We start from the raw sequence: 134,457 nt of genomic DNA, 5'->3' as shown, positions 1-134,457 counted from the left end.
GCTAATATTTATGAAGCACTGGCTAGGGAACAACAGCCTTCCAGCTTCCATCCTCTTTGTTAGGGTTGACATTCCTAATGAAATCCTTGTCTCAGGCTGGGCACAGTAGTTCATGCCTGTAATCCTAGCACTTTGGGAAGCTGAGGCAGGTAGAACACAAGGTCAGGAGTTCGAGACCAGCCTGGCCAGCAATGGTGAAATCCCATCTCTTCTAAAAATTGAAAAAATTAGCCAGGCATGGTGGTGCATGCTATAGTCCCAGCTACTCAGGAGGCTGAGGCAGGAGAATTGCTTGAATCGGGGAGGCAGAAGTTGCAGTGAGCCAAGATTGTGCCATTGCATTCCAGCCTGAGTGACAGAGTGAGACTCTGTCAAAAGAAAGACAAGAAGAAAGAAAGAGAGAGAGAGAGAGAGAGAGAGAGAGAGAGAGAGAGAGAGAGACGGAGGGAAGGAAGGAGGGAGGGAAGGAAGGAAGGAAGGAAGGAAGGAAGGAAGGAAGGAAGGAAGGAAGGAAAATAAATACAAGAGTTATGTTATTTTAGTGTTCTTGTGAAAGGCAACAGCAATCATTTTTCAGCCAGACATTTGGTAGAATTTAGCAGCAAGAAATAGCAACAAGACTTTCCCAACCAATCTCTCGTTTCCAAAAGTGGAATAGTGGGGTTGTTCAATGAGGCATTTTTAGAAGCTAAGAAGCAATAGGAAAAATGCCAGAATGTTCATATTCACTGAAGATACTTAGACAATGTAGGAAAGACTCCGTTCCATGCAATGACTATTTCCATGGTCTCTTTTCATTCAGTTAATATTTATGAAGCACTTACTATGGAACAAACATGGTGTTAGGACCTGGGACTAGAATGGGGAACAAAAACTCACCTGGTCCTTACTCCAGTGTGTGTGTTGGGATGGTGAGTGAGGACAGGAATTAATCAAATACCTGCACTATCTTTATAAACTGAAATAAACATTGTGAAGAGAAACATGGAGAAGATAAAGGGCAGAACTGATGCATGGTTAGAGATGTGACTTTTTAAAAAAACAAAATTGCTAATTATAGAAAATTGATAGGAGGAAAGTCAAATAATTACAGTCCTCAGGAAGTAGTAAAATGTTCTGATGTCATTTTGCAAAAGGATTGACTTTTATATTGTTAATAAAAATATATATAGAAGAAAACATGCACTTGTCTGAAACTTTGTAAGACAAACTTTATATTTTATATGGGAAAACAGTAAACTGGACAATGTTCATGCAGAGTTTCTCTGTGCTTTTAGTTCTTTTAATGTGTTATTATATATTCTTTTCATGCGTGTCTTAACTGGAGTAGGGTCTGAGTGGGTGGTAGGCAAATATCCTTTGTTAAAACTTGTTCTAATTATTTGCTTAAAATACAGTTCCCAGTGAGACAGACCAGATTCAACAAGTTGTTTGTTATTTCTGAATCAAAGAATTAGGTCAACAACATGGACACTTAAAAGAAATCATAATATAATATATATCTCTATAAAATTGATTCCTCTAGTTATTTCCTTAAAATAACATTGGCTTACAAAATGCGACTGATAGACATGATGTAGAAATGTTAAAATTAAAATAGTATAGGAAAATGTTATGCTTTTATTGAAAGTTACTAAAATAAAACATGTTTCAAAATGTGTAAGAAGACAACTATCACATTTTTGTCTTTCCATCTATAGTATTCTTTCAATTTATCTTTTTGTGTATAACCTGGAATTATTTAAAACACCACTATTTGCTTACCACTCCCTATCCAGTCTTGAACTAAGAAGGCTTTGAGTATCATGAATAATTTATTTGTTTCTTAGCACTTTGACCTTTTACTGTTTCACAAGCTATGAGCAAGAAAGTCTTTAATTTCAAACATCATCAAAGTTGATAGCAGTGCATAAAAAAGAATAATTAACCAAAATCAAAATTTTCCACTTAATAGTTTATGAATTTGAAAAACTCCCATCCCACTAGCTATACACATATAAGTATTGATTATATTATTTTGAATTCAAATACCTGTAAGTTAATTGGAATTGGATGTTTCCCCAAGGAGATACTATATATTTAAATGTATATTTACATGTAATTTTGTTTTGTTAAAACTGCTAACATACCCTTGTAAAGGAAGTACAGGTTTCTTAAATTATTTTACACAAAGATAAATTCATGAAAATTGCAAAACTAGTTTCTGTGTGGCATTAAATTGAAAGAAACAGAAGAAATACATTCAACTTATTTCCCAGGGTTTTTAGGGTGGATATTTTTAATTAAACTTAAGTCAGACTTTCTGGCTCAGAATACTCAATGTCTAATGGAACATCTGCAGAAAATCTGTTTTTTATTTGTTGTGGCAAGAAAACACAAGATAATCACAAGGGGAAATATTTCCCATAAATTTATTTTAATGAGTCAGATCTTTGACATTAAAAGGAAACTATATCAATTGCAGTAATGTTTAAATCAATGAAGTAACCAACATATTTCTCATGGGATTATTTTAATATAAAAATCTGACAAGCAACATTTTAAAATATGAAATGCTGTTTTAAAAAGTATTTCTGAAACCTTATCAGCAAAATAAGCATTCCCTATTTGGACAAGAAATATTCTAAAACATCTGCATTTGTTTTAGTATTGCCAAACCACGGTCTTACTGCTTCAGTTGATCCAGTGATTTAAGATTAAATGCTTCCTAAGAGGCTAGGGTTAGGGGCTGAACAGGGGAGGGAAGGAGGGGTACAGTCCAAGACTTTCATCATCATAGAAGGCATATTCCTTGACAATTCAACTTGGTGTTTGAAAATTAAATTCTTTCTGAACTAAGTGTAAGAACTTAACTAACAATTTACTTATAAAATGCTTTGTTTTAAATTTTTTTCTAAATTAAACTCTTCTAGTCAACTTATAAAACAAGGAGAAAGACACATACTTTAAAATAATAGTAATAAAGAGCACGACTTAATGAAAAAGCAAACATGGAAACCAAGTCAAGAGGCCCATACTTTTATTACCACTTAGGCAATGATTTGCTATGTACCTCAAGAAAGTCACATAACAATTCCTAGCCTGTCTTTGCTTATCCTGAAACAGATACATGGAAATAGTTACCAGCTGTTTCCAGGTTTAATGAGTCTGGGTGGGGTCTTCCTATGTTACATAAATACACTCCTGCCACTAGGCCTGGGTGGGCCTGCACGTAGCAAAAAGGGATAGGCTTGATCACCACAGAGCATCGGGCCCAAGTCAGAAACCACACAGGATGGTGCCAGGCAGCTCAGGTAAGTGTGCAAAGATCGAGAGGCTGGGCAGCCTGGGAGACAGACTCTCTTTCAGTCACTGCAGAATTATGAAAAAAGAGGGCAGATACGGGCAAGGACCAAAAAGAAAAAGGCAGCACATACAACCAGCACATCCTGAGTACCTGCTGTAAAGTGCAAACAGCAATAGTACCTTCGAAAGAAATTATGAGAATTGAATGACTTGACTTTTACTCATTAAAACTTTAGCAAATTCCTGCAATAAAAAGTACTAAAAAATTGTTGCTTTTCGAGGAGTGACTTGGAAGCCACACTGACTGGGTTCAAATCCCTATTCTAATACATCAGCTGTGTAACTAGCTTCTCTCTGGCTGAGATCCCTTAATTATAAAAGGGCGGTAAGGATATTACCTACTGATAGGACTGATGGAAGGTTTAAAGGTATTAATGCATACATAACACAAAGAAAACTGTCGCTGGCACCAATAAGCCATTCAATACTTGTGAGAGGTACAATGAGCACATCACATCCTGCCAGGTACTGTGAATGACACTTTGACAACTGCATCTCATTCCCTATGCCCAGTTAGTGTTCTCTGCGGGGAGGGGGAAAGGCTATATGGTAATTTGAACCCTCTTAAAGCAAGATATCACAAAGACCGCATAATGTTTCCAACCCAAATAAATAGGATATAGAATATTTTTAAATGGAGACTATTGCACACTATGCTATTACTAATCTTGGAGTGTCCTAGTTAAAAAAAAAAAAATGTCCATTGAATTCACTTCTTTTCCACAAATACTTACTAAATAACCACCATGTGGTTGATGTGGGTTGAAACTCTGTATATATCATATTAAAGAAACCTCTTTCAAAAAGGACCATTTTATTATTTTACAAAGATAAAGATCAGAACAAACTTTCTTCCCAGTTCATAATGTTATTACGTCCATTCCCAGAAGGTTTTTCTCTGGATGTGATTTTTCATTTGTCTTACAAGTTCTTCTTTCGGATCTTCTTTCAAAGGAGTTTTGCGTCTACTTTCAAGGAAACCGTTCCACTCTATTTTCTCCTCACTTTGTTCCCTGGAATCAGTTCTTACTGGACTTCCCATTGTCAGGAGTTTCCTCCTTCAGGACGAGCCTCCACCAATGCTGACCGTTTGCTATCAGGCCCTGTGACATGACCTGAACACAGCCAGAGCCAAACTTCTTACTCAGAGGAGGACGGGTACTGTGTAACAACCCCACCCAACCTGGGCAGCATGTAACAGTAACCACTTTATATAGTGATTCTGTGAGTAAATGGGGCAATTCTACCCTGGGCCAATTTGCTGAATCTCTTTGGTCACCTAGTGATTCAGCTCGGTTGGTGGTCTGGGGTCATTCATAGCCATTAATTAGCAGGCCGGCTAGGCCTAATGGGCCTCATCTCTGTGACAATGGACAACTCATCCGTACCTCATGTGGTCTCTCATCCTCCCACAGGCTAGCCCTGGTTTCTACCCACAGTTGTCTCCAGATTCTGATAAACAAAAACAGAAAAGCCAAATCTCAAAGTACAAACACTTTTTAAGCCTCTATTTGCAAGTTTACTCATGTCTCATCAACCAAAGTGAGTCAACTGTTCAAACCCAGATTCAAGAATGGGAAAAATAAATGACATCTCCTGACAGGAAGAGTTTTGCAAAGGGGCTGCACACAGAGATGGGAAGAATTTATAACCAGTTTGCACAGGAGACAAAGCCAAAAAAAAAAAAAAAAGATAAGATGTTACAAATCTTGAAGGGAAAGTTATATTTTTAATATTTCAAAAAAACATTAAAATGGTTATAATGGAAAAGTCAGTACTTAGTTGAATTTCCTTATACTTACGATGGCATAGTATCTGGATGTTTTAAGTTACACATGAAGCAAAGTTAGTCATCAACTTCTTTTCATTACTTATGAACTCTCTTTTAGTTATTCTCCTTCTCTTCTCCCTCCTCCTCTTCTCCCTTCTGGTCTTTTCCCTCCTCTTCCCCACTCCTCATCATCTTCTTTCATAGTATCCTTAATTCATACGGTTTTAGAAGAAGCAGTTTCAGAGCAACCTAAAACTTAATAGTTCACACTAATTTTATAGGTCAGTAATATTAACAGGAATCCATGATACATTCTTAGCATTTTAAGGTCAGAAGCTCTAGCCCTATTGAATTATTTCATATAAGCATGAACAGGTAAAAAAAAAAATTATGTGTAAGCAATTTACACTAACTAAAACTATAGGAAAGTGATTTTTAAAATTACAGTGGGGCCGGGTGTGGTGGCTTGTGCCTGTAATCCCAATGCTTCTGGAGGCCAAGGTGGGAGGATCATCTGGGCCCTGGATTTCCAGGTTTCGGCGAGCTATGATTGTGCCATTGCTTTCCAGCCTGAGTAACAGAGTGAGACGCTGTCTCTAAAAAACAAAAACGAATCAGAAGGCCAATTTATTATTTGGTAATGAATATATGTTTTCAGTCTCCAGGCAGAGTGTGCTTGCTATTTGATATGGTTTGGCTGTGTCCCCACACAAATCCCATCTTGAATTGTAATACCCAAAATCCCCATGAATCTTGGAAGAGACCTGGTGGGAGGTGACTGGGTCATGGGAGTGGTTTCCCCGTGCTGTTCTCGTGATAGTGAGTGAGTTCTCAGAAGATCTGATGGTTTTATCAGGGGCTCTTTCTCCTTTACTCTTTACTCTTCACTCTCCTGCCACCATGTGAAGAAGGGCCTTGCTTCTCCTTTGCCTTCCACCGTGATTGTAAGTTTCCTGAGGCCTCTCTAGCCATGTAGAACTGTGAGTCAGTTAAACCTCTTTCCTTTATGACTGGGTATTTCTTTATAGAAGTGTAAGAACAGACTAATATACTTTTTGTTTTCCTTGTACTATGAATGCTAACAAAAGGTCAATTTATATGAAAGAAATCAAGACAAATAGGTGTGACGAATCTTAGGAGATATTTCATCAGGCATTGATAAAAGCTGAGAGTAGCAAGGCTCCAAAATGAAGAGAAAAACAAGTCTACATGTTCTCTGTATTAAATTTAGCTAATCCTTTTGGTATGAGATTACCACATGCATGTAAGCATGAATTACATCACAGCCTATTTTACATTGATTACGTTTTAGTCTTTCTTTAGTTCTTTCAAAAGCTGTGAGAGCAAAACTTCAAAATCATTAAGTAGCAAGGAAGACCCAGCTGTGACTGAGTAGCATCAAATCAAGGAACACTCAGCAGCATGGAAGCGAAAGTAAAGAAAATAGAGTTGTTTAGCTGAAGTTGGGGTGCAATTGCTCCCACACTCTGTTAGGACCCTGCTTTAGACTCTCATAGTACTATATACATCAACTTCACAGCACTCATCACAATTGTGACTAATCACCCAATATCCATTCCCCTAGTAAACTGTAATCTCCATGAAGTCATGGGCCATGTCTGTCTTACGTCCTGCCGTATTTATCTCTAATGACTGACTCATGGTGGACCTTAAATAGGAAATAGTGGAGTTAAGGGCAAGGGTAAGGCAGGAGGAGGAAAAAGAACAAAGAGAAGACAGGAGCATATTTCAGAAATTGATTGAGAAAGTTTGGGGAGGTTGTGGCTGAGTTGGGTGAGTGAGTAGCAGAAAGGCCTGCCTGAATAAGTTAATAAAGGAAATGATCATCCTCTGGTTTCATAGGAATGAAAGTAGAGGAAAGGCATAAGCAAATATTTTCCATTTTGAGGAATTCGGGGGCCCAAAGAGACACTGAGCCTAAGGGTGGTTAAACTGGAGCTAAGTAGGAGGTTAAGCAATTGAAGAGGTTAATCAATTAAGGATCCAGGAACAGTACTTTAGACTTGGGCAAGAGGAACACTCGCCCCCTGTCCCATCCTATAGAGGGACTACTTTCTGTCCCTCCTCCAGTCCTGTTTTCTCCCCAGAGGGCAAAGAGCACAGAGTAAACATGCTCCCTTCTAGATCACATTTTTAATATCTGAGACTCCAGTATTTTATACACAGTTCTCTTTTTCAGGTCTGTCCTTCTGGGAGGGACCACGCAGCTAGTGTCTGCTCCCTGGATCAAGAAGAGAACCAGAGGGAACTGTCTTGGGTTAGGGATTGTGGGGGTGGCAGAAAAGTTTGGATATGGTCTAGGTTATGCATGCCCTTGGATCCAAATGCCTCGGGAGATGGAAAGCAGGGACAGAAAGCAAAAGAAGCGAGCATGGGCTGTTGACCAGCCACCTGAACTACCACTCATGATGTGGAACTCCAGCAAGTCCAGGATTCGAATCTTGAACCAAGCCTCCAGATCATTCTGAAGGGAAATATACCTTCCTTTTCTTCTAAATATACCATCTAATTCAAACTAGAATTTGAACTTGGTCTTCAACAACCCTTTCATTTTTCAGTTAAGGAAATAAGTGATAGCTTTACAAAGTGTGAAGGTTTTTGTTAACAAACAAGGTATATAAATGTAAGTGAATACATATATATACATAGTTTTACCATGAGACTATGGCGTGTTAGGCTTTGAAAAGATCAATTTCTCAGTTGGCCTCTGTTTGAAATATCTCTGACTTCATCAATGTAACTGGAGTCCAACTGGCTTCTGCCCTAGAAATCCTGCACTTTGTTTAATTAAGGAGAGAGAAAAGGAATATAAAAAGAAATCAAAGACTATAACTTTAGGGCTGGAATTTAGTAACTTTTTGTATTTACTTGAGGCCTCTGAAGCTCAGAAAAGTTAAATGAATTGCTCTATATCTCAAAGACATTAAACAAAGAGCTGGGCGATGAAACCATATCAGATTAGAATTCTCAGGTTTCCCTTTTCTCTGTCCTGTGAAACAGACTTCACCCATCTAGTAAATTTTATTGTTTTTTTCCTTACTTTCATATCATCCCCTATTCTGTTCAACACTGTCTCTGCCAATTATTCAAAATTACCAGTTTGAAACTGTGTATTATCTTATGGAGCAATAAATACATATGTCTTATATAGTCAGCATATCTTTTTCAGTTTCTATATATGTTACATTATAAGCATATTTTAGGTTTAGTATATTCAAAACGACCACTTCTAATGGTCATAGCATCACATCAAATTAATTCATTTTCTATTACTTAAAATCAAGGTTACTTCTTTTTATTTCATCTTAATCTTTACCAAATATTAAGGTTATTTCTATATTTTTCTATTATAGAAGGTACAATCGTGACCACAGTCATGAATATACATTTTAATTCTGCTGAATCATTTTCTTCAGGTAAATGTCAAAGAATGTTATTACTGAGCTAATGTGTAGAGATGTTTGTATTATTTGTGATTATTGCTACATTATTTCTAAAAAGACTGTATCAAACCAATGCTCTCAGTGAATTATTAGTTTCACTGCAATATTGACAGTATTACATATCATATACCATTATTTCTCCTAACTTACTCAATATAAGTATATGCCATAAATTTGCTTATAATTGTTTAATTATAATAAGATAAATAGTTTTACTTTTTTATCCATTTCTATTTGCATTAATTGTTTGCTCAAACTATTTACTTACTTATTATTGGTGGTCAAGATCTTTTTAATAAATTTGAATGAACTCTTTTTACGAAATACATATAACACTTTTTGTTAATTTCCTGGATATGATTTTCCAGTTTTTTTTTCCTTTCTAGGTTTGGTTTTTTAAATTAATTTTCATACAAGTAAAAATTGTATATCTAATGTTACACTGAACAAGTACAACCAGTTATTCAAGCAATTTCATTTTTATTTCTCACTGTCACACTAAGTTCTGTGGCCTTGACTTCTCTGACCTCTGAGACTTCTGGAGTCACTCTTAACTAACAAATGATCTCATGGGCGTTGAACATCACAAAACCTTTCCCCAGGTCAGTACTACTTCAGTATGGAAAACTAGAATATGTCTCCATTTCTCTATCTGCTATTTCTACTCCTCCTTCTTTAACTTGACAATCTCATGGAGAGCCAGTCAGCTTCTATAACTGCCTCTCTCTTCCCCTGGTTCATCAGCAGCCAATCCTAAGGCTTTCCTAGTATTTCCTAACTTGTGAACCTCAACTTCTTCTCCTCCAGGATCAATGGGCAGAGAGACAAAAGATCAGGGCATCAAATAAGTTCTTAAATGACCAATACAGTGCACTCTGGGGATGGTGGGTGTACAAAGGCAGCCTTTTAAATACAGGCTCCCCACCAACCTCTGAGCATCTCCAGTCTACAGTTGCCTTGAAATGAGACAAGGCATCTCCAAGCATATTCTATGGAGTCAACCCCTTAGAGTAGAGAAATACTCTGATTCTCTTTATAGAGGTCTGTTCAAGCCTACAAGAAGCCATCCTGGACTGAAGGCAACCCAGGCCAGTTTGTTTCACATGTGCCTCATACCTGGTTTTCAGGAAACATTCAAGCATCCTTTGCCCTGACAAATTCGTGGAAAGCTAGCCAGCTTCTATAACCTCCTCTCTTCCTGTGCTTCAGCAGGAGACAGTCCTGAGGCTTTCCTAGGCAGAAGCCAGATGCCACTTGAATTTCATGGGTCAGATCAGCACCTCCCATCTTGGATTATATGGGCAGGTATAGGTGTACTCAGGGCACATCAACTTTCAAAAAACGTCTCTTCACAAATTCTCTGTGATATTACCCTTTTATTACCTTGATATGGGTAGGAATTTTAAGAGTTGTCCAACTGGTTTTTAATAATGTTTGAAAATTGGCATCTTGTTCTGGCACACTTTGGAAAATCACAGCGTTGAATCTTGGCACGTTAGTTAAAACTTCTGATTTAATAGTCTGTTAAATATATTTTATAATCAATCATGTGCTTTTGAAATTTCTGTATCATTTAAAAACTGAACATAGAATAGTTTACCCACATATCTTTCAATGAAATTTTCTGTTGGGTTTCTATAATTTAATATTTTTTCATTTAGCTTTCCAATTTCATCTACATCTGTTTTTTTCTTTTGGCATGTGCTATAAGACATGGATCAATTTTTTTTAGGATAAGGCCTCTGGGAATAGCTAACACTTTTTTCTTATCTTTGAATTCACTGGTATTAACAAAGATACAGTTCTAAAGTGTCAAAATATTGATAAATACAAATGAGCTTGAAAAGAAAACAGGATTTTACCCTGAAATCTACACAATTATGCAACATATATCAACACATTTATTCGAATGTTGTGTTTATTATTCATAATGGTTACACTTTATTTCATTTTGAAAAGTTTATTTTCACATAATGTTTTCTTATAGCATGAGATTTATTTTTTGTCTCTCCTCCCTTTCATTAACCAATATTTATTATTTTTGTGTAATGTTGTGTTCTACCATATAATAAGGTTGGGGCCTTTTTGTTACTGCTTTGAGATTATCATATGTTAGGTTCCAAATTATTGTTATCAGATTGAGGTTTTGATGTAAATGACATTAAGCTATAAATTAATTTATGAAGAATTATAATAGAAAAAGCAAATTAAAACAAACATTAATAGTGCTTACAATGGACCTAGCACTGTTCTATGTGCTTTTCACATATTAACTCATATAATTCTCAAAACAACCATGGTAGATTTAATAATGAGTCCAAATTCTTCACTGTTTTCTATATCCACAGCTTTGTTATAGCCTCTTCCTGGAAGGTATGTATTTCCCATCTCTTGATTCTGGGCTTAGTCATGCGATTTGCATTGGCCAATGGAATGTAAGAAGATACTCTGAGTCTGATATGTGCTTCCTTGATGGGGCATGTTCTCTTGTACTTCAGCTATTTCCGTGAAAGGACAAGTGTCTACCTCACTGATCCCAGGAGGACATCGGAAACACTTCGGTTAGAGCTGGCCCAATACTTAGATTTGTAAGAATAAATTATTGTTGCTTTGAGTTTGCTAAGCATCATTGTTTGACAATAGCTAACAAGTGTGTCACACTATAAAGCAGATACTATTATCCCTATTTTACAGATGAGACAAACGAAGCAAAGAGAGGCTAAGCCATTTAACTAGCAAGTGCACAGAATGGCTCCAGAGTCTATGCTCTTGCTCATCTTTATAATATAATATTTAGTCCTTGGTTTTGAAAAAAAAATGTTTATTCAAACATTTATTCAAATTATTTCATCTCCCGATATAAATATATACTTTTATGAAATACATATTAAATTTGAGGTCACTGAAGCTCAGAAAAGTTCATATTAAATTTGAGGTCACTGAAGCTCAGAAAAGTTAAGTGGATTGCCCCATATCTCAAAGACATAAAAGGAAGAGCTATGCTATGAAACCATATGCCTCACCTAGTTTATTTTAATTAGTTTATTTGTATTACTTTTTTATAGATTTCAGAGTAAAATCCTGTTTTCTTTTCAAGATTATTTCATTTATTAATACTTTAACACTTTAGAACTCTATTTGTGTCAATGCCAGTGAACTCACAAATTTTAAAAAAAGCATTTGTTAGCTGTTTACAGAGACTTTATCTTCGAATAAACTAAAACCTGCTAGAATATTGTCTTATGGCACTGGCCTTCTTAATTACTCTTGACTCCATCGACCTCTCCCACTCCCTGGTGTGCTAGTTTACTGGCCTTTGGCTGTATGATATCCTGCTCTCTTATGATGCTCTTTTTCTGCCTCCTACTCTTTGTGTAGCCACCTGGTGTAACTCAACCTTGGTTTCCTCACATGTGCCTACCTGCATAGGGTGGTTACAGAGAGCATGGAAATAGTTCACGTAAAACCACTTAGCACAGTTTGAAACCATACCATTACTAAGTCATGCTTAATAAATGCTGCTATCTTTACAGTTGTGTTTCTCTCATGACTTCTTATCTCCTTATGACCCCATGTCATCTTCCCTATCCTTAAAGAGTTCTCTCCAAGACCCCATTATCTCTACTCATTCTCCACCTTTCCCTGGAAATTTTATCCCCCTAGCTAGAGGCCAGTGGAATTTCTCATCCTGCCCTCTTCCCCTGGGGTGAAGGCCCAAATATACACCTCTCTACTGCACTCCTCTATTGGGATGCTTCCTAGATCTCAAAATCAAAGAAATTTTTTTCCATCTATTCATCAAACCTGCTAAATTTCTTCAGTATTTCTACCATGATAGATGGCACCACTATTCAGTCAGTTACCCTAAAACAGAAACTAAATATAATCATCTATTCCTCCCTCATTTTTATTCTCTAATCACCAACTTCTGTTGATTTTACCACTGGATGTCTTATTAATTCACATTATTTTTTACTGATTCCTGGATGCCACATCAGACACTTACTCTTATTGATCAACCTGACCTTGGATTCCACATCTGCCTAGACCCATTGAAACTAGACAGCAGCCACTTCAGTCCCAGAGGTCAGCGCTTCTCATCTCTGGCCCATGCCACAAGGAGAATGCCAGGAATCTTGTGTAAAGACTTAACTTGGAAGGAGCTGGATTTAGAATTTAGCTTGTTCCCTGGTCTTTTCTTTGAATGTATCTGAATCCAGCAATGCCTTCACAAACTGTTACCTCTGGCATCCACCCACTTAGGTTTTCATGTCTCTCTTTTCTTTTCTTGATTCAGTGACTTAGCCATATCTCAACCTTGCTTCTTCCTGTCATCTGATAGAAATTAGGTGCTCAACTCTCATATGTTCTGACTCTAGACTTGTCCATTTGTTTTTCATCTGTGTTTCCCATCTTGCATTTGGTAAATGACTCCAACTTTACGAAGTAGGTGATTCCGTTAAAAGTTTTTCATAATTTGGATTGTAAATCAGTGGTTTTCAAAACTCAACACACACAGGATCATCTGCAGAACTTTATGTAACATAGTCACAGACTACGGATATTTTGATTTAGGTCTTGGGTCTGAGAATTTTCTTCTCTTAAAAAAAAAAAAAGATCCTTAAGCTGGGCATGGGGGCTCTCTCCTGTAATTCCAACACTTTGGGAAACCAATGTGGGCAGTTCACCTGAGGGCAGGAGTTTGAGACCAGCCTGGCTAGCATGGTGAAACCCCGTTTCTACTAAAAATACAAAAAATTAGCTGAGTGCTATAATGGGCACCTATAAGACAGCTACTTGAGAGACTGAGCCAGGAGAATCACTTGAACCTGAGAGGTGGAGGTTGCAGTGAGCTGAGATCACACCATTGCACTTCAGCCTGGGCAACAAGACTAAAACTCCATCACAAAAATAAAAAGTTCCTTAATGGATTATAATGGGCAGGTAGGTTCGGTAATTGATAGTCTAAACAGAAAATTGCTATGTAAATGATATAGAATTCTATTTACAATTTAAACAATAGGAGTGGATTTTTAAAAGGTAGAAATTTTCAGATTTCCCGTCATAAAAATTTTCTTTAAAAGTCTGCTTTTTGGAAAAGATGTTTGTTGAATGAACGAAAGGTCTTTTTGACAGTGTAGATTTTCTGAGTTTCTGATGTCAAAAACCTTGCTACTTTTGGGTAGCTACATTTATACATGGTTGGAACTTTAGTGTTTCCCACATCATTCATCTTTTCTAGACAAATTATTACTGTTACTATTCAACACAGACTTTTCGAGAAAATAAAGCTGTATTAATCTGTTCTTATGCTGCTAATAAAGACATACCTAAGACTGGGTAATTCATAAAGGAAAGAGGCTTAATGGACTCAGTTCCACATAGCTGGGTAGGCCACAATCATGGCAGAAGGCAAATGAGGATCCAAGTTATGTCTTATATGATGACAGGCAAGCTAGTGTGCTCATAGGAACTTCCCTTTATAAAACTATCATGAGATAACAGCACAGGAAAGACTCAACCCCATGATTCAATTACCTCCCACCAGGTCCCTCTCATGAAATGTGGGAATTATGGGAGCTACAATTCAACATAAGATTTGGGTGCAGACACAGTCAAACCATATCATTCCAATGCTGGCCCCTCCCAAATCTCAAGTCTTCACATTTTAAAACCGATCATGCCTTCCCAACAGTCCCCAAAAGTCTTAACTCATTTCAGCATTAACTCAAAAGTTTACAGTCCAAAGTCTCATCTGAGACAAGGCAAGTCTCTCCTGCCTATGAGTCTGTAAAATCAAAAGCAAATTAGTAATTTCCAGCATTCAAGGGAGGCACAGGCATTGGGTAAATGCAAGTCCAAAATCCAACAGGGCAGTCATTCAGTCTTAAAGTTCCAAAATTATCTCATTTGACTCCATGTCTCATACCCAGAGCATGTTGATGCAAGAGCTGGGCTCTCATGACCTTGGGTAACTCCACTCTGTGGCTTTGCAGGGTACAGACCCCTCCTGGCTACTTTTAAAGGCTGTCACTGAGTGTCTACAGTTTTTTCAGGCACATGGAGCAAGCTCTTGGTAGATCTACTATTCTGAGGTCTGGAGGATGGTGGTCCTCTTCTTACAGCTCCACTAGGCAATTGGGACTCAGTGTGGGGACTCCAACTCCACATTTCCCTTCCATACTGCCTAGTAAGAAAAAGGTTTTCCATGAGGGCTTGAACCTAGAAGAGATTATCCTTGAGGGCTCTATGCCTGTATCAAACTTCTGCCTGGACATCAAGGCATTTTCATACATCCACTGAAATATAGATAGAGGTTCCCAAGACTCAATTATTGACCTCTATGCACCCAAAGGCCCAACACCACATGAAGACCACCAAGGCTTGAGGCTTGCACTGTCTGTAGCAACAGCCTGAAGTATACATTGGCCCCTTTTAGCCACAGCTGGAGCTGATGCAGCTGGGACACAGGGCACCATGTACTGAAGCTGCAAACAACAAAGAGGGTACTGAGCCTAGCCCAGGAAACCATTTTTTCCTTCTAGGCCTCTAGGCCTGTTAAGGGAGGGGCTGTCACAAAGTTCTCTGACATGTCCTGGAGACATTTTCCCCATTGTCTTGTTGATTAACATTAAGCTTCTTGTTACTTACGCTAATTTCTGCAGCAGCCTTGAATTTCTCCTCAGAAAATGGGTTTTACTTTTCTATTACACAGACTTCAGATTTTCCAAACTTTAGTGCTCTGCTTCCTCTTGAATGCTTCATGACTCAGAAATTTCTTCCCCTGGATAGCCTAAATCATCTCTCTAAAGTTCAAAGTTTCACAGATCTCTAGGGTAGGGGAAAAATGCTGCCAGGATCTTTGCATAGCAAAAGTGACATTTACTCCATTCCCAACAAGTTCCTCATGTTCATTTGAGACAACTCAACCTGGACTTCATTGTCCATATCACCATCAGCATTTTGGTCAAAACCATTCAACAAGTCTCTAGGAAGTTCCAAACTTCTCTGCATTTTCTTGTCTTCTAAGCCCTCCCAACTGTTTCAACCTCTGCGTGTTACCCAGTTCCAAAGCGGTTTCCATGTTTTCAGGTATCTTTATAGCAGTGCCCAACTCTTCTGGTGCCAAGTTACTATATTGGTCTGTTCTCATGCTGCTAATAAAGATATACCTGAGAGGAGTAGGTAATTTATAAATGAAAGAGGTTTAATTGACTAACAGTTCCACATGGCTGGAAAGGCCTCACAGTAATGGAAGGCAAAGGGGAGCAAAGTTATGTCTTACATGACAGCAGGAAAGAGACTGTGTGCAGAGGAACTCCCCTTTATAAAACCATCAGATCTTGTGAGACTTACTCACTGCCTTGAGAACAGTATGGGAGAAACTGCCCCCATGATCCAATTATCTCCCAGGAGTTCCCTCCCATGACACATGGGAATTATGGAAGCTACAATTCAAGATGAAATTTGGGTGGGGACATAGCCAAACCATATCAGAAGCAAACTCAACTTACCATGTACTAAACCAGCAACTTACTCATCCTACTTGGTCTTATTCAAAAAGTGAGTGTTGTTTCTGATAACTTAATGGCTCAAAGCAGCCTAAGTTCCATAACCTAATAAAGAGTTAATAATACTTAAGAAGGAGTTTATTATATGTCATCCATGTCAAAATGATCATATTAGGGCAAACATTTTTAGGCTATCTGTATATTAATTTAAACATGGTGACATTCCTTCTTTTTTTTTTTTTTTTTTTTTTGAGATGGAGTTTCCCTCTGGTTACCCAGGCTGGAGTGCAATGGTGCGATCTCGGCTCACTGCAACCTCCGCCTCCTGGGTTCAGGCAATTCTCCTGCCTCAGCCTCCTGAGTAGCTGGGATTACAAGCACGCGCCACTATGCCCAGCTAATTTTTTGTATTTTTAGTAGAGATGGGGTTTCACCATGTTGACCAGGATGGTCTCGATCTCTTGACCTCGTGATCCACCCGCCTAAGCCTCCCAAAGTGCTGGGATTACAGGCTTGAGCCACCACGCCCGGCAACATTCCTTCATTTTTAAGTATTTAATGTACTTATAAATGGAACCAAGCAGCAATTGGGTTTTAAATCTTTGTAATAGTCTGTACATCTCTGGATTGGCTGTTTTCACAATTTTTTAATCCTACACTTCATGCTGTCCTACTAAGCATCCCTTCCAGTACTTTTTTTACATATAAGAAATTTGTAAGCTATTTAGTCTATGTATAGTGGGAGGCTATGGGAAATATAATTTTAATGGTGAAAGTTAACATGGATGTTTCAGAAATACTGTTTAACTACCTGCTTTACTGCTTGCTTGTGATTTTATTAGCTTCTGTGTTCACTGGTAGGTTACCCATACCCACTCCTTCACTCTGCCCTCACCCTCTGGGCATCTAGTTCCCTTGGTCTTTCCCTTTAGGAACCCCAGGCACCCTGTGGTGCTTTATTCATACCAACCTGTTTTGGTAGTGGCCATTCCCCCAATTTAACCTACTCATTCTTTTCCATTATCCAGTCAAACAAGGTCCTATCTTGGGTTCCTTACTCTTTTGTCCCGTTTGCCCTGCTCTTAGTTGATTAAATCTTTCTAAGTTTTTAATAAATGCCCTTCTCCCATCAGGTAACAAAACCAAAGCACAGTTTTTTAACCTGAGGAATATTAACCTAAGGAATATTTTTAACCTAAGAAATATTTACAAATTTTACACAACATGGTAGTTCTGTGATTCTAGTCTTTACTCCTTGAAATCTCTCCCTGAAAATGCCCTGGGAATTCTTTTCCTATATTTTTCATCATGTCTTACTCTAATTTTAAAAAAGTCAATAGGTTCAGTACTCTCAGAGTAAAGTTACAACTCTTCAAATGTTGATGGACTGAAGCAGTTCATTTGTAACTTCTATCTCTATAAATCCATCCCAGAAATGACCTCACTAAAATGTTTTATCATGTTATGTTCTATCCAAATTATTTTATTCCTCCTAATGTCCTCAGAATCAGTTTCCAGCCCTTGGTACTTTTTAAAAGCCTCTCAAATCTGTTGTCATCTGAACTTCCTAACATTGTTTTCCATAATCTTCCAATCCAAACATGTGTTTAGTGAACTGGTTTTCTCTTTTCTTAAACCTGAAATGTCCTTCCTTCAACTTTCTCTCCTCCTTCCTACATTTTTATAATACTTAAAGTAGACATAGCTTTGTCTCACCTTCTGATTAACTCTCACTTGAAGCCTCAGTCCATACAGATTTCATTTCTAAAAAAAAATTCTATTGTTCTTTCCTTTTTTTTAACTGAATCAAGTAGCAGCTTAATTTTTTATACAAACATTCCACAAGTAGAGTTTGTGTGTAATATGAGCATATTCAAGCTGAAACAAATCTAAGATGGAATTCAGTAAGGGCAACTGATGCCTGAATACCAAAATGCTAATTCTAAATTACAGAGGGTCTTTAACTGAAGACTTTATGAGAATGCTAAAACTGTTTCTTAGAGTGCATGAAACCCAATCCTATAACGAGAAATGTGAAATGTATGTACTTATAATACCAGTCCATGTACTACAAAGCTAAGGAAATTCAATAGCCTCTGATGTCATTCTCCGTGACTTCCTTAGGGATGTGAAATAAGTCTTACCTACTGTGGGTAGGGCACTCAGCTGGCTTTGATTTTCCTCTTTGAGTCAGATCTCATTTGATCTACCGTGGCATGGCCATTCTCATTTCTTGGCTCTTATTACTAATTGTAAATAGTTCTTAGTCTTCCTTAGTGTTGGTGCTGTTTAATCCAGAAATGGCCTTTTAGGGCCTGAAATCTGTCCTTCTATCCTGAGTGTACAGTGTCTGCATGCTTCATGTGATGATTAAAATTCTAACTCTGGCAGCCGTGTTATCTCTGTGCTATGTGTCTGGCAAAGACTTTAAAGCCCATTTGTAGGAAGGATATCTTTTATTAAGCATTGGCTTTGAAGCCAGATAGATTTCTAAGTCCAAGTTTTCTATAGAAAGGCAATGACAAACAAAATAACATGCCCTCAGTTTAAAGGTCAGTTCCCTGAACCGCCTCACCTAGTAATCGTGCCCAATCTAAGGCAAGTTTTTTTGTGTGTTTTAACACTTCTTTGAAAATGTTCCTTTTTTTCAGAACATTTATATAATAAGTAACTATTGGAGTTGAGCGATTCATTGATCAATGTATTTCTTCTCCACCCTGGTGTATATTCCAACAGAACAGAGACTGATTTATTTCACCATTACCTTCCAATCCTCTAGCATTGGCCTAGCTCCCCAAATATTTGTTGAATGGAAGAATACCTCATGAGATTATTTTCCTTCTGTGAAAGGAAAATAAGTACACTGTATACAGCACTATATAAACAAACATACCCAGTCAGCCTCTGTATTCACAGGTTTTGCATTATGGGATTCAACCAACTATAGATTGGAAACGAGAAAAGAAGAAAACTAGAAAATAACAATACAACAATAAAAATAATACAGTCTAACAACTATTTACACAACATTTACATTGTATTAGGTATTATAAGCAATCTAGAGATCTTTTAAAGCTTAGAATATATATTAATATATGGGTTATATACACGTACTGCACCATTTACATGAGAACTTGAACATTCATGAATTTTGGTATTCCTGAGGGTTCTGAAACTAATCCCTGATAGATATGACTGTATATGTTGTATGTATCAGTAGAGTACTACAGTTAGCACATTGTAAATGTGCCATACATTTTGATTGTTTTATTATTATTGCCTGGAATCTGAACTGAAAATGTGCCTCCTTCTCACAGAACATGGACACTTTTTGTGCTATGTCACAAGAAGTCACTGACTATGCCCCCAAATAAAAGGCTAGATAGATCAGAATGTTTGTGTCCTTCCTATTCAAGTACTTCTCTAGGCTCATTAAGCCTAGAGCCCTACCCCTCAGTGCTTTTCAATCCCCTCATACTCAGTATTCCCATTACATATTGGTGACTTAATTTGCAGAATTGCTAAACTCACGTTTTTGATAATGTCTTCTAAAACGGACCATCTCTGCCCAGATTAGCCAGAAGGGCTGCTCGCCTAGAAGGCCTAGGGCAGCTAGCAAGGTTAACTTTATGGAGCCCTGTCACGTCTTTCAAAGTTCCCATTTCACAAAGTTTTGCCTGGGAACTCAGGAGGAACTTTAGCCACAGGAGAGAATTAAAAATAAATGAGTAAATGAAATCTAGATTTATGTTTCAGTCAATTGAAAGAATCTGACATGGTATATGCCAGCCCACAGTAGGTATTCAGTAAGTAATTGTTTAATAAATTTGGTAGTAGAAAAAAATATCTCAGTGGCTCTTGGCATTCATTGCTTCTTCTATGAAGAGAGACTGCTATACATCCCTCTCCTGCCTTTGAGAAGGGCTTTAAAACTCTACGATTCTAGTAAAATCAAGAGTATATTCACAACCAAGACGAGTTTTTACAAGGCTTTCACTCCACACAGTAAAAAAAAAAAAAATTAAAATGATGAAGCTCCCCGAATTACTGGATGGGAAACATTGGCTTCTTTAATGCAGGAATGCAGACTGGCTTCGCGGTTCTAGAAGAAATGCATAACTCTTCCTCTCCAGGCTCTTGGCTGGAGACACCCTCTGGGTAAGTTAGGGGATAAGTAAGAGAGAGCGGGTAATTCCAGTTTGTTCACATAAGGAAAAGGTAAAGAAGAATCAGGCTGTAAAAGCCAGCTATTAGGAGAGGAAATAAAACTTAAAAATTTGTCATCGTTAACTGTAAAAAAAAAAAAAAAAAAAGGAGGTGGGGACAAAAGAAATAGGAAAATGACGGAGGTGGGGGGACGAGTAAAGGGAAACCTGAAACGGAAACTGGACAGACTGTCCTGAGAAATTTGCTTTTACTTTTGCTCCTTTCTCACTCCCTCCAGAATCTTAAAAAGTTTGCAAGCGCTGCTTTCGCGATGGGAGACTGGGCCCTTCACCTACAGACCCACGAAGAGAAGCGCCCGCTTCACCCTTTCGCGTTCGCGCCGCCGCCCTCTCCCCCTCGCAGGGTGGTGGGCAGGAGGCGACACTCTTGGGACGCGGTAGCGCAGGCGGATCCCCCGGAATCCCATCTGGCTGGAGCGGCGCGCAGCTCGCCCCCCTCTGCCCTGGCCATCCACCTCCCGGAAAAAGGAAAGATCGAGCCTCTAAGCCGGCCTTTCCCCTCCCCCTCTTCCCGGGAAGCGAAGGCAGAAAGTACCGTTGTGTGATTCACTGGAGAGAAAAGAGGGAGGAGGCAATAGAACTCGGAGTGCCAAAGCGAAATAAGTTAGCTGAGAAAACGCACGCAGCGCGCAGCGCCTCGGCCGGGTGCGCCCGCTCCGCGAAGACCAGGCGGGTTCCGCGCGGACCGGCCGCGGCTTTAGGGACCGGCTTTGGCCTCCACGCTCCCCAGCAGCCCGGAGAAGGGATCGCAGCCCGGAGTTTCTGCAGAGAAGCGGGTGGTTAGCGGTGGAGGGAGATCAAGAAACGGCTTTTTCCTCACTTCGCCTCCTGGTGAGTGTCGTGAAGACTGGCAGACGCCTAGGGAAGTACTGGGAAAAAATGGAGAGCCTTGGGAAAGTGGAAAAGGTGATCAGGAGGTCGGTCCACCACGGCAGTGGATCTGCCCTATGACAGCCAGACGCGAAGGGTCCGCTTCGCAGTTTTTCCCAGGTGTGGGGACGGCGGGACAGACGGCCGATCCCACCGCCCTCCGTGCCAGCACTCCAGGGACAGTCAGCCTCGCTCCCCAACGTCGAGGGCACTCTGGCCAAGAAAAGTTCCTGTCCAGTGTGATTCTCAATTCCTTGCGTGATTTTTTTCTCCAGACAACTTTTTGGTGAAGACATTAACTTTTTTTTTTTTTTTTCTTGGTGGAAGCTGCTCTAGGGAGTGGGAGGAGAGAGTGAACTATGCTGGGGAAGAGCGAACTGTCCTTGTTTTTCCGAAGTCCTACCCATTAAGCCATCACTTTTGGAAGATTAAAGCTGTCGGACATGGTGACAGCCGAGAGGAGAGGAGAATTTCTTGCCAGGTGGAGAGTCTCCACCGTCTGTCGGGTGTATCCCTCCTGGATGCATGTGTGCGCCCGAAGCGACGTGGGATGCGTGGTTCTCGTGGAATCTCACCTGGGACCCCAGTGAATGGCTCCTAGGGGCTGCGCGGGGCATCCGCCTCCGCCTCCGCCGTCTCCACAGGCCTGGGTCTGTCCTGGAAAGATGCTAGCTATGGGGGCGCTGGCAGGATTCTGGGTCCTCTGCCTCCTCACTTACGGTTACCTGTCCTGGGGCCAGGGCTTAGAAGAGGAGGAGGAAGGGGCCTTACTAGCTCAAGCTGGAGAGAGAGTAGAGCCCGGCACAACTTCCGCCTCCCAACCCCATCTCATTTTCATCCTAGCGGATGATCAGGGATTTAGAGATGTGGGTTACCATGGATCTGAGATTAAAACACCCACTCTTGACAAGCTCGCTGCTGAAGGAGTTAAACTGGAGAACTACTATGTCCAGCCTATTTGCACACCATCAAGGAGTCAGTTTATTACTGGAAAGTAAGTGTTACTACTTCTTGTATTTATTCCTTGGAGAAATCTTAAGCATTTAATTCAGATCCAGCTTCTAATTTAAGGGAGTAACAGAAAGTATGTGGAACAACTGAATGAATGAATGATATATGGTATTGGGTTATCCTGTTAAAATAGATACAATGTTAATGATCTTAATTTTCTAGTCACTAGTGTAGTCTAGTTTTCCTTTTACACAGAGCCAATTGTAGGTTTTTAAATGAGATGAGAACATATAAACACCCACCAATTAGAGATTTCCAGAAATGATTTCTTATTCCAAATCTATTCTACTTCTGAGCATGCTCAGATTTTGTTTCAGATGTCATACTAGAATTCACACTCACCATCACTAATCAGAAAGACAAAAAAAGTTTTGACACTTGATACATTCTTAAATCTAGAAGTAAATGATCAGAGGCACAGATCTATAACAGAGAGAAAAAGAGCCAATGAAACAGATATAGAGTGATGGGTCTTTGATGAGTCATTTTCTCTTACGAGATCACTAGTGAAAGCCACATTTAATTACCAAAGCAGTTCTCAAAATGCAAGAAAATTCGATAGTAAGTGCTCAACAGGAGTCAAACTTCCCAAACTTCATCTGCAGTTTTTTGCTGCTCTTCACAGGTCTGGGATTTTCTGATTAACCAACAGAAATCAGACTATTTAGATGCTTAAGTAAAGTGTTTTTCATATTGCTGCTTTGCTAAATAACTAAATCTTCTACTTAAAGTGTTCACATATTTTCATATTTTCACTCTGTCTTGTCAGAATATAGGCCAGTGCAATTAACATCGATGTACACATTCAGCCTGTGGAATGAAGATAAACTAGGAGGGGCAGGGATAAGCTGGACAGAGGTGGAAGAAAAGCCTTAGCTGTTTGAATCTATGTCTTGTGATTTCAGTTGCAGGGCAGGGAACCCTTCCTTCATGAAGTTGTTTTTGGAATTGAATCCTATAAAAGTAGCCAGTATCCACTGGAAAATTAAGACTATTTTGTAAGAATCTCTGTCTTGCAGAGACTTTTGCTTACAGCATGATTTCCACTGCTTAGCAAACTGTCAGAACTTAGCATCATTGCCAGAAAATGAAAAAAATTATTATCTTTCCCTCTCCTGAGAATGAGAAAAGTCTCACTGTACATCAGAGTCATTTTAAAGGTTAATTGTGGCATCAGAGAATCAGGGGTAGTTCATATTTATAAAAGAGCAGATTTTGGCTGGAAAATCGTAAGTCCATCTGGTGGCCTGGAGGTCAAGTTCTTCATGTCTAATCTCAAACACCCTTATATTTGGCTCATGAAATAAATGTCTCACAAAGCCTCACTGGACATCCTCAACTAACTTATAGAATTTAGATTTACACAGATAGCCAACAGTGGTTGAAAATATGTAACTGAAGTATATGCATTTATTTTTTACAATAAAGCGCATGTTCAAGGCTTTTCACCAAACAAGAAAATTTGTTCTTAAACATTATCTTGCACTGAAACAATATGTAGGTTTTATCTTTTAGCCATTATGTTTCCTTAATAAAATGAAACAGAAACTAAGCTGGAAATACTTCCTAATTTTTCTCTTTGATCAAAGATTGACTCCTCTGTACTTTCAATGCAATCATACATCTGATGAATTATTTTCTCATTAAAATTTTTTATTCAGTGCAACAGGTTGTATAACAGTTTTATAGACAAAAAGTACAAATAGCTACTGTGGTTTGATTTAAATTTCTATTGAATTAAAAGTTTGAAGACCTTTTCACTTGCGATTCTCTTTTTAGACAAATTGCTGGAAAATTCCTTTAAATGAACACAGATGTAAGAAAGAAAGTGGTTATGGAAGCCCAGTTCTGGACTTAATATTAACCCATTTTTGCTTGAGGTTGCATTTTAAAAAAAATTTTTTTACAATCAGACCCTGGCAATGACCTTGAGCAATAGGATATAAATAATTCCCACATGCTGAGGGTTCCAATAATGGAACACTAGGCATAAATGAGTTATTCATGCAGGTTTCAGAGAATATGCCATTTATCCTCTCCATGAATACATGTCTATGCCTTCTGGATCTTCTAAATTAAAAAAGGAAGCAATAAAAAAACTGAAATGAACTAAACTATTTTAAGGGAAAATGGGTTATGTGAAATGTGATATGATTCAAATATCTTCCCATGACAATTTACATTGTCATGGGAAGAGTTTACATAATTGAAGCTGAAGCTACTTTTCCTACTGTTAACAAAACAACACTTCCTTCATATTTTTCTGGAGTAAAAAATGTAAAAATCTATTTCTGTTTACTGTACAAATCTGCAGCAAATTGCAAATTTCTTTAATAATTTACATTATACTAGTCTGGCAATATTGAATATCAGTCAGCCTGTCAATAAACATTCATTTGTATAGACCCCTGCACTGGAGCTATGAAGAAGAAACAAGTAATTCCTAATCTCTGGATAGTAGTTTTCAAATTGTTGAGTGCAAAAAAAGTCAGCCCAAATGCTAGTTAAAATGCAGATTTCTGGGTCCTTCAGCTATGGTAGGTCCGGGGTTGACTTTAGAAATCAATAGTGGGCCGGGCGCGGTGGCTCAAGCCTGTAATCCCAGCACTTTGGGAGGCCGAGGCGGGTGGATCACGAGGTCAAGAGATCGAGACCATCCTGGTCAACATGGTGAAACCCCGCCTCTACTAAAAATACTAAAAATTAGCTGGGCATGGTGGCGTGTGCCTGTAATCCCAGCTACTCAGGAGGCTGAGGTAGGAGAATTGCCTGAACCCAGGAGGCGGAGGTTGCAGTGAGCCGAGATCGCGCCATTGCACTCCAGCCTGGGTAACAAGAGCGAAACTCCGTCTCAAAAAAAAAAAAAAAAAAAAAAAAAAAAAAAAAAAAAAAGAAATCAATAGTGATTTAATGAGCTTGTCAGATTATTATGATGACATTATCAAAAATAAATTAGGACTGTTAGTATTAAATGTTTGCTACTGCTAAGCAGTCACTGTGTTCCAGGGTAATGCGCATTGTCTCATTTAATCCTTGCAACAACTTCATGTAGTTGCTATTGTTATACCCATTTTATATTGATGTGGCAGCAGATTCCAAGAGGGGTAGTGATGCAGGGATTCTATGCATTGGCCTTTGAGAAAAGGCATTCTAGGTGTTGACAGTTGTCCTGATAAGATAAAAGGTTGATTGGGAAAGTAGCTGCTGTGTTTGATTTATTTCAAAGTAATTTACACACATTTTTAAAAAAGTTTTGCAAATAAATATATGGATTAAAAAACATCAATTTTTCTTAACAGAAAATATTGTGAAGGCCTCAAAAAGCATTATAAGTTTTGCAAAATTTAGACATGTTTATACAGACTTTAGAGGAGGAAAGATTGACAATCTGAATTGAATTTATATCTTTGATAATAATTTTGTGTTTTACTATTTTGTTACTCATTTATCCCACTTGAAATACCATGAAGATCACTGTTAACAAATGCAAAAGTAACTCAAATAATGTTTATATCTAATAGGATACTTGATAAATCCACTGTGCTGAAAACAACCCACTACACAACTGGTATCCTCACCAAGGATAATCACTCTCCCAATTTCCTATGCCTTAAATTAATTTTGCTTGGTTCTGAACTTTATACAAATGGAGTTACAGAGAGGGTACTCTTCTATGTCCAGCTTCTTTTAACATAATGTTTGTAAGATTTTTCCATGTTGTTGCCTGTAGATATAATTTATTCTCTATCATTGAATAGTGTTCCTTTGCATAAGCATATTATAATTTTTTTACCCATTCTACTGTTTATAGACATTTGGGTTGTTTTCAACCTTGGGTTATTATGAACAGTGCTGCCATAAAAATACTTGTATATGTTTTTGGGTGAACATAGGTATGCATTTCTCTTGGATATCTGTCCAGAAGTGGAAATCCTGGGTTAATGGGATGTGTATGTTTAGTTTTGGTAAAGTTTCCCAAAGTGATTCTACCAGTTTATACTATCACCAGTAATGGGAGGTTCTACTTGTTTCACATCATTGCCAACATTTAGTATTATCTTTTTTCATTTAAGTCAGTCTAGTCATTATGCACTGCTACATCATTATGGTTTAAATTTACATTTTCTGGACAACTAATAAAGTTGAGCATCTTTTCACATTTGTATGGACCAATTTTATATCCTCTTTAAAGAGATATTTATTCAAGTATTTTGCCAATTTTTTAATTTAGAGGACTGTTTTCCCTTATTAATTCGTGGTATTTATATATTCCATTCGTTTGTTAGTTATTAGTATTGCAAATCTCTTTTCCCATGCTGTGGCTTGCTTTTTCACTCTCCTCAACAGTGTTTTGGTTTTTTAGTGTTTCTGTTTGTTTAGTTTGTTTGTTGTTTTACTGGTTTTGGCATGTTTGGGTTCTTTGGTGGTTTCCTGTTTTTGTTTTTGATTTTTTAATTAACAGGAGGTTTTAATTTTCTTGTAATTCACATTATAATCTTTTTCTTTTTATGTCCTGTTTAAGATATTCTCCCTACCCCAAGATCATGACCATGGTCTTTTTCCCCTAGGAGTTTTATTGTTTTATTTTTATATTTAGATTACAATTTATCTGAAATTTATTTTAGTATGGTGTAAATGAGGGTTCAAGATTATTTTTTCCATGTGTATATCCATTTGACCCACACTGTGTATTAAAAATACCATACCATCTCCATTACACTGCAACATCACCTTTTCATAAATCAGATGAATGCTCATGTTTGGTCTGTTTCTGCAGTATTCCATTCCGGTTCTCATTGTTCTTGTTGTCTATTCTTGTGTCAATGCTATGTTCTCTTAACTACTACAGCTTTATAATAAATACTAATATCTTGAATGTAAATCCTCCTACTTGTTCTTCAAAATTGCCTCAGCTATTTTTTTTTACCAGTTCATTAATCTTCATAGGAAAGAAGAAAGAGTATAGATGTACAACGCAAATTTCTTGGAAGATTTGGTTTTTGGACTCTGAAGTAGTTCTTTTTTGAATTATCCCACTTTCTAAGTAAAATAGTAAATGAGGAAATTAGTTGAAAATGAAGATCTGAAGGTTTAATGAGAGAGAGAGAGAGATACAAACTATCTGCTAGGAGAATGAAAAGTGAATTGGGTAAAGAAATGAAGTAAAAATACTGGGCAGTAATGAGAGCCCACTTGAGATTTGTGATCATAAATTTTAACAGACACCAGACATTTTTGTTTGTTTTTCTCCCACCCTGTTCTGTTTCTTGTGTGCAGAAGTACAGTTGAAGAGATGGCATTAACTAGGTTTTGGGATTTGCCAAATGAATAGCACAGTAGATAGTGGATTCTGAGCTTTGCAAAGAAAGGGGGAATAATATAGGGTTGTATTTTCTCTTAAAAAGTGCTGGAGTTAATAAATTAACTATCTGAATGCAGTCGAAGTGATAACACTAGAGTAAACTTGGAAAGCCCAAAAACCAGATAATAGTGATTGGGAAGGTGTATTCATGGGATCAAAATTTAGTTATATAGTACAGGTTTCAAAAATTATAGGGTAATGAGTGCTACGGTCAGATGGAAGAAAACATCTTTGGAAGTAAGGAAGGCAAAGTATTTGGAGGACAGAGTGATGAATAATCACCCCCATGGTTATCCATTGAGAAATCATTGAGAACAAAAAGAAATAGTAGCAAAGAGGACAGTGAGCCAGTGCTGGGATTATCTATGAATGAGGAGTCAGGTTCCAGAAAGGCCTGAAATTGGACGAAGTACTCTAACAGGAAAGATAATGAGTCTATTGTCTGTTGCCTTAATTTTCAAAGGAGTTGAGCTTTTAAAGGGAGACAAGAGCCAAAATTGTCTAGAAGTGCCAGTGAGAAACTGAGAGGGCACTCATACCTGCTCCAGGCTTTATGAATATTGGGATGTAAGTAAAAGCCCAGCCCAACTTCAAAGTATGGCAGGGACAGCCAAGAGTCAATTACAGCAAAAAGGTATAGGGACTGTCCAAGGAAGAGATGAGGTTAAAGAGGATTTTCCTTTGAGTCCAGACTGGACAACATAGTGAGACTCTGTCTCTAAAAAGTAAAAATAATTAGCTGTGTATGGTGGCATGCACCGGTAGTCCCAGCTGCTAGGGAGGCTGAGGTGAGAGGATTCCTTGAGCACAGGGATTTGAGGCTGCAAAGAGCTATGATTGAGCCACTGCACTCCAGCCTGGGTAACAGAGCAAGACCCCATCTCGTAGAAAACAAAAGTTTTAAGGAGGATTTTGCTAAAGAGCAGAGGGCATATTGGAAAGTATTAGAGAATTAGGATGGGGGAAAGACTGAGTGAGAGCAGAGAAGGGACATACATATAGATATTAGAATCTGAATTAAAGCAGATAATTGGCAAATTTGGAGATTCGGTAAAGAATTAAATAAATAGGGATGAAAAATATGGCAGAATTTTTTTTCCCAAATAATCTCTTAGAAAGTGGTACGTGTTGGATATTAATTAGAGCCTCTTTCTGGAGACTGACTCAGCTGGGCCTTGGCAGCTACAGCTGCACTGTATAAAGTCAGACACTCAGTCGGGAGCTCTGCAGGCCTAGTTGGGCTAGAAAGACAGGATCCAAATAGGCTTCCTCTGTGGATGGCAGCAGGCTGTCACGGCAAGGGAACGTGTCTTCCAGTTTATAAAATATTTCTTTTAGATATTAAGTTTTCAAGTTAGAATTGTCCTAGTGGGACTTCAAAAGGAAGATGGCCGCCTAAGAACAGCTCAGGACTTCAGCTCCCAGTGAAAGTGCAGAGGGTGAGTGGATGCTGCATTTCCAGATGAATTTTTATTGCCCACAGATCAGGAGATACCCAGGCAGAGGGGTCACCAGCGCCGCTGTTCCGGCCGGTGCAGCTGTTTTGGCCCCCGTGGGGCTGATTTGGCCCGCGTGGCTGCCGTGACCACGCCCTGTGTGGCGGTTCCCGTACAAAAGCCACTGGTCTGGGAGCCCTCTTAGCTGGCGATTGGAGCCCTGAGACGGCAGAGTTGCCCATTCATCTGAAATAGCGAGCCAGGCCAGGAGATTCTTAGGCAAAAAATCTGCCAAGAGCCGGCGCCGCTGTTTGAGCTGACTCAGTGAGTCGCAGCATGGGAGATTCCGGCGCCTTTTCAACAAGCGACTGGAACGCTGGGCCGTTCAACTTAAAAAATAAAAAAAATGACTCTGAGTCAGGGAGCCAGGTGATCAGGCTCGGTTGGTCCCACCCCGCAACCCCAACAAGGAAAACAAAAACAGTAATTGGAAACCAGCTGGGTTGAGCCCTTCACACCAAGCACAGCTGAACGCTGGACGGTCCGGCTCAGTGGGGGAGGGGTGTCAGCCATTACTGAGACTCTCCACCACTACTGAGGCAGGCCACCATTGCTGAGGCAACCTGCCACAACAGAGAGAGTCCGCCATAACAGAGGTGGGGCCACCATTGCCAAGACAGTTCTAACTATGCCCATATAAACAGGACTGCAGGGAAGAGCACAGGGCAGCTGGGCGGAGCCCACAGCAGCTCAGCAAAGCCTCTGCAGGCAGACAGTGCCCAGCTGCTAGCTGCACGGGGCAGATCTGAAAGAAAAAAACAAGGGCAGCAGCACAACAGAAACTCATAAAGCCCTAACTCCCCGGGACAGAGCACCTGGGAACAAAAAGTGGTTTATGAGTTCAGCTGCAGCAGACCTAAATGTACCTGCCCAGCAGCTCTGAACGAACAACGGAGCTCACAGCTCAGGACTTAAGCCCCAATAAAAGATAGACTGTCTCTTCAAGTAGCTCCCTGACCCCCATAGATCCAGAGACTCACCTCATAAAGGAGAGAACGGACTGGCAGTTGGCAAGCATCCTTCTGGGACAAAGATAGTGGAAGAGGAAACTGGTAGCAACCCTTACTGTTCTGCAGCTGCTGCAGGTGATCCCCAGGCAAGCAGGGCTTGGAGAGGACCTCAGCAGTCCTACAGCAGAGGGGTCAGACTGTTAGAAGGAAAGCTTAAAAAAAAAAAGAAGTAACTTCAGCATCCATGAACTAGAAGCTCACTCAGAGACCCAATCTGAAAGACAGTAACTACAAAGACAACAGGTGGATAAACCTACAAAAATGGGAAGAAACCAGAGCAAAAAGGATGAAAACTCCTGAAACCAGAACACCTCTCCTCCTAAGAGTGATCACAACTCCTCACCAGCAAGGGAACCAGATCGGATGGAGAAGGAGTGTGATGAAATGACAGAATCAGACTTCAGAAGGTGGGTAGTAAGAAACTACAGTGAGCTAAAAGAATATGTTCTAACCCAATGCAAAGAAACTAGGAACCTTGAAAAAAGATTGGACGAAATGCTAACGAGAATGGACAACATAGAGAGGAATATAAGTGAATTGATGGAGCTGAAAACAACACGAGAACTTCGTGAAGCATGAACAAGATTCAACAGCTGAATTGACCAAGCAGAAGAAAGGATATCAGAGGTCGAAGATCAACTCAATGAAATAAAAAGAGAAGGCAAGAACAGAGAAAAAAGCACAAAAAGGAATGAACAAAAAATCTTCAAGAAATGTGGGACTATGTGAAAAGACCTAATCTACATTTGATAGGTGTACCTGAATGTGATGAAGAGAATGAATCCAAGCTGGAAAATACCTTTCAGGATATTATCCAGGAAAACTTCCCCAACCTAGCAAGCAGGCCAATATTCAAATCCAGGAAATACAGAGAACACCACAAAGATATTCCTCAAGAAGAGCAACCCCAAGGCACATAATCATCAGATTCACCAGGGTTGAAATGAAAGAGAAAATGCTAAGGGCAGCCAGACAAAAAGGTCGGGTTACCCACAAAGGGAAGCCCATTAGACTCACAGCAGATCTCTCAGCAGAAACCCTACAAGCCAGAAGAGATTGGGGGCCAATATTCAACATCCTTAAAGAAAAGAACTTTCAACCCAGAATCTCCTATCCAGCCAAACTAAGCTTCATAAGTGAAGGAAAAATAAAATCCTTTGTGAACAAGCAAGTACTCAGAGATTTCATCACCACCAAATCTGCTCTACAAGAACTCCTGAAAGAGGCTCTACACATATAAAGGAACAACCAGTACCAGCCACTCCAAAAACATACCAAATGGTAAAAGAGCATCAATACAATCAAGAATCTGCATCAACTAACCAACAAAACAGCCAGGTAGCATCAAAATGACAGCATCAAATTCACACATAACAATACTATCCCTAAATGTCAATGGACTAAATGCCCCAATCAAAAGACACAGACTGGCAAATTGGATAAAAAGCCAAAACCCATCAGTGTGCTGTATCCAGGAAACCCATCTTACATGCAAGGATACACAAAGGCTCAAAATAAAGGGATGGAGGAAGATCTACCAAGCAAATGGAGAGCAAAAAAACACCAGGAGTTGCAATTTTCATCTCTGATAAAATAGACTTTAAAGCAACAAAGATCAAAAGAGACAAAGAAGGACATTACATAATGGTAAAAGGATCACTGCAACAAGAAGAGCTAACGATCCTAAATATATACACACCCTATACAGGAGCACCCAGATACATAAGGCAAGTTCTTAATGACTTACAAAGAGACTTAGACTCCCACACAATAATAGTGGGAGTAACACCCCATTGTCAATATTAGACAGATCAATCAGACAGAAAATCAACAAGGACATCCAGTACCTGAACTCAGACCTGGAACAAGCAAACCTAATAGACATTTACAGAACTCTCCACCCCAAATCCACAGAATATACATTCTTCTCAGCACCACATCACACCTACTCTAAAATTGACCACATAATTGGCAATAAATCACTACTCAGCAAATGCAAAAGAACGGAAATCATAACAAACAGTCTCTCAGACCACAGTGCAATCGAGTTAGAACTCAGAATTCAGAAACTAACTCAGAACTGCACAGCTTCATGGAAACTGAACAACTTGCTCTTGAATGTTGACTGGATAAACAATGAAATGAAGGCAAAAATAAAGATGTTCTTCAAAACCAACCAGAATGAAGACACAACATACCAGAATCTCTGGGACACATTTAAAGCAGTCTCTAGAGGAAAATATATAGCAATGAGTGCCCACATGAGAAGAAAGGAGAGATCTGAAATTGACACCCTATCATCAAAATTGAAAGAGCTAGAGGAGCAAGATAAAAAAAAAAAAAAAAAAAAAAAAAAAAAAACTCAAAACCTAGCAGAAGACAGGAAATAACTAAGATCAGAGAAGAACTAAAGGAAATAGAGACACAAAAAAACTCTTCAAAAATCAGTAAATCCAGGAGGTGGTTTTTCGAAAAGATCAACAAAATAGAGAGACCACTAGCCAGATTAATAAAAAAGAAAAGAGAGAATAACCAAATTGATGCAATAAAAAACGATAAAGGGGATATCACCAAAGATTCCACAGAAATCCAAACCATCATCAGAGATTATTACAAACAACTCTATGCACATAAACTAGTAAACCTGGAATAAATGGATAAATTCCTGGACACCTGCATCCTCCCAAGCCTAAACCCAGAAGAAGCCGAAACCCTGAATAGACGAATAACAAGGTCTGAAGTCGAGGCAGCAATAAAAAGCCTATCACCCAAAAAAAGCCCAGGTCCAAATGGGTACACAGCTGAACTCTACCAGACATACAAAGAGGAGCTGCTACCATTCCTTCTGAAACTATTCCAGACAATCCAAAAAGAGGGAATCCTTCCCAAATCATTGTATGAGAACAAAATCATCCTGATACCAAAACCCTGCAGAGACAACAAAAAAAAGAAAATTTCAGGCCAATATCCATGATGAACATAGATGGAAAAATCTTCAATAAAATACTGGCAAGCCGATTGCAACAGCATATCAAAAAGCTCATCCACCATGATCAAGTAGGATTCTTCCCAGGGATGCAAGGCTGGTTCAACATACGCAAGTCCATAAACGTAATTCACCACATAAACAGAACCAAAGACAAAAACCACATGATTATCTCAATTGATGCAGAGGCCTTTGACAAAATCCAACAGCGCTTTATGTTAAAAACCCCCAATAAACTAGGTATTGATGGAACATATCTCAAAATAATAAAAGCTATTTATGACAAACCATCAGCCAATATCATACGAAATGGGCAAAAACTGGAAGCATTCCCTTTGAAATCTGGCACTAGACAAGGATACCCTCTCTCACCACTCCTATTCAATATAGTACTGGAAGTTCTAGCCAGAACAATCAGGCAAGAAAAAGAAATAAAGGGTATTCAAATAGGAAAGGAGGAAATCAAATTGTCTCTATTTGCAGATGACATGATTGTATATCTAGAAGACCCCATCATCTTAGCCCAAAATCTCCTGAAACTGATAAACAACTTCAGCAAAGTTTCAGGATACAAAATCAATGTGCAAAAATCACAAGCATTCCTATACACCAGCAACAGACTTAAAGAGAGCCAAATCAAGAATGAACTGCCATTCACAATTGCTACAAAGAGAATAAAATACCTAGGAATACAACTAACAAGGAACGTAAAGGACCTCTTCAAGGAGAACTACAAGGCACTGCTCGAAGAAATAAGAGAGGACACAAACAGATGGAGAAACATTCCATGTTCATGGTTAGGAAGAATCAACATCGTGAAAATGGCCATACTACCCAAAGTAATTTACAAATTCAATGCTATTCCCATCAAGCTACCAATGACCTTCTTCACAGAACTGGAAAAAGCCGCCTTAAACTTCATATGGAACCAAAAGAGAGCCCGCATAGCCAAGTCAATTCTAAGCAAAAAGAACAAAGCAGCAGGCATCACTCTACCAGACTTCAAACTATACTACAAGTCTACAGTAGTCAAAACAGCATGGTACTGGTACCAAAACAGAGATATAGACCAATGGAACAGAACAGAGGCCTCAGAGGAAATACAACATATCTACAACCAACCAATTTTCGACAAACCTGACAGAAACAAGCAATGGGGAAAAGACTCCCTGTTTTATAAATGGTGTTGGGAAAACTGGCTAGCCATGTGCGGAAAACAGAAACAGGACCCCTTCCTGACACTTTACACCAAAATTAACTCCAGATGGATTAAAGACTTAAACATCAGACCTAACACCATAAAAACCCTAGAAGAAAATCTAGGCAAAACCATTCAGGACATAGGCGTAGGCAAGGACTTCATGACCAAAACGCCAAAAACAATGGCAACAAAAGCCAAAATAGACTAATGGGACCTGATCAAACTCCACAGCTTCTGCACAGCAAAAGAAACAGTCAGTAGAGTGAATCGGCAACCAACAGAATGGGAAAAAATTTTTGCAGTCTACCCATCTGACAAGGGGCTGATATCCAGAATTTACAAAGAACTAAAACAGATCTACAAGAAAAAAACAAACAAGCCCATTCAAAAATGGGCGAAGGATATGAACAGACACTTTACAAAAGAAGACATACAAGAGGCCAACAAACATATGAAAAAATGCTTATCATCTCTGGTCATTAGAGAAATGCAAATCAAAACTACATTGAGATACCATCTCACACCAGTTAGAATGGTGATCATTAAAAAATCTAGAGACAACAGATGCTGGAGAGGATGTGGAGAAATAGGAACACTTTTACACTGTTGGTGGGAATGTAAATTAATTCAACCATTGTGGAAGCCAGTGTGGCGATTCCTCAATGACCTAAAAATAGAAATCCCATTTGACCCAGCAATCCCATTACTGGGTATGTATCCAAAGGATTATAAATCATTCTACTATAAGGACACATGCACACGAATGTTCATTGCAGCACTGTTTACAATAGCAAAGACCTGGAACCAACCCAAATGCCCATTGATGATAGACTGGATAGGGAAAATGTGGTACATATACACCATGGAATATTATGCAGCCATCAAAAACGATGAGTTGGTGTCCTTTACAGGGACATGGATGAACCTGGAAACCATCATTCTCAGCAAACTGACACAAGAGCAGAAAATCAAACACCGCATGTTCTCACTCATAGGTGGGTGTTGAACAATGAGAACACATGGACACAGGAAGGGGAGAACTACACACTGGGGTCCGTTGGGGGGAAATTGGGGAGGGGCGGAGGGGCGGAGAGGTGGGAAGAGATAGATAGCATGGGGAGAAATGACAGATACAGGTGAGGGGAAGGAAGGCAGCAAACCACACTGTCATGTGTGTACCTATGCAACAAACTTGCATGTTCTTCACATGTACCCCAAAACCTAAAATGCAATTAAAAATAAATAAATAAATAAATGAAAGAATTGTCCTAGTGTTGGAAACCCTGAAAGGTAACTGAATTCTTTCAGCCACTCTGATAGGAGAGAGTCAAGTATGCTTAGGGGAATAGAGTTTGATTATTTCATTTCATGGGCATGAGTGTACACATACAGTTATTTCCCATTAGCTTATTGTAAAAGACCCAGTCATGTGTGCTTCATCTTCCATCCATTTCTTTTATTCAAGGCCTAGTTTTATGCAGCATGTTACACCCAGACAATACTCAATAAATATCAGTTGCATCAGTTATATGAATTCAGTCATTACTTTCTCATATGTTAGTTGATACTTAAACACTTAGAAAATATTTTTTTACAGTAGGGAATGAAAAAATACCTCAGTGAGGTAACACTACTGGGAATATATCTAGAATTATAAAAGAACACTGTCACAAACTCTAATTACTTGGTTATTTTTAGTTGATACTTAAATATTAGTATACTGCATTATTTATTTGATATTTAATTGATACTTAAACATTTAGAACATTTTACATTTTTACTGTTAGAAGTTCGGAAGAAATGAGAGTTTCCTTCAAGCCTTACTTTGACTCTGGAAAATGAATATAACAAGTGGAGAGGGTGACTTTGACGCCTCACACAGCCATTTCAAAAAGAATGGCTCAATAGTCAAACCATTTGACAAATAGCTGCATATTCCTCTTTGACCATATGGGTTTTCTGATAGTAGAATTATGGTCAACTATTGGCACACTCTTAAGATCAAAGTCTATAATTTTAAAGAGTCTTAAAAATAGCCATTGCTGGGTCAAATGGAATTTCTATTTCTAGGTCCTTGAGGAAGTACACGCTGTCTTCCACAATGGTTGAACTAATTTACACTCCCAATAACAATGTAAAAACGTTCCTATTTATCTAAATCCTCTCCAGCATCTGTTGTCTCCAGATTTTTTAATAATTGGTGTTCTAACTAGCATGAGGTGTATACCTAAACGATTATAAATTGTTCTATTATAAAGACACATGCACACATATGTTATGTTCATTGCAGCACTGTTTACAATAGCAAAGACCTGGAACCAACCCAAATGCCCTTCAATGATAGACTGGACAAGGAAAATGTGGCACATACACACCATGGAATAAATATGTAGCCATAAAAAATGATGAGTTCATGTCCTTTGTAGGGACATGGATGAAACTGGGAACCATCATTCTCAGCAAACTGACACAAGAACAGAAAATCAAACACCACATGTTCTCACTCATAGGTGGGCGTTGAACAATGAGAACATATGGTCACAGAGAGGGCAGCACCACACACTGGGGTCTGTTGTAGGTTGGCCAGGGGAGGGACAGTGTGGGGTAGGGAAGGTGGGGAGAGATAACATAGGAAGAAATGCCAGCTGTAGGTGATGTGGGGATGGAGGCAGCAAACCACATTGCCATGTATGTACCTATGCAACAGTCCTGCATGATCTGCACATGTACCCCAGAACCTAAAGTATAATTTAAAAAAAAGAAGAAGTACTCATATTGAAATCAAGGGGGGAAAAAGCCATTGAAGTGAATCCCTGTTCAGGTAATTCTGCTGAGTTTCCTAAAGAGATGTTCTTCAAGGTGCAAATTTATCCAGGTGCTGGAGGCTGACAATATCTTGTGTCATCCAAATGACCTCTCTTAGAAATTAAAGACAGGAGGACCCAAAGACCTAGAGCCCTTGCTTTTAATATGAGCTCAGTTTAAAAGCTGTTTTATTTCAAAGTTTGGTTTCATTCAGTTTTTTTCTATAGAAACATTCTAAAATCAGTTTTGATTTCATCTTTTTTGTAAGTACTCTATCTTGATATAATTAGAGTTTGTTTCAGTGTTCTTTTATAATTCTAGATATATTCCCGGTAGTGTTACCTTATTGAGGTGTTTTTTCATCCCTACTGTAAAAAAACAAATAAGTAAAAGACTTTCTGCTTGTAATCTTTTAATCTCTCTCTCTTCTTATTTATTTTTTATTTTTTATTTTTTAATGTTTTTTTGAGATACAGTTCAGTTGTGTCACCCAGGTTGGAGTGCAGTGGCAAAATCATGGTTCACTACAGCCTCAATCTCCCAGTTCAAGTCGTCCTCCGGCTTCAGCCTCCCAAATACCTGGGACTACACATGTGCACTACCATGCCTGGCTAAGTCTTGCATTTTTTGTAGAGACAGTGTTTCACCCTGTTGTCCAAGCTGATGTCTTAACTCCTGGGCTTAAGCGATCCACCCACCTTGCCCTCCGAAAGTGCTAGAACTACAGGAATGAGCCACCTTGCCCAGCCCCTCTATCTTTTAATTTACCCAATACATTTGCTTTATAAAATAGACTCTTATGACATCACCATCCTCAGCAAACACCCTCCCTAATTCCACACTGACTACCAAAGCATAGAAATAATTCTGTTCTTTTATTTATTGTAAAGAAAAGAATTAATTTTATACTGAAGGCCTTCTTGTGCCAATTGTTTTTCGGACATCCTGTTGTTTGATCTTCACATTCACACTGAAGGTATAATATTTTTTATTTGAAAAATATCTCCAAAATACTTCACAAATGTCCACATTTTATGGATGGCATATGAAAGTTTTGGAGAAATTATATAAATTGGTCATGGTCACACAGCTTCTTAAGCAGCACAGCTACATGAACCTGAACTTGTATGACTTTAGCTAAACCCTTATTATTTTTCATCACCCCATTCTGCCTCCTATGATAATTATAAGCACCTCAATCCAGTCTTTAAACGATATTTTTAACCTCGTATTTCTCTTTCTACCTTCAAACTCTACTCCAAAGAAATGCACGATTCACAGTTTCTCAAGAACATCTCGACTTCCTCTCTTCTTTGGCCCATTCTGTTTTCACTACTTGTAATTTACACCCTATCTCTCTTTGCCCAAATGCCAACCACTCATTAAGACTCACCTAAAATACCACTTCACTTACACAGCTTTCCATGATTCCTTAGCCAGAAATAATTTATCTCAATGATGACCTTTCATATTTCTTTCTGTGACTGTCTCATTAGTCATGATTTTCCACTCCTTCACAGCTATTACTGAACCTCTTACTTCCCTTGCTGGTCCCCTGAGTAGCAAAGCTGATTTATAATCTCCATAAATTCTCACAACACCCAATCCAGTGCTTTTTACTAATACGCACTAAGCAAATGTGCAAAGAATGAATGAATGAATGAATAAATAAATGATTATTTATTTCCCCCTGGCAGGCAATGTGATGGAGAAGAAATAACATAGAATTTTTCATAAGGAAATCTGAGTTACAGTGCTGATTCAGCAAATTACTGACTGAATAACTTTTTTAATATTTCTAAGATGTATTGTTTTCATATATAGAATTGTAGCAATGATATTATTTACTTACCAATCTTTAAAGTTATTCTGCTCTTCAATTGACATAACATATGTGAAAGTACTTTGAGAATTTTACATATCATGTAATTTTAAAATAAATATTATTTTAAATTTAGAGTTATGTCTCCATAATTTTAAGTACATACAAACCTTACTGGGATTAGCTTTATTCTTTCTTTCAATTTCAATTTGTTGATTAAAGAAAAGGGTCGAAATTAAACCCTATATATTTTAATTTTAATATATTTTATCTGGTAAGGTACTCTACATGATATTGTTAGTTCTGAGATGTCCACCGAGGTGACTGGGGTGTAATTTTTAAAGTCTCCGCACTGGCAAACTCTTTTAGTTGTTGTTGGTTGTCATGCTTGGCATAATCTATTGGAATCCTGCTCAGTCTGTGACAAGCAAGAGCAAATGTGTATTTAAACAGTGGTGTTAAAACTATAACACTAAATAAGAAATTGAAAATAGGGTAATGGAAAGGCAAATGATTAGTTACTTCACATTCTTTCAATCAACCAGAACGTTAAGACATTTTATTGAATATTATTAATATGTCTTATCCAGCTTTGAATTCCAGCTTATCCCTGGGACTACCACTCAGAAGGTACACAACAGATTTGAATTAATATATTCTTTTAGGTTTCATAGCGATTGGAACATCTGTGCTCTCTGATCACTATTTCAATAACCTCCTAAATGATTATATTGTTTACAGCATCTGAATCCACCTCTACAATAAGACCTGAGTAAAATTCCTACAATAGTCCAAATCATGACGCTTTCCTGCTTAAAATTTTTAGAGGTTTCCACTACTTGGAGACCACAGCATAATTTTTAAGCATTCCATATAAAGACCTTCCAAATCTGGCCTCTGCTAAGGTTCTGTTGCAATCTCCCCACAATTTCCCATTTAGATCTTCTTTGGATTATCAGTGCCAGAGTATTTGTAATTTCCCACAAGGGCTTCATCCCCATACCAGCCTGTTTCCTTCTAAGCAGGGCTTCCATAATAGAATGTTCTTCATTCTCCTCTGGGAAAACATCATTGCATCTTTCTAGACTCTCTAGCATCCTCATCTCCTCACCAATGCTTTTCTGGCCATTCTCTCACCCCACCTCAGGCAGAGCCAAGTGCATTCTTCTCTGTTCCTACAGTCTTTTCTTTATGCCGCTGTTTCAGTTTTTATAGTTACTTACCTCTTTCCTCTTAAACTTCAAATGTACAAGAATACACTAAATTACAAACTTCATTCACATAGTCTAATCTTTAAAAACACATAAATATATGTACACACACACACACACACACATATATGCATACATATATATATGCTATTAAAAGGAAAGAACTTATGTGACATCAGCCATATAACTCAAACTATCAGTTTTCTCATGGAAAAATGGAGATGATTGTTATACTACCTCATGGGGTTTATTATGAGGATTAAGTAGGATTGTGTAACTGAAGCATTTAGAACAGGGCCCGCCATATAGAAATCCATATATCCTTGATAATATTGGTTACTTCCAGGCTGGAAAATTTTAAGTTAGACCATAAGTATTTAATGAATGTTTGCTGATAAGCAGATTTTCAATAAATATTTGTGCAATAAGTAAACCAAGTGAAAAGCTCTAAATGAAAAAAATTCAAAAATTGTTAAGTGTTTTATGACTGACATTGAAAATGTCAGAATGACATTTTATATTCATTCTGAATTTTAGAAGCTTTCATATTTTTCATCTGTTAGTACAATAGCTTAAAATTTAAGAGGAATGTTTTGATTTAAAAATTGTTAACAACATATCACCATTGCTCATTAACTGAGATATGATGCCATGTTTGATAGAGTTGGATGAACGTAGGTATTCAGATTGGAAGCAACCCCTTATAATTGTTCAAGTATAATTTTAAATTTTCTCATATTCAGAGAAAGCAGTTACGTTAAGTGGAAGTTATTTGAGAAGCAGTAGGCATAGGATTGGATACCTATGTCTAAACCCCAGCTCTACAGTTCAAGTGAAACCTTGGGTTATTTAAAGCCTGTAAATCTTCTTAATCAAATTAGAGTAGTAGGAATTTAACAGACCATTCTTTCCAGTATGTGTATCTTATTAAATAAGACCATATGGGTGAAAATACGTAGAGAATTACCTGACATATAATAAATGCTCAATACATTCTTAGTTTTAGATTTAATGGCATTTTCAGTGAATTTATTTTGAATATAAATGAAAAAATATTTCCAAAGTCTCAACTACTCCTATAAATTTTGTTCCAAATGGGCATATATAGAATCCATATCAGAAATGACAGCATACCTATGAACCTTTTAGGTTTACCTAGTGTAAGCTTTACACACTTTTTCTTGGCTATAATAAGATGTAGCAGCCAACATAAAGTGATAGAATTTGTAGAGCTCAAAGAGATATTGAATATTATTTTTCCCAAAACCTTCATTCTATAACAATGAATTCTCTCTCCTAATTAATCGAATTGAATGAATAATAAAATTTCTCTATCGTATCACCAACATCAAATCTACCAATCAACTGGGCCTCACAGGGAGACATGCCAGAAAATAATCACTAGGTCATTGTCCCCTTCCTGAGGAGATACCATAAAATGCTTTTCTTGAAACTTGGTTGTTCTCAAGCTTGGTAGAGAGGATAACAACCAGCCATAATGATAAAGAAGCTATGGAAACTGAAAGCCTGTCAATCTTCTTAATCTAAGAAGAGTGCTGAATTTTTCCATGTGCAAAGCCCAAACATGCTTGATAGGCATGATTTGGCAACATTCAGTGCCCAAGAAGGTCCAGCCAGCAGATGGACACAGCAGCAAGAATTTGGGTGACAACCAACATTTAATTAAATTAAATTCATAATGACAAATTTAAAATAGGCACTAAAAATGCCAGCAGTCTTTTTTTACTTTCCTATATTATGTGTCCCATTCTTCAGATCTACTATTTCCAAATTTTTCATCTCCTCAAATGCTAATATCCTTTCATCAGCTCATTACTTTGCTTCTCAATTCCACTGAGAATTAGAAGCAATAATAAATTAGTCCTTTCATTGCCAACACCAGATTTAGCAACTTCGCAGCATTGGTAGCACATGGGCTACCTGACTTTTCCAGGAGATACTGAGGCACATGCATCAGTCAAAGACCCATGCCTCCCCAAGACAGGTTTTTCCTCTTCTAGGACTTAGTTTTCACAATTTTACATTCTTTTTTTTGTCATTTTTAAAAACCCCTACTAAAGCATTTCTACCATCACATAAATAATTTAAGTTTCTTCTATCTAAAAACAAATCAAAACAAAGTATACAATTTGCTTGACTCAATTTTTCTGCACTTCTGCCTAAAAAAAAAAATTATGAAAAACATATATACTAACTCCATTTCAATTTTTAACCTATAATATATTAATATATACTGTAAATTTGATAGCATGCCTGTACTGTATTAATTCATATCTACTATAAATATACTATAATTTTAAAAGTTTAAATAAATTTATAATTTATTAGAAATTTATTTAAAATATTTTCCCTAACCTTGAATATGAAATGAAAGAATTTTTACATTGTTTTATCAGACTTTTAAAAATTATCTTTGGGGTTGAACATTATGAGGCTAAAGACTGTGTTATATCCTTTGAACATACCAGGTTCTTGCACAGGGTAAGGCCATAATGAATATATGTGAACAGAATGATTCAAATTAAATTAAAATTTAATTTGATTTAGTTATTTTTTAAATGCTTGAATATATAAACACAAACACTTGAAATCAAAGTTTTAATTTGTTCCTAGTTTGGCTGTCTCTGTAACTCTGTGGTTTAATCATATATTTTTCCTAACTAAACGATTTAGTTGAGCATAAAATCTTGTTAATGGCAATTTAACATTTATTTGGCATGTATGTGCTAAGGAATATATCTTATGTACATTACCCTCTGATATATATTCTTAGTATATCTACCTCTAAAAAATATATGTATCTCCCTATTTATGTATATCTACATCTGTATCTCTTTTATATATCCTACAAATCTCATAACTCTAGAGTAATTATTATCCACATTTTACATTTGAAGAACTCAAGCTCAGAGAAGTAAGGTCTTGGCTAAGTTCCCATGTAAGTAATGAAGCTAGGATTCCAACTCCAACACTATGATTTTTCCACTAAATTATTCAGATGGCTGGCAGGATGGGTTTGTTGTCTCTGCCCAGCTTTCTTTAGAGTAGAAATCGATAAGTATCTTGTTTTCAAACTAAAGCAACCCCAGCCTAAGTAGATATAGTTCTTCTAAAAACCAGAAACTCATTTTCAAACTTTCTCAGACAGTTTTGGCTTGGTGAAAGAAGTTCTTGTTTTTTATTTGTATCATATATAAATTAATGATGGCAATATTACCTTTCAGAATTTCTAAGAATACTTAACCTATTTATCAAACTATCCTTTCTGTTATTGAGAGATGGAATGAAGAGCTTAAATATTCATTAACTGTAGATGCCACAAGGCATTTAAAATACAATCCAGTTCTATTTTTGTTATTGTGTTTCGAAGTAACAACTAATTGCTATACAATCTGTTGCTTAAATTTGATTGTGAAAAGTTTTCATAATTTTTCCACATATATTGTTGATCCTAACAACCTCTTGAATATTAACAATTAGATATTTAGGACCGTAAGATGTATATAATAAAGCAATGTTTAAGAATCACACAGAGAACTTGTTAAAACATTATTCCTCTGGCTCTACCCTAATATTATTTCAGAAGGGCTAGGGTGGGGCTCTTTGTTCTGCATTTCTGGTAAGTTCCCCTGTGAAGGTGGGGTTGCTGGTCTGGGAACCATACTGAATAACACAGCATAGAGTTTTGATCTTTAATGATCCATGGTGATTTATTATCATCTTTGCTTCTTTTTTTTTCTCCCCACCATTTATTTAACACCTACTATATGCATATGACTATTTAATTTAAATATTATCTTGGAAGCAAGTCAGTTGACTTGTGTTTTTCCTCCTCTAGTCTGAAATTGAAAGCTTGCTTAAGGTTTCATATAGTTGACTCTTGGAAGAAACATCTCTATTAATGTGTATCTGTTCTCCCATAAAATAAGTGACATAAAGATTCTTATTTTAGGCATAGTAATTGGTTCAAGAGCAAAAAGAAACTGAGAACTGAATAATGAGTTTCTGTGAAGTCAATCATGAAATTAAATATACTAGGAGATGTAAACATTTGGGAGTATAGTTCTTTTTTATGTGCGCTTTTTCTACCACAGTGCAAACTTGAAGAAAATGGATGCTTATTTCAGCGTGTTGTTTAAATCAGGAAGCTATGAATTTTATCTAGTTTTCATCAATTTCAGAGTATGTGCATGTACAATATATCATAATTTTCTAAAGTATTATAGCCATCTTAGCTAGGGAATTCATTATCATTAATTACCTCTAAAAGGAAATTAGGTCAATTGGATCAATAGTCTGAGATTTGCTAAAATTAAAATAGTTCAGTGGTTTGTTTCCAAGAATAGAGCTTTTTAGATCTGTTTTTTGTTTTTTTTTCTGTGTCTCTCAATGATTCCAGATGTCAAAATAATAAAACAAAAAAAAAATTTTAAATAGTATTTTAAGATCAATGTTAATACACTGGATTATGTCATTTAATCCTCACCTCAAACCCATGACATAGTTGAGGGTGTTTATTTCTCAATTACATAAAGGAAACTCCCAAGGTTAAACGCATACCTTTAGAAATTCTGAAAGGGAGAAAACTATTCAGCGACTAATTTGTAAACCTCGTGACACTCCATTAACAGCTAATGGTTTATTAAGTAATGGCTCTTGATTAAATTGGTGTCATTTTTATTTCCCTGAAATTCATCCGTCATTCATTCATCCATTCATTCAATATTAAAAATCTACTCTTTGCCAGGTGCTGCTCTAGACACTGAGTGCTTATGTTTTGGCTTTGTTCCCACTCAAATCTCATCTTGAATTGTACTTCTCATAATCCTTAAATGTCCTGGGAGGGACCCTGAGGGAGGTAATTGAATCAGGGAGATTGCCCTGCATGCTGCTGTTTTCATGATAGTGAGTGAATTCTCAAGAGATCTGATAGTTTCATAGGGGCTTTCCCCCACTTTTGCTTGGCACTTCTCCTTCCTGCAATCATATGAATAAGGATGTGTTTGCTTCCCCTTCCACTGTAATTGTTTAAGTTTCCTGAGGCCTCTCTCGCCAGGTGGAATGGTGAGTCAATTAAACCTCTTTCCTTTATAAATTACCTAGTCTTGGGAAGTCCTTTATAACAACATGAGGATGGACTAATACACTGGGAAACACATCAGTTGACAAACCTATAAACATCCCTGTTTCATGGTTTTTATATTCTAGTGCAAGAAGACACAAATAAGAAAACTATATGTTAGAGGATGACATGCTCTAAGAAAGAAGATAGGATTTGGAGTCACAGAGATTGAGAGGATAATATAGCAAAGGTCACGGAAGTCCTTGATAAGAAGGGAAGCAAGAAAGGAAGCGTTGTATGAAAGGAAGCAGCTCCAGGCAGAAAGAGTGAATGCATACGTCTTACAAGAGGAGCACCCCTGGTATGTTCAAGTGCCATTACAGGACAGACCCACTAAGCTAGTTCAGATATAGATCAGGAGAGTAAGAGGAAATGGGGTCAAAGCAGTTAAAGAAGAAATCACACTGCCACATGTGTACGTATGCAACAATCTTGCATGTTCTTCACATGTAACCCCAAACCTAAAATGCAATAAAAAAAAAAAAAGAAGAAGAAGACAGATCCTATAGTATGATGCAGGTCCAGGCAGGGGCACTGACTTTCACTCGACTGAAATGGGAGCCTTTGGGAGGCTCGGAGAAGAAGGGGAATCTGATCTAACTTAGTTTTTAACAGAACTGCTTCAGTGACTGTGTTGAGGATACGTCATGCAGGTTGGATGGAGAGCAGGCGGATCTGTTAAAGAGACCATAGCATTAACCTGTGTGAGAGATACTGGGGTGAAGGGAGGTGGGATGGAAAGTGGTGGATTCTGAGTATATTCTGCAGGTAGAGCAGACAAGATTTTTTAATGAACTAAAAATGCAACAGGAAGAAAGGGAGGATTCAGGGACAAATTCAAGTTTATTCATTCAACTATTAGGGAAAAAAAAGTGCTTGCTCAAGCAGGCATGTATCACAAGTTACAGGAATCTCTTTGACAATTACATTTCACATTTCAAAGCCTACCAATAAATAGTAGTCTTTGTTTCTCCCTTGTTTTCCTGATTCCACTAGGTTTTATATTTTGAAGGATTACAGTTACAGATTTTTTTTTCATTTATCATAGTAGGTGGTGTCAGAAAGCTTGCATCTGAGTTCTGACTCAACCACTTCTGAATATTTCAAAAGAAAGAAAAAGCAGCACAGGTAAATGTGGAGGAAGGGTGCTACATTAGGCAAGCATGCCTGTGTAGCCTCATGGCTGTCCTAGAGTAGAATGAACGGGGTGAATTCACTATTCTCCCTTACTTTACTACTTTGGACTTGTAGCCAAAACTCTGCACATTATTACTGCATCCATATGGTCAGATGGTTGGTGATAAAAAGGAACCTACATGAAGAGCCAATGTATGAATACAACATCCGTCTCTATTTTCATCAAAATGAATGTTGCCACTTCAGAGTATTGATTGCATCACTTGTCAAGTGTTTACATATACACAAGCACACACACACACACACACACACACACACACACAGAGAGAGAGAGAGAGAGAGAGAGAGAGAGAAATACACGCACACATACATGTTTTTCCCCTTCTCTTGGATTAATGTCAAGGCAAAAGTGTCTGAGCAGTAGTTGGTGGTTCTGCACTTACATTTTTAGAAATATTATTTTTAAGGATTTACATCTGCCAAGATTTTTGTTAAAACCTGAAGTCCACCTATTTTGTTTCTTATTTTTAAAATGGCTAAAAATAGACCATTTGCTTTAATTTATAGAACATAGTCATTTATTACAACTTTTCCACATTGGCGAGCTCTTTATTCTCTAAAAGCAAAGTATTCACTAAACAGTTTATGGGTCAACCTGAATAAGTTGCATTACTGCTGGCTTTTGCTGTGGTTTTCTGGGCCAAAGACTTAACAGCTGTGCAGACACTGAGAAAGATTTCATTGAGAGTAATGTTTGCTTTAATGCAATCACCTTAGTTACCACACATAGTACTGAAATCAAAATGTCCAACCTCCATCTGATGTAACATGTTAGCCCAAAGAGTCCCTTTCTTAGATTTTAAGAACAAGCACTATAGGACATCTCCTGCAAAAGAATATATATATTTTTTATTTTCTAAAGAACACAGAATCTAGGAATCTTTTACAAGTTCAAATCCCTCCTCCAAGTCCCTTTATTTTAAATCTTAAAAGTGTAAAACTTTAGGCAAGCCAGGTTGTGTCGTTGGGTAAGTGCTACTTCACTCCCCAAGTGCTGGATGCCTCCCCCGGGTGTGAGCAGAGTGTACGTGTCACATCTCCCTGGTGTCTGCTCAGGATCTGCACTGTAGTCTCTCTCCTGTCGCTTATGTTTCACCTAGAGGAGCTGCCCAGTTCACATCACCTGTGTTTGCCATGGGTATAACTAGTTTATTTCCTTGTTGGATGTGAAACGTACTCTGTAATTTTTAAAACTCTTTTTCACTGTGGAACTTTTCAGGCAATTTCTTGATAGAAAATAAGTCCAGCATATAAAACAAAAGAAAGTAGAGCTGCTGGTGCTAGTTCCAGCCTCAACCCGTTCTTTCTAAGGCAGGCTCAGGGCACTTCTGCCAATCTCCAGGGCTCCTGGGTCATTGTTTGAAATACACTGGCCTCTTCAATCTACGCTGGGGGAATTTTCTTAACATATCAAGAAACTAAGTTACTGTCTTAACGCTTCAAATAATTAATATGTTGATAAGGCAATCACTCTCAAGAAGTACCAGCATCAAGTTATAAAATGTAAGAATAATGACTCAGCAGCAGCAACAATAAAGAGCTACAGATCTATTAAACACATCTTTTATAAGACAATGTTTTGGTTTCTTTTTTTTCTACAAACTATAGCTGTCATTTTGATGAATACACCAGAATCCATCATAGCTATTAAAGTTGAGGCAGTTCACTAATAAATCTGTGGTATTATAACACTACCATGGAGGTGGGTATGAAATACCTTAACATACAAACCAGCATATGGGAGGTACACAGAAAATAATAATACAACAGCAATGTCGGTGGAGAAGCTTTTGCAGATAATATTGAACTCTCAATTTGTCACTTGTCATAAAATTCAATAGCCCAGTAGTGAGAAACTATTGTTGGATAACTAAGTTCAAATAGTGAAGTGTCTCAGAGAGCTTTATTACTCTGACTCATGTTTGGCCAGATGATTCATTATTAGGGAATTGGTTGACTAAGTCAGATCTATGTGTGCATTTGAAACACTAAACAGGAGACTTTTGAAAGGAAATGTCATACAAATTTCCAGGCAGGGCTGTTAACGGGACAGAACACAGACCCAAGGGTAAACAGAAATTATTCCCCCCACAGTATGCTGTTGGCTTTTGAGGTTTATATTCTGTGTGAGCCACTCAGGAAAGTGTCTACCGCAACACAGACAGATTACTTATTTCATATTTGCCTGAAAAGCAATGTTCTCTTCAGACAGCTGTAGTTGTTATTTAAATTTTATCGTGCATTTAAATTGCTATTTTAAGAAGAAAGACATCGTTTTCATCTTCCCACCCCCAACCGGCTCCCAAAACACACATGGTTTGATTCTGGAGAGGTTATTGAAAGGGTTGGTAGAGTAGAAACAGCAAGAGTGGGTGTAGCCTTGCAACAAAGAAAAGAGAAATGTTGTGGCAGTTTAAAAAATAGTGGATTCAAAGAAAGGATATTTTTAAGATAGAGACATATTCTTGAAGGTGAAAGCTAAGGAGAAAATGGAGGGAAATTAGTGGAAAGTAAAAGATTAAAGAAATGGAAGAGGTAAATTTATAACACAAGTGACCTATTCTCATCCTATTTGAAATTGTATTTCTCTTCAAAGCCTACACCAATGCCATGTCCTTCTCTCAGCCTTGCACGCCTTAAGCTCTGTTATGTATCCATTTGTATGTATGTTAAGCTGAAGTCAAAATATGAAGGTTAATATCCATAGAGAAAAAATAATCAATCTATGATGTAGGAGCATAATCTTTATCAAAGCTAGGGGTTCAAAGACCTTCTTTGATTATCACAGGTGTCTAGTTTGGAGGACATAGGACAAATAGAAAATAAATTAATGGATTCTTTCATTTTTCTATAAAAAGGTGAACATTAGACAACATGTCTCTAGTCATAATATTGATAATGCTTTTTGTGCTGCTGGTATGTTTTTTAACATTAATTTTGCTTCAATACCTTTCTCCTTAATTTGACTGAATTTTCTTTGTACACTTTATGTACAGCAACATTTAATAAGGAGGCTGAATTTTCATCTCCTTTTTGCCAGACTGCCTAATTCAGTTCATGTTGCATCAGGCAGGAGAACTGGTTTTCAGCTTGCTTTTTCATGGTTTGTTTGGAAGGAGAGAGTAAGAGGAAATAGAGTCTCCAGGCAGTGGCAACAGCTGGAAGGCATCTCGAATTAGATTCCAGGCAAACTTGGGCTGCATCTATAACTTTCCATATGCTGGCTTACAGCTTCTTTTAAAAAGGTTCCCCAAACAACATGTAAATTTAAAAAGATTTGCTGCACTTGTATATATGACTCAATGTGAAGTTGTTTTTCTTGACCACCTTAGCATAGAACGCAAACTGATAATCAGTGAGTCCTAACTTTGAAGATGTTACCCAGACAAGATGTTTCAGAAGGTCTGTGTGCTGGACTGATTTGTTGTTTACTGATAAAAATTTTTAGACTTCCATTGCATCATAACAGTTAAGACATGTTTTTAAGCCTTGTAGATGAAATTCTGTCTCACTTTTAAGCTTTTCTCCACATAAGCAATTTGGAATCTTTTTTGCAAGTAAATGTGATTTTTATTTAAGAAGCACAAAGGAAGCAAATCATTGTGTTCAATACACAAACAAGTCAGTCACCAGGAACTGTGAAAGCAAATGTGCATTTGTGATTTTTGTTTTGTGCTCAATGGTAGAGATAGAGCTCAGAGTTGGTGGATTTTGCTTTTTAATATTCTATCCTGGAAAGACTGATTTAAGATTTTTCCACGCAGTGTAAAAGAAGACCACATTTGTTGCAGAAAAATGACTTTAAAGCCTCATTTCCATTCTTAGGTAAATGGTTCTCTACTTATTTTTATATTTTGTTTCCCAATACAATGTATTGCTTATTAGCTTAACAAGCATAAATGGTTTATCTTTCTATTTTTTCTCAGGAGAGGTATCTGAAATTAACTTTGTTAAAAGAAGAAGAATTCCCTAATATTTAAGGATGCTAATAGAGTTATTTAAATAAAATGGTGGAAATACCTTCTGGTGAGCTAAAACTAAAAGAAATGTCACCATCCCAAGACGTCAGACATCACGTTGAAACTTTTATTCCTATTAGCTTACCATGTAATGAATCTTCCTCAGGGCCTTCCTCCCCAAACCGACCCTTGCTTGAAAACATTTTATATTATGAACTGCCCACAATTATTAATGACATTGATTATTCCAAAGGATAATACACCCTCTAATTTAGGACAATATACATGATTCTATAGACCCATCTTGCTGCTACAACTGCAACAGCCTGTAAAATGCTGCATTGCCACCAGTGTCTTTCCCGAGGAAGCCACTGGAATTGTCTAAATTGTACTTCCCACAGTGCTATTGCCTGCCTGAAAAGCATACGGCTACTGGCACCCTGGAGCCTGCAAAGTCACTACACCTCGTCGTGTCAAAAAAGACCCCCTCACAAACTGGCCCCTGCAGTCTTTCAGACTCCTTTCTCACCGCTCCTTCAAGTACCCTGTAATCTGCTTGCAGTGATCGCGTCACCATTTCACGGACTTACTCACTTTCTCATACTTCTATGCCATTGCACGGGCTGCTCCTTTTCAAATGCGTTTTATCCATTTCTCATCCTGTGAAGACACAATTTATCCTTCAGAACTCAAACCTAATTTTACTTCCTTTGCTTCTTCCTGCAGACAAGATTCTCCTTCTTAATTCAAACATTTTGGTCATTGCTTTTATTCTCCATTGTACTTTGAGCTCTTCAAAACGATAGGCTTTGTCATTGAAAATATAAATTTTCCCAAATATTTGGCATTATGTGATGTATAGTAAATGTCCAGTAAAGACTTATTAGGTGAATGTGTAATCCCACTGATTTCTAGTATATTTATAATATTTATAATATTTCTTCACGTTTTTGCTTTTAATGGCTTGGATCCCCTTCTCCCATTCTTCCTGTGAAGTGCTTAACAATTAAGTCTTTATGTTCTAGGGTAAATATATTAAATATACCCTGTAAGGAGAGATGGCTCCTTTATTATTATGGCTTTAAATGTTAATCTATTTTATTCTAAGCACATGCTTCATAAAGCAGTTTTCATCTAGCTTGCTTTCAAAATCACTACAAACTCTTTGAGAACAGCCTGGGCAAAATGACAAGAACTTGTCTCTACAGAAACTAACCAGGCATGGTGGTGCATGTCTTTAGTCTCAGCTACTCAGGAGGATGAGGTGGGAGGATCACTTAAGCCAAGGAGGCTGAGGCTGCAGTGAGCTGAGATCGCACCGCTACACTCCAGCTTGGGCAACAGAGCAAGACTCTGCCTCAAAAAATAAAATAAAATTACCATATAATCCAGCATTTTCATTGCTAGATATATATCCAAAAGAAAGGAAAACCATATATCTGCATTCTTATGTTTATTGCAGTGCTATTCACAATAGCCAAGATTTGGAAGCAACCTCGGTGTCCATCAGTGTCCACCCATTTTTTTTTTTTTTAATGTGCTTCGTATACACAACGGAGCACGATTCAACCATAAAGAATGATATCTTGTCGTTTGTGTCAACATGGATGGATCTAGAGGTCATTATGTTAAGTGAAATAAGCCAGGCACAGAAAGACAAACTTCAAATGTTCTCACTTACTTGTGGAAGCTAAAAATTAAAACAATTGAACCCATGAAGATAGAGAGTGAAGCCATGCTTACCAGAGGCTAAGAAGGGTGTTGGGTTGAGGTGGTGGAGAGATACAAAAATATAGTTAGATAAAATGAATATGATCTAGTATTTGGCTGCATGAAAGGGTGACTACAGTCAACAATAATTTACTGTACATTTTTAAATAACTAAAATAGTACAAATGGATTTTTTTGTAACACAAAGAGAAGATAAATGTTTGAGGTAATGGATGCCCCATTTACCCTGTTGGGATTATTCCACATTGCATGCCTGTATCAAAATATCAGATGTACCCCATAAACATAAATACCTAATATATACCGCCAAAAATTAAAAATAAAGATGTCTTCTCCATAAAAAAATTACTACAACCTCTATTCTCCACAATACTATTCTTATATTTTTAGACAAAGGAGTTAAATAAGATATTTTAAAATGTCTTTTAGCTTGGGTATATAACTCAACAAATGATCAACTTTCTTAATGCTAGTTTGAAAAATTAATGTATTCCAATACATGGTTTTGTTAACTTGTCCCATCTACCACTTATCCAGTCTCAGTTAATAGATGAAGTTCAATGAATACTTACTTATTGTTTAAATTGTATTTTGTTCCAGGTAATTAGAGAGTAGCGTAAGTCAAGTCAGTTAGAAATACAAAGATGAGGAAAAGGGAAAGATAAGAAAGAGAAATTATCATCAGATTGTAGGCCAGACAGCTCCATCTGCGCATAGTTGGATTAGAAGGATAAATGTACACTGTGCATTTTCCAGATATTTTATATTCATTTGGGCTTGATCACTAACATATATTGTGGAAAAACAGTTATATCTCTATCTTCCATAAATTTCACATCACATATTTTAAAGTCATAAAGTTGGGTTGTCCTTACTAAGTGAAACCCATTATTCTACTTGTTATAAATGGAAAGAATTAGTATTTGCCATGTTACATTAACATGTTAGTACTCTGATTCAACAGTAAGCAGATGTTGTATTATCTCCTTTGGCTTCTTGTAAGTAAGATGATACATTGTTATTTTAGAACAACCAGGGAATGAGTTTTATTTCCTTCTGTGACAGCTCTGAACATGGTCCATTTGCTCATGGTAAGTTGGAGTTACATGATAGCTAAATAATCCCCAAAAGGTAATTTTCATTGAAAAAAAAATGTAGAGAAGAATATTCCCTAGTCTTCTCTGATGTAAACAAATCACAATGATTTTCAACCACATAATCAAGAAAGTTGCCTTCATAACAGGTTTTAAATTCCAGTGGGGCTTCTTCTGTCCTTCCTCATACTCAGTGAGATTAGCACACATGCCGTAAACTATTACTTTCATATCTTACAATTTAATTCATTCCTTAGCGTTTATTTTCTTGAGCCTTCATCTTTGTGAAGTTTTTTTTTTGTTTTACCATGTTTGCATTACACATGGAATAAGAGCTTAATATGAAATAAATATTAATGAAACACTAGAATTTTTATAAACTATATAATGATATCATGTATTTATATTATAGTGGATACTTAACACATTGCATTTTTGTGACACAAAAAGAAAATGTAACAATAGCTAATCTCCTGGCTTATAAATAAACAGGATAAAATAGAACAGACAAAAGAGAAAAGAATAATTCAACCAATGTTGCATTCTTTTTAATAGAAATTTTTTTGAATTTTTTTCACCTAAAGAAAGACTACATCAATGAAGATAGATAAGTTGCATGTATATCTTAGACTAGCATTTAAATTCCTGTATTTCAGTTTTTATAACCTATAAAAATGAAACTTTTGTACATGAATATATGTTAATAAAAATGTGATACAATGTCAAGAGGTAATAAATACTAGGAAGAAAAATACAAAGCAATTTAAGAAAAAGGTGAATGAGAGGAATTGCCATTTTCTCTAAGACACTCAGGGAAGGTGTTCATGAAGAGGAACCATTTGAGACCTGAGTGAAATGAAGAGCAAGTGAAGCCAGAGCTGGTTCAGGCTGAAGCAGCAACAGTAACAAAGACCCTGGGATTAGAGCTGACTTGGCTTATTTGAGAAATGGTCAGGAGGCTGGTGTGGTTTGAATAAGCAGAGTGTGGTAGGAGATGCAAACAGAGGTAAAGTTAGGGGCCAGACCCTGGCTGTCCTTGCAACCCATGGTGAGGGGTTTGAAACGCTTCCCAAGTGTGATGGAACATCCCTGGAAGATTTTCAGCATAGATGTGACATAATATAACTTACATTCCTGAGTGATTTTTCTAGTCTGAAACCTCAGTTATCTGTATGAAACAGAGGGCTAACATCTTATGAAATAAAGGCAGTATCTCTCCAAGTAGAGTGGAATTTGCTCTATCTATTCATAGCCACTTGAATACTGAGCTGGCTAGAAAGGAGCTGGTCCACAAAAGCTAAGGTGACCCCAAACAAGCATTTGTTCAAATATGAAAATTTGGCGCACCTGCACAAATGCACAGCCTGACTCTCCATGCGTCCATGTCCAGGCTTCCCAATCCTGCCCCAACCAAACCCAACCCAAATGTTCAGAAACAGGGAACACCCACGACACCTCATTGCAGGCTCCAAGCACCTCTGTAGCTTATTTACCTAATTCTACTCAGCTACGCCACTATGGGGTTTTGTCACTGATCCCAGCCCACCAGATGAACAGTTTAGTGGAGGTAAAGCAGCCTCAGATATAGGCAGCTCGTGGGTCATTTATGACCCTTCATTGAGATGTCTATACCCTGCCATCAAGGATTTTATGGGCACTTTATTTTGGCATGGAGCAAAATGAAAATCCGTAAATGGAGACTTGCTGAATTGTATTCTTCATTTCTGTTAAAATTTCAAAATTGACATTTTGCAATCTTTAAAAAAATGATATTCTTATTTTAACTACTCAAATTTTGTACACTATTCCCTACTTCAACTAAATATTTTTATGTTTTTCCCCAACAAGAGTGAATATACTTTCTTTAAAACTTGAGGATTTTCTTTTACTTTTCTTGAGTATTCCCAGTATAAAGGATTGATTTCAGGCTTCTTTTTTAAAGAAAGCATGCATTCAGCATGCCTAACATGAGAACATGTCAGGTATCTCTCAAAGATTGCATTGTATAATTAAAGACATGGTATCTATTATTCCCTCATCTATTTAATATAGAGTATATGTCCTTTATGTTTCATTCAACCAATTGTGTAGGGCATTACAAGCTTCAGTACTTGGAAAAATTATTTTTGATGACAAGTGAACCAAATAACATTTTTAAATATATTTCAAAAATGTTTTCAAATGTTCAGTTTCCTACTACAAATAACTCAGAAACATGACTTTATAAAATATTAGTTGCTATGTCTGAATGATACTAAAGGGTGACATTTTCTAAAAATTACATTAAACGGTAGAATCACAACATTATTGCTGGTAAACATGTTTTCAGAGAAGCACAAGGTGGCAGAAGCTCTGAATTTGGATAAAAATTTTCATTTTAGAGTTAAGATTTATGGTTTAAACACTGTTTTTCGCTATGTGATATTAACTAGATCACTTTACCTCCCTAAGCCTTGGTTTCCTGAGCTATAAATGAGGATGATAACAGTTATGAAGGTTAAACAAAGCAATATGTAGACCGGAAAGAACTCTACAGATGTTAGTCATTATTATTCGCATGGTATTTATTGAGTTCTACCCATATGAATTTGGCGCTTGGAAAAACCAGTCCGACTGCATCCTAATAGTAGCTTCTTTCATAATAAAAACTATGGCACAGCCCCTGGAGAGGGCATGGAACCTGGGCGTGAGGATTGCCATTGATTTTTTCTTTTTCCCTGAATATCCGATGGATTATACAGTCATTTTTGTTACCACGAATCCATGTAAATTTATGACCTAAAAGAAGCTGGCAAATTGGGTTAATATTTAAATAATAGCCAATCTGTCCCTTTATTTTGATATATTTTACTTAGAATTTGGGGTGAAGAGAAGGCAAGTGTATCTGCAATAACTGCTCATGGACTTTCTCAATCTAGATTTATGGCAGTGCCATTGGAGCTATTGAAACTCTGAAAAGTGGCATTAGTTTACTCCTGACAGTGTCTCTGGTTTTCCGTTTTTGTTCTACCCTTTCGTTATCTTATACTGATGTTAAAAGTGCCTTGATCTTCCTTTTCTCAGATTCCTCCAATAATTATTTTCATCCATCTGGCACAGGCTTGGAAACAGATGCTGTATACTCACATATGCAAAACATTTTTTTAAAAAAGGAAAAGGTAAGAAATTAAGAGGGAGAAAAAAGAGCATACCTCTGTTTACAGCGGGGACAGAAGGAACCAGACCACAATAAGACAAGACAGATAAGTGCAAAGAAAACAGCCAAAGGAAAGACATGACTGTATTAGAAAAATTAAAAATCATCTCTAAGAGCTTCCAGACATCTGGCTCAGACTATAGGTTTTGAATGCCCATGAACATTTTAGAAACAGCCCAACTTTTATAAGCCATAGCTCCATTTTCAACAAGAAGCACGGTTACTGACCAGCATGAGCTGGGCTTATCTATCCTGCTGCTATGGGATAAATTCTCACCTACCAGTAATACTTGTGCATCAAAAAACTGCCATATTAATTGTGTTAATCTTTGGGACAATTTGTGCAGTCCAAGTTAAGGGAGATAGATTTGAACTTTTAAAGTCCCCTTCTATGTTTAACCTTAAATAAAATTAGAATTACATTTCAGGTTTTTGAAATACAGAGCTTTTCAGGTATTTTGATTGAGGCAGAATTTAAAACTAACATCTCATTTATTTTTTACAAGTATTTAGAATCTGTGTTTTCTGAACAGATGAAAACATAAACAAATAATATGAATTATGGGTCTTTAGTCTATAAACCTGAAGTTGTTTTCTATTTCATATTCTTTACAAATTACTTTTTTTTTGGATCAGAGAGAGAAAGCTGCTAAGAAAATATTATCTATTAAATTCAAAAAAGAAATGTGTACTAATTGCAAGGAATCTCTTATTTGTATATGTTGTGGAAGAAGAAGACAAACAGGAGAGAGATCATTGTTAATCGGTGTAAATATATTGAGATATGTAATGATACATTCAAATGTGTAGTAAGATATCAGTGACTTGCAAAAACCACAGGAAATTCCACCAGACAACCTAAAATGGGTTTTGATGGTAATGTATTATTATTATTATTATTATTATTATTATTATTATTTGAGGCAGAGTCTCGCTGTGTCGCCAGGCGCCAGGCTGGAGTGCAATGGTGCAATCTCGGCTCACTGCAACCTCCGCCAACTCCGTTGGGTTCAGGCAATTCTCCTGCCTCAGCCTCCCGAGTATCTGGGATTACAGGCATGCGCCACTACGCCCAGCTAATTTTTGTATTCTTAGTAGAGACGGGGTTTCACCATGTTGGCCAGAATGGTCTCCATCTCTTGCCCTCGTGATCCACCCGCCTCAGCCTCCCAAAGTGCTGGGATTACAGGCGTGAGCCACCGCGCCCGGCAGGTAATATATTATTTTAATTACTTCTGTCTTGAGAAAAGCTTTAGACACCTGGAACAAGAAAACAACAAAGAACCATGCTTGTTACTATAGTATTATAGCTTGTTTTAGAATGTTTCCAGTTTGTTTAGAAATATGGCCCTTCGAATCTCAGATTTCTTGAAACAATTTTATTCAAACATATGTATACATCTTTGAAATTAGGGACCTTATTGCTTGAGCTATCTTTCAAATCATTTTTTGAACTTTCTCTTCCATTAAGTTATTTAATAAGAGCCACTGCTTTTAAAAATCCTTTTATCATGTTGCTACTGATCATTTTATCCCCAAATTCACTTACCTGTTGACCTCATATTGGCTTTACAAATGCGAAAACCAAAAATTCTTTTGCGGCCTGTAAACATTTGCTCCCTTAACTATTTAATATGCGTTTTTACCAGATAGATCTGGCGCGTTTATGTGGCCAATATTTGGGCCAAAAGGTACAGATCCTATTGGAAATTCAAATTGTTACTGAGAATCTACATACAACTTTTAAAAAGCCAAACATTATATTTACAAAGTACTCATTTGCCTTGACTTTAAAGAAAATGAAATGTATTAATATGATATATTTTGTTTGTGTGGTCCTAAAAAAGCAGAACAGACTTCAAATCTGTGAAGGACTGATGAAATATAATCTCTTCCCAGAGTTCTAATTATTGAATCAGGATGCAGTATTGTGTAGTCTTTCAGCATAGTGAGTACATGCCTTGCAGCTCAACTAATCTCTGTCGAGATCCCAGTTCTGCCACTTAAATTTCTTAAATCCTGTTCTTCAGTTTTCTTTTTGTGAAATGGGGAAAATATTACTTTCCAAAGCTTGTTCCAAGAATGGAAGATAGGATTGGCTCTGCTAGACATATAGTAGACACTCAATAAATTGTAGCTATTGTTGCTCAGTTTACATAATTGTGATCTTAGCTTTGACTGCAGACTTCAACCATGACACCAAGACTCCTGCTTCAACATCATTTTCTAGCATTGATATCAAACCTCCTAAATATATTGTTGATGTGTCTTCCAAGTGAGTGCAGACTGGCTGATCTGTCTTGATTGAGTCCCAGTCCTATCTCAGTTCTTATGTGAACCATATGTAAAGTGGAATTTTGAGGTAAACCTGAGAGTTGCCTCTTCTACAGAGGATTAGTCTCCTCCAGCCTACGATTCTCTTGGTCCTTCCAACCAGGGGTCGACCGGTCCTGCACCTATTTCTCAGCCCTCTATTGCCCTCTAGTGACTGCTTTCAGCATTACCTCGCTGGGGTTTAACCTTGCATGGAAGCGGCTTGGTTTCACGGGTTAACAGACTTTAAGAACAGTTTGCTAAATTGAGAATCCAGAGTGCATCACATTGCATGCCATACTTTAAATATCGATATGCGTATGAAAATATTTAAAAGCATTCATTGAAAACTCATCAAAAGCAAGGATATCAATACTGAAGACATGTAGTATCTCGATGTCAAAAAGAGAAAAGTCTGGATTTTAGAAATAAAACTAATAGGTTGGTTATGGTTCCCTGATTTTAAAAAATCAAATTGGCTGGGAAATTGATTTTTATTCAGTAAGTTACTACAGGAATTGGTTATCATTAGAAGTGGCGTTACATTGTTTGAAAATAATTTATGCCCAAACTATATCATTTAAATGTCTTGCAGTGGTGCATGCCTATAGTCCCAGCTACCCGAGGGGCTGAGCTGAGGGAATTGCTTGAGGCCAGGAATTTGAGGCTGCAGCACACTACGAATGCACCTGTGAATGGTCTCTGCACTCCAGCTTAAGCAATATAGTGAAACCCTGTCTCTTAAAAGTAAAAAAAAAAAAAGAAAAGTAAATTTCTTCCAGCATGCGAAATCCGGGGAGGTTATACATATGCTATATCTCAGTTCCAATAAGGCTTGTAGAAAATACAATCCTTTTAATTAGAAAAAAAAAATAAACCGAATGGTAAGTAATAAGTTGAACATGCCATTCAGGGTGAATTGAGTAACAAATCCAAGTTAACCTAAGGGCGGTTACTCAGTAACAATTTATAAGGCTTTATTCTGAGTTACTTCTGTCCCCTCAAACTCTTGAACCCATGATTCGGATGAAGACAACGTGTTTACCAAAACTAACAGGAGCAATAACTAATATATTGGATGACAAAATCAAGTTTCTTCTAGATCTTTAAAGAGCAGGAAGAATGAGAGAACGTAAAGAGAAACAAAACGTTCTCTGTAGATTCATAAAATAAACTGCTCTTCTCCAAGATGCAGGACAACTGGCTTAAGAAGAGTGAATACGGAAAAAAAACGTTGGGGTTTTAGCTGCCTGCAAGTTCACCGTGGTGCCAACAGTTGACGTGCTGACAAATCAGCTCATGTGAGTCTTAATAAAGTGTCAACTTAAATCAAGAAAGGGAGTAGTCCCATTGAACTTTGCACTGTCCAGACCACATCTGAAGGATTATGTTCAATTCGAAGTGCCAGATTGTAAGAGGAACACCGACACCTGAAATGTGTGCCAAGGAGGAGATCTGGCAGCCAGAGAGCATGAGGATTGGCTGAAATAACTGAGACGACTCAGAAACGTGGTAACTTTCTTCACATATTTGAAGCACGTTAACATAGAAGAGATTCCACATTGATTAAGCTTCCACACAAGAAGAGCCCAGATTAATCCAAATGAGAACCTTCTATTAGTAAACTCTTCAGAAATAAAATGAGCTGTCTGGTGAGACATTGAACTTCCCCCCCACTGGAAGCATTTTTGGACGGCTGTAGTAGTAACAAGTATGGCTCTTCATAGCTACAGTGTTCTGGGTTTCTAATGCTTTTCTCATAAATCTTTATCTTTTATGATTTTGGTTTCTTTCCCTCCTTTACATTTTTTTCTCCAAACTTTTTTTAAACTTTCATTTATTTCCTTTTATTCCCAATCCTTCCTCCCAGTTCTTATTCTTGGACAGAGTTGGCAGTGTTTAGTTCCATAAACAGAATTACAGGACACCACATCAGTATCCCATTGCTTCAACTGTATGCAAATTTCTTTAAGAATAGGATAGTGTCACCTAAGAAACTCCAGAGAAAATAATTCCTATTCTTATGACTCGTCATGGTATAATTAGGGAAGCATGCTGTCTTCATGTGCAAAACCTGATAATCAATAGCTATACAAATAAAGAGAATACAGTCACTTTAGCACAAATTTAAGGAGCTGATGTGTTTAATATTCACATTACAAAACCAAATTGAATGTATATACCTCCAGAATTTGCAGGCCTTTTGAAGCAAAATTACTATCTCTTCCCTCTTCCTCTCCCTCTCTTTCTTCCCTTTTCCTCATGACAAATTCACCTTTTTCCCCTCTTTCTCTCTCTTTCAAGATTTATCTCACAACTGTTGAATAATGTTTCTCAGTGAATAATTCAATGTTCCTTTCCCATGCTTCTCCTGAGCTGTTTTTTATTACCAAACCAAACCTACTGCCAGTTCCAGGGCTCATCTGGCTTGGTGCTTCCTACATCTGCTGTGCTAGGAATAGCTTTTCCCTTCACCAGCCAGCCGTAAAGCAATGATAAGGTTGCAGTGGGGGCAGGTATTAGGAGAGCCTAAGAGCAATGGGGAGGGTCAGAATAGAAATATTCTTTCTTCCCTATGATAGATTTCCTTCAGGGAAGCTCTAGACAGCTGAAATCATTTCAAAGGGAGGGAAGCAGAGAAGCCATTCCTTCAGAAGCTGGTTTCTTCTTTCCAACAGTTCCATATTATTAGTGCCATGTAATCACTTTTCAGTACATTTGATCAGAACTTCATTCTAGTTCCCAAGAAACCATCTAGTTTACATCTGTATAGCGTGCACTTCTGTGAACCCCCAGAGCCTGGCCTTCTGCACTGTCTGCCTCCATTTCTAGATGCAAAGTGGGGGGAAACTAGAGGAAAGAAAATCTCCCACATCTCCTTTTTGTCCACCAAGGAACTTTTGAAATTAAGGAAAAGACAAAGTGTGCTATAGCAATGCTCTTCTACTTCTCTAGGGTGTTGGAAGACATAAGGATTTAATAAAATACACTTGGAGTGTAATACAGATTTCAAAAATGCATTAACAGTGATGAGATCATCAGTTTTCACTCTTTTTGCCTTCATTTCTTCATATTTAAATGACACTAGTATATCTATTCCATGGGACAATGAGGAGCAAATACGGAAAGGGAGGTGAGGTCCTTAGTACAGGGACTGGCATGGACCAAATCCTCAATGACACTCAGCTAGTAACATCATCTCTGTGACATTTAAGTTGGACCTTAAGGGAGCCATCAGTAAATGCCTATGGGATGATGAAAGGCCAGTCCTTGTTCACTGGGTGCGGATTCTGGAACTTCTTTTGGAAATGGCAGGGTCCAGCGTGCACCACCTCAAGTTGTGTTATTGAGCCTTTTTTACCTCCTTAGATGAAAGTCAAGCATAAAAAAAAGAGATGGTCTCTGGTACTCATCAGAGCTTCAATTTTAGCCAGAAAAAGGTGCTAGAGAAGATGTAGAATATTTCTGGGTTTGTTTGTTTTATACTTTAAGTTCTGGGATACATGTGCAGAACATGCAGGTTTGTTACATAGTATACACGTGCCATGGTGGTTTGCTGCACCCATTAACCTGTCATCTACGTTAGGTATTTCTCCTAATGCTGTCCCATCCCTTGGCTCCCACCTCTGACAGGCCCCTGTGTGTGATGTTTCCCTCCCTGTGTCCATGTGTTCTCATTGTTCAGCTCTCACTTGTAAGTGAGAACACGCAGTGTTTGGTTTTCTGTTCCTGTGTACGTTTGCTGAGAATAATGGTTTCCAGTTTCATCCATGTCCCTGTATATGTATATGTGCCACATTTTCTCCGTCCAGTCTATCGCTGACGGGCTTTTGAGTTGGTTCCAAGTCCTTGCTATTGTGAATAGGATGTAGCACATTTCTTAAAGGTGGACTTTAACAAACTCTTTGAGCATCTGTTGTAGTGAAGAGATACAGAAAGTCCAAGAACAAAGCCAAATACCAAGAGGCCTAGATGGCTACAGCCAACTCCTCCGTGTTTACTTTAAGCTCCTGCACTAACGTAATTGCTAGGTTTTCCAATATACGCTGTGAAGCTTGGTTCTAAAATATAACCACTTAGACATGCACATATAGCTAAAATCAGTGAAGCATAATAAAGAACTCAAGGCTAAGGACGGTATTGACAATATGTCTGGAAAAAACTCTAGGATATGGCTTACTTGCAACTATTATTCAGGATAAGTGATTTAGTTTTGAAATACATAAAGCTGCTTAGATACTATAAAATATAACATTTAATATACCTTCAGGGTTCCAGAGAATACTCAAATCTTTGTGAACTGTAAGAAAGTTCCTGAAGAAAAAAATAAATAAGAATTTTAAAGTTTTTCCCGATTCAAATTTCCTCTTCAGTCAGTAAACCATTTCTGTTTGCTGACCTGTAGTTATAGTAGAATGTAAATTTCAACAGGTAATTTCCTACTCAGGCTTATATAAATAAGACAGTGGGTTGATACTGTAAATAACCCACAAGCCTACAACTTCCTAATATAATTTTTAAAATACTGTGTTAATTTTCTTAAAGACAGAATCTCGCTCTGTCAACTAGGTTGGAGTGAAGTGGCAATAATCTTGCTCTGTCACCCAGGCTGGAGTGCAGTGGTGCAATCCCAGCTCACTGCAACCTCCACCTCCTGGGTTCAAGTGATTCTCTTGCCTCAGCCTCCCAAGTATCTGGGACTACACATGTGCACCACGCTTTGCTCATTTTTGTATCATTATTAGAGACGAGGTTTCACTGTGTTGCCCAGCCTGGTCTTGAACTCCTGGCCTCAAGTAATTCACCCGCCTTGGTCTCCCAAAATGCTGGGACTGTAGGCATGAACAACCACGCCTGGCCAATGTATTTTGATTAAACATTTAAATACTTACTTTTGAAAATGCCATAATTAAAGAAAACATCTGTATTCAGACAAATTATATGTTTTACCATATTACACTTACAAAAGTATAAAATTGTTTACAATAGCAAAGACCTGGAACCAACCCAAATGCCCAACGATGATAGACTGGATAGGGAAAATGTGGTACATATACACCATGGAATATTACGCAGCCATCAAAAACGATGAGTTCACGTCCTTTGTAGGGACATGGATGAACCTGGAAACCATCATTCTCAGCAAACTGACACAAGAGCAGAAAATCAAACACCGTATATTCTCACTCATAGGCGGGTGTTGAACAATGAGAACACATGGACACAGGGAGGGGAGCACTACACACTGGGGTCCGTTGGGGGGAAATGGGGGAGGGGTGGGGGGGTGGGGAGGTGGGAAGAGATAGCATGGGGAGAAATGACAGATACAGGTGAGGGGACAGAAGGCAGCAAACCGCACTGCCAAGTGTGTACCTATGCAACAATCTTGCATGTTCATCACATGTACCCCAAAAGCTAAAATGCAATTAAAAAAAACCCCCCAAAAAAAATCATGTTTTCAATAATAGTATCAATCAAATGAAAAAAAAAAAGTATAAAATTTCTCAAGCTAAACAGACCCAAAAAAGGTAAAATTTACAAAATAACTTGTAAAATATAGTCCATATACTTTTTAAAATTTAATTCTCAGGCAGAGTAGTCTCTACCCAATAAAGACAAAGGTTATTTTTGATTTTTTCTCCTTCCTTCCTTCTTCCCTTTCTTTTTCCCTCTCTGTCTCTCTTTCCTCCTTCCCTCCCTCCTTTTTCTTTTCTTATTTTTATGCCAAGAAGAAAAAGTAATTCTTAAGGGAAAAAAAGTTTAAAGAGAAGAAGAAAAGTGTTTTATGAGAATTCGCTTTCCTGGATCACTCTGCTTAAAACTATGAACAAACTGACATTTATAAGCCCCCAAGAATCCCGTCAACAACAGGATGGTTGGTTCAAATCAGAAAATAAGTTGTGTGGAATTACTTCGGAGAATTATTTTTCTTTTCATCGGGAAGAAAGTAAGAAGAAATCAAAGAACAGACAAAATGCAAGTATACAGGGTACTTCTAAACAATGGTTGTTATATCTGTTTGCATAAATGTCAGATACTTAAAAGTAAACCGCCCTCGGAATTTTAATATGTAAATGTAGCAATGGAATTTATGATAGGACTTAATCTGGTTTTCTCAGAGTTGTTTATAGTGCTGTTTTTGAAGTAGAGAGCTCTCTGAAAAAAAATTCCCTATAGCATGTCTTAACATCAATTCTATTTGTACTCAAATATTATCCATAACCCTACCAGTTATGATTCTAACTATTAAAAGTTTACTTACTTCTGTCCTCTCTGTGTCATTGTCAAAAATTAGCATTTGAAGAGACCACAAAAGGGCCAAGCATGGTGGCTCTCACCTGAAATTCCAGCACTTTTGGAGGCCAATGTAGGAGGATCACTTGAGCCCAGGAGTTTTATGCCAGCCTGGCCAACATAGTGGGACCCCCATCTCTACAGAAACTACAAACAATTAGCTGGGTGTGGTGGCACACACCTGTAGTCTCAGCTTCTAGGAAGGCTGAGGTAGGAGCATTGCTTGAACCCAGGAGGTCAAGATTGCAGTAAGCTGTGATTTTGTCATTGCACTCCAGCCTGGGTGACAGAGTAAGACCCTGTCTCTTAAAATATCTGTGTGTGTGTGTGTGTGTGTGTGTGTGTGTGTGTGTGTGTATACATATATATGTATATATATATATATATATATATATATATATATATATATATATATTTTTTTTTTTTTTAAAGAGACACCAACAAAGAGCCTATGAGTTTCTATTTGGACTTCAAAAATGTCTGCTCTATTTTTACTCTTGTTAACGTGTAACTTCAAAAGCTAAAAATATTATTCTTATTCAAATATAAACATGTCCAAGATTTTATTTATTTAAGTCATTTATTAAGGACAGAACAATTAAAATGCCAATACAAATTCAAATGGAAATTTGAGGATAGATAGATATACAGATACAGATATATAAGCATATGCAATCAAGGATGTTAAAATAAATTTGTTAATTACAAAATGTTAATATTTATAGGCAACAAAATATAACATTAGGACTCATCTTTTCTAGAAGGCAGAAATCAATTATACCTCTACTGAACAAAATTCATTTACGTTGCTATGGCAAAAATCATTTGTATTACTCTCAATCTTCTGCCACTTAACTTCTACACCTATTAAGCTGTAAAATAGTCTACTCAGTCATAAGACTCATACTCCTATAGAGCTGATGATCCCCTGAGATCTGCTAGAACACTCTACCTCCTGGCATTTTCCTAAAAGGATCCCCAGTATCTCTTTTGCCCGGTTCAAGATCTTGGACAATATGTCCTCAACACTGCATATAATTTTATTTGACATGTTGTTTTAACTAATTTTATTTTAGTTAATGGATCCCTATTGGTAACTAGATGACTCTAAAATCATGAGATCCTGTGTCTTGAGGAAATCTAAGATACCCGACTACCTGACAGGGAGCTATGAGATTAATGTAGTAGTCTCAAACTTTTAAGAGAACTATTCATTTCTGTCTTTTTTTCCATCATTGGCTGTGCTGTTTAAGCCTGAATCCTACGTGTCATCCTGCCCTTGTACAGATCTACACAGCTTCATAAATAAACATACACATATACACTTGCATCCCTTATCTAGCCCAGTCACATCTCCCTGCAACTTGTTTCCTAGAGATCACTTCTCAAAGTCTCCTGGTTCAAAGCCACAGCCCAAACCATAAACATCACTTGGTTTTGCACCAGCATTCATAGTTTCCTCTTTGCTACCAAAATTCAATTCTCTGTAAGTAAGCCAGAGAGATTTGGAAAACAAATTAGATCACATTTCTCCCCAAAATTTTCAATGTCTTTGCCATTTCAATGACAATAAAATCCAAATTGCATGATGTGTCCTACAAGGCATGACATTCTCTGATCCCTGCCTGCCTCCCTGGCCTTATTTCCCGCCATCTTCCCTGGTTCTGTGCTCCAGCTTGTCTTTTCTCTCTGTTCGTGAATATACTGATCTGATTCCCAGCTCAGGATCCTTATGTCTACCCTTCCTTTTGCTTGAATGACTTTTCCTGTATGTGCACTTGACTGGCTCCATCTCATTATTCAGGTGTCAGCTGAAAAGCTACACCCTCAAAGAAGTCTCCCTTCCCATCTTATTTAATGTAACTGCCCTCTGTCACTCTCAGCTATTAGCTTATTTTGCTTTTTCCCATAGCAGTTATCACTACCTGAATTCTCTTGGTTTCAAAGTGGTTTAATTTGTCATTATCTGGCTCCCTGTGTGGAAAGTGAGAAGCCCTGTGTTATATATACTTGTACCTGGCTCAAAGTAGTGTTCAGTTAATATTTTTTAAAAGAAGAGATCAATTCTAGGAATACATATTTCAGATATTAACAGAGAAATTCTGCTCAATTGGGGAATCTGAACTGCTTCCTATCATGTGATGGAACATCACAGAATGGTACTCAGGGCAGTCATGATCCTAGGCTCCCGTGTTATAGACGATCAAGAAGCACGGCAAGGATTCCTGCACAGGGCTGTGGCAGACAATGTAGGTGTAGGAGACAAAAGTCAAGTCTTAAGATGTGAGCTAAGATCTGAAGCACTGATTCAAAACCGTATGATCCCCAGGAGAAAAACAAGAGCAAGGAGGGTTGAAATTGGAGCCTGTGGCACATGTTGGCTCCTGTTAACTTCCAAATTTGTCTAAGCAAGTTTGAGCCCACAGTGATGCACTTTGACCAAAAGGAGGTTAATGGCTTCCATATGAACCCTGGCACTGATTGGGTTTGAGGAAATGTATTGCGATCCACTAAAGAGATACAAACTCTACCTTAATGAATGAATAACTTAGAATTCTTAATAGAAAGATGCTTTGCACTGCTAGTTTTTCCTTCTTTTTAATAGGTAGGTAAATTTCTGTCTCCTAAGGCAAGATATTTTATTCACATATATCTATTAGCTGCATCAAAGGGGTAACAATTATTCCACGTTATGATAGGAAATATGCCATGGGTCATATTGAGTAATTTTAAAAAAACATGCGGTAAATGTTTTTCATATTTTTAAAATCGTTTTTTTCATTTTAAGAAAAACCTCAAAAATTCTAGCAGCACTATTTGTTGTGTATATGCCACATTAAAATGAAAATCTGGAAAGATCATGGATAACCACTGCATGCTGAAATTGAAGAACATTCCAAGTTCTTGTTGATTGTATTCTACCTTGTGCTTAAAGGAGAGGGGAATGTACAGGACAGACAGAGATGGCATTCAAAGTGAGCCTTTAAATATGGAAGTGGTTCGAGAGCAAAGATTCATTGCAACTAAAGTCCCAGGAGTGATATTGTTTTGGGTTTATTTGTAATAGAGAGGAAATAGGTATTTGTGACTTGAGTTTGTGAAAGGTTGCAGCCATAATTTCAAAGCTTAGTATTCTCAGAGATCTATACTTTGGGTACTTTGTAGGTTAAGTGGTTTTATTTAGTAGCAAAATTATATCATTGGGATTTACTTATAAAATATGGATCTGGAAGCTGTTTGTTAAATTAATTTGAAAAGAAGGACATGGTACATGAGAAGTAGGAGTGGAAACATAAATTTAGAGGCTATTAAGGAAGTTTACATCTTCAAGTCCTGTCGTGATCTAACCTTTCTTTGTTTTTCCAACCTTTATCACTCACTACTCATTCTTTACATTCCAGTGAAACCTGACTGTTCTTATGCTCTTGGACTCTTCAAATCCACCTCATTTACTTAAAAAGATTCCTTGTAACTGGAATCCAGTCTGCCTTCCTAGGTATCTCAACATTCTAAACAGTCTAGTCATATTTCATGGATTTCAAGTTGCTACATCTGTAACCTGCTTCTCCCTCTACCCCTGTGCCTCTGCTTTCTGGAAAAATGTTCTTCTTACATGTCTTCACTCTCTAAAATTTTAATTTCTAATCTGTAATAATTAATGGTATCTGCCTCAGAATTCTGCTAAAGTAGATAATGAATGAAAAGATTTTTAAGCATTCTTGTTTTGAATTATTGTGTCTTCACTTGACAGTATTAATTTAGCATTTTATCTTGCTGACAGTAATTTGTACATGTAAATTATTGATTTCACTTGATCATAATTTAATTAATATTGGTGTGATATGGTAAAAGCCCCATAAAACTGCATATCTCAACCATAACTCAGCTTTCTGTTGAAACTGCTCTCTGTAACCCAAATGTGACAGGCAAGCAGTCCAAACCCATACCATCTTGGCCCCTGTGACTTGTAATAAGTAATTAAGAACTGTAATTTCCACCCTACCCAGGCAATGTATAAACAAATGCTAATCTTGACTTTTGTGAACCACTTAAGTAACAATCGGAATGTCCAAAGTCCCCTGGCCCTCAGAATGTCCGGAGCCCCTTACCCTCATCTCTGCCCAGTAGGTGATTTACAGAATCCACTAGCCCTCAGAACGTCTAAAGCCCCTCACCCCCACCTCTGCCCCTCATCCTCACTCCTGAGGTGGTTTTAAGGGTATAAAAGGTCATGACACCCTCCTTTCGGGGCCACGGGTTGGAGAGACATGAGTCCTCCGTGGCTGCTGGCAATAAAGACTCTGCAATTTGACATACTTTTGTCTTGGTGTTGACTTTCTATGCTTGGGCCAGTACAACATTGGAAAACGTATGTTTATTTTTGTTTCTACCACAGAGTTTTAGTTTGGTGCCTTATACATTATATATTTAATTCATGTTTCGAATTTCAATTAAATGACATTTTGTAATTTTTATCAGCACATCTATCTTAAATTACGATTTGGATAATGGTCTTACGTCTTCTACAATGTTATTAAGTTATGATTTTGGGGAGGCTTCTTGGCAACATACTGATACCAGACACAAGTTGTTTGAAGGCATACAGGCTATGCCTTCTCGTCTTTACATTATCCTATTAAATTCCTAGTAGATTTTCTTCCGTGTGGTAGATACCAAATAAACATTTTCTGAAACAAAATACGAATGCGAAAAAGTGACTCTTGCATTTTTTAAAATTACTGGAGACACAAAAAAAACTATACTTTGGAGTGTTCATTTATGTAACTGTAAAGAGTTTGTTTTGCAACTTTGCAATATCCTTAGAAACTCTGAAAAGTGCATTATATTTAAAGAATATAGAGTATGTTCTCATGTTGCTGCGTATATCACATTTACATTTAGAAGGAATTCATTCACCTTTTCTAGAAATATATTTGTAGCCTCTACAATGTTCCCAGCTCTGTGAGGAGTGCAGAAGTTTAGATATAAAACCAAATAAAAAGATCTATTTGCTTTTATGATAACTCTTTGAAGGCTGCTTGGCTACCTGACTACCTTCTTTTTCTCTGTATTTTGGAGGTTTACTTCAGAGAGGACATTGAAGAAACTGGAAGAGAACAAAGAAATCAGTTGGTAAAAGGCCCCTGAGACCTTACCCCAAGAGTAATTTGTCTTAACATGTATGCCCGGTCTCAACTAGTATGCATGTGGTGTGTAAAAATATTTAAATTAAAGATAAAAAAAAATTATCTGATTTTAAATTTTTAATCCATTTTGAATTTACTCTTTAATGTAACTCTTTTTAGAGCCAGTTCTAGACATAGTTTTAAAGTGTACAAAATCTGTCTTCAGTAGTTCTGCCTCCTTCTTTGGATACTCTGTCTTTATCCACATTTTTTTTTAAGTTCCAGAGTACATGTACAGGACTTACAGGTTTGTTACATAGGTAAACCTGTGCCATTGTGGTTTGCTGCACCTGTCAACCCATCACCTAAATATTAAGCCCAGCATGCATTAGCTATTTTTATTGATATTTCCCTACCCTCTGCAGGCCCCAATGTGTGTTGTTTGCCTCCCCGTGTTCATGCATTCCTATGTTCAGCTCCCACTTTAAGTGAGAACATGCACCATTTGTTTTTCTGTTCCTGCATTAGTTTGCTGAGGATAATGGTTTCCAGCTTCATCCATGCCCCTAAAAAAGACATGATCTTATTCCTTTTTAAGGCTGCATAGTATTCCATGGTATATATGTAACACATTTTCTTTATCCAATCTGTCACTGATGGGCATTTGGGTTGATTCCATGTGTTTGCTATTGTGAATAGTGTTGCAATGAACATATGCATGCATGTATCTTTATAACAGAATGATTCACATTCCTTTGGGTATATACTCAGCAATGGGATTGCTGGAGCAAATGGTATTTTTGGTTCTAGGTCTTTGAGGAATCGCCATACTGTCTTCCACAGTGGTTGAACCCACCAACAGTGTAAAAGTGTTCTTAATTCTCCACAGCCTCGCCAGCCTCTGCTGTTTCTTCATGTTTTAATAATAGCCATTCTGACTGACATGAGATGGTGTCTCACTGTAATTTTGATTTACATTTCTCTAATGATCAGTGATGTTGAGCTTTTTTTCATATGTTTGTTGGTTACATAAATATCTTCTTTTGAGAAATGTTTGTTCATGTCCTTTGCCCCATTTTTAATGGGGTCATTTTTTGTTTCTTTGTTTTATTAGATTTATTATTAATTTATTATTTATTTATTAATAATTTATTATTTATTTATTACATTCGATTTCTTTTGTCAATTTTTGCTTTTGTCGCAATTGCTTTTGACGTTTTCATCTTGAAATCTTTGCCTAGGCCTATTTCCTGAATGGTATTGCCTAAATTTTCTTTCAAGGTTTTATGGTTTGGGGTTTTACATTTAAGTCTTTAATCCATCTTGAGTTAATTTTTGTGTAAGGTATAAGGAAGAGGTCCAGTTTTAATTTTCTGCATATGGCTAGCCACTTCTCCCAGTTCCATTTGCTAAATAGGGAATCCTTTCCCCATTGCTTGTGTTTGTCAGGTTTGTTGAAGATTACATGGTTGTAGATGTGTGGTCTTATTTCTGAGTTCTCTATTCTGTTCCATTGATCTATATGTCATTTTTTGTATTAGTACCATGCTGTTTTGGTTACTGTATTCTTGTAGCATAGTTTGAAGTCAGAAAACATGATGCATTCTTGCAGTATAATTTGAAGTCAAGTAATATGATGCTTCTAGCTTTGTTTCTTTTACTTGTATTATGCTATACAGGCTCTTTTTTGGTTCCATGTGAATTTTAAAGTAGTTTTTTTTTTTTGAATTCTGTGAAAAATGTCAATGATAATTTAATGGGAATAGCATTGAAACTATAAATTACTTTAATCAGTATGGCCATTTTCATACTGATTCTGCATAGCCATGAGCATGGAATGTTTTTTTATTTGTTTTTGTTCTTTTCGATTTCCTTAAGCAGTGGTTTGTAGTTCTCCTTAAAGAGGTCTTTCACTTCCCCTATTGGCTGTATTCTTAGATATTTTATTATCTTTGTAGCAATTGTGAATGGGAGTTCATTCATGATTTTACTCTCTGCTTGTCTCTTGTTGGAGTATAGGAATACTTGTGGTTTTTGCACATTGATTTTATGTCCTAAGACTTTGCTAAGTTACTTATAAGCTTAAGTAGCTTTTAGGCTGAAACGACGGCGTTTTCTAGATATAGGATCATCTACAAACAGAGACAATTTGACTTCCTCTGTTTCTATTTGAATACACTTTATTTCTTTCTCTTGCCTGATTGCCCTGGCCAGAACTTCCAATACTATGTTGAATACGAGTGGTGAGAAAGGGCATCCTTTTCTTGTGGATGTTTTCAAAGAGAATCCTTCCAGCTTTTGCCAATTCAGTGTGATATTGGCTGTGGTTTGTCATAAATGGCTTTTACTATTTTGAGGTATATTCCACCAATACCTAGTTTATTATCCACATTTTCTAGGCTTTCCTGTGGGACTTTCCTGTGGCTTTGATCTAGCGGATCTAATTCTTCCTAAAGGTTAGTGTTCTTGTGTGTCACTACAGGATTATTAGCATGATTTGAACAACTACTGGGTGGTCGGGAGTGGTGGAAAAAGTATAATCAAAATAATGTGTGAACACTGAGAATCTCTAGCCCTTGCATACAGCAAATATTGTAGAATCTTCCCAGTACCACTGAAATTACATTCAAAACATGTTCATAATCAGTGAATATTATTCATTGAGTGAATATAGTTATTTATTAACCAATGGTGGCATATCGTTTTCTATGCTGGTTAATTTTATTTGAAAATAGTTTTGTGTCATTGTTGAATTTTACAGGATTGCATGCTCTTAGCTACGGTAATGTTCTTGTATTCTCAGACTCAGTACAATATAATGAAAAGCAAGGATGTGAACATATGAACAGATGTTAAAGACACATTAATATTTTATTTGAAATAACCAAATGCTTACTGTATTCTCAGAGGTGAATTTTTTATTTTCTTTCATTGTTATTCTGCTTTTATGAGTTCCAAAAAAAAAATTTGGTATTTGAGCTATGATAAAGTAGCCTCACCTCTATGATTAATGACAGTACCCTTCTAATTATTTTTAGATTAAGGAACTCCTATGATGAATCTGATTCTGGTTTGACAGGGATGCATGCTACCTTTTAAATTTTTTTAATAACCAATTTTGTGGTTAGATTATTTCAGTGTAGAACAAAAAGTAGAACAAAACTATTTTTTAAAACTTAGTTCATGATTTTTCATTCTAGCTGTTAAAAATTTGCCTTCTTTATATAGCAACATTCTCTAGTCAAATCAAAATGTTTAATGAAAAATCACTTTTTGTGTTGATGGGTTATAGTGGAGAAGATTATATTGTCTTCATTTTATGAACATGAGTTTTAAACAAAATCTGTATTTTTTTATATTCTTCATCCGGTTTTTAGTACTTAAATCTCATTTAGTATCCCTCCCAATGGAACATAAACCATGAAAATTCAACAAATACTACTTGTCAATGATGAGTCTGTTTTTCAAGGCAAATTTTTTTGTTTACAATTTTTACTGTCTTCTCTACTCTGCCATGCTTCTACATTATTGCTTCTACTCATGCTGCACTATATAAGTTACACTATGTATCAAGCACTATACAGTACATCAACAATACAATGATAAAGATGCCAAAAAAGGCCCTGCCTGCATAGAGCCTGACATCCTAGTGGGCAGCAAATGTGGGGCAAGTAACAACAGTATGATCATTTTAGAATATGCTAAAATGGAAATGAACAGGCTGATTTGATAGCAAATATTATTTAACATTCAACCTTCACTTCTGCATGTATTTATACCTTTATTTGTTAAATACCTATTACGTTCAATAGAAATTATAAATCCAAGTGCCTATATATGAAGTGTGGGAAGCAGCTGTCTATTTGAAGTCATACATGAGTTTTTCAAAGAGTCTTCATTTCATATTTTACTGGTTAAACCTGGGTCCCCACTGGAATACATCCAACCCACTTCTGGTTACTGCTCCATGCAAATGTCCTTTTCTGGCAGGTAGTAGATATGTCCTTTTTCTTCTGAATGGCAGCCTGTTCTGTGGATACACATGCATGCAAAATACATTCATTTACTCGTTCACTCATTCATTCAATAACCTTTTAAGTGATAACTTCATTTCAGAATGCATGTACAAAGAGGAGAGCCACAATGGTAAGACTCAGATACTACCCTTTACTAACTTATAAGCTACATGACATGAACCCTTTCCTTATTTTTCTGTCCAGTCAGCTTCCTCTGCTTTAGAATTCCCAAAGGATTTTCTGTCTCATGTACATTTCTATGTCTTGTCTTTCTTACTTAGCTCTTTTTATATATCTTGATATTCCTCACTACATTGAAAGCTGTACCTTACTCACAGAAGTTGCTCAATAAATGTTTACTGTATGAATGAGGAAAAGACCAAACTAAGAGCTGTTGCCCATGTGATTACAGTACTTTTTATAGGTTACAGCATCCTATTTTGCATTTATTTACATTGCAAATTATTATGAAGATATAACAGACAGCACCTTCTCTGATGATTTGGTTTTATTTGACATTTAACTTCCCTCTAGCTATCCTTAGTTAATTACTTCAGTGTTAAAAGAATCTTTATAATAGATTTTAAATTTTTATACAGAATGACTTTCAGAAGGAAAGTAATTTGAAATCAAGACATTGCTAATTCTTATATTAGGGAAAGTTTGAGAATCATAGTATATACTTAGGCTAAATGGGAAAGTAAAGGAATAATTGACCCATTAATCAAATTAAAAAATTGATTAATTCCCAATTCATATTTTCACTTGAAAAATGGTTTAGTTTGCTCTTACTTCTTGGGTCAGTTCATATTCCAGTGTAGTAAAGGATAAATACCAATGTTTAGAATACACAATTTTAAATTATTAATAAGCTTTTTGTTGATACTTAGTAGATGTACATTTTTCAGACTACATGTGATAATTTGATATAATTTCACGTGTACCCTGAAAATATGTACATCTAATAGGTATCAATGAAATATACTCATATAATCCAATCAAAGAAAATGGGATATTTATCTTAAATATTTATCTTTTTCTCATAATAGGAACTTTCAAATTATTCTGTTCTAACTATTTGGAAATTACAGTCTATTAATATTAACTATAGTCACCGTACTGATCTGTCAAACTCCAGTTCTTCTTTTATCTAAGCATGTATTTATACCCATTTCTCAATCTCTCTTCATCTCCCTGCTCTACCCTACCCTTCTTCACCACTGGTGATCACCAATCTAGTCTCAATCTTCATGAGATTCACTTTTTTAGTTCTCTTATATGACTAAAAACATTCGATATTTGTCTTTCTGTGCTTGACCTCTTTCACTTAATATAAAGACCTCAGTTCCATCCATGTTGCTGCGAATGACAAGAGTTAATTCTTATTTATTGTTGAACAATATTCCATTGTGTTTGTGTGTGTGTGTGTGTGTGTGTGTGTGTGTGTGTATGTGTGTATGCCACATTTTTTATCTATTAATGAACATTTAGGTTGATTTTGTATTTTGATTATTACAAATATTGCTGAAATAAACATGGGAGTGCAGATGAATCTTCAATATAGTGGGTATACACTCAGCAGGGGAACTGCTGGATAACATGGTAGCTCTATTTTTAGTTATTTGGAAAACCTCCAGACTGTTTTCCATAGTGGCTGCACTAATTTATATTTCCACCAACAGTGTACGAGGTTCCCTTTCTCCACATCCTTGCCAGCATCTGTTATTTATTGTCTTTTTGATACAAGTCATTTTAATTGGGGTGTGATGAAATTGCATAGAGTTTTCATATACATTTCTGTGATGAATAGCAATATTGAGCATGATTGCATATACCTTTTGGCCATCTGCATGTCTTCTTTTGAGAAATGTCTATTCATATCTTTTGTCCATTTTTAAATCAATTTTTCTTGCTATTGAATTGTATGTGCTCTTTATATATTGCTGTTATTAATACCTTGTCAGATGGATAGCCGGCCTGTATTTTCTTCCTTTCTGTGATTTGTCTTTTCACTTTGTTAATGTTTTCCTTTGCTGAGCAGAGCATTTTAGTTTGTTGTAATACCATTTGTCTATTTTCACTTTTGTTGCCTGTGCTTTTGAGTTCTTCCACAAAAATATCTTTTCTCAGAACATTGTCCTACAGTGTTTGCCCAAAGTCAAAGTCTTCTACTAATAGTTTCATAGTTTTAGGTCATAGGTATAAATCTTTAATTTCTTTCATTTCTTTTTTTTTTTTTTTTTTTTTTTTGAGACATGCTCTCACTCTGTTGCCCAGGCTAAAGGGCAGTGATGCACCAGTATAATCATAGCTCATGACAGCCTCTATCTCTTGGGCTCAAGGGAACCTCCTCCTACAGCATCCTGAGTAACTAGGACTGCGGATGTGCACCATCTTTTTTTTTTTTTTTTTTTTTTTGTAGAGATAAAAGTCTCTCTCTCTATTGCCCAGGCTAGTCTCAAACTCATGACCTCAGCCAATCCTCCTGCTTCAGCCTCCCAAAGTGCTGGGAATACAGTTGTGAACTACCACATCTAACCTTTTAATCCATTTTAACTTGATTTTTGTATATGGCAAAAGATAAGGGCAAGAGATATTCATTCTTTTAAATATAATTAAGCAATTTTCCCAGCATCATTTATTGAAGTGACTGTCTTTTCCCCATTATAAATTTTTAGCACTTTTGTTGAAAATGAGACAGCTGTAAATGCATGAATGTAAAGCTGGGTCCTTCATTCTGTTCCATTGGTTCATGTGTTTATAGGCCAGTACCATGTTGATTTGGTTATGATGGCTTTGTAGTACATTTAATGTCAGGCAGTGTAATACCTCTAGTTTTGTTCTTTTTGCTCAAAATTCCCTTGGTTATTCAAGGTCTTTTGCGGTTCCACAAAAATTTTAAGACTTCTTTTTTTTTTTTTTTTTTTTTTTTTTTTGCTTTCTGCAAAGAATGACATTGATATATTGATAAGGATTGCATTGAATTTGTACATTTTTTCTGGGATAGTATTGTCATTTTCACAACATTAGTTATTCTATTCCATGAGCATGGAATAACCTTCCATTTTTTTGTGTATCCTCTTCATTTAATCAGTGTTTTGTGATTTTTCTTGTATAGATAGTTCACTTCTCTGGTTAAATTGATTTCCTAGGTATTTTATGTTCTTCGTATCTATTTAAAGTGAGATTGCTTTCTTTATTTCTTTTTCGGATTGTTCACTCTTTTTGTATATAAATGCTATCGATTTTTGTTTATTGATTTTGTGTCTTGCAACTTTACTGAATTCCTTTATCAATTCTAGCAGTTTTTTGGAAGAGTCTTCAGGCATTTCTAAATATGAGACCATGCTCTCTGAATACAAGGTAAATTTCTTTCTTGCCAATTTAGATGTCCCTTCTTTCTTTCTCTTGCCTAATTGCTCTGGCCAGAACGTCCGCTATTATGTTGAATATACATAATACTATAAAAATGCCAAAAACAGAAATACTTCCTTGTGCTGTTTCAGATCTTAGAGGAAAGCTTTTAATTTTTCCCTGTTCAGTATGATGTTGACTATGGGTTTATCATATATATGGCCTTTATTATTTTAAAGTATATTCCTTAATACCCAGTTTGGTTAAAGATTTTTGTCGTATGTTAAATTTTATTGGAAATTTTTCAGCATCTGTTAAAATTGTCATATGGGGATTCTTTTCTTGATTCTGTTAATGTAAAATAATTTATTGTGATAATTTTTCTGTTCATACAATAATTTACTGATTTACTTATTTTGAGCCATCTGTGCACCCCTAGGATAAATCCCATTTAATCATTGTGATAAACCTTTTTAATGTGGAGTTGAATTGAGTTTACCAGGATTTTGCTGATAATTTTTGCACCTCTGTTCATCACTGATATTGACCTGCAGTTTTTCTTTTTTGGCGTGTCTTTGTCTGGTTTTGGTATCAGAATAAAGCTAGCCTTGTAGCATGAGTTTTAATGTATTCTCTTTTCTTCAATTTTTGTGAAGATTTTTAGTAGAATTGGTAACAGTTTTCTTTAAATGTTTGATAAAATTCAGCAGTGAAGCCATGATGTCTTGGGCTTTTCTCAGATGACAGATATTTTGTTACAGTTTCAATCTCATTACCTATTGGTTTGTTGAGATTCTGTTCTTCATGGTTCTGTTTTGGCAGGCTGTATGTATCTAGTAATTTATCCATTTATTTTAGGTTTTCTAACTTGTTGGCATAAAGTTGTTGGTAATAGTCTCTAAAGATTCTTTGTATTTCTGTGGTCTCAGTTGTTATGTCTCCTTTTTTGTTTCTGATTTTATTTATTTAGGTCTTATCTGTTTTCTTTTTAGTTAGTCTAGCTGAAAAATTTGTCAATTCTGTTTATCACTTCAAAAAAAATCAATTTTTCCTTAAGTGATCTTCGGTATTGTTTTGTTAGTTCAATTTTAGTTACTTAGAATCTGACCTCTCTTATTTCTTTTCTTCTATTAATGTTGGGTTTAATTTGTTCTTGCTTTTCTATTCCTTGAGGCACATCAATATATTGTTTATTCGAAGCCTTTCTACTTTTTTGAATAGGAATTTCTTGCTGTAAACTTTCCTCTTCATATTGTTTTTGTAGTATTTCATAGATTTTGGTATGATATATATCAATTTTCATTTGTTTTGAGAAAATTTAAAATTTTCTTCTTAATTTCTTTTTTTTTTAAATTGCATTTTAGGTTTTGGGGTACATGTGAAGAACATGCAAGATTGTTGCATAGGTACACACATGGCAGTGTGATTTGCTGCATTCCTTCCCCTCACCTATATCTGTCATTTCTCCCCATGCTATCTCTCCCCACCTCCCCACCCCCCATCCCTCCTCCATTTCTCCCCAACGGACCCCAGTGTGTAGTGCTCCCCTCCCCGTGTCCATGTGTTCTCATTGTTCAACACCTGCCTATGAGTGAGAACATGCGGTGTTTGATTTTCTGTTCTTGTGTCAGTTTGCTGAGAATGATGGTTTCCAGGTTCATCCATGTCCCTGCAAAGGACACTAACTCATCATTTTTGATGGCTGCATAATATTCCATGTTGACCCACTGGTCTTTCAGGAGCATGTCTAATTTCCATGTGTTTGTGCAGTTTCCAAGGTTCTTCTTGTAATTGATTTCTAGTTTTGTTCCATTCTAGTCAGAAAACATATTTGATATGATTTCTACTTTTTTGAATTTGTGGAGACTTTTGTTGCCTAAGATATGGCCTATTCCAGAAAATGTTACATTTGCTGATGAAAAGAACATGTATTCTGCAGCAGTTGGGTTAAACATTCTGTATATGTCAATTAGGACTATTAATCTAATGTCTAGTTTAGCTTTGATTTTTCTGCTGTTGATTTTTTATCTGGGTAGTTTGTCTATTACTGAGAGTGGGATGTTGAAGTTTCCTGCTATGATTACATTGCAGTTCATTGCTGGTTTTACATCTCCTAATATTTGTTTTACATGCCTGGAAGCTCTGGTGTTCAGTGCATAGATATTTATAGTTGTAGTCTCTTGCTTAATTGATCAGTTTATCATTACAAGGCAAGACCTTTCTTGCCTGCTTTTACTGTCTTTGATTTGTAGTCTATTTTATCTGATATAAGTATAGAAAGTGTAGCTACTCCTGGTCTTTTTTTGTTTCTAGTTGCATGGAATATCTTTTTCCACTCCTTTACTTTCAGTCTACATGAGTCATTATAGTTGAAGTCATGGTTTCTTGTAAGTAGCATGGAAGTATACAGTTCCACTTGTAATTTGTTTATTTGTTACGAATTATCATCATTCTTTACTGATTGAGAATATTTCATCGCACCTGTGTTCACGTTTTGGTTTATTTTGATTCAAGTATTAAAATTACATTTTGATGTCTCCTGGATCAAGCTATTTCTTGCATTTTCATTTGATTCTAATTGTTATTATTATTTTTAGTTGTTGTTATTTATTTTATCTTCAATTATTACTTTATTCTTGCAAATACACTGAGCCCCTTAACGTGAGTTCCTGCCTGCACATAAGGCTTGCTCAGAGGAGTAACATATTTAACCTCTCCTGATACTGAAACAATCTAAAATGTACTTTTAATCATAGCTAGGTAAAAATAGTTTCTTGAAGATATTTACTTTTATAGAAATACTAGTAACATAAAATGAGGCATGGAGTAATGGGAGATTACATCTCTTCGTTGCTAAGGGTGGCTTTACTCTATTGTAAGAAGGTGGAAACAATAGCTACTCCTTTCATAGCTCAATTAGCCTTCTTCTTCTCTACCCTTTATGTTTTGCTTATCTCATTAGAGCTAATATCCTATTAGTTAGATATGAGAACTAATATCCTATTAGTTCTGTCCCTGTAGAGAACCCTGACTAATACAGATTTTGGTACCAGGGGTGGTTCTAGAGTAATAGAATATTAAGGATGTAGTTCTTTCATTGGTTTTGGGGTTTCATGAGTTGGCTGATTAATATTATTATCCCTGAAAACACTAAGGACTATACTTCTAATAGCATGGAGAACACTGATAGTCCTTGGCATGAACTGTTTAGAGAGTTATGCAAAATAAACTCATTTGGCAATCCTTATTCATTTACCACTTGTGAGGGGCAAGGAGTTTAGTAACTCTATACATAATATATTTAACTATATGTGAAGAACCAAGGAACATAATAAAGCTGGTTGGTTATTCCTAAGTTCAGTTGACAAACTGATGAAAGAAAATGATGAACTCAGGGTTTCTGTCTCCCAGCTTCAGAAGCAGATACTGAGGCTCAAATCCCCTAAGATTGCCCTGAATGTGAGTCTTATCTCCTGTAGAGAAAGAGCTGAAATTATGGAAAAACGGACACAATTTCTTATCATGAGAGTGGCATACCTACAAAAAAAGGTACATGCACAGCCTCACCAAGTGTCTACTGTTAAACTTAGGGCATTGATTGGAAAAGAATAGGATGCTGCAACTTGGAATGGGGACATGTGGGAGGGCACTGATGAAGCTGTGGAAACTGAGTTTGTAAACTCTGATGAAACTTTTTTGTCAGAAGGAACAGCTTCCCTAATCCCAGGAGTGGCAACATCCCCCTTGCCAACTCATGCTGCCATCAGCCTTTCCACCTTTGTCTGAGGAGATAAACCCTGTGCTGTCTGAGGTAACAGTGATGGCCTCCCCTGAGGTAGTTGCCAGGCAAGATAATGTTGATTATCCTCGGGAGCCACCCCCAATATCCCTGTTTGCTTCTAGATCTATAACTAGACTAAAGTCTCGGTGGACCCCTAGAGGTGAGGTTGAGAATGTGACCCATGAGGAGATGTGCTATGCTTGAAAAAAACTGTTTGAGTTCTCTAATTTATATAAACAGCAATCTGGGGAACAGGCATGGAATGGATATTAAGGATATTGGATAGTGGTGGAAGGAACACAGAGTTGTATCAGCTAAATTTATTGATTTGGGCCCACTAAGTAGAGACTCTGTTTTTAATGTTGTAGCTGGAGGAGTCAAAAAAGGTTCTAGTAGTTTATTTGCTTGGTTAACTGAAATATGGATTAAAAGATGGCCCACTGTGAGCAAGCTGGAAATGCCTGATCTCCTTTGGTTTAATGTAGAGGAAGGGATCCAAAGGCTTAGGGAAATTGGGATGGTGGAGCCGATTAGTCACTTTAGACCTACTCATCCCAGCTGGGAGTTTCCAGTGACCAATGCCTTCCAAAACAGACTTGTGAGGGCAGCACCTGCATCTTTGAATAGCCCTGTAATTGTTCTTTCCTGTATGTCAAATCTAAAAGTGGGAACCAGTCACTCAACTACAAAATTTAAATACAATGAGAATAATTGGATTCCAAATTGGCAGGGGCCAAGTGACGGCACTCAACCATCAAAGGCAAGGTGAGCATAGGTGCCATAATGGACAGCAGAGACAAAGCAGCAATCAGAATTATCTGGCTCATGCAGTACTCTAGCATCGGCTAATTAATCACAGTGTTCCTAGAAATGAAATTGACAGGAAGCCTACTGCATTCCTACTTAATTTATATAAGGAAAATACTCTTAAGTTAAATAGACAAAAGACTAATTTGAATTATAAAAGTAGAGAATCATAGCCCCTTAATCAGTTTCCAGACTTGACCCAATTTATAGAACCAGACTGAAGGGAGGTCGGTTCCTCTTGAGGAAGGACCCCATTGCGTTACTGACAATTTATGCAATGAGTCTGTCTTTCTCCTGTCCTTCTCCAAGAAGACTTCCATCCTTTAACCAGGTTAACCGTTCATTGAAGAAAGGGAAATAATTAGACATTTTGGGGACTACTGGACACTGGCTCCGAGCTGACATTAATTCCAGGAATCCCAAAACATCATTGTTGTTCTCCAGTTAAAGTAGGGGCTTATGGAGGTCAGATAATTAATGGAATAATTTTAGCTCAGGTCTGGCTTACAGTGGGTCCAATGTGTCCTTGGACTCATCCTGTCATCATTTCCCCACTGCCAGAATGCATAATTGGCATAAACATACTTAGCAGCTGGCAGAAGCCCCACATTGGCTTCCTGACTGGTAGGGTGAGGGCTATTATGGTGGAAAAGGCCATTAGAGCTGACTACCTAGAAAAATAGTGTATCAAAAACAATATTGCATCTCTGAGGGATTGCCACCATCAAGGATTTGAAAGACGTAGGGGTGGTGTTTCCCACCACATCCCCATTCAACTTTTCCATTTGGCCTGTGCAGAAGGCAGATGATCTTGGAGAATAATGGTGGATTCTCCTAAGCTTAACCAAGTGGTGACTCCAATTGCAGCTGCCATGCCAGATGTGGTTTCACTGCTTGAGCAAATTAACACATCTCCTGGTACCTGGTATGCAGGCATTGACTCGGCAAATGCCTTTTTCTCCATTCCTGTCCATAGGGACCCCCAGATGTAATATGCCTTCAACTAGCTAGCAAGGCCAGCAATATGCCTTTACTGTCCTACCTCAGGGGTATATTAACTCTCCAGCTTTGTGTCATCATCTTATTCAGAGAGACCTTGATCACTTCTCACTTCCACAAGATATCACACTGGTCCATTACATGGATGACATTATGCTGACTGGATCCAGTGAGCAAGAAGTAGCAAACACACTGGACATATTGATGAGACAGTTGCATGCCAGAGGTTGGGAAATAAATCCAAATAAACTTCAAAGGCCTTCTACCTCAGTAAAATTGATATGGGTCCAGTGGTGTGGGGCCTGTCAAGATATTCCTTCTAAGGTGAAGGATAAGTTGCTGCATTTGGCCCCTCCTACAACCAAGAAGGAGGCACAATGCCCAGTGGGCCAATTTGGAATTTGGAGGCAACACATTCCTCTTTTGGGTGTTACTCTGGCCCTTTTATTGAGTGACCCAAAAGGCTGCCAGTTTTGAGTGAGGTCCAGAACAGGAGAAGGCTTAGCAACAGGTCCAGGCTGCCGTGCAAGCTGCTCTGCCACTTGGGCCCTATTACCCAGCAGATCCAATGGTGCTTGAGGTATCAGTGGCAGATAGGGATGCTGTTTGGAGCCTTGACAGGTCCCATATGTAATTCACAGTAGAGGCCTCTAGGATTTTGGAGCAGGGCCCTGCCATCTTCTGCAGATAACTACTCTCCTTTTGAGAGAGAGTGCTTGGCCGGTTATCGGGCTTTGGTGGAAACTGAATGTTTGACTATGGGTTGTCAAGTCACTATGTGACCTGAACTGACTATCATGAACTGGGTGTGTTCTGACAAATTTAACCATAAAGTGGGTTGTGCACAGCAGCATTCCATCATCAAATGTAAGTGGTATATACATGATTGGCTCAAGCAGGTCCTGCAGGCACAGGTAAGTTATATGAGGAAGTGGCTCAAATACCCATGGTCTTCACTCCTGCCACTCTGCCTTTTATCTCCCCCAGCATGCACCAATGGCCTTATGGGAAGTTCCCTATGAACTGTTGATAAAGGAAGAGAAGACTAGGGCCAGGTTCACAGATGGTTCTGCATGATATGCAGTGTATGTCATGAGTATTTCCTCCTTCTTCTGTTAAGAACGTGTTTGTTCATGTATAACACTTGTGATAAGAAAATATCTTCATTTTATTTTCTTTTCATTTATCTTGTGACATAAGATTTATTGACTTCATAACAGCATTTACGTATTGCTAACTATATGTGATAATATTTGGGTTGGAGATTGGTGCACTTCTGGTTGTGTGAAGGATAGTCGTATGATGCTAGGTGTAACTGTGACCTTATTATTGTCTTTATTTGAAAATTATGTATGATCTCAGGAGATGTGTATGGGTTCACGTTGACAAGGTTTGAACTTGTGATGGTTAATACCGTCAACTTGATTGGATTGAAGGATACAAAGTATTAATCCTGGGTGTGTCTGTAAGGGTGTTGCCTAAGGAGATTAACATTTGAGTCAGTGAGCTGGGGAGGACCAACCCACCCATAACCTGGTGCACACAATCTAATCAGCTGCCAGCAAATATAAAGCAGGCAGAAAAACGTGAAAAAAAGAGACTGGCCTAGGTTCTCAGCCTACACCTTTCTCCCATGCTGGATGCTTCCTGCCCTTGATCATCAGACTCCAAGTTCTTCAGTTTTGGGACTATGATTGGCTCTCCTTACTCCTCAGCTTACAGACAGGCCATTGTGAGACCTTGTAATTGGATTGTATAAGTTAACACTTAACAAACTCATACATACATAAAGATATATATATATGTGTGTGTGTATATATATATATATGTCTTATTATTTCTGTCCCTGTAGAGAACTCTAAACTCTTACAAAATGTCAAGTGCTTTACATATATTATAAAACTTAATTCTCAAGATACTCCATGGTAATATATTCTATTATTATATAATTTATGAGAAAGTAAAGTACAGAGAAGACAAATTCACTTTGATGGCTCCAGAACTAAAATTTGAACCTATACAGTCTTATGCTAGAGAAATGCAGTCCAGTAGAGCATTTATTTAGTGATAGGAATTTCTACATCTTCACTATCTAATGCAGCAGCCACTAGCCACATGTAGCTATTGAACACCTGAAATATGGCTAATATAACTAAGAAACTAAATTTTCATTTAATTTAAATGACTTTTAATGTAAATAGCTGCTTGTAGCTAGTGGCTCACCTGTTGGACAGTGCAGCTCTGCAGCCTAATTCTAAATCACTGCAGTCTACCACCTCCCTTACTCTTCAACAAGGACAATGGCAGTGCAAATAGGTTGCTGGAAAGGATGCTGGGAAGGTATACACCATTGGCAGTATTAGTTTACTAAGAAAATTTAAAAAGAAACTATAGAGCAAAAACTTTCCTGTTTACCATTTTATTGAGCAATAGAGAAAATCTATTGCTAATTAGAGAAACCTGTTTACAATTTTCAATGTAAAATAAAACTTTTTACCTCTTTCTTAATTTTTGACTAATATTTTCTTTTGAAGAATAAGTAGAATTCAGTTTACTGAGATCTACATTGGCTGAAATTTAAAAGCCATTTTCCTCAAAATTGTGCTTCTATATTATTTTTTATTCTCTGAAAGTTCAAGAAATATCAAAGGCCTTCAAGAATAATGGATTTCTAAGACACTTTAAAGGTATCTTTTATTATTCCAAGAAATAGTTTGTATTAGTCAGCTTTTTCCAGGGAAAGAACAACAGGATATGTATGTATACAGACAGAAAGAAATTTATTTTAAGGAATGGGCTCATGCAGCCACACTAGCAAGCCCAAAATCTCTAGGGTAGGCTGGCAGGCTAGAGACACCGGGGAGGAAGACCCAGTGCAGTAGCTCAGGTCCAGAGGCAACTTGCTGGCAGAATTCCATCTTCTTCAGGAGATATCAGTCTTTTTTTTTTATTAAATCTTTTCACTAATTCAGAAAGGTCCATCCACATTATGAAGGGTAATCTGTTTTACTCAAAGTCAACTGACTTAAATGATAATCTCATCTTTAAAAATACTTGCAGAAACATCTAGAATACTCTTTAACTATCTGGTTACCATATCCTAGCCAAGTTGACATATAACATTAAACTTTACATAGATAGTTTAACATTTCTGTAGGCAGTACAAAAAACTGCACTGTTCCATGGAGAACACTGGAAATAATCTGACTCATCCTAAAGAAAATTGCTTTCATAACCAAGTAAAATTGTCCTGTTTAACAAATCACCAGATAGAGCATTCTAAATCATTACATTGTTTCATATTACTCTAAATATCTTTCATGCTATCTAGTATCAAATAGTACTTTCTGGTTTTCTATAATGTATGAGTAAAAGTATGCTCTAAGTATTATCATTTTCCAGGTAGTGAAAATATAACAGTGATTGATCAGAGTTGAATCTATCATTACTTCCATCAACTACAGACATGTCTAATATATTTGGGGGAAAAATATTGCATAGCAATAGAGCAGATGGGATGACATCATGTTACACATTTCATAATTAAACATGGAACAATAGTTAATCATGAAAGAATAATTAGAATATTTGTTAGTAATCCTCCTGTTTACATATCAAATATGAAAATTAAGTGTTAAATTACATTTCTTTGTTGATTACAAACTCCTAGTAATTGACACTATTTAAAATTGAATAACAATATTTGATTTGGGCTGGTTTGTAGTTTCACACCACAAATTTCAGCACAGTATTTTTCTAACATAACATCTTTGACTAAGGCATGAGATTTTACTTAATCAGAAGATGTTCCTTGAGAAGAGAATTAGAGACAGAGATACTTCCTCGATTTTTAAAATGTTCTTTCTTGTAGTAGACATTACTTCACCTTCCTCACAAACTATGATGTTGGTACTGCTCTTTCATATTTATATGGGGAAGTTGGATCACAAGGTGAAGAAACAACTACCCTGTCCATGTCGTCCAAGCACGATGGCTATTACTTGATTTTTTTCTTAGAACTATTTGAGAATTCCTTACAAATAGTCTAAACTATTTGCCCATTTATTTAGACTCATTGTCCACCTGAAGTTTTCACCATGGTACTCCATACTTGGTTGTTGTACCCAGGTTGCCTGAATGCGGCTATTGTGAAAGATGAAATTTTATGTCATATTTGGATCAGAAACTGCTGGGCATGGTCTTTATTTCAGTAGTTTTCGAAAAAGAAAGCTGGCCTCAAAGTGCAGTAGCATTCTGACTAAGAAGAGAAGCTAGGCTGTGTGAAAAGCTGAATTAACACAAGGTTAGTGAAATGATTCCGAAAGTGATGAGTTAATATTAACTAAGCTGGTGTCTTCATTTATAGCCTGGGTGAACAAAATTCCCTACAACAAGCCATTTAATCTAATCAGCTTTGCGATATCTAAAACCCAGAGCCTTGGTTAAAAGTTGCATTCCTGATGCTTTTAAACAAATTTTGTAGTTTCAGGTGAATAACTTTGAGAGCATTTGCCCCTTCTCAATCAACATTAAACAGAAAAGCTATCATCCAAGATAATAAGAAAGGGAGGCTTATATAAACAAAAAGAATCTTAACTAAGTCTTTTACTAAAACACATCCCACCCCAAAGTCCTAACAGACCTGTTCTTTGTACTCTTCCTTCTGTTACTAAAATGAGTAATACTCAGCACAGTTTATATAAGTTGCAAAGTACTTATGTCAGCAAGATTCTTTTCTCTCAAGGCTTGTAATCAATTCTTTATGACCTGTAGTTTCATTTAAGTTTGAAGCTTATAATTTTTAGTTCTTTATTTTAGTTTCACAGTTATGGTCACTTAATGTGTGTGTGTGTGTGTGTGTGTGTGTGTATTTCAGGGAATTATAAAAAATATACTGCACTCTCTCTTTGTTCGATGAATCTAAATCAACTCCATGCAGCACCTATACAGTTCAGCCATTCATGTTATGTAGCAAGCCTAGCTTTAATGTTCCAGTCTGTTATTATTGGTGACATTGCTCTTTATTTAATGTCTTCTAATGCTTGTTAGTGGTTCGGATTAAATCGTTCAAGAATATGAATGCGACATTTGTGGTTTCCTGGGCCTCAGTGCTATTGAAAACTTGTAAACCTTCATTTCACTCTAAAATGGGATGATGTCTGTAAAATGCTTGTGAGATTGACTTTCTCATAGTTGACACTCAAAATAGACAATGCTCAGAACTCTTGTCCCTTCATGGACTTTCATGATAACTATGTGCTACACTTCTGTCAACCTCCAAACAGACACGTGGCCGTCTGAATTGTTTATGATTTGTCTTTTTAAACGAAGGTTTCATTTTAGGAGAATTTAGTCTGTATTTCAGCTTTTTGTAGCTAATAAAAGTTACTGATTTACAGAATGCTGGAACCAAAAAACTGCTGAGGCTCCCTGATTTCAGACTCCTTATTTAATAGAAGAAATAATGTTCATGTTTTGGAGAGTTTTCTTAATGTCGACTAGTGTGTTTCTTTATGGTATCACCAATAGTTATTTGGACTTGTTTCTGCAAACATATTATTGTACACCGTGGAACATGACCTGAAAGTCATATGGTCTGACTAAGGATTTGGGGCTCCTTTGGTTACTTTCACAATATCAATAATAACAATTTATTAAGCACATTATAATTTATATAGATATTTAATTTACATTAACACATGTGATCTTTTAAAATAACCCTGTGAGGTAAGTATTATTGTTCTGCTATGTGTTTCATTATGTATTGTTCCTCTACATATTCAGATGTGAATACATTGAGAAGTGACTGACCTAAATCTATGGTGTCACTTTGCTGTCACCTTGGTTTAGACTTTTCTTTGAGATTTCACTATATAAGACTGATTTCAATTTCTAGTAGTACAATAGTCTTTCAGGGATTTCTGTTTATTATTAGGATTTTACAGCCTCATGGTCACCTCTTTCTGCAGCTGAGCCCTTGATCTCAGCTGAATCTCATCTTCTAGTCTAGGACTACACATCTCTCAGCTTCAGTGAAACTTAGGAAAAAAAATGTATTTATATATTTATTCATTTACTACTTTTTGTAAAAACCAAAGCCAACTACTCTAGAAGTTGAAGAAAGCAATATAAAAAACATTTCACCACTGACATGAATTAGGCCAGGATCAGCCTAACGTTTTGGCATTAAAGATAATTTAAGAAAAAAATTTTCTGGGCATGGTAACGTGCATCTGTAGTCCCAGCTTCTCAGGAGGCTGAGGTGAGAAGAGGCTGCAGTGAAGTGTGATCATGCCACTGCACTCCAGCCTGGGTGATGAAATGAGACCCTGTCTCAGAATAATAATAATAATAATAATAATAATAATTGTTTATCTTACTACTGCATTAGTACTGGATTCAGTATTGGATTTTGAATGAAGAGACTTTTTTTTTTTTTTTGAGACGGAGTTTTGCTCTTGTTACCCAGGCTGGAGTGCAATGGCACGGTCTCAGCTCACCACAACCTCCACCTCCTGGGTTCAGGCAATTCTCCTGCCTCAGCCTTCTGAGTAGCTGGGATTACAGGCACGCACCACAATGTCCAGCTAATTTTTTTTTTTTTTGTATTTTTAGTAGAGGCGGGGTTTCACCATGTTGACCAGGATGGGTTCGATCTCTTGACCTCATGATCCACCCGCCTCGGCCTCCCAAAGTGCTGGGATTACAGGCTTGAGCCACCGCGCCCGGCCATTCAGTATTGGATTTTAAAATCCAAATCTCATATTCTTTTTACTACAAAACATTTTATCATAAAATCATTTGTTATTTAGGTTTTGTAATGTGAAATTTTTGAAATTTAAAGAAAGAATGTTTGGCACATTGACATTGATTAATACATCTCTTCAGAAAGTTTTAACCGTAAAATAATGTAAAGAAATTTAGACGTTAGTAGTTCTCAAGCTTTTTGGCATCAGGACCCTTTTGTATTCTTACAGATCACTAAAGACACCAAACAGCTTTTGCTTTTATTTGCTTTTACCGTAATAGAAACTAAAACTGAGAATTTTCAAAAACACATATTCATTCAAAAGTAATAAGTCCTATTACATGTAACATAAATATTTTATTAATATAAATATATACTATGACATAAAAGATGGGTACTGAACAAAGTAGCATTATTTGTGATTTTTGCAAAACTCTTTAATGTCTGCTCTAATAGAAGATAACCGGCTTTCTCCCTGCTATTTGTTGTTTCTGTTGAGGTATATGAGGACAACTCAGCCTGGTGGAGATATGTAGTTGGAAAAGGAAGATGTGCCTAAGTCATGTTTTCTAATAATTATGATGTTCTTCTATGTTACTGCACCAAAAGTTGACAAGTGGCAGTTTATTAGAGATTCTTATTACTCATTGGTTAGGTAAGACCAGGCAATAACTAATAGGTCAGGAAATGCAAGGCTGATAAAATTCTAACAACCATATTGAACCGTAACTTTTTTATGTTGTGTTTCTACGTGCTAGGCATTATTCTGCATACCTCACATATAATCATACCTCATTTAACCCTCATGATAACTGAGAAGGCTGTTATTATTAATCTTGTTTCACATCAATTAGGAAACTGAGGCATAGAAATTCTTTGGTATGGATTTGCCATTTTGGTTTTCAGCTGTATTGTTTTACAGGATAACAATTCAAAGTAAAATAAACCTAATGAAAAGGATGCATAATAGAACTTCAGAGTTATTGGTAAGTATATATCATATTGAAGATTCTAATAATATACTGGTAAATTTCAAAGGGAAACAATGTAATTCTCCTTTAGGAGATCAAATCACTTTTTATTCTTTTAATATTCCTCTAACTATATTGTGATGAATAATTCATTTTTAGCTTGTGTTCCTAATATATTTTTTTCTGAGTATGTCATGTAAGAACTGCATTAATACGGCTTTTGAATATATTTTTTAGCTAATCATTGCACTTTTACATGCATTTTCACTTATATTATTATAAAATATCCTAAATTAACTTTGAGAATCTGTGTCTTGTATCTTAGTAAAAAGACAGCTAACACAACATTTTGCTTTTCAGGACTGCAAAAGCTCAAGAACAGGGAGGTGACAGTTTTGGATGTTATAACACAAATTTTGAAAGGGGGTGGCAGACAAGGCATAGCATGAGGACACACGATTCCTCTCATTGGTACAGGAAAGGGGATAACAGGGACTAAGAGAAGCAACACTGTAAAGAGCAGCTTTGACTGCAGTGAATTTTAATTTATATCCCAGGATACAATCAGCTGAGAAACCTGTGGTCAAAAATGGGTACCCTTTCCCAGAGTAATAGATGTAGTAGTTGTATAATATTTTAGAGACTTATCTCTTATGATACGAGTAAATAAAAAAATGGATGGAATATCCAATCTGAGATTTATCCATCAGCATACCATGAATATTCCTTTAGATTCAGCACCTATTCTCCTTACTACAAAATGTTTCTGTTCCGCTTATTTATTGTTTTATAAAATTAAAGTTAATTGGCAAGTAACTTCTGTCTTCCTACAGAGCATTGTAAATTACTTCTTTGCATTCCTCCACAGATATTTAAAAAACCGACACTGACACATTTCTCAAATAAAAGGAAAAACAGAAAGCAATTCCATGGGTTGAACTTCAGTTTGACAATTGCAAATTCCAATCTGACTACCAGGAAATAGAAAGAGAGTGGGCAAGACAGTATTTCATGAGACCTTTGAGTTTCACCACTTGCACACAATAGAGAAGCGGGAGGAAGGAGTAGAGTTGAAGAGATGATGGACCAGAGGGGGGAAAAAAAAAAAAAAAAAAAAAAAAGAACATGTAACAATTAGTTATAACTAGCATTTTTATAAAATTTTACAATTTGCGATATGTTTAACATATTTTATTTCATTGTATTCTATATCTAACCACCTCACCCTGCCCCCCCAAAAAAAGAAGAAAAAAATCACGTGGCATTGGTGTGTTGCTATCATTAATATCTCCTTTGTAAGTGAAAAGACTGAGGTTCAGGTTAAGCAGCATGCTGACGGTTACAGCACCTGTAAGGGGCAGAATTTAAATCCAGGTATTTTGATTTCTAATAATGTGGGTTCTCTCAATAGAAAAGGTAGGCTGGATTGTTTCCACAATACATGCTGGAGAAATTCCTGTGCTGTCAAACTATTAGGCAGAATGTCCAGAGATAAAGTAAGCCCTCTACCAGTCGCTCCACCCACCGGATTTATAACAAATGCAAAATATTCATTTTTTCACATACCACTCAGAAAATGCCCTGTGAGACATTGGACTGTGGATCTAACCCTGACTATGAGGGGCAAACTTGTTGCAGAAAATAAGAGAGTTGCCAGAGAGCATGTGAGATTAAAACTGAGAGCTTTCCAGTTCTTGTCCTTTCCAGTCTGTAAACAGTGAATCCTCACTGGAGGGAAAGGTCTGCCTAGGCAGTGATCACTTTCACTTTACCTGTAATTCTGGGTTATCATTTCTGGAAACAAAAATAGGATCTCTGTTGTTGTAGAAAGATTGCTTACCATCTGCTTTTCATATTCCATGAAAACAGAAATGAGGGAAGCATTTTACCTGCAGCAGATGAAGGATAACTGTGATAAAGATGTTCTGATCCAGAGGTAGAGTGGGGAGAACGTCATCCTGGAGGTGTTTCCAGGCAACAAGTTTTACTTATTAGAGATCTTCAGAGCATATTTATTTGTATTTGTATTTCTGGTTTTAAAAATTATTATCCCTACAATGTATTTCAAACAAAAACTCTGGGTATTTTTCTACAGGAAGGAGAAAGATAAATGAAAGAATTATATAAAATCGAGTCAGCTATAACTATGCTATTGTACATGTAATAGAGGAGGAAAGATGATCTATAATAAATATCAGGGCAAGGGGTCTGTTTTAATTTGCTGATTTTCTTACATTCATTTAAAGCTACTTAGGAAGTTCACTTCAGAATATAAAACGTTAATTTCATATCTTTATCTGCCAGGACTAATTGCTTAATAATAAATCCTAAGCTTTTCAACATAGCTCAATATCTGTATTAGAGACAGAGCCAATAACCATTACTTTTGAAATTTATAAAATGTGCTAGTAAAAGGGCAAAGTCACAGATAGATTAGGAGTTCAGAAATTTATATTTTAGGTGAAAATATCTAATACCTGCTAATTGGGCTTATATACTATCTTTTTTTTGTACATTAGGTTCTGGGGTACATGTGCAGATCATGCAGGATTGTTGCACAGGTACATACAAGGCAAGGTGGCTTCCTGCCTCCATCCCTCATCACCTGTATCTGGCTTTTCTCCCCATGTTATCCCTCCCCAACCTCCCCACCCCCTGCTCTCTCCCATAGCCACCCCACCAACAGACCCCAGTGTGTGATGCTCCCCGCCCTGTGTCCATGTGTTCTCATTGTTCAACACCTGCCTTTGGGTGAGAACATACAGTGTTTGATCTTCTATTCTGTCAGTTTGCTGAGAATGATGGTTTCCAGCTTCATCCATGTCCTTCTCATCAAAGGACATGAACTCATCAGTTTTTTATGGCTGCACAGTATTCCATGGTGTATATGTGCCACATTTTCTTTGTCCAGTCTATCATTGATGACCATTTGGGTTGGTTCCAGGTCTGCTATTGTAAATAGTGCCACAATGATCATATGTGTGCATGTGTCTTTATAATAAAATGATTTATTTATAATCCTTTGGGTATATATCCAGTAATGGGATTGCTGGGTCAAATGGAATTTCTATTTCTAGATCCTTGAGGAATCGCCACACTGTCTTCCACAACAGTTGAACTAATTTACACTCCCACCAACAGTGTAAAAGTGTTCCTTATTTCTCCACATCCTCTCCAGCATCTGTTGTCTCCAGATTTTTTTTTTTATTATTGCATTTTAGGTTTTGGGGTACATGTGATGAACATGCAAGATTGTTGCATAGGTACACACATGGCAGTGTGATTTGCTGCCTTCCGTCCCCTCACCTGTATCTGTCATTTCTCCCCATGCTATCTCTTCCCACCTCCCCACCCCCCGCCCCTCCCTCATTTCTCCAGATTTTTTAATGATCACCATTCTAACTGGCGTGAGATGGTATCTCAATGTGGTTTTGATTTGCATTTCTCTAATGACCAGTAATGATGATCATTTTTTCATATGTTTGTTTGCCTTATATATGTCTTCTTTTGAAAAGTCCACACATCTAAAACCATCTGATCTTTGACAAACCTGACAAAAGCAAGCGATGGGGGAAAGGATTCCCTGTTTAATAAATGGTGTTGGGAAAACTGGCTAGCCATGGGCAGAAAGCATAAACTGGACCTCTTCCTGATACCTTACACTAAAATTAACCCCAGATGGATTAAAGATTGAAATATAAGACCTAACACCATAAAAATCCTAGAAGAAAACCTAGGCAAAACCATTCAGGACATAGGCATAGGCAAGGACTTGATGACTAAAACACCAAAAGCATTGGCAACAAAATCCAAAATAGACAAATGGAATGTAATTAAACTTCAGAGCTTCCGTACAGCAAAATAAACAATCATTACAGTGAACGGGCAACCAACAGAATAGGAAAAATTTTTGCAATCTACTTATCTTACAAAGGGCTAATATCTAGAATCTACAAAGAACTAAAACAGATATACAAGAAAAAAACAAACCTATTCAAAAGTGGGCAAAAGATATGGACTTACGTACCATCTTTAATGGTACCTGTATGGAATTGCAGGCCTCTAGCCTTGAGAGTCTGGTCATTCCAAATTAATGCAGTATTTACTCAATAATTCTCTTTATTTTTAGCTGAAACTGCTTTATGACACAGAATTCTAAATGCCCTTTATAGATAATGAGCTGAAAGTGTAGTAAACTCAACTGATTTGAGCAATAAGCAAATATATTATCTACTCAACTTTCTCTAAATTATAACAATAATTCTCTACTTTTGATATAAAGTATATTTCTCATAAACTCTCACTATTCTTTATGTTTCTCTGCAGTACAGTGCCTGTAATAGTGTGGGTACTTAATAAATTTGTGATTATTTTTCTGGAGACTGCCTCATTTTCTCTACTAGGTTACTTTGAATTTCAGTTTGTTGTCACTTGGCTTGCAGCTAAAACACTGATGTGTCCATGGGTCTGACTTGGAGTACTTTCAACTGCGTGTGGCTAATTGCAGATACAAAGACATTCAGTTGACAGATATTTCCTAACCATTGCTAAAAGAAAGCAAAGCTGCTCAAGAATAAAAGAGCATTACCACTTTTTTGTCGGACTGTTTTCTGGAAAAGCCACCTAGTGACCATAAATGTGACACTCTTCATAATTTTTCTTTCTTCAAAGTCAAAGCTACAAAAAAAAAAAAAAAATGTTAAACTTCTTAAATATGGCAGTCCTACCCCTATGGGAATAGCTAAATGTTAATGGATCAATTAATGTAAAGCAGAATGAGGGATCATATTTTCAAAATATTGAAAGGATTTTAGGCCAAGCACGATGGCTCACGCCTGTAATTCCAGCATTTTGGGAGGCTGAGGCAGGCGGATCACAAGGTCAGGAGTTCGAGACCAGCCTGGCCAACATGGTGAAACCCCATCTTTACTAAAAATACAAAAATTAGCCAGACATGGTGGCAGGCACCTGTAATCCCAGATACTGGGGAGGCTGAGGCAGGAGAATGGCTTGAACCTCATAGGTGGAGGTCACATTGAGCTGAGGTGACACCATTGCACTCCAGCCTGAGTGACAGAGCAAGACTCTGTCTCAAATAAAAAATAAAAATTTTAAAATGAATAGATTCTAAATTCTTTTTAAGTAATCTATGGCTTACTTTGAGGATTCTAGCTAATATTAAGGATATCTTTCTTTACACATCCTGTCTATAAGGCAAAGTTGGTAGTATCAGGAGTAGTCTAGTTAATTTAAGCTACTCCCTAGTCTACACATCTAAGTGCATTTTCTGCTTAGAATAGAGGACATGAAAACTTGTAGATTTCTTTAAAAATTAATTTTATATTATTCTGAGGGCATATTGAAAATAGCTAGAATAATATAAATATTATTTTGGCAATGTCGGTACAATTGCTTTATGGAGTGTACGTATCCTTGAAATAGTCTCTATAAATCAGATAATTTTAAAATGTACCCCTGGAGCTCCCTCTTAAATTTTATTCTGTAAGTAATTTTATAAATGAGAGATTTATTAATTACATAAGTGAATATTCGTTTCAGTAGGTATTTGGTGGTCTGTAATTTATATATTAAATCTTATTTTTTGGAAGTAAAGGTCTTCAAATAAATAACAAAAAATGGAAAAGATGGGATAAGAAGAGTCAGAGAAAAGACCATCTAATAGGAAAGAAACTTACTTTCGGATGAACACTATTTCCAGAAAGGAATCACTTAACATGTTATTTGTAGCTATGTTTCCAAAGAGACCAGGAAAATTGAAATAAATGTAGAAAAAGCTTTGGTGTCCTGAAGGTTTACCCACCATAGATAGTAAGGCAACTGCAAGGACAAATAGCAGATTCTGAAGACTAGGAAAGATTATCCAAAGTCAGAAATCTTACAAGTTACCTGATGAGTTTCCTCATTTGTTTTGTAGTGAAAGGAGACATTTTCTCTGGTTTTGAGGGGTAATTACAAATTTTTTTTAGCTCATCTCATCCCGTTTTGTCTAGTCGGAAGGTAATCTCCTGAGTAGATGTCCCTGCTGGGCAGGACAGAAGATGAGTGAGTGTGTCCCTTCTTTTGGCATTTAGATTTAATTTCTTTATTTCAAATTAATTAGTTGCCTGGATACAATGAGTCTGAGTAGAATAAGCTAGTTTTTTTGAAACCTAGTCTTCTAAATTTTATTTATATACAAATTTATATAATAAATGGAAAGCTTCTCTCTTTCCACAATTATTATGTTCCCAGAAATAATCGTGTTTAACAGTTTGGCATATATATTTATATTTTTCTTTATTTTTCTCTTTTTATGAACACACATATACATACACACATATTATCATTCATTCATTCAACAAATATTTATTGATGTGCTGTTATGAGCCATGTATTGTTTCAGGTGTTGTGAATATACCAGTGAACAAAGTCCCTGCCCTCATAGAACCTATATATTTTTATGGTAAAAATGTAATAATCCAATAGATATTCTGTTATAGCCAGATAGTCTTTTACTTAATAATACACCACAAACATTTTTTACACCAGCACTTAGAGTCCTACCATATTCTTTTTTCTTCCACTGACATATCTTGAAATTATCTTTTTTCTTTTAAACACATATCTCTTTTCTTTTAAACACATTTTATTGTATATATTTAAGGTACGTAGTATAATGTAATGGGCTATCCAAAACCAGTAAAATAGTTACTATGGTAAAGCAAATTAACACACTCATCATCTCACACAGTTACCCTTTTGTGCATGTGTGTGACAGGAGCAGCTAAGATATATTTGTCAAATATTTATTTTACTTTATCCTATACATCTGCAAGTGAATATACTACAGATGCCTCTAGCTAAATGCAGAGAAGGAATCATTGTCTTCCTATTTATTCCTATCTCTTTTCCTGGATTTCTTAACTCAGTGCAAAGATTTCCTTTTACCTAGCCACCCAGACCAGACACTCTGGACTCATCTTTAACATTTCCTTCTCCCATGCTTCCCACATATAGTCTGTCACCTTATCAAATGTCTCTCTTTATAATACTTAATCTTCTCCTTACTGCATCCTCACTGTAATGAATATCAGTCTTGGCTATCATCCTTTAACTCTTAGATTAGGACACATCTCCCTGCCTACGTCTTGTTCCACTCCAATCCATTCTTCACACTACAACCAGATCTGATTTTTCCAACACAAAGCTTCAGTTGTATCATTCTCTTTTCAAAAGTACTCTGTGACCTTCACATTAAGTAAGAAGAGCTTAGTACAGCTCTACGCTCTAATACAGCACCCTGTCATTGAGTACCCATTTACCTCTCTAGACTAATCTCCCAGCAAGACATGTCTGAATCTCTGCCCTTATATTCTAATATTCTAAATTGTTGATCTACAGAGACCCAAACTTTTTCTCTCCCTTTTTTCATTCAAACATTCTGCTCCTCTTACTGAAACACTCTCTTTGTCTTCCCTTCAACTCTTCACCTGAATGGCTCCTCCTCCTGCAAAAATCATCTCAGATTCACCTTCCCTTGTGAATGCGCTTTTGTCCAGTTGTTTTAGCTGCTTGCACTACCTTCTTTCATTCCACATTCACTCAGATACTTCTGAATGCACTAAAACTCAGATGAAACATGGCGCCTTCTGAGACGTTTCCTAACTCTGCTATGAGCACTCATGAAATGTTGTCGTTCTCCGCTGTTACATTTACTCCTGTCATAATAACCCTCTAATTGCTTGTTTGCTTCTCTAGTTATACTGCATTCCTTGAGAGCAGAGACCATCTTATTCACCCGTCATAATCCCCAAAGCTAGCACAGTGTACGAGAAAAAGTGTTAAGCAATTCAATCACTCATTCATGAGATTAAAAACCAAGGCATAGATTTGTTGCCACAGCCCTCCCCACTTCCACCCCTTGCCAGAAGATATAATTAATCAAAAGATAAAATTAAGGCCTGTAAACAGAATTTCTTTATAGACAAGATAGTCTTTCGGAAGGCAGTGATAAGCAAACATTTTTTCAGAATATGGAAATCTAGCTATATTCTTCTTACGTAAATATCTGAGTGATATTTGATTTGTAAACTATAGTCTCTTCCATTTATTTCCTTCCCTTCAAAAGATGACTTTTTACTCCACTATTGGCCTATTTTTTACTCTCCAATCACTCTGAATGTTAGTCTACATAAAACTATTAGTATTCATATTTTATCCCACTTATAAGAGTATCTTAAATATGTAATTAGGTTAAAACAATATTATCTTAGACAATATTTTCGGACATAGGAGAATTCATAGACTATGGTGTCCAGCACCCAGTAATAGAAGTTAATATAAAAAGCTATAAACCTTCATATATTCTAATGCCAAGCTAAAAGGTCTACTTAGCACTTTTCTTTTAAGTTGGCAGTAAAGGGAGAATGATGTCTATTGCTTTAACAAATTTGGCAACAACTCTAGGTTTACTATTGTTCATATGAAGTTTTCTTCACATAGGTAGCCAGACAGTGACAAAAAATCTAGTACATTTCAAAATTATTTTATTTTTTAGCCAAGGTAATAGAAGGATTTGGAATACATTATATGAAAAATCTATTTTTAAACTAATTTCATATTATACAAAGAAATGTTAAATATATGTTGATGTTTGTGGAATCTTCCCTATGAAATATCTGTAAATTATATTATAAACTTGATATTGTGAAGTTGTTCTGATTTTAACTGGAGATCCCTCATTGACACATTAAGCAACAGTCTTTGACTCATGGTTTATTATAGTTAGAAAGAAGCTTAGAGGTGTAGTACTTTGTTCTCATGCTGCTATAAGGATATACCTGAGACTGGGTAATTTATGAGGAAAAGAGGTTTAATTAACTCACAGTTTCACAAGGCTGGGTAGGCCTAAGGAAACTTACAGTCACGGCAGAAGGGAAAGCAAACACATCCTTCTTCACATGGTGGTAGGAAAGAGAAATGAAAGCCAAGAGAAGGAGAAAGCTCCTTATAAAACCATGGGATCTCGTGAGAACTTACTCACTATCATGAGAATAGCATGGGAGAAACTGCCCCCATGGTTCAATTACCTCCCACCAGGTCCCTCTCACAACATATGGGGATTATGGGAACTACAATTCAGATGAGATTTGGGTGGGGACACAGTCAAACCCCATATCAGAAGCCATCTAGTACTTCATTTCCAATTCAGGAATCTCTTTTACAGAATATTTAACAAATGCTTATTTAGCCTGTTTACTATTTTTTGTTTACTTTTTTTTAGAATGTTCTTTTTCACATTGAATTGAAATCAGCCTCCTTATAATATTGCCCATTAGTCCTAATTCCATACTTTGATATAAAACAGAGAGGAGTTAAACCGTCCACCACTCACCAGGTTATAAAAGCAACAAATCTAGAAATCATTCCTAATTCCTTCCTTTTCCACTCATTCCATCCTTCTCTCACTGATTTAGTTAGTCCTGTCAGTTCTAAATCCAAATATACATTTCATCCATCCACTTCCTTCCATTTTTACTGCCACTAGATGGTAGTCCAAGCCACCATCATCTTTGACCTAGACTACTATAATAGCCTTCTAAACAATCTTTGTGTTTCAGTTCTCATCTTTCTGAAATCCACAAATTATGTATATACTCCAAAAGTATATATGCAAAAAAGTAATGTAATATGATTCATTAGGATGCAAAAAGAAATATAAGAAACTCTACTTACATTTATTTTTATCTTATCCTTTTCAATTTCTATTCTGTGTAAATTTTATAATGTCCCTAAATTAATACAATATGCATGAGTGTAATTTATAAATAAGTAAATATACATATATTAGGAGTACATGCTTAAATATTGAATACTATTTTTTAGATATCTTCTAATGAACATAATGGAATTATTTCTCATCAGAATTTGCACACTGCCTTTATATGATGTAAAGATGAATTACAATTATAGTTCTCATTTGTCACTTTTGCTTTTTATTAAATTTGTAGGCTCACATATTTAATTTCTCAGATACATTTATATAGTCTTATATAGCTAACATGTAAAAAATTTATTTTTTAACTAAAATATCTTTTATTTATCCCAGTTAGATTTTTCTTACATCTTGTTTTAAATTTTGAAACAATCTTATACTTATGGAAAAATTGCAAGTAAAGCACAAATAATATTTTCCCGAATTGAGAATTAAGAGCCAACATGATGTCCTATCAATACTTGAGTATTTCCTACAGACAAGGGTATTATCCTATATTAGCCACACAAAAAAAATCAAAATCAAAAAATATTGTTATTCCATTTCAATCCTAAGATCCCATTTAAGTTTCACCCGTTCTCTAAATAAGTTCTTTATTGAAACTATTCCAATTCAAAACCACATATTGCATTTAATTGTTATGCCTCCTTAGTCCCTTTCTTTTTTTATCTTCCAGCTTTTATCTTAGGTTCAAGGGGTTCATGTGCAGTTTGTTATGTGTGTAAATTGCATGTCACAGAGGTTTGGTGTACAGATTATTTCATCACCCAGGTAGTGAGCATAGTACCCAATGGGTAGTTTTTCAATTGTCATCCTTCTCCCACCTATCACCCTTGAGTGTGCCCTGATGTCTTTTGTTCCCTTCTTTGTGTTCCTGTGCAGTAAAAGTTTAGCACTCACTTATAAGTGAGAACATGTGGTATTTGATTTTCTGTTCCTGCATTAATTCACTTAGGATAACAGCCTTCAACTACATCCATGTTACTTCAAAGGGCACGATTTTGTTCTTTTTTATGGCTGCATAGTATTCTGTCAGTTCTATGTACCACATTTTCTTTATGCAGTCTCCTGTTTATGGGGATTCAGGTTGACTCCAGGTCTTGCTATTGTGAATAGTGCTGTGAGGACTTATTTTCTCAGGTTGTTTTTCTTTCTTTTCTTCTCTTTTTCTCAATTAAACGAAACTCCCCTACGTGCTCCACAGAAAAGCATATCAATTAAAAATATTTTTTATTAACTGTCATTAATATGTAAGATTATCATTCTTATCCCCAATTGCAGTGCTAACAAACATATAGTTGATTTTTCATTATTTAAAGAATCAGGGGCAGCTCTTTCAACTGCTAAATCATTCCTAAGCTATCTACCTAATGCTGATCCTTTTTTAAAGGAGACAATGAAGCAAACTTGGCAGAACTTTTCTTTTTTGACTTGTCTCATTTGTTATTTTTGAAATGCTCACAAATCATGTACTTTTAAAAAATCATTATCAAATTTTTCAGGGATCAACATAAGCCTCACTATCCGGTATACAAATCCACCCTTTCTTTCATTGGAAAGTTGGAATAGATTTGCTTCTCAAGACTTCTGGCATCTTTCCTCTGCTCCTTGATTTTCCAATAAGTTCAGATATTAACTCTTAAGAAAGAATAGAGAGAGCATCAGACTGCCACTGCTGATTGAGAATCAGTTTCACAGCCTGGTGGAGCAGTTTGAGGGTGTTGGGGAGAAAACCACAACTTCTTTACATCTCTATTTTCCTATCCATAAAAGGAACTTAAGTAATCTGACTTCTCACTGTTGTAGTAAGACATAAATGCAGTAATACATATGAAAACAATCTATAAATTATAAAGCTTTATGCAAATGTTAGAGACACCTGATTCAGCCCTCTGGGATAATAACTGCTAAAGCTATCACTGATTAAATGTACTCTTCTTACTAGACTCTGCTACTTTCCAATGCTTGCAGCAACCCAACATGTATTATTATCCCTATTTTACAGATGAGGAAACTGAGGATCAGAGGGATTAAGTACTTCCCAAAGCCACACAGATAATAAGCAGTGGAGCAAATTGAAACCCAGGTCTGTTTGATTCCCACACCCTAAATTACCTGAAATTTCCTCCTATTCCACCATAGAGGCTAGAACTCACTTAAGCAGGAGCTGCCCTGAAAACCTCTTCCCTGTTAGAAGCTGTTGTCAAACTTTTATGTTGCTGGTTCTAAATTTTCCAATTTAAAAACAATTGTACTATCTAGAGAAGACAAAAACCTCATAGTTGATTAATAGCTCCGAACTCTTATTTATCTGCAAATGCGACACCATTTTCTGAAAGCAGCAAACGTCTTCTTGCCTTCTCTTTATTTTCTGCAAACTTTTCCTGTATTTTATGTTTTTCATAAGTCTCTTTTCTTATTGCCTTTGCCACTAGTTGAGAAAATAACCGACTTAATTAGAAATGCTTATTAGTTTATCATTTCATGAATTAGACATTCCCCTCAAGTCCATATTCTGCATAATATAATTCTTTTGTTAATAACTCATCCTCATGAATGATTCCCAAAATTTTTACCCATATAGATGTCTCCCTTTTTAATTTCCTCCAAGTTTCCATTAATGGGTATTTACTGATTTGTCATGTACTTGTGTGGAAAATTAGTTTTTTTCTAATTTTTGAAAACATCCACCTCTGTCTAAAACATTTACTTGTTAAAAAATTAGATTTCCACAACTGAATGTTTTGTATCCTGGACTGGATCAAGAGAAGGCCAGGTGCAGTCACACACACCTGTAATCCCAGCACTTTAGGAGGCCAGGGCAGGTGGATCACCTGAGGTTCGCTAACTGGAAGGTTGAGGCAGGACAATCGCTTGAATCTGGGAGGCAGAGTTGTGATGAGCCAAGATTATGCCATTGCACTCCAGCCTGGGCAACAAGAGCAAGACTCCATCTCCAAACAAACAAACAAACAAAAAAAAAAACAAAAACAAAAACAAAACCCAAACCAAAAAAACAAAAAAAACAAAAAAAACAAAAAAAACAAAACCAGTAACAATGCCTTCTAAACTTGGTACTTATAATGTTTATTTCTTTGGGAGCTTTTTACATTTTAAATTACCACAACCATGACTATTGCAAAACTGACAGCTAAATGATCAGCAGAGTAAACAGGGTCTATGTGAAGGCTGCTTTGGAGTAGTGATCAGATATCACTTCAGTACCTGTAGAAACATCAGTGTGTGGCTGCAAGTAACACTTCAAAAAACTCATAGTTTCATCATGGTATCATTAAAACATTAAAAATAAATTGAACTATTTATCCAAGGCATGTATAATATGTTGGCTTTTCGGATTAAATCACTGTGAAAAAGTCACTTTTGACCTCAATTTTTTTTTTGTAATTTGATTCCAAGAATACTTACATATTTACCCTGAAAATTTTCTGCAACCTTAATTTTTTAAAATTTTTATATTTTCTATTTTTAAAGTGTTTTCGAACTTATAACTATAGAATCAATCAGTTTTAAAATGCCATAAACTATCTGATATATCTCGGCCCAAGTGAAAATTCATACACTTGTGTAATAATACCCCTTCTTGGAAAACACCCTTGGCAAAATATCACTGGAAAGAGAAAAATGCAAGAAACTAACATTCACTTAATTTTTAACATATTAGAAAGTGTTATGTTTTCTTGGACTATCCTATAAGTGATTATACTTTTTTAAAAAGGAGACATTGTGGGAAACATACATAAGGATGTATTACCTGTTATTTTTGGAAAAATAATTTGTAGCACTAGCTAAAACTTTTATTCTAAAATGATTTTTAAACAATAATGTATTGTGTAGTCAGAAACTTCTTTCATGTTTCAGAGATCCAACAGATTGGAGATTCAGAATGAACTATTGTTTGACGAACAGGAGATTTTTCTATAATTTTTGCACGTATTTTTAGTACTTCAGAGTTAGCTTGAAATAAATGATCTCAGGAAACTATTTAAAAGATAATGATTTAGAAGGTCCTCAGGTTAAAAGCAATAAGAATAATAATCTGATTCTATATGTCTTTTCTTATCTTGTCAGTTTTCAATCATATAATTAAGAGATTAAAGTTTATGCAAATTAATTCTATTATAAGAACTTTAAAAAGACTTTGAGGCTGGACACGGTGGCTACTTTGCGCCTATAATCCCAGCACTTTGGGAGGCCGAGGCAGGCAGGTCACTTGAGGTCAGAAGTTTGAGAACAGCCTGACCAACATGGTGAAACCCTGTCTCTACTGAAAATACAATTAGCTGGGCATGGTAGCATGCGCTACTGGGGAGGCTGAGACAGGAGAAGTGCTTGAACCCGGGTGGCGTAGGTTGCAGCCAGCTGAGATCATGTCACTGCACTCCAGCCTGGGCGACAGAATGAGACTCTGTCTCAAAAAGACTTTGAGATAAGTGGGAAAATCTTAGTTTCAAAAGTGCTGGTTTAGATCGAAATGTATTTCAATGTTAAATAGGAAGCAAATTAGATTAAGACTTGTGAGTAAAGAGTAGAAATGCTGAATTGGTCATTTATCATTGGGGTCGATTATAATTTAGCCATCATCCCCATAGAAACATTATTTAATTTAGGAATTATTGTTTTATGTAGAATATCTCTTTTATCCTGCCCTGAAAACAAAATTTTTGCTCTTTTCTTAAGGTATCAGATACACACAGGACTTCAACATTCTATCATAAGACCTACCCAACCCAACTGTTTACCTCTGGACAATGCCACCCTACCTCAGAAACTGAAAGAGGTTGGATATTCAACGCATATGGTCGGAAAATGGCACTTGGGTTTTTACAGAAAAGAATGCATGCCCACCAAAAGAGGATTTGATACCTTTTTTGGTTCCCTTTTGGGAAGTGGGGATTACTATACACACTACAAATGTGACAGTCCTGGGATGTGTGGCTACGACTTGTATGAAAACGACAATGCTGCCTGGGACTCTGACAATGGCATATACTCCACACAGATGTACACTCAGAGGGTGCAGCAAATACTAGCTTCCCATAACCCCACAAAGCCTTTATTTTTATATCTTGCCTACCAAGCTGTTCATTCACCACTGCAAGCTCCTGGCAGGTACTTTGAACACTACCGATCCATTATCAACATAAACAGGAGGAGATATGCCGCCATGCTCTCCTGCCTAGATGAAGCAATCAACAACGTGACATTGGCTCTAAAGACATATGGTTTCTATAACAACAGCATTATCATTTACTCTTCAGATAATGGTGGCCAGCCTACGGCAGGAGGGAGTAACTGGCCTCTCAGAGGTAGCAAAGGAACATATTGGGAAGGAGGGATCCGGGCTGTTGGCTTTGTGCATAGCCCACTTCTGAAAAACAAGGGAACAGTGTGTAAGGAGCTTGTGCACATCACTGACTGGTATCCCACTCTGATTTCACTGGCCGAAGGACAGATCGATGAGGACATTCAAATAGATGGCTATGACATCTGGGAGACCATAAGCGAGGGTCTTCGCTCACCCCGAGTAGATATTTTGCATAACATTGACCCCATATACACCAAGGCAAAAAATGGCTCCTGGGCAGCAGGCTATGGGATCTGGAACACCGCCATCCAGTCGGCCATCAGGGTGCAGCACTGGAAATTGCTGACGGGAAATCCTGGCTACAGCGACTGGGTCCCCCCTCAGTCTTTCAGCAATCTGGGGCCGAACCGGTGGCACAACGAACGGATTACCTTGTCAACTGGCAAAAGTATATGGCTTTTCAACATCACAGCCGACCCATATGAGAGGGTGGACCTATCTAACAGGTATCCCGGAATCGTGAAGAAGCTCCTTCGGAGGCTCTCACAGTTCAACAAAACGGCAGTGCCGGTCAGGTACCCCCCCAAAGACCCCAGAAGTAACCCTCGGCTCAATGGAGGGGTCTGGGGACCATGGTATAAAGAGGAAACCAAGAAAAATAAGCCAAGCAAAAATCAGGCTAAGAAAAAGCAAAAGAAAAGCAAAATAAAGAAGAAGAAACAGCAGAAAGCAGGCTCAGGTTCAGCTTGCCATTCAGGTGTTCCTTGTGGATAAGCACAAATTACTTCCTGTTTGGTTAGACTTAAATCAGTTCTTATCTTTCATCTGTTTCCTAGGTAAGCCAGCAAAATTTGGCTCAATAATATCTCTGCCATAAGCATCAGACTTGTTTTCATGCTGTGCCACTCCAGAGACTTCTGCCACCTGGAAGCCACACCAAACACTGCTCTGCTCAGTGCCAAAGGTGCTACTCTTGCAAGCCACAGTTAGAATGGAGATGTTTATTTCTCTTGCTCCTTTATAAAACGTGGTCTGTCTTCAGTTCTACTGCTGTGCTTCAGTCAATTGACCAAACACTGCTTTAAATTATAGGAGAATAATAACCTACCGTCCACGAGCATGCTAATTTGATGGAAGTTACAGGGTAGCATGATTAAAACTACCTTTAATAAATTACAGTTAAAGATTGTGTCACCTCAAAGGCCTTGAAGAATATATTTTCTCGGTGGATTTTTGGTATCTCTGTCATATGACACGTGGGTTTTTTAATTAATTCTATTTTGTGTGTGTATATATATATATATATGTGTGTGTGTGTGTGTGTGTGTGTTTCTTTGCCTATGAAAAATAAGCTGTTTTTCTCACATATGAACAGCTTGCACCTCGTTTTATCATGTATGAGGGAATGGCAAATAAGAATGTTTGAGCACACTGCCCACAATGAATGTAACTATTTTCTAAACACTTTAAGAGAAGAACATGTGAGTATAAAATATTTAATTTATTTTTACAGAAAAATAATATTTTGTTTTTGTAAAAAGTTATGCAAATGACTTTTAATTATTTTTTCTTTTCTGCATACCATCAGAAGAATTTTATTTCATTTCTTCAAATTACCAAGCACTGTAATACTATACTGTAATACTGTGTGACCATACACTATGAAAAACATCATTTATAAAACATAATCATCATTGTTCAACCATGATTTTGAATGTAGTAAGATGAACATATTCCTTACAAATTACTTGGAAATTCAATGTTTGTGCAGAGTTGAGACAACTTTATTGTTTCTATCATAAACTATTTATGTATCTTAATTATTAAAATGATTTATTTTATGACACTAGAAAATTTAGTGTGGCTTTTTTGATCTAACTTTTAGGTAAAATTGAATCATTCATCCTAACAAACAAAAATCTTTACTAACAGGCAATTGAAGGAATGGTTTGCTAACAACCGTAGTAATACAATACGATTTTACAGAGAGATGCTTCCACTTAGCTACAGCATGTAGAAAGCTTCTTCACAATTCTGGGATACCTGTTAGATAGGTCCACCCATATAATAAATAATACTTATATTAGGTTGGTGCAAAAGTATTTGTGGGTTTTGCCATTAAAGGTAATAATCTTACTCTTATATAAAGTGGACACTGGGGAGACACAGAGAAATGGAAGATACGGATCCTACCTGGAGTGAGTAAGCTTGTTTGGAAATTCCACATGCAAATGTGATGAAGAGAATAAAGGAGTATTATCATTAGTAAAGTTTATCATGGGTCGTCAATGAGCGTAGGTTGGTACGGTTCCTGTAGACCCTGGAGTTTTCCTTGAAGTGTCCTCTCCTAATGCAGAGGCCTCTAAGCCTCACATTATACACCTGAAAAGTCACGGATAGCTAGAATGGTGATCTTTGAAGTTAAAACTGTGATAAGAAAATGTGTGTGGTGGTATGACAACATACCATTAAATACATTTGAATCACAGCTCAAAGGACTGTGATATAATACATTTATATCACAATTCACAGTTTGTAAAAATGTATAAAATAATCTGTAATCTAGTACTGAAATTATTAAATTGGGTAAGATGATTTAAAGGATTTTAATTTTAATATTTTATTTCTACAATATATGGCTCCATTTTATTTTCTAGTGTAAACTTGTATTTCCTAAAGTTAGTGTTTTGTTGACATTATCTTTTAAATAAGTCTTAAAAATAAAGGCATATTGTTCATGTTTTCCTTTCCTGGTGGCACATAAATAATGTGTCTTAAAATAGATGGTATCTTATACATTTTTTAAAAATAGACATCTTTACACTAAAAAAGAGGTCTGAGAAAAGTAAGTTGGGGAGCTGCTGAGTTAAGCAAAGTCAAAGAAGTCACTTTATTACAGATTTTCTTCAAGTTTTTAAAACCTTAGCTTGCATTGTAACTCTGATAGAAGGAAAATGTTACACATAATTTATTTCACCACAAAACTGTTCTCTGTGGCACAGTGCACAGTACTAGGGTTCTGAGAAACTGTACTGTTATTGGAAACATAGTGTAAACATAGAATCTTCTAGAAGCTCCTAGAAAGACAAAAAGAAGCAAAGAGGCAAGTTAAGATTATGAAATACCAGTAGGTATTACCTATTGTGATGTAATTCTAAGTTCTCAATAAAGATTATAATCTTCTCTGTGAAAATAATTTAGCCCACAGTGTTCTACTGGAAATGGCTTCATGGATGTTGATCACTGTTTCAGAGAGTACCTGCCACCTGCCCATGGCGCCAGGCAGGATGTGGTTTACCAGAAGTCTCAGTGTCTTGCCCTCAAGAAATTAAAATCTATTCTAATAGTCATGTATAAATCATGAACAAAAATGTTTCCAAAATGCGGTCAGAAAACCACTAGGAATTTCAAGATGTCCAGAAAGGAAAATATTGCGTGCTTGAGTTTTGTGCCCTAATCAGTGATGTCGTGTTTGTACAGGGCATTCATTCTCCGGTGTTAGTTTCCTAAACTGTGATCTTCAGGATGTGTTTCTAGGTTGCCTGTGGTTCTTTCAAGTGTAAACTGCACCTCTTTTAAGCCTCTGATCTTTCTTAAGGTTTCAAAAGAAACTCATTAGCTTTGTCAGAAAATAATTTTTGAATATGGCTATGTTTCGGGGTTGAGAAGGGATATGAAAACATTTTCTTCAAATAAAAATATCCACAACAAAAACATTTGTAATATCTTTCAGCCAGTGAAAATATCTACCTCAGGTCTGTCAACTGTCAAGTCTACCTAAAGAACTTCTTTCATCTGTATTTACACACTCTTTCTTCATTTTTCTAAAGATTGAATGGATATTTTTGTTTCTTGACAGGGCCCCTTTTAAAATATTTAAGAATAGAGGCACACTCTCGTTGAGAGTTGAATAATTATATTTTTTTGTACTTTCAACATTCCTCTGTGAGAATATAACATATTAGTGTGCATGCCTCCACGTTATTTCTTTATATTATTGAACAGTATTTTATTATATAGATATACCATTTTTTAAATCATTTCACCTGTTAGTGGACACTTGAGTTGTGTCCAGGTTTAAGCTAATATGGCTAAAAATGCTATGTATTTCCGTGTGCAAGTGTTTCTTAATTTTCTAAGGCAGATGAATTTTGCATCAGGATCAGCTTCTTAAGCATTTTATTCATACCATTTTTGAGCACATAAATTATAAATTTGTCAGTAGCAGTCAGAATGTGTGATATTGGCAAAAAAAAAAAAAAAAAAAAAAAAAAAGTTCCTTGCCAAAAACAGTACAATTCCTCTATGGTAAACTATAGCTATATTGTTTCCTCAGGGACAAGGACTTCATAGATTCATTCATTCATTCAACAAATGCTTACTGAGTCTTACTCTCTCAGGCAATTTTCTAGGAACTTGGGTTATATTAGTGTATGAAATAAATAAACATTCTTACCCTTGGGCAGGCTGTCTTCTAGCTGAGTTAAGCAGACACTAAATGAAAAACATAACTAATTATAACATTATACAGTATATAAAGTGGCGTAAAAAAAGAGTAGATCAGGATAAGGGGAGGATTCACTCTACACCAAGTTTATCCATTCATTCATTCAGCATTCGTTAAGTGCCGCATGGTGCACACTGGGGTGTGATGGTAAGCAACATCAGGCAAAGTCCTTGCCTTTGGGTAGTGCCCCTGCCTTCAGGTAATGTACATTCTACCAGAAGCTGCAGCCATGAACCAATAACCAAACACCTCATCTCCGCCATCCTTCTACCACGGCTACCCCTCTTCCCTGCTTGATCTTTCTCCTTAGCTTTTAATATATTTCAGATTTTACCCACAAGTTTTCCTTGTTGTCTGTTTCATTCCCCTAGAATATAAGCTTAAGAAAAGCAATTTCTGTAAGTTCTGTTTACATCTGCATGGCCAATATACAAAACGATGTCCAACTCATATTTAGCACTCAATGTTTTTGAGTGAATAAATAAAATAATCACATTTATCCATTTGTTCAGCCACATTTGCCTGTTTCCACTTTCTATTTCTGGCACAGGGATTTCATTGTTGAAAAATAGAACTAATCATCCTTAATACCTTTAGCAGCAGTCATATGAAATGTAGCAATTTCTAACACTGTAAGAAACTAACTCTAATAATGTATAGTTATAGGAACATGGTGTTACAGCAAAAGCAAAGCAAAACTTATACAAAATTGAGAGCAAGTTTTATCTATCATCTTTATTACATAACAGGATAGAACATGATTATTCTACCATTACTTGGAATATTACAGAATACATTAGCTTAAATGAGTTCCCAGAAAAAAGAGATGGGGGCTTAAATTGTGAATAATTTTTTTGTACCAAATTAAGAAAGGAAAAAATATAATTAGCAAATAAACCTCTATGTCTTCATAGCAAATAAACCTCTATGACACCAAATGGAATATACTTCACATCCTTGGAGATTTTATTACAAAGCTCTCCAATTCGGAAGAGCAGAAATTCTACTTTTTTAACGATATATTTTTCTTAAACATTTTCCTAGTCATAGCATCTCTATGAATTTCGTTGATTCGTTGATTAAATATGGCATTATTTAAAACACAGAACCAGAATGCGGCCTTTGGGGATTAGGTAGATTTGGATGTATTTACCTAACTTTCAATTTCATATCTATGATTTAAAATTTTCTTACACTCAAATTTACTACAATTTATAACATTTTTTGTCAGTTGGTTTATACAATTTTAGATAAAATCATTTCCAATAATTGAAAAAGACACAGGAGAATAACGAAGGCTTATTAGAAATGTCTACCCCTCCACTCTTTATAGAAATTCTTTAGCCTACAATTCTAAGTAGGGAGTATCTTATAGCATCATCAAATAAAAGTAAAATTATTCTTTCAGTATAAAAATCCACAAGTAATTTTTACCCTTTCATCATAGTAATCTCTCTAGAAACAATGCTTTAAAAATTAAAGTTTCTTCAACTTTGAGAATTATGAACAGGGAATACCTTTAGCCGACCTTCTAAATCCTAAACAACTGTGATTTAAACAAACAAACAAACAAAAAACCTTTTTATAACCAAGGTTTTTTTTAAAAAAAAGAAAAAAACTCTTGATTTAATTTAGTATCTGAAATCATATTTTTTAAATGTCATCATCATCAGAATTTCCACAGGCTCCCTTTCGGCAAGTTAAGTCCTCAGTCAGACAGTTATTCTGTCTCTAAGGCTGATCTCACTAAAACTTTTCTATTTTTAGTTATTCCTAACTCAAGTAATCCCTTCTAGCAACTAGGTGGCGAATTACAAGCATAAAAAGTCCTGCAATTATTTCTACTATACTGTCAGACATAATAGCAACAAAACAATACAGCGTAAACTTTTGTTTCTTTTCAAGTTTTGCTCAAAGTCCTAACGGTTTAACATAGTGTTTCAGAGATGAAGGTGACTGCAGCCGAGTTCTCTCCCAGCTGGAGCAGTGACGGCTGCAGTGGCAGTGGAGACTAGTTGCGGTGAGTGGGTGGAGAGGTTTATCCTCTTATCTTTTTATGTAGCCCCTTGCCTCTGCCCTTCTCAGCATCCCGGCCATGCCCGAGCTCTTTCTTTCTGAATTCACATGCAACCATGACTCCGCATTTTACGTTCTTGGCACCCTTCTCCATACCCGAATCCCACATCCTTTTCTGCCGCAGAAGGAGGCACATTATACTTATGTCCAAACAGAGGTATCAACAAGTGAATCTCTTCCTTCCAAAGTTCTCCCAGCATAAAGGGATGAGTGTGTAGAGCTATCTCCACCTTCAGGGGACAAGGAGACCTGAGCTCCATCCCTAAACCTTCAAGGAGCTGAGATGAGAGTAGGACTGGGCGGTCAGGAAGCCAACAGTGTTCCCACTTGCGTTAAGTGAGGTACCTGTCCCTTCAGGTCCCAGCAGTTTAGCAGCTGCAATGCCCAAAACCTGCTTCAGCTTTGGAAACTAATTAATGCTTTCTCTTTCTGCCCAGAGGAGAGAGCAGTGAACAAGGTAACTTCTATTTAGGACCTATCCAAAGCCCACCTTTGGGTACTCCTTTTCCTCTTACATAGAGGAGAAAACAACATAGATTTCTAACATTTTCTACCTGCCCACCCAAAGCTCAATGGTGGGAATTACTGGACCCTTTCTTCTCTTGCTTGGAAGAGAGGGCAAAAGCTAAAAGCCTTCTCTAAAACCTAAAACCATTGAGGCTGCTTGTTCCAATCCTACCCCTAGCCTTCGACCAACAACTATCTTCCAATTCTTTCAATCTACCTGCCTGCTGTTGGCTCTTGCTGTCTTCTTTCAAATCCTGTTAGTTAGGCTGGGGGCCATCCTCTATCTCTTTCAGAAAACCACGTTTCAAACAGGATCCCATTCTTGTCAGTAAACTTGGTAAGTTTTTATGATCTGTGTCCATTCTTGTTACCGTGAATGCAACCATGAAGTTTCTGAAGCTCAGAGTCATCATATTTATTACAGCCATAACTGCAGCAGGGTCACACAGGTGATGCAAGGAAAGGCACATGTTTAGGACTACATGTACAAGGGTTGCATCATAGGAGAGGAACCCTCAATTTATGAATTGGGAATTTTATATAGGAACAGGACAGCTGCCCTCCCCCTCCTCCTTTCCTGAGAAAGAAACATTTGCTCCCTGGTCTTTTACAGCCCCTTGGACTGTAAATGAATTTTCTGAAGAAAAGAGAGGGGAAAGTACCCAAAAATGCAAGCAGTTGGTTCTGACAGAGATCAGTTTTATTACTCTTTAAGAGCAGATGGTTCTTTATCTAACACCCTTTAACCTCCAAGGCTTTTCCTTTAACCCAGGTGCCAGTAACATTTGTTAGAAGGTCCTAACTATGCAGAAATATGAGAATATCCACTTTCTGACATAGATCAGTGGTTGAAGATGGAAGCTGGAGCAGGGATTGACAGAAAACAGGTATGAGGAAACTTTAGGGTGAAGGAGGTACTTTAAAACTGAATTGTAGGAATGGTTGTATACCTGCAAAATGTACTAGAAAAAAAAATCACGAGAAAAATGAAAAAACTATTTACTTACATGGGAAACTAATATGGTATGTAAAACATTCCTCAAAAAAGCTAATAAATGCCAGCCACTCACTAGAATAATTATTCACAATAAATGTAACAACAAAAGTCAGTGTCCAGAATATATAATGAACTCCTGCAAGTCAATAAGAGAAAATAATGGAAAGGATCCTCACAAAAGATGACACACAAATAAAATATGATGATACACAATAAATATACGAAAATAAGATGATACACAATAAATATACGAAAATGTGCTCAAAATTATTAGGCGTTAGAGGAATGTAAATTAAAATCATAATGCTATGGCACTACATTTACATCAGAAAGGCTAAAATGAAAAGGATAATACCAAGTGTTGGTAAGTATGTGGAACAACTGAGTGAAAGTGTTGGTGAGAGTGTAAATTAATATAATATAGCATCAGAAGACTTTTTGGCTGTATCAATGAAAGTTTAACATTTATATCCCTGTGACCCAGAAATTTCACTCCTAGGAATATACCCTGAAGAAATGCTTGTATATTCATCAAAAGTCATATAACGGTATAATCACTATTTATAGTATCCTAACACTGAAAAACACCCTCAATTATCCTTCAGCAAGAGAATGAATAATTAAATTGTGATATGCTCATAAAATGGAATGTTATTCTATTGAAGAGAACATGTTGGGGGGTTACTAGAAGGGGCACAAGTGGGGCTTCTGGGGTTCTGCCAATATTTTTATATCTACACTGCTCTTGGTTTATGTTCAGCTTTCTAAAATTTATCCAGCTATATAGCTAGAGTTTATGTACTTTCCTGTGTTTCTTATACTTCTCACAACTACTGGAGTCTACTGTATATATGACAGTCATATCTACTCTGTTTATGCTTTATGATAGTTCATTTTAGAAGTCAACTTGACTGTGCTATGGAATACCTAGATAGCTCAGAAAGGATTATTTCTGGGTGTGTCTATAAGGTTGTTTCTAGAGGAGATTGGCATCTGAGTCCCTGGACTGGTTTTGGACAACCCCACCACCTCAGTGTGGGCAGGCATTATCCAATTGTGTTGGGCCCCGGATAGAACAAACACGAAGAAAAAGGGTGAATTTGCTCTCTCTCTCACGTGGAGCTGGGACATTAGAACTTCAGGCTCTCCAGGTTTTGGACTCTGGGACATGCACCAGTGGCTTCTCTGGTTCTGAGACTTTCAGACGTGGACTGAGCCATGCTATGGCCTCCCTGGTTCTCCATACTGCAGATGGCCTATTGTGGACTTCTCAGCCGTAATCATGTGAGCAAATTCCCCTAATAAATCCCCTCTCATATATCTATATCAATATCTAAATCTATGTCTAGATCTGTCTATGTCTATTTATCCATTCATTTATCTCATTGGTTCTGTTTCTCCACTGAAACCTGACTAATACACACTATAACACAGCAATTCCACTCTCAGATATTTGCCCAAATCCAGGAATAAAACTAATACATGCCTAGCAGAGTGTCTTGCACACTGTAGTATTCAGTTAACATGAAACACAAAACAAAAAAGCCTAATTTACTCAACCGATGTTTCTATCATTTTTTTTAAACCATATTAACTAGCATGCAGAAATTCTTAGGACCTAAATATCCAGTCCCAATATATATTATAGATAACTACCACCAGGGGTCATGCTAGCAGATATGTTTCCACAGGTTGAAGCTGAATGTAATTAATTTTATAATTTTTAATAATTCAAATTCAGTTCCTTTCAAATTAAATTATGAAACAAAGGTGATGTCATTAATCATATTAAATGGTAAGTGCAATAAAATCTGCATATGCATTTAATTTACAATTGAGTCATGTCCAATATTACAGTCTAACCACAATTCCTATCAAATAATTCAAATTAAAATATAGTGGGTCCCATATTTATGGCTTTATGATTATAGGGTTCTCTACTGAGATCATGATTCCCCTTGAATTCTTCTCTATTGTTCTTATCTTTGCAGTGACTACTGTATTTCTCTGCATTGCCCTCTCTACCTCACCACTATTTCCCCTGCCTACTCATCTCTACCTGCTTCTCTGGCTCTCTTCTCTTTGTCATCCTTAATTTTCCTTCTCTCTTTTTCAGTAATTATATTCTCTTTAACATTTTTTTAAAACTAACCGAACTTATATGTTGAAATTCAACAAATTCGAGTCTATGTACCTATCTTTAAAAAAATCTTGGGCAAACTTTTATACGAGGATGCATAGTTCCACATAGCCATTTATATTCCAGCCTAATCTAAGAATAAAAATGACTGTTGATCAGAAATTAATACTTTTACCTATAGTCAAAAATAGAGATACTATTTCAACCATAGATAACTTTTTTACTATTGCCAGAAAGAGTATAGTTATCTTTGTGTGTATATATGTTTAATTACAAGCACACTTGATTGAATTATGGTTTTCAGAACTAATTGTGGCTGTTAATGGCTATTAAATAAGAAAATGTGTTCGCAGCTCAAACATTTGTCTTCTTATATTTCCTAGTGAAAAAGGCCTATACTGACAGGATGTCACTTTAAGTGAATTATGCACAATAAAATAATCATGCACAATAAAATAATCGTGCACAATAAAATAATATACAAAGCTGTGCTTTGTGGAGTATGAGTTACATTAGTGAATATCATTTTCTGATTGCCTGCATTCCGTATTTTATATACATAATCTTTTTGTAAGTAAAATTAATATAAAACTTAATTTAAATACTTGTGAATAAAGACATGTAGCACTGTTTTCTGTTAAACTACACTCATCCGTTCAAGCAAAAAGCAGTTTATTAAATCATATTCTACTAATTTTAAGGTGTTGATGCATTTGTCATATTACCTAGTTAACACTGTATTATGGGAGAATTTTTGTAACATATATTTTGAATTATTTTAAATTGTCTTAAATACAATCACTGAAGAAGCAATAGCTGTTTTGTTACCTAACTTCACTTGTAAATTTCACCTACTCATTCTTATTAAAAACAAAGTAAAAATTTTAATAAACTTCATGTTATTAATATACTATAGTTCTTCTTTTCCCTCTAACCACCTTTTGACCATTATTTCTACTATAAATTATTGTTTTCTTTACAATTCATAAATAAATTCTGCTTTTATCAAGATTTATTTGTTGTGAACAATGTTCATTATGAAATAGTGAACACTGAAGAATGTTCTATTTTCCTTATAAATTGTTATTAATGCTCATTTACTGTATAATTTATTTACCCTTTAAAACATCTTTCTCTTTTGACATATATCTTTAAAATCCCTTTATAAGCAGCTGTTTACTAAGTTGAAGCATTTTATTAGCTTATTGGATGCAGTACACGCTCATGAAATACTTCCAAGTAAATCCTTCAAAATTGTCCTGGTGGTTGCTGTCTTTTCTCTTACACTAAAAAGTATTGTCTATACTATTTGCATGCAAAATACACATTTCTGAAACCTGATTTCTAAAGTCTGTCATTTCAATTAACTTATTCTTAAATGAGCTAACATCCCTTTATCCTAGAAAATGTACTGCTAGTAGTGTTTGTGTTATTATTTACTTTTTCTTTAGAGAACTTCGAAATATCCTTCACAATATGATTCTACTGTAGCTTTTATAAATAATAGCAATAGGGTTCAGTTTGCCTTATTTTAATCATTCACCTAGCTCTCGCCTCACATTCACAGCACGAGTTGTCTTTGAAATTCTCTAGTAGCAGGGATTAGGCCAATATTACAGAATGAACTCCATATAATTGTGTGTGGAAAGGGAGAAAATTTCAATTACATAAAAACATCAATAACTTCATTTCATTTATTTTGCTCCCTTTCTCTGGGTCAAACAGGCCATCTTGACATATGAAAGAAACAAAAATAGGTAGCTAGAGGTTCCACGCTGCTGGTGTGCATCCTCTACAGAGAAACAGAACGACAACCAAACACAAATGTTTTGTTGGCCAGATCAGGTTTTTCTGGGTTTTTTTAAGATGGGAAAAATGATAACTTTGTAGGAAAACTGTGGTGTTCTTAGACCAGCCATTTGTACAGAGGCTTACTTTTCTACAAAAGAGAGAGTTGGTCTAAATTAAAGCAAGGCAGCAAAAGGCTAAATTGATTTTTCACAAATCATAATGTTTAAAAATAGATGTCACTGATCCCCTCAAGCTTGATGAATCCCTTCTGAGTTCCACCTGCGTCTAACCTCGTCCTTTGGCTGTAGGTGTTTAACAGAGCAACAAAGAATAAAAAGCCTGAAATCAATCAAATGATAGTGGAACCTCACTTCTCTCCTCTCAGCAACCCACACTTATTCTCCAGCCTGGAGAGACTCAAAGCCAGGTAAGTTCCTGTATCTATGTGTTTACAAAACTATAAAGTGATGAGTACGTAAGTGCAAATAATGATAGAATATTATTGGCAGTAATAGGGAATAGATTATTCTCATTTATCATAATTAATAATACAAGTACAATTACTAACAGACCTATTTGAATTTCTATCATGTTAAACACATACTATATAAGAAGCATTAGCTTAAAGTCGTTAAAGCTCGTGAGTAGATTACAACGTATTTAAAACTGCTACAGGTGACTCTAATCAATTAAAATTACTGGGAGACAAATTTCAGCTCAGAATAAGAAATAACTTTCTAGCAGAAGTGCAGCTTTCAGTGGAATGTGGTGGCCTCTGAAGACGGTGTGTTTCCTCATGCTGAAAGGATCTCACAGGCGTCCCCAAACTTTTTACACAGGGGCCAGTTCACTGTCCCTCAGACCGCTGGAGGGCCGCCACATACTGTGCTCCTCTCACTGACCACCAACGAAAGAGGTGCCCCTTCCTGAAGGGCAGCGGGGGGCCGGATAAATGGCCTCAGGGGGCCGCATGCGGCCCGTGGGCCGTAGTTTGGGGATGCCTGAATGGAATTAGAATCATTGTATGCCAGGAAAGTACACAGTCTCCACGTACTGGTAAGAGCTGGAAAAGCATCCACAGCACAGAGTGCTGTGAGGCATTGAGTCGAATGTCACCTTATACAAGCAACCAGAAAAAAATGAGCTGCCACTGTCTCCATGTCCAAGGAGTGACTCTAACTAATATACAGCAGTTGAGACAATATAAACATACATCTACGCAATCTACTTTTCCCAACTTCAACTGAAATCAGTGGGAAAAAAAGCAAAAAGTTTGTCCCCTATTCAGACACCGAGTATAAGTCCCAGCTTATCTCTTCTAAGCACAGCTCAAATGTTTTCTCTCATGACTTCATTTTTGTGGATGGCATAAACCTGCCCCAAACCCTTTTTCAATCCTATCTCCAAGGGAGACTGAGCCACCTCTAATTACAGTTTACTTAATTTTCAAGTAGTTTTTCCAATTATAATGTCAGCATAAGAAGATACCCCTGTTGCCAGGACAACCTAAATACACAATTCACTTCCTAAAAACGTAACACTACCTGGTCAAATTCACTCTATCGTCTCAGATAATCTCACTTTTGTGTTATGGAAATGTAAGCATTCTGCAGTCTCCCTCATCTTATTTTGCCTGTTTTTTTACGAGGTGTTGTAAATCTATCCTCTTTTACTTTAGTTTGCTGACATTTTATTTTTCTTAACTAATTCAGATATATTTCTCACCTTGAAAGTCATATATTTTTCTCATCATTTACATATGCCTGTGTCAAAATTATCATCTCCATTAAAAAAAGATAAATCAGCTTCCATGATTTAAGATATCTATAATTGATCAAAACTTCAGGTTATATCTCAAATAATTTAGACTGGTCAATATGTTGCATTTATATATAAACACTGGAAACATACATGAGCATTCCAACCACTTTTTAACTTGAGCTCTTTCAGTTTTTTATATGGTTTGCCCGTGTCTCCACCCAAATCTCATCTTGTAGTTCCCATAATCCCCACATGTTGTGGGAGGAGTCAGGCAGGAGGTAATTGAATCAGGGGGATGGTTCCCTCCATGCTGTTCTCACGATAGTGAGTGAATTCTCATGAGATCTGATGGCTTTATAAAAGGCTCTGCACTTCTCCTTGCTGCTGCCATGTGAAGAAGGACGTATTTGCTTTCCCTTCCTCCACAATTGTAAGTTTCCTGAGGCCTCCAAGGCCTACAGAACTGTGACTCAATTAAACTTCTTCCCTTAATAAATTATCCAGTTTGGGGTAATTCTTCATAGCAGTTTAAGGGCAAACTAATACAGTTTTGTTTTTTGGTTTTTTGTGTTTTTTTGTTTGTTTGTTTGTTTGTTTTTTGTTTTTTTGAGATGGAGTTTTGCTCTTGTTGCCCACACCAGAGTGCAATGGTCCAATCTCGGCCACTGCAACCTCTGCCATCCACAGTCAAGCAATTCTCCTGTGTCAACCTCTCAAGTAGCAGGGTTTGCAGGCACCCACCACCCACCAGCTAATTTTTTGTATTTTTAGTAGAGACAGGGTTTCACCATGTTGGCCAGGCTGGTCTCGAACTCCTGACCTCAGGTGATCCACCTGCCTCAGCCTTTCAAAGTGTTAGGATTACAGGCGTGAGCCCCAGTGCCTCGACTAATACAGTTTGATAAAGGAATCATGTCTTCTTTAACAGACAACTTATTATAATTTAACATAATCATTTTTATTTTCTTTTTTGATATTACATTATACACTGGTCCCTGAGAAGCCTTCTCACAGACCAGGGCCTCTTCCCCTGCCTTGCCCTTTTCCATAGCACCTCAGATATATCTGAAGGTTTTCTTGTTTTTGATAACGTCAAGATATTTCAAGCCTGATCTTAAAACATGAAGTCAGCTATACTTCAAGAAACCCTGGTGTTTTAGGAATAAAGAATATGAGAAACCATGATATTGACATTAGCTCATACATTAAACTGGTCCATGTGACTATAGATGGCAGGAAGAGGGACAGCAGATGATCAAGGAAGTGTCTGCTTCAATCATTAAAGCATGTTGAACACTAGAATAGGAAAGTATGTTCACAAATAACATAATGATGTACAATATTTTAGCTTTTCCAAAATGATAAAAATGAACAAAAGTAAAATTTTAGGACAGTAATGTTTTTTAGCATATTGAAATAAATCATATACATTCACTAAAGTTTTCTGGAAAAAAAGAATAGGAAATCAGTTAACAATAGTGTTTGCCAAAAAAGAATTCTGCATTCTTCTTTTATATATTTAAACCTGAATAACGCAGCCTAAGCAACTTTAAGATTTGTTTCTTTCCATGAATGATAGGTTTTTAAATAGGTGGGTTGGGAAAGAGGTCAGAGAGTCTATTATTTCCTACGCATTTTAATCAGTTAATTACTTTAGAAAAAAACACAAAACTAATAATTGAGGGAGCCAATATCTCAGGTGACAATCTAAAATTCTGTGGTCATAATTAATATCTCTTGTGTTTTTATCACTATGCAACAGTTAGAATCTAAGCCTCTGTCACATCAATTATCTGGCCAAATAGCCAGTGGAAAAGTAAAAGGTCAAAGTAATTTGAAAAGAGTTTCATGAATGTTTGCTTCTGAATAATACATAAGATAACAGGTATTTTCAAAATAAAGTTCTGGGAATGTATCTTGAAGACACATTTCTTCCATAAACTAAAACTTTTAAAAATAATTTCTCTTTTTCAGGGTGTGGCTTTGGGAAATTGCGAAAACTATTGCCTTTTGTTTTAACTTCATCTGGAAACTTCAGGGACAGAACAAATATTACTAACCCAGCTGGAAGCAATTTATATGATACAGATGTTTGTGAAAAACCCTTCCAAAAGAGCTCATTAAGATGTTGCATCAGGCAAGAGTCATTCATAAACCTGAGCTGTTTTTCCAAGAGCTATTGTTTTTCCCAATTACAGCAACTACATGTTTAGCCAATTCATTCATAGATATATACGGAGCATTACCTCAAAGTCAATCTTCACTTTGTTCTGACTACTCTTTGCTTTTCAATAATTGAGAATTTTGTCAATGGATAAGGCTGTTGTCATAATTTTAAGGTAGAATTTCTCAATTTCTTTCTGTTTTCTAAAGAAATATAATTGTTTCAAAAGATACGGGACTTGACATGAATTTGAGTAGTTCATCTATATATCAATCTTAAAAGACAAAAGTCTGAAATTAATTTAGTATGAAATCAGTAAGAACTCATGAATAAATAAACATTAAGTAAAAACAAGTCTTACTAAATTTTGGCCATTAGATGAGAAAGCAAGAACTGAAATTGTTTTTCTTACTTAATTATACTTTTGTATCAATATTCTATGTGGAAGTAACTTGCCATTTTCTTACACTAATATATGGAAAGACTAGATTACAATACTTTGCTATGCAAAATTAAGCTACCCAAAATTTATATTATTATTATTATAGCTACCCAAAATTTATATTATTATTATACTAACCTGGTTAAGAAATAGACTAGAAATGAAAATTTGAAAAGAATTTTCCTTCTAAGTTCAATGTAGTTTAGAATAGGATACATCTCAGAAGCATAAAATTGATAACGGCTCATTCAGAACAATTGTGCAACTAGAATAATGCTCTTATCCATTGATATGGGTAAGAGTAAATCTCACCTTGAATTGTAATAATTCCCACATGCCAAGGGCAGGGCCAGGTGGAGATCATTGAATCATGAGGGCCGTTTCCTCCATACATTTCTCGTGGTAGTGAAGGAGTCTCACGAGAGTTGCTGGGTTTATAAGGGGGAGTTTCTCTGCACAAACTCCTTTGTCTGCTGCCATGTGAGATGTACCTTATTTTCCTTTTGTCATGATTGTGAGGCTTCCTCAGCCATGTGGAACGGTGAGTCAATTAAACCTTTTTACTTTATAAATTACCCAGCCTTGGGTATGTCTTTATTAGCAGCATGAGAACAGACTAATACACCCATATTTAACTGCACAAGCTTAATCTTTATGGTTTATTTCTAATATTATTTATATTTTGATACTATCTCCAACAACCAGTTTCCCATATTATAAAACTTAAATTGTTTCATTACAAACATTATTTTAATATGGTACAGAGAATTCAGTGATGTTATATACTAATATTTGTGCAAATGAAATTTTTTGTTCTTTGGTAAGTTGTCACTATAGCATTGTAGAATACTGGTAGAAAACTTTCTTATTGTCCCAGAACTAATGCCTAAAATCCACAGTCTAAAGTCAAATAATGCAAATGTATTTTGTTACTATCCCCAAGTCGATGCCAAGAATCCACAGTCTAATATTAAGTAATGTCAAATTCTAAAGTCAAAAAACTACCCAGCCGTGGGCTCAATCACATTCAGGAGAGGCTTGCTAAGGGGCACTATTTGAGCACAGCTGAAGCTCTTCATCATTCCAATCCTTTACTTCCTGACTTCCTCTAGACTATATAAAATCAAGGCAGGCTAGAAGTCATTATTGACAGGAATGAGAATTTGTGGAGACGCTTCTCTTAGTCCTCCCATTGGTATCAAGTATTCAACATATTCTCTTTCATCCTACAAAATGGGGGATGCCAAAACCATTACCCCTTTCACTAAGTTGTGACTGCTGATCATCCCTTGTGTGAAAATTTCTGAACTACAGAGCCGGCAGTATATCTGGTGCCCTAGACTTACAGCTGCTGACGAGAGAAAAGAAAAGAAAGGTGATGAAGAGAAAAAACTGGAAGGAGAAGGTAGGGAGGTAACCTGGATGCCTGCTCTGCTGTATGGCAAGGATACAGATATTTCTGACAATCACCTTAGGTGTTGGTTAGAAATTAATCAGTAAGATAAATTAATTCACCCCAGGAGAGTTACTAGAACGGAAAATTCCCAAACACGAGGTAATAGAATGCTCCTCCCACAGCAGACACGAGTGGGTTAAGTAAGTGGCGAAGCCTCAGCTGACTCTCCTATGCTGGAGAACTATAAAGGGTAAGACTCCCTTAGAACCCTTCAGAGAACCAACGAACATCTGCCCTTTAGAAACCAGCAGTTGAATGCCTACCATAGAAGTGTGGCTGCAAAAAACAGAAAAGGATAAGTAATCCACCTCATGGTGGATTGGCTTAAGTAATGGAAGAGCAGTTTCAACGAACAAAATAAACATCAGCTGATCACTATGGGCTTTTGCACTCGGAAGCACCTTTTTGACCCTTCTCCCTTCCCACCCCAACACCAGAGAACTAAGTCCTGGAAAAGGAACAAGGTTGTGATACATTGTTTCGCCACCCCCACCATAAGCAGAAGTTCCAAGCCACTGGAACCTGAGGAAAGGAGAATTTGATTTGATTTCAAGACTTAAATTCGAAAAAAGACACGACTACATATTAACTAGCAGCTACTGGTATTTTTATGTGAGAAATACTTATTCACATTTCATAAATAGGCATTTCAAAATGAAGTTTTTTGAAAGATTCTGCTTAATTTATAATTATATGATAACAGTTCTTTTCTCTCAGTACTTAGGATATATTATTCTACTGTTTTCTGGCTTCAGTTGCTGCTGTTGAGAATTCAACTGTTAATCTCATTGTTCTTCTGTTATGATTAATCTGCTTTTACTATCTGATGCCTTAGATATCTCCTCTTTCTCTTTAATGTCTTACTTCAACTATCTATAGGTATATGTTTGTTTTTCTTTACCTCCTTGGGATCCACTAAGTTTTTTAAATTTGTAATTGGTGTTTTCATAAAATTTTAAATGGCAATTATCTCTTTGAATATCCTTTTTACCATCTCTTCTGTTTTATTGTTCTGGAATCATCATTTGGTATATCTGGAAAGTCTTCCCTCTGTCTTCCCTTTAGAAATTTTATTTCCTTCTCTGTTTGCTACATCCTGGATAATTTCTTTGCTGACATCTTACATTTAGTGATGCTTTCTTCATCCGTGAAACAAGCTATTTTATTTACCAATCAGATTTTTTAGCTTAATTTTACATTTTAATTTTTAGAACTACTCTTTGGCCCTTAACCAGCAGTATCTTGTCCTTTGTGTTTTTGATTCTCTTTTCTTTCCTTAAAGATTTAAGAAGGATTCATATTTTTTCTTATTTTAATTTCTATAGGTTTTACAGATATAGTTCTTAATGTTTTGTTCCTGCTTTGTTTATGACTTACTTCTTCATGTTTTTAATGGTATTTTGTTGTGAGATGGTATTCATTGGAACTCTAAAAATTTCCTGGAAATTGTTTTTTAAGTTCTTTCCCCCATAACAGATTTATGTTTCCTTTTGTCAAGCTCTTGGGGCCATTACCAATCCAGAATCACTTTAACTTAATTATCGCCTTAGGTTTTGAAGTCCCATGGCAATGTGATTCTTGGCTCCTACCTAAGTATGTAAGTGCTTCTGATTAGGAATTTAAAGGATTTTCGTTGTTTGTGTACTTGTTTTTAATTTTACACCCAAAGCCAAGATGTTTTAATATGTACCTGGGGTTTGTTTTAATCAGAGATGGTAAAATGACAGACATGGAGATAACTCCTTGAAAGAAGAGTTTGTTGCTCACGGTACTCCAGAGGATGGAGCATGCCACACCATGCAAAGCCACCTGGGGAAGCACCAGGGTCAATTAGGGGACAGAAGGGACAAAGGGAAATCATGGGCAAAAGCTGTGATTGTGTTATTTGTTTGTTTTCAGGAACAAAGGGAGAGGCAGGTTAGGCAAGTTGAGTGAGTATAAGATCGAAATTGTTTTTAAAATTTCAGCAGGCTGGCCTGTCATGGTGGCTCGTGCTTGTAATCCCAGCACTTTGGGAGGCTGAGGCAGGTGGATCATGAAGTCAAGTGATCGAGACCATCCTGGCCAACATAGTGAAACCCCATCTCTACTAAAACACAAAAATTAGCTGGGTGTGGTGGCGCATGCCTGTAGTCCCAGCTACTCGGGAGGCTAAAGCAGGAGAATTGCTTGAACCTGGGAGGTGGAGGTACAGTGAGCCAAGATTGCACCACTGACTCTATCCTGGTGCCAGAGTAAGAGTCTGTCTCAAAAAACATAAATAAAAATAAATAAACTTCAGTAGGCCTTGGCCTATAGCAGTGGACTCTAGTTACCTGATACCTGGTTGGTGATTTAGAACAGGAAGAATACTGTTATAATTTGTGAGAGTTAATGAAGAAGGTGGCTGAAGGTAGACTCAGGATTGTTTGGCTTGTATATGAAAGGTATGCTCATAGGTAAGTTGTTTGTTATCTGTAGCAATTAGCTAGCCTTGGAAGGAACAGTCTGTCCAAGATCAGCAAGACCCCAAGATGTCAAAGCATAATAAAATACAAAAAATGCATAATATTGCAAGAAGACAGACAAGTATTAACATTTCCTCTGCCAGAGGGTTTTCCTTCAAGTTCAGTCACTGAGAGCGTTTGTTCTCCAGGAAGAGCAGTCTCAGATTATTGAGGTTATCTCTAATCCAGCCTTCTATGGAACTCAGGCTCATACTATAGGTGCTTTCCTTCCAGCTTCCATGGATGCAGGCAACATTAAAATTCAGGCTCAGGTGTAACCTTGAGCCAACTATTGGCAGATGCCATCCAGGTAAACAGCAAACAATGACTTCAACCTCATCTATTTTGGATTTGTGTTTTCTTGTCAGTTCTGTCCTCTGATGGTTTTTCTTGATTTATCATCTTTACCATGACTTTTTAAAAGATTTTCATTTTTAATCTATTACTGCAGACATTGAATGCTAGGATGGGTTTACCTACTCAGCTAGTCAACCATTTTCCTAAAATAAAAGTCTTACATTTACATAGTTAATGTCTCTTTGCTTGTTGAAAAATTATCCTCAATGAACTCTATTAAAAGCAAGAAAAATAATCGTAAAATAGTATCTAACAAAATGTCAGTCTTGGGTTTTCTAGCTTTCAGACAGTTTTATACATTTTGAACAATTGCCATTAAATTACAAATTACTTAAGATTTGTGACTAAATGCTTTATAATTTTTTTCTAAGAAATTTTAAAACTTTCCTGTTATAATCTGAAATCTAATTTTGAAATGTGAGAATATCACTCTTCCCTTTTCAATATTTAAACTATATTTGTGAGGATGTGAATATTTCTTAACGTACAGATGTTATTTTCTAGTTCACTGATTTAGAGCATAGAAGCCATTGACCCTATCTTCAGAATATGTAATATCCTCTAAATGGACAGTAAAAAGTTCATTTTAAAAGCCAGCCAAAGAAGACTTACTATGCGTTAGACAAGAGCATAAATGTGTAGTCCATAAATTGTATCAGAAAATAAAATTTGAATGGCATAGAATGTTACAACTCAAATATATTAATTTTTTATCACTTTGCTTTCATTTTTGAGTTCTGATGCACAAAAAGAAGCAATACTTAGATAATTCTATAATCCTAAACCAGCCATTGCTATGTAGACTTTTTTTAAAAAAACAGATTCTCACTTTGTTACCCACACAGATTGGTACAATCATTGGTCACTACAGCCTTGACTTTCTGAGCTCAAGCATTTCTCCCACCTCAGCATCTCATGTACCTGAGACTACAGACACACACCACCATGCCCAACTAATTTTTTGATTTTCTCTTTTTTTAAGACAAAGTCTCTCCATGTTGCCCAGGCTGGTCTCGAACTCCTGAGCTCAAGCAATTGTCTCCCACTTTGGCCTCCCAAAGTCCCGGGTTTGCAGGTGTAAGACACTGTACCCACCTAACATCTATTCTTGATTATTCATTAGATCAGTCTGAGTTTAACTTATTTCATTTTAATTTTAGTTAAACTAGAAGTTTATGAGTCATCTTAGAATGTTTTATGTCACCAAATGAACTTGGTAATTTAAATAGCTATCATTAATTCATCATGTTTCCATTGTCTTAGTAATCAAGCCAGGTTTGAAAGCTAACTAGTGATCAGGAGGCTTGGAAAAGGCTTGCTTGACAAAAGAGATATGGACAAACCTGTTTTGTATGTAATGACTACACCAATGTCATTTGCCAATGAAGTTATCTGCCTTGTGAGAATTATTCTTGTCTGTTTATATGAAGATTAACAAAGAAAAGAGGAAGAGTTCTGAATAAACAAATATTTCTTTAATGAGTATTGGTTCAATCCCAATACCAATCAAAGAAACACAATTTGAAATAAGATCTTTTTGAATTATCAGTAGCAAAGAAAATGGTATGATACTGTAACTGGAGGACAGGAGCGGGGCTGCGGGGGCATTCCAATGATGCTCACTGTTCCCCAATCGGTTGTGTTTTTTCCAGGTCCTTGGGCTCTTACTCACCCAAGAATGGGAAGGAGACCCAGGCAGCGCAGTGATATGCTTTGAGTAAAGATGGGACCCAAAGAGCTTTGCAGAAAAGTGAATTATTATGCCGAGAGGGAGAGAGAAAGAAAAAGAGAGAGAGCTCCCACACTGCTGTGGGAGGGGATTCAGCAATGGACTCCACAGAGGGTGTGTGTGTGTGTGTGTGTGTGTATGTGTACATATACATACATACATATATATATATATATATATATATATATAGAGAGAGAGAGAGAGAGAGAGAGAGAGAGAGAGACAGACAGACAGAGAGAGAGAGACCCACATTGCCATGGGAGGAGATCCCAGAGAGGGAAATCGCATAGGTAAGGGAGTAGGGGGAATTTAACCCCATAGTTATTCCCAGCCCATTCAAGTTCTCAACCAGTGAGAGGAGCTTTTCCAAACTTCCTCTGAAGTAAGTGATATTCAACTCTGAGGCTGGATTGGTTGCCTGGCTGGCAATAGAACCCCTCCTTCCAAGGCTTTTGGTGGTCTTTTTAAACAAAAGAAGCTCACCTGGGCTGTCTACCTTCGTGCATGGGAAAGTTAGACAAAGAACTCTAGGCTCCTGGATGGTGAGGTGGATAGAGGTATGGCTCTGGGAAGTTCTTACCTTTGAAACCACGCCCCTTATGGCCCTGGGAAGAGAAGTTAACACAGTCCCTCAACACCCAGGTTAGACAAGGGGGAAGTGAAATAGATGTTTCATGCACTTTGGGTTTAAATATAAATTGCTACTAATCACAGAAGGGCAGATTGGCATTATATAGCATCGAAAATCTTTTAAAAATATGTGTATAATTTAGCCAACTACAGGTTCAGAACTATTTTCTTTAAAAAAAAGTGCAAAGATACAGGAATATAAGTGTTTATCACAGTTTTACTTATAATTGTGAAAATTTTGACAAGAGTGAGGGCCTTTACTTAAGACACAGGCTAAAGGATTTCCATAGTTCTGCTCCTTTAAGGAAGAATATGCCTTCAAGCCACCTCGAACCAAAATGTTTCTTTACTAAGGTCTCCCAGTAGCCTACCTACACTGTGGTTAAGTTTTCTGTCTTTACTAAACATTGATTTCTATGGTTCATCACCTCAACATTGACTTAAAATTTATTAATAACTTGTATAACATTTACTCCTAATTTTTATTCTAATTTTATTCCTATATTCTGTATTTTCTGCCTTTCTTATTTTTCTGTAAATTAAATGCTGTCTCCTACATTTTTAATAAAAAGTATTTACTTTTATTTGTACATTCTTAGAAATTACTTTTAGTCTTAATAATCTCATTCATAACTTTTTAGATCTAGCTTTTTATATTGCACCTGTTTATTTTCAAACATTTTTAAACTTAATTGCTTTTTGTGTATTTTAAAATTAATATTTTATTTTTAGAATAAACTTCACCTTAAGTTATATTTTATTTCTGTTTTTTGTTTAGATTCATCTCTTTATATGTCTCTTTTCAATTTATTATCTTTAGTTTCTGTTTGGTTTTGCTATTTTTTGACATTTTCTTGTTCTGTTGCCCTTGACTTCTTGAACTCAAGTTATCCTCCTACCTCAGCCTCCCAGAGGTGACTACACCCAGTTAATTTTCGTGTTTTGTTGTTTGTTTGTTGTAGACACAGGGATCTCACTATGATTCCTAGGCTGGTCTTAAGCTTCTGGCCTCAAGCTATCTTCCCACTGTGGGTTCTCATAGTGCTGGGATGGTAGGCCTGAGCCACGGTGTCCAGATGATTATTGTTAGTTTCCTCTTCTGTTGAATAACCTGATTCCATGACTCATAGTCAAGATGAGAATCTTGGCCCTGCCCTGCCCACCAATGACTTCTACACCCATCTGAATGAAGAGATTGGGTAGCTTTCTGTTCTTAAACTCCATTTTTCACAAGAATTCAATTCTCCTTTTCAGTCCATTGAAACTTAACTGTGAGTTAACTTGAAATCTAACTGGCAACCCATTATAATTGCAATCTCCTTCTTAACAAGGTACACTTTAAAGATGCATAATCAGTTGAGGACTGCCTAAAAGATATCCAAACCTTCTAAGTCTCTCTAGGAGCTTCAGTGTGAATGCATGGGTTAAGCCAGATTATCAAAAAACTTGCATGTGATTATATAGTGTTCTGGTCCCATACAAATTAATTATACAAAGTTATGTTTTGGTGTTCATTTAGTGGTTTAATTTAAAGAATAATATAATAAATTGTCCTATGAAAAGTACCAATACATTTACTGTGGAGAAATTACCAGTAACATAGTTTCTCTGGACCAACTTCTTTGTTTTGATTTTGTGCCTATTGACATGGTCAGTTTTATCTTATTGACCCTCTGAGTTGTGTATGCTAAAGCACACTGAGTTGAAATCATGGCCTATATCCAATAAGCACACATTTTCTCTTGGCAATTTGCTACTCACTTCTAGGTTTATTTTATTTTTCTCATTTCAAGACATCTCCTCCGTTATTTTCTTGGTTATGTATTTTTAATTTATCTGGACATATTATAAGCATTCTGACACTATACATTAAATAATTTTGAAACAAAAACACTGAAAGAGAAACAAAAGATCAGCATTATAATCCCATTTTATGCTTAAGAAAAACAGGACCATGTGATAATACTAGGCAGGTAGTTAGTAGTGAAACTGAAACTGGAACATCCATCTTCAAGTTACAAAATGACTTAAAACTCGAGAATCCAAAGCCATTAGACTGTATTGCTGTTATTATTGCCAGACTCCTATCAATACTGGAAACCAACAGTCAGAAATAATCAAATACCTTGTGCTGAATTCTCTACTTTATTTTGAATAATATTAAAGTTCCAGAAATATATCAGCCCAGGCAAAGCCAGTGAGTATAAGTAACTGAAAGCATCATCTCCCACCTCTTCACCATATGCTCAGAAAAATCTTAGACAAGTTCAACTGGATATTTTGTGAACCACCCATCCAGAAACACTGTAGCCTTTAGGAGGCGGGGTTCTGTGGTAATTTTAAGGTACATAAATTTAGTCAAGGATATGTAGATGAGCATAACACAAAGATACATTTTACCATGAAGATTCATTATTGCTATTAATATTTAATATTAAACAAAATATTTAAAGAATATTGATAAAATATTTCAAGTTGTGTATAAAGTTATTCTGACAGGCCGTATTTCTTTCTTTTTTTGGTGGGGGGAGGGGGCGGCGGCGGGGATGTAGTCTCACTCTGTCACCCAGGCTGGAGTACAGTGGCATGATCGATCTCAGCTCATTGCAACTTCTGCCTCCCAGGTTCAAGCAATTCTGCCTCAGCCTCTCAGGTAGCTGGGATCACAGATGCATGCCACACCTGGCTAATTTTTTGTATTTTTAGTAGGAACAGGGTTTCACCATGTTGGTCAGCCTAGTCTTGGACTACTGACCTCAGCTGATCCGCCTGCCTCAGCCTCCCAGAGTGCTGAGATTACAAGCATTAGCCACCATGCCCAGCCTGACAGGCCCTTATTCTAAGCTACAGAAAAGTTTGAAACTCAACTTCTGTTCTATAGAACTTTATATTTGTCTGAAGCTCAATATTGTATTAATATTAACCGGAGATTTTTCTAAAGCTTTTTATGCTTTGTTTTGCTGTCTGATTATAATGTAATTCTCATTGTAGAAAACTGAAGAAGTAAAAAGTATTTTAAAAGAAATGAAAATCAAAACACTCTTCATATAAATGTTTAATGCCAACATTTATTAAGCATTTACTGTGTGTGAGCACAAATCTAGGCATCTTATACATATTTTTACTGCCTTCCAACAGCCCAACAAAGTAGATACATTATGTAACCCTATTTTATGGCTGAAGAAATAAGGTGTGGTGAGACTAATTAAATGATTAAGTGAAATGATTTCTAATAAAATTTCTCAGTGGCATTGGATGCATTCCAGTTTTATTTATTCGTTTATGATAGAATTATAGATCACAGGATCTTTGGCTTCCCCTGTAATGGAAATTAACACGAAGCCAAGCAGATTTCCCAGACAAAGCTTTTATTTTGGGACTTGTGCTCAAGTGCAAGGGAGACAGCAGAAGTGAGGTGTAAGAATTTTCTGTCTGGCTCCTTAAAAAAAGCCAGTAGTGTTTTTTGTTTGCTTGATTAGGCAAAGCAGAGGAATTGACATCAGAGGTAAGGTATGCAAGCTGAGCTGGGCAAAGCACATGATGGGTAGGGTATGCAGGTCAGTACATCTTGTTGCTATGGTTATCTTGAGTAATGGGTCACCTGGTGGTCTGGCCAGCAACAACAAGGCTGTAAATCAACTGTTCAGCATTCTTTCCCGAGGTGGGACATACTGCAACTGTGGTTCAGTGTTAAGATTTTCTAAGGCCAACTTTTAGAATTTTTTAAATAAAAAGCATGGTTAAACATTATGAAAGCACAGAAGAATGGCTATTTTCTATATGAGACTAGAGCCTCAGGATTCATGGGTATAACATCAACAAGATAGTGCTGTGGATTTTGTAAAGAGAATGAAAAAGAAAAAATATGTGAAAGAGGGAGCCACATCCATCTCCTATTCTATCTCAATAACCCCCTGAGGGATTTTATTCTCCTCATTCTTAGGGTCAAAGATCTCATCTTCTGAAGCTACTTCCTACTGAATAGGATTGTCATCCTTGCCTAACCTTGGAGGGTATGGAAATGTTTCACTGTTCTAAAGATCAGTAGGGACTAGGATCCTCCTGCAATGGTAAGGGCTGGACTCCTTGGATGATCAGTAGCATGACTTGGAACTGTTAAAGCCTGAACACATAAACTTTAATTATCTGCACCCCTGTTAAATAAAACAATGATTTTAAAAATCAAATATCACCCAGTATTTAATAAAATGCTTAAGTTCAGTTTAACAGTGCTTAGAAGAAGAGATCAGATGCCATTTTAAATGTAAGTGAATAGGCTGGAAAACCACCCTCCTGTTGTCAAGATATAGGACAGACTTTTAATAAGAGACATTTACATGGAAACAGAAGAAAACCAAACATTAATTATGGGCATCATGTATGCAGATGTTAGACTCAAAGTATTGTTAGTTACAGAGGAGGAAGATGCTGGCAATCTGACACATTTTTTTTTTTTTTTTTTGCCTGTGTTGTAAAAAATAAACTTCAGTCTGCAGGGCCTTAGAAAAGAGATATCAGCAATTTTATTGTGTTTAGCTCAGAAAAGTAGGAGAAGAATTTTAAAATGTTAGTTTGGATATTTTTCATAAAAAATATTATGGAAAATAATAGTTAAAAACTCAGTAACAATGGACAAGACTAGAATCTAACAACAGGTGTGTTATAGTTGTTTTGTCTCCAGTCTCATTTTTATCAAAGACAAATCATGGTAGTACTGATTTGTTTGCAAATAAGTTTTAGTTTTATTATACTTGGACTGATTATTTGCAAAAAGTTCAGCAAGAATAATTATTTGTCACATAGACTCTGTTGTTGTTGTTGTTGTTGTTGTTTTTGGCTTTGCTGCAACTTTGTTCTATAAGGAACCTTAACTTAGACATTTTAAAGCCTTGAGCCTAGCCACTGATTTACCTGTACCTACAAATACCTGCATGAATTTTGTAAACTCCTCCCCTCTCAAGGTCCCAACATAACTTGGAGTTCCAGAACCTGTTGGAAAGTGACATTTTTTTACTTAGCACAGGTTAGAAACCCTATACAGGGACTGCATAGAAAAAGTATGAGGCCAGTTTCTCCAAGGGTCTTTTTAATCAGCTTTATAAGTCAACCTCAGGTTTTGAAAGCATGGTATTTCAGTCAAAAAACTAGTAAAATAACCAGTGTCCCCAGTTGTGTTCTGTTACAAAAGAAAACAGATTCTTATTGACCTTATGCAAATAACTATATTGCTATAAGTTAAGAATAGACACAAATAGTTTCCAAATTATGGAGAAATCAGGCAGAAGGAAAGAAACATGCTCCAAATTTTGCTTGTAGGAGTGTATTGTACTCAATTGGTAAAAGCTATAACTAGTTCAACAGGAAAAACGTTCCTTGACTCTGAAAAACAAAAAGAAAGGATCAGCAGAATTTCAGGAAATTTATAAAAAGATTATTTCAATTTTCTATTCATTTAGTTCATGCAATTCTTGTTCCACTCAATATTTATTAACA

General features: G+C 36.6%; 1 protein-coding gene across 2 annotated transcripts; it reads left to right on the top strand.

Annotated features, from left to right (window-relative positions):
- The first annotated feature begins 20,476 nt into the window (after positions 1-20,476).
- On the top strand, positions 20,477-108,578 carry ARSJ (arylsulfatase family member J). 2 transcript variants are annotated; one of them, XM_074396651.1, is made up of 3 exons: positions 20,477-21,148; positions 21,515-22,181; positions 105,294-108,578. In XM_074396651.1, the coding sequence occupies exons 2-3, from the start codon at positions 21,778-21,780 to the stop codon at positions 106,693-106,695; spliced, it is 1,806 nt and encodes a 601-aa protein (XP_074252752.1). In that variant the 5' UTR covers positions 20,477-21,148; positions 21,515-21,777; the 3' UTR covers positions 106,696-108,578. The 2 variants fall into 2 exon arrangements, with proteins under 2 accessions (XP_074252752.1, XP_010338353.3); XM_010340051.3 differs by having other exon boundaries at positions 20,477-22,181.
- The last annotated feature ends 25,879 nt before the right edge of the window (positions 108,579-134,457 follow it).

The sequence above is a fragment of the Saimiri boliviensis genome, chromosome 3, assembly GCF_048565385.1.
Source record: "Saimiri boliviensis isolate mSaiBol1 chromosome 3, mSaiBol1.pri, whole genome shotgun sequence".
NCBI classification, from domain to species: domain Eukaryota; kingdom Metazoa; phylum Chordata; class Mammalia; order Primates; family Cebidae; genus Saimiri; species Saimiri boliviensis.
Note: the sequence above shows the minus strand (reverse complement) of the source record. Positions and strands in the feature narration are given on the sequence as shown.

What these genes read in the sequence shown, in the direction of transcription:
- ARSJ (XM_074396651.1), top strand. Translation starts at nt 21,778, where the DNA reads ATGGCTCCTAGGGGCTGCGCGGGGCATCCGCCTCCGCCTCCGCCGTCT. An exon ending in AGTCAGTTTATTACTGGAAA is followed by an intron (nt 22,182 to 105,293) that starts GTAAGTGTTACT and finishes TCTTTTCTTAAG; the next exon opens with GTATCAGATACACACAGGAC.